Here is a 139228-nt window from a genome sequence, read left to right on the forward strand (position 1 = left end):
ATTTTCCAGAACTCTCGATTTTTGTATGGGAGGTAACAGTGAGGCACTTACAATAGAAGTGAATGGGGCCAATTTTTTGAGGATTTAAAGGCAGAAATGTGAAACTTATAATTTTTATAAAAGCACTTGCATTAATTCTTCTGTTAAAACCCGTTTATTATTTGAGCTGTAAAGTTGTTTAAATTGTCGTTTACTGAGATTACAGGGTTTACTGCATTACGTTGTCATGACAAAGAAGTTGTTGTTTACGTCTTGTGGCTGTACTTTTGAAACAGTGAGTATTCTAACGTTTATGGATTATGAATAATCATTACCATTTATGGATTGGCCCCATTCACTTTTATTGTAAGTGCCAAAATACATTTTACACCACGTTTTATGCCACAAATGCTATCGATTGAGCTTAACTTGTACCTTGAACTTGTTAACTTGAACCCAGAAAATTCCTTTAAAGCGTTAAAGGAACAGATCACCCAAAAATGGACTTAAATTGCGGGTTGTTTCTAACCATAATCGTATGCCTTTTTTAAGCTTTAGAGTGATGCACTATCCACTGCCATTGTGTTGAAAATACAGCCCGTGATATTTATTAAAACATCTCCTTTTGTGTTCCACATAAGAAAGAACTTCATATGGGTGTGAAACGACATGCAATTGACTGAATTTCCATTTTTGGGTGAACTGTTTATTTAAATTGACAGCTAATTGTGGCATAATTTACATAACTCATAATATTTATTTAGTTATTTATATATTTTTATTTAGATCAACACATTCTGCGGGAATTGGAGCGCAGGAAACTCTTGGTGTTCACGCCGTCCAGAAGGGTGGCCGGAAAACGTGTGGTTTGCTATGACGACCGTTTTATCGTGAAGCTGGCGTATGATTCTGATGGCATCATTGTATCCAATGACACGTACCGAGATCTGCAGGGAGAACGTCCTGAGTGGAAGCGATTCATCGAGGAGAGGCTTCTAATGTACTCATTCGTCAATGATAAGTAAATGACATTGCACTCTTGTCTAGGATGCATTAGTCATAAATGCCTATTGATTTTTTGTGATAGACAATTTGATCACAATGACGTTGCTTTTGCATAGATTTATGCCTCCGGATGACCCTTTGGGTAGACATGGTCCTACCCTTGACAACTTTCTGAGAAAGACTCCACGTGTAGCTAAGAAACAGCCATGTCCTTACGGTGAGAACAGTTTTTTTTTTTACTTCTAGAATGATCGACACTGGAAGCTACGAGAAGAGCTCTCGCAATCACATGTTGGTGCAATTACACTTGAAATGTCCAAGTTTTTTTTTTGCACAAACTTGTTGTGTCCATGCCAGCTTGAATGCATATTGTCATTAAAGTAAAAGGTCACACCAAATACGAAGAAACTCTGAGATGCATGTAAATTTTTACTATCCAACTTTTCAGTTAAATTGTTTGGCTGATAATATAATTTGTTATTAAAAAAGGGCATTAGCAAAATGGAAACATTTTCAGTAGTGGTCTCAGACTTTTGGACCCCACTGTATATATTTTGTCTTTACTGACCATACGAGTATTATTTAAAAATTAAAATAACCAATTTAAATTTAGTGAACAGGAATTAAACTCTTCTCTATTTTCAATGCAGGGAAGAAGTGTACTTATGGAATCAAATGCAAGTTCCACCACCCAGAGCGAACCAAGCAATCCCAGCGTGCCCTAGCTGACGAGCTGAGAGACAAGGCCAAAATTTCAGCCACACCACACAAACCACATTCGGCTTCTCTTGGTCCCAGTCAAAGTCCATCTCTAGAGGACGTTATGGAACAGAAACTATCTCTAGACCCATCTGGATCTCTCAAAAAGTGTTACGCCAGTGAAAACGTACTTGTCATCAAAGGCGTCCCCCAGCCAACTCAGAAGAAGTTTACCTCAAAGAGAGACCGCAGTAGTCGCCATTCCCCAACAAGTCTGGATTCTTTTCCAAACAGTTCACAGATGCGTTTGGATTCTGGCTTGGGTTCTTATGAATGTCATTCCCCTGAAGCCCCCCAGTTTGACCGCTATTGTGGAACTGACCACAAGAAGTCCAAAACATCTACCAGTGGGCAGCATCGCTACGTTCCAACCAATAGCCAACCCTGCAGTTGCTGCTCCTTCCAATCCCTGAATTCCAATGGAGCCAATCAGCACCACAGCATGGGCTCCAACTCGCCAAACCCAGAACATATGGGTTACGGTCAACCCCGTTACCACTCATATGGAGGAGGTCCAATTTACCCACCAGCCAACATGTCGCAGTATTCATTTCCACACAGTAGGGGGCCTCCGACCCACCAAGGCTACTGGTCCGACCATTATGGTGGCTATCCACCAGCGTCCCACAGTGCCATGCAGGGAGAGCGAGGACATGGACACTGGTCCCATTCCAACCCTAATCCTCAATGGTCCGAAAGGGAGCAAGTGAGGAAGAAGTTGCTCGCAATTTTCAATGCACGTTTGGTGGACAGGGCCATGGATATGTTCCCCTATCTCCTCGACCCTCAAAGACTTGCCGCAGAGATTTTGACCCTTCAGTCTCAGGATAGGGCTTTATAAGTATCTATTTTTAAGACTTATCCAAAAGACTTGAAAATAATAAGAGTAAACTTTTGGCACAGAGTGTGCCCTAACAAGGTATGACTAATTTAAGCGTTTTGTTCCAGCTTCAACCAAAACGAAGAATTTTTTAGGTAGATTGGTTCTATTTTGTCCAAAATTTTGCTTTACATAGTTGCATTTTGAACATTAATAATATTCTTATTGGCTGTGATTTCTATTTCACTTTGTGCAGCATGTAGCTTTTAACAATGAGAGAAAAATTAGTTTTTGAAATATTTACAAAAACTTGCATGCCTAAGATGCCGCTTACCTGGTGCCAAAGTAAACACAATGCAGTAAAGTTCAGTAGGACACACTGATGTTCCAAATGTTTTCAAAAAGATTTTTACAAATGAGACGATGGCATATTTTAGTTACATTTTAAACAATGGACTGACTGTTGGACACAAACGGTCACTGTTGTTACAAATGGACCCGATCCAAGCCATTTAAAAAGTTGATATTTTTATTGTGTTTTCTTCTATAACTATTGTAAATTCACCATTGGTTGTATTAACTAACAGGGTGTTTTCCTTGTTGCTATAGTTCTCAAGAGTTTAATATTCAGGTTCGTCATAATTATGACAAAAAGTGTTATCGTCATATATGATGATGGCATTATACATTTATATTTACAGATATATTTGTGGGAAAACATATTTTGTGTATGTCTGAGTGTTATTAATTGTGGTTCTGTGTTTGATTTGCAGTACCATGTAGATTAAATGTGTTGGCACTGTGTGCCTTAACTGACATTTGTTATGCAGAACAGAAAAGTACACACCCTTTGGTGTATGTTCCCATTTTCATAAGTGCTAACTTATAAAATGTCCTAAAGAATGCAATCATCACCAATGCAACTTGATTCAATTCAGAAAGTTCTCATGTGTAAATAGCAAAAGCTAAAAACATGCACATATCAGAAGTTGTGCTGGCATTACAGTATAGATAAGAGACAAAGAGACTTTGTCATGGAACGTTTGGTGCCTCTGTTAGTTTGTATTGATTGAAGATGTTTGGATTTTTGTTGGGAGTCGGCAATATTGAGTAGGCAATATTTTGCCAATGTTTTAAGCAGCTTTTGTAATTTCAAATCATAATGTGCTCTCCACTCACTGAAATACTCTTTACTTTTTTGTGCTGTTTCATATTAGGAAAATAAAATATGTACCAATATCAGACTTGAACATTTTTCTGGTAACACAATGATTCGATGTGACCTTTTATAATAGTGTACATCTTTATCTGAGCAAGTTAGTGTCTTATCTTAGTTATTCCTATGTGCAAGTGTGTGAACATACGTTTATAACAAGCTAGCGGAGACCTAACCTTCAAAAGCATTCATGCTGGAGGCGACTGTGTCATCTATGAAGAATGCAATCACTGTTCCTTTCTAGAAACCACCTTATGTATTTGATTTATGTATCACAAATAGGTAGGTTTCACACCACCTGTGCAAAGAAACCACACACCGCACAATAGACTCTTTTCCCCATTAATTCTTAATGCATAGTGTCTGTATGTAAATAAATGTAACTGTTGAAGTTTTCAAATGGGTAATTCCTGTATTTTTAATTTAGTAATCAATTTAAGGTTTTTCCTGTGTCTTTAATATACACTCACCGACCACTTTATTAGGTACACCTACTTATTCATGGGATTATCTAACCAGCCAATCATGTGGCAGCAGTGCAATGCATAAAATCATACAAATACAGGTCAGGGGCTTCACTTAATCTTCACATCAACCATCACAATGGGGAAAAAATTTGATCTCAGTGATTTGGACCATGGCATGATTGTTAGTGCCAGACGGGCTGTTTTGAGTATTTCTGTAACTGCTGATCTCCTCGGATTTTCACGCACAAGTCTCTAGAATTTACTCCGAATGGTGCCAAAAACAAAAAACATCCAGTGAGCGGCAGTTTTGCAGACAGAAATTGCTTGTTGATGAGAGAGGTCAACGGAGAATGGCCAGACTGGGTCGAGCTGACAGAAAGGCTACAGTAACTCGGATAACCACTCTGTACAATTGTAGTGACATCTCAGAATGCACAACACGTCGAACCTTGAAGCGGATGGGCTACAACAGCAGAAGACCACGTCGGGTTCTTTATTAGGACCATTGTGTTCCTAATAAAGTGCTCAGTGATGGTACTTTCCATGTACTTGAATTTTGTAATATCCTTTTAACAGCAGCAAGTTCCATAATGATATTATCCAGCAGGAAGTGACATTTTTGGAAGTTTCCCTCATGAGATCAGGTTGCTCAATCTCACTGAGCAATGACTAACTTTAGTTCTTTATTTCCATCATGTTAGGCATTCTGTTAAGGTACTTGGCAATTTGCAAATGATTAATTTACGAGTAGAGAAGTTGGTCAGTTTGGGTCCCTTCAGAGTTTTACTCTTCATGATACTCTTCACTAAAAGTTTTACTGGTTTGCATTACAAGCAGAGAAAACCACCTCATGCATCAGTGCAAACGTAAAAAAAAAAAAAAAAAGCCTTTAAGAAGAGCGTTAGATGTCATAATGAGATTGGATTTATCAGAGGAAGTGACTCTTTTTTCTTCTTTGTTGTTGAAAGTGGATGAAATAGAAAAAACAAATGTTTTTATTTGAGTAAACAATCTGCTCTAGAGCTATGATGTCTTTAATTTGAGCATTTCTGTAAGTAATTCACATGTGACGGGGCATGTGCTTGAGGAGTAATAGAAGTCATGCACAAGAATGATGATTAGACTGATGCAGCATTTTTCTAAAGGGTTTGGTGGTTTAGACAGATGCAGCATTGACAGAGATCTTGTCTCTAGTTCACATGGTCAGTGGACTTCCCCAAATGTGCAATCAACTGTTTCTGTCTTTTTGTCTTGTATTAGGGACAAACTTGACAGACAGAAGTCTTAAGCACAATCAAAAATACCACAGTGGAATCGAACAGACTTTCCTGTTGGTTTCACTTCCCCTGGTTTACCACCTCACAAAATGTCCCAGGTACTAAGATTTGTGTCATTCATTGTCGTCACATAAAACCAAGTTTGAATAATCATTACCATTACCATCATTGCCAGTGTGCAAATTATATAACGTCTTACATGGTGGGTCAGCTTTTTAAAAAGGAACTTATATTGGTAATTTTCAAGCCTCTTTTGAGGTCTGTATCATGCAACCTAAATTGTGTGTGGGGGTGTTGGTGGAACTGCTGTGCGTTGAACATACACCTTTCATGGTTGCGCACCATCTCTGTGTCAACAACTCCGTCTCCCACTGAAATTGTTTAGATGCAACTATGAACATGGATTGGGGAACATGGGGTGGGGAACGCCACGAGCTGGGGCCCCTGGGAGTTGTGTGCCTCTGGGCTTTGGCCCGTGTAAGCCTGTGCGTCAATGCGCCCCTGTTCAAAATAGATACAGTGAATGTTGACTGAGGCTAACATTCTGCCTAACATCTCTTTTTGTGTTCCACAGATGAAAGAAATAGGCTATTTGGAAAACATCAGGGAGAGGATGGCCACATTCCCTAATCCGTTTTCTAATGTTATCGTTTTCTGAAGTATGTGGTTATGGAGAGCATTTTCAAAAGTCTGCATTATCGGTGCCGATGTCGTGTCGAATTCTGACTCCTAGTATGGTAGGTTTAAGTCCAAAATACACTTCGGTTTTGACGTGAACGCTTAGCGTCTGCATAAAGTCAAATGATAGCCTTATATTTGAAGTATACTTCATTTGACTGTGCGCGCATACACCAACTGCCTGCTACGACTGCTGTGAGAGATTGGACTATTTATCTTCAAGGGTTTAGACCCATAAAGATGACTTTATAATCCTTCAGACTGGATTTATTCAAATAAAGACCTCACACAAGCGCTTTTGATGTGCACATCCACTGTTGATTTCACATTATTCTCCTGTTTTTTTAGCGGCGTTTACATCTTCTTGCACTTTTTTGTGAAAGCAACGGTTCAATTGTGAGTGTTGCCACCTTGTGGACCAACTAATTAGTGCAAATAATTCCAGGTGCATGCACATACTGTGCTTCAGAGTATGCGCGGTTAGAAAAAGGCCAAAGTATACTTCGGTCAGACACGAATGCTTGCCGTCTGCATACAGGATGCGTGACGCAAATTTCATCATCAGCAGAATGCTTAAGCACTGATCGGCCGCAGCCTGATTTTTCTAACCAGGCGTCTTTAAATGCTCAGAATGCACTAACTAGTGGGTTCACAAGGTGGTGACACTCACATTTGAGCCATTGCTGTCAGAATGCACTAGAAGAAGATGTAATTGCTGGTAAACAATAGGAGACGAATGTGGAAACAACAACAGTGGATATGCACGTCAAGAACACGTGTGTGAGGAGGTCAGGAGATACCTGCATTTGAATAATTTGACTCTGAAGGAATGTAAAAACATCTTTATGTGTCTAAACTCCTGAGGAGAAATAGTCCAGTATCTCATAGCAGATACATACGGCAACCGCCTGTGAATGCACACACAGTCTACTAAAGTATACATCGACAGGCACGTGTTCACTGTACGCAGATGCAGAGCGTTCGCGTGAAAATCAAAGTATACTTTGGGCTAAAATCAGATTTTGTCACATCACTGGGTGTAAATGGTGCAAAATCAATGCATGGTCAATTTAAACAAAAACATATTAGTGTGGATGTGGACTAAATGATTACAGAATTTTCCTTTTTGGGTTCTATTCTTTGAAGATGTTAAGTTAGAGTTTAAATAATGGTTCTAGGGGTACCAAAACCCACATACTAACACAAAGAACTAAGAGTGTTAACGTACTAAGTAATATGAACACAACTAATTATTTTTACTTTAAGATATTTGATGTTTGGCCAGGGCTAGGGGGCCAAAAAGACCATTTTGTTTGCATGAGGTGAGCCACACAAAACTTACCATCAAAATAAGTCGAAAGTTGAAATTAATTTTTAAACATTTAAATCCTTGGATCTTCCCGTGGAAACTCATGATAGTTTATGTGTTTTACTCTGGTTGTGGTAGATACCAAATGTCAGTATTGCCACTATATGACACTGATGCCACCTACATTTCCTGTCTTATTGGGCGGCCATTTTTTTAGCACAGAACGCGTATCTTCTCATGCTCATCGCAGAGGGGGTGCATCAGTGTTTCCTCATCAGATATCCTTGATCCTTATCATAGCTCAATATGGTTTAGTAGGCCTACTTTTACAGTAATCACAATATTGTGGTGGAGGGAATTTTCAGAAATGTCATTTCCCGCTCTCTCTTTTTCTCTCTTTTCCATTCACAACATGGATGCAGTTGGAAAAGCCCAAAAAATACAGATAAAGAGAGGTGTGCTATGACTTCTCCAAGCAATTTGATTGCAGATTGATGAAACTGGCAATCCCATAGATTTACAGCAAAAGAGTGTTCATAGACATATTGCCTAGCAACCACCCTATACACCATAGCAACCACATTTCTTCACAAAATGTAGAAAACTAGCTTAAATAATTGTTTCTCTCTCTCTGTCTCTCAGAATGCACTACTCCTGCCTACCAAAACAATTATTGTCAGAAGTCGCAAAATGGGACACAAACCAACAAACCAAATGTGAGGACAAAGTAATTACGGTACATCTTTGACATTTTACTCCCTCAAACACACCTACGCACATAATTACAGGCAAAACTGTCACTGTCAAGCAACTAGAATTAAGACATCATCGCTTGCCAGTGTCAAATCAAGCCATCAACTATTTGTCGATGTACCCTGCATGCCCTGTCACTGCACCACAAAATGGTTTGATATGACTTAAATATTGACTCATGGCTTTATTTTCTGCACACAGATGTAAAGTCTGTGCCTGCCTGGACGTGAAATAAACACGGCAGGATCACATCTGTGCAAAAGCAACACTGGTGTTTTGTTTGTGGCTTCTAGATTTAATCTTTTGCTTGATTTTGATCTCCAGTCAAAATATGGTGTCAAATAGAGCGAATAATCTGGTTATTGCCTAAACATGAAATAATAATAAGAAGTCATTCAGGTATACTCAAGTGCACATAGACATGAAAGAGTCTGTCGGGCTCAGATTTGTGATTCATACCTGTTGCCTTTAGCTTAACCTATCAGCTATGGGGGATTAACCTGAATCAACAAATGTCCTACACTCAAATCCATACTTCAAGGAAATATCATTCAAAGAATTTAAACCTCAAACTAAAAAACTGTTCAAAGTGAAAAAACAAAACAGGTTGCAGAAGTGCAAAAACAACATTTTAAGTACCAAGGAATTATTTTGAAATATGTTCAGAGTTATTCACCCTAGTTTGGATGCAACCCTCTCATTATTAATTCTCTCACAAAATCTGTGTTGTTTCTGGCATATCGTTTAATATGCATCAACACGGTCAGATGCAAAAATGATGTGTATTGTCACTTATTATAAATATTGTCAAATCTTATTCATCTTCACTTAAGAATGAATTGAGACCACAGGATGGTTTTAAATGTACCAGACTGACTATAGCCTGTGTGGTCTTGACAAGAACTTATGACCCAGGACATATTAGAAATGTTTCTTTTAAAGAATTGCTGCATGTTTTTCTAAAGTCTATATATACGTACTATACTGTATATACTGTATACCGATCAGCCACAACATTAAAACCACCTGCCTAATTTTGTGCAGGTCCCCCTCGTGCTGCCAAAACAGCACCAACCCGCATCTCAGAATAGCATTCTGAAATAATATTCTTCTCACCACAATTGTACAGAGGAGTTATCTGAGTTACAGTAGACTTTGTCAGTTCGATCCAGTCTGGCCATTCTCCGTTGACCTCTCTCATCAACAAGGCATTTCCATCCACAGAACTGCCGCTCACTGTATGTTTTTTTTTTGTTTGTTTTTGGCACCATTCAATGTAAATTCTAGAGACTGTTGTGTGAAAATCTCAGGAGATCAGCAGTCACAGAAATACTCAAACCAGCCCATCTGGCACCAACAATCATCCATGCGATTATCTAATCAGCCAATCGTGTGGCAGCAGTGCAGTGCATAAAATCATGCATATACGGGTCAGGAGCTTAAGTTAATGTTCACATCAACCATCAGAATGGGGACATTTCATCTCAATGATTTAGACCGTGGCATGATTGTTGGTGCCAGACCAATTGTAACTGCTGACCTCCTGGGATTTTCACACACAACAGTCTCTAGAATTTACTCAGAATGGTGACAAAAACAAAAAAACATCCAGTGAGCGGCAGTTCTGTGGACAGAAATGCCTTGTTGATGAGAAAGGTCAACAGAGAATCTGCAATGGTGGCTGGATGCTGCATATGTGTCAAGAGGTATGGGCGAAGAGGATATCTAATGCCTCCCAACAGCCAGCTGTCACCAAAGCCACCCTCTTTAGCCACCTGGTAAATTGCAGAATTGGCCCACATAAAAGAGTCATGTGTGCTTCAAGGCCATTTTGCCACAATGTCAGTGAAGACCCCTGGTAATCACACACTACTTGAACATTAATGGCTGGATAGCCCTTCCTTCAAATGTACAAGGGCTCATTCACCACGGGATGCTGGTGCTGATGATGACGAAGATGCTGCTGCTGATGACGGCATCAAGGCATAATGCATCCTGCAGGAGCAGAAGTCAGATAACATTTAATTCAGAATATGTTTAGTTGCTTTTTTCTTTTTAAATACAGTTTGGCTCATCTGACTGACATGTGTTAATAAGCATTTTGTGTAATTGCCTACCTTGGTCTATGTTTCCCCTCCCCCTGCAAACATTAATTGAAAGACAACTGCAAACAAGAAGCATACATTTGTTTTCTGTAACAAAGCCAATTGAGAATATTCCATATTCTATTATATTCTACTTCTGTGAACACTTCACAGTCAACACAAAACCACTTACACAGACATGTAATCCCATACAGAGATCAGCGATATGGCCATACACGTATATTTCTACAATTATTGTTCATTCATTTGGGCATATTGGCTATATAAAATTACACTGTGATTTGGGAAATTATGTTTTACATTTATGAAAGTGTAATATTTTGAAATGTGAATGAATGAATTTTACACTTACATAGCGCTTTTCTGATACTACACTCAAAGCACTGCAGATATGTTGCATATGCTGTATGTACAGTACAGATAACTTTTTATATCATTGAAAATCACTAACATACATATTATGTTTTACATATACGCATTCATAATGGCATAAATAATGCCTTCGGAGGGCACTTCAAAGGGAGACCAGTTGTGACAGTCACGCTGGAATATCGTTTCATACAGAATTTCCAATAAAAATAACTTAAAAAGTAAATTATGTGATATTTGAGCACCACAACTTTAAACCTTCCCAATCTCTGAAAGTGCATGGTGAAGTCTTTGAAAGGAATAGGGCATAGGGGTGATAACTCTGAATAGAACACACCACAGCTGCCGTGAAATCAATGACGTCAACACCACAAACTAACAAGGAACTATGCTTCTAACCACAGGCAGAGAGCTTTAGTTCCGGGAAATGCCAAATCATTGAACTATGTTGGTAATGATGGAATTTGCAGGTTGATGTGGGTTGGCACTGTTTTGGCAGCACAAGGGGGACCTACACAATATTAGGCAGGTGGTTTTAATGTTGTGGCTGATTGCTGTATATATATATGCTGTATATATACAATTGAGAGTATGATCATGATTTGAAGCTCAATAACACTTCCTTAATGGAGCTTCAATCATGATTGCCAAGGAGACTGTAGATGGCAAGATTTATAGTGAAAAAGGAGTAACATTGTGGTCTGATTTCACCCAAAACCAATCTTATTGGTTGAAAAGACATGGATTAAACCACTTGCGTTGTACAGATGACCTTTATGCTGCCTTTATGTAATTTTGGAGCTTGGAAGTTTTGAACCCCATTATCTTGCATTGTATGGATATAAACGCATTATACATCTATGAAAAAAATCTTTGTTTGTGTTCTGCAGAAGAAAGAAAGTCGTACGAGTTAGAGATGGCATAAGGGTGAGTAAATGATGAGAGAATGAACCATTACTTTAAGGGCTTGGCCAACAACATTTTTGTATGAATGTAACTCTTCAAGGAATAGTTAACCCAAAAATTATAATTCTCTCTTGATTTATTCACCTTTAAGCCATCCCAGATCTGTATGTCTTTCCTTCTTCAGCAGAACCGAAATTAAGATTTTTATAAGCACATTTCAGCTCTGTATGTCATACAATGCAAGTGAATGGGTGCTAGTTGTTTGACGGTCCAAACGTCATATTTAGGCAGCATAAAAGTAAACCACAGGACTCCAATCGATCAACTAATGCCTTCTGAAGCAAATCGATAATTAAAATGTTTTTAACTTTAAATTGTTGCTTCCGGTTGCTATTTGAAATGACCTAACTCTCGCGTGACGTTCGTTCCTCTGTTGTAAACAAAGCGCGCGCTTCCGAATTATTGCGTGAATGCACCATTGCGCTTATATCATTTGACATCTTCATGAGCGTCGACTGCTAGCAGGAAGTTAATAAAGTTTAAATTGTCGATTTATTTTTTACAAAAATCTATCAGTTTTCCTCAGAAGACATTAATTGATCGACTGGAGTCGTGTGGATTACTTTTATGCTGCCTAACTATGACTTTTGGACCGTCAAACAGCCGGCACCCATTTACTTGCATTGTATGAACATACAGAGCTGAAATGTGATTATAAAAAATCTTCATTTCGGTTCTACTGAAGAAGAAAAGACATACCTGGGACAGCTTAAAGGTGAGTAAATCATGAGAGGATTTTCCTTTAAGGAAACTGGTCTCGGAACAGTATGAAAGTCAACTTATGAGCTGACTCTTTTTTTTTTAATGAACCAGAAAGACATTTGTATCACTCAGAGTTGTGATTGTATGAATCCAATTGAATTAACTGACTCATAATAAACCAAGAGCTGTTACTGTGTTATAGTTAGAGTTTCAGTTACAGACTAGTTGTTCATATGACAACATGTATTTTAAAAACATGAGTTTTGTTGTAATAAAAAAATTATCTGAAATAGAACTGTCAGGTAATTAAACATTTCATAATAAAATAATATATTTAATTAAAAAAGCAGTTCACTTTTTAAGCTTGCTATACAGTGATTATTTATTTGTCTCACGTGTTTCTTAAATCCACTTGTAAAATGTACAGATATCTGATTGGCTGGTTAATTTCAGGATATATATGATATTGTTGTGCCTGAGCTGTATTTGTATATGAAGTTCGAGTTACACATACTTGTCTTACATTTCCTTGTGTTTCCTGAGAGAGAGAGTTGAATATTTATGCCATTATGCCATGCCATTTATGAAATCCAACTAAGCAAATGTATTTTTTTAACTGATGGCCAACATGGAAATTTGGTCACAGTATGTATGACTAGCACTAAAGGTATGAATAACACTAACCATTTGTCATGTTTTTAAAAACATCAAGAAACTTCCAAGAAAACACCACAACGACAGTTCCTCCACTGCTGGCAGATAACACACAGGGGTCAACCATATCTACAGGGATAATGGTGTTATAATACTGACAGTTTCAATCATTTTGAGTAAAGGGCCTCCTCTGCTGGACATTTCTGATAATTACTGCTTCTAATCTTTATATGAAAGACTAATATAATGAGCACTCATGAGTGATTTGCATATTTAATATGTTTGTATGTACCTGACCTACATTTACATTTAGTCATTTAGCAGATGCTTTAATGAGGAACATAGCAAGCAAGCTGTTGGCCCTGATCAAAAGTTTACATACCCTTGAATGTTTGGCCTTGTTACAAACACACAAGGAGACACACACAGGTTTAAATGACAAGTAAAGGTTAATTTCCCACACCTGTGGCTTTTTAAATTGCAATTAGTGTCTGTGTATAAATATTCAATGAGTTTGTTAGCTCTCACGTGGATGCACTGAGCAGGCTAGATACTGAGACATGGGGAGCGGAAAAGAACTGTCAAAAGATCTGCGTAACAAGGTAATGGAAATTTATAAAGATGGAAAAGGATATAAAAAGATATCCAAAGCCTTGAAAATGCCAGTCAGTACTGATCAATCACTTATTAAGAAGTGGAAAATTCAGGGATCTCTTGATACCAAGCCAAGGTCAGGTAGACCAAGAAAGATTTCAGCTACAACTGCCAGAAGAATTGTTCGGGATACAAAGAAAAACCCACAGGTAACCTCAGGAGAAATACAGGCTGCTCTGGAAAAAGACGATGTGGTTGTTTCAAGGAGCACAATACAACGATACTTGAACAAAAATGAGCTGCATGGTCGAATTGCCAGAAAGAAGCCTTTACTGCGCCAATGCCACAAAAAATCCCGGTTACAATATGCCCGACAACACCTTGACACGCCTCACAGCTTCTGGCACACTGTAATTTGGAGTGACGAGACCAAAATAGAGCTTTATGGTCACAACCATAAGCGCTATGTTTGGAGAGGGGTCAACAAGGCCTATAGTGAAAAGAATACCATCCCCACTGTGAAGCATGGTGGTGGCTCACTGATGTTTTGGGGGTGTGTGAGCTCTAAAGGCACGGGGAATCTTGTGAAAATTGATGGCAAGATGAATGCAGCATGTTATCAGAAAATACTGGCAGACAGTTTGCATTCTTCTGCATGAAAGCTGCACATGGGACGCTATTGGACTTTCCAGCACGACAATGACCCTAAGCACAAGGCCAAGTTGACCCTCCAGTGGTTACAGCAGAAAAAGGTGAAGGTTCTGGAGTGGCCATCACAGTCTTCTGACTTTAATATCATCGAGCCACTCTGAGGAGATCTGAAACGTGCGGATCATGCAAGACGACCAAAGACTTTGCATGAGCTGGAGGCATTTTACCAAGACGAATGGGCAGCTATACCACCTGCAAAAATTTGGGGCCTCATAGACAACTATTACAGAAGACTGCACGCTGTCATTGATGCTTAAGGGGGCAATACACAGTATTAAGAACTAAGGGTATGCAGACTTCTGAACAGGGGTCATTTCATTTTTTTCTTTGTTGCCATGTTTTGTTTTATGATTGTGCCATTCTGTTATAACCTACAGTTGAATATGAATCCCATAAGAAATAAAAGAAATGTGTTTTGCCTGCTCACTCATGTTTTCTTTAAAAATGATACATATATTACCAATTCTCCAAGGGTATGCAAACTTTTGAGCACAACTGTATATATATATATATATATATATAGTGCATATACACTCACTGAGCACTTTATTAGGAACACTATGGTCCTAATAAAGTGCCCTACATGGTCTTCTGCTGTTGTAGTCCATCCGCCTCAAGGTTTAACCTGTTCAGAGATGTACATTCAGAGATGATATTCTTCTCACCACAATTGTACAGAGTGGTTATCTGAGTTACCGTAGACTTTGTCAGTTCGAACCAGTCTGGCCATTCTCCGTTGACCTCTCTCATCAATAAGGCGTTTCCATCCGCAGAACTGCCGCTCACTGGATGTTTTTTGTTTTTGACATCACTCTGAGTAAACTCTAGAGACTGTTGTGTGTGAAAATCCCAGGAGATCAGCAGTTACAGAAATACTCAAACCAGTATTTCTTGGGTACATCCTTAAAGGTGCACTCAGTAACTTCTTGCTTGTGTCAAGTGGCGTGGATGCAGCATCATTCAAAATCAGTAGTTTTCAGTCACTGATGCCATTGTAGAAATTCACTATTCATAGTCCGCCATAATTAATTTACTCCAAGAGTGAAAGTATCCAATAACAGGCTGGTTACTGAGATTAAGTGAGTAGTATTTGGCTGGTCATGGTAACATGGTAGCCCCCTTGTGCGGACCCTCTCCATGTAGAATAAAACAGCTTATATAAGATTACAGATATGACTGGAGTCTTCATTTCATGTGAGTGGTCATGATTTTATATATATGTTTTAAAAATGACAATTAATTTCTTTGAGTAAAAATGTTTTTCACAAGGAAAAATTACTGATTGCACCTTTAAATATTAAAGGAATATACCAGGTTCAATACAAATTAAGCTCAATCGACAGCATTTGTGGCATAATGTTGATTACCACAAAACTTTATTTTGACTCGTTCCTGTTTTCTTTTTTAAAAAAAGGCAAAAATCTGGGTTACAGTGAGACTCTTACAATTGAAGTAAATGGGGAACATTTTTGTAGGGTTTAAACACAGAAATGTGAAGCTTATCAATTATAATTTAAAGAACTTACATTAATTCTTCTGTTAAGACTGTGTATTATTGAACTGTAAAGTTGTTTAAATTGTAATTTTCACAGGCGTTTTAGGGGTTGTTGACATTACATCGTCATGGAAGCGAAGTTGTAAAATTGAAAAGTTTTACACTGAAAAGGTGTGTAAGTGATTTAATCACACTAAAATCAGGTTAATACACACATCCTTTTTGTCTTGTGGCTATACTTTTGAAAAAGTAAGTATTTTAAAGTTAAAAAATAGCCCCTATTCACTTCCATTGTAAGTGCCTCACTGTAACCTCGATTTTTGCTTTTTATTTTTAAGAAAAGGAGGGAAATCAATTTTTGTGGTAATCAACATTATGCCACAAATTCTGTCGATTGTGCTTAACTTGTATTCAGCTCAGAAGATACCTTTAAGTAGCCTACCCTTACAAAAATCGAAAGTCCATGGCAAATTTGCCACAAACTTGCCACAAATTCGCCACTGATCATTTTCACATGCAAATGAGCTTTGCGGCAAACTTGTGGCAAATTGTCCATTGTTGCCAAAGGTTTGCCGGAGGTTCACCACTAGCAGTGAAGAGCTGCAAACTTCTGGCAAACATTTGCAGCAAATCACAAGCTAATTTGCATGTGAAAACAACCAGCTGCAAACCTGCGGCTAGTTTAGATTTTTTGTAAGGGTATACATTTTTTTAAATTATTTTCCAACAGGTACAAATTGGGGTTGCTTATTTTTGCTTGTTTTGGTGAGGCAAGGCACTTATTTTAATAATTATTTTTCTTTTTTAGTCCAGATCCCTTGTTCCTCTTGTGAGATCTGGCCACATGTGCAGTTAAAGCTATAAGAGAAAGTGAAACTGTGTCTCATTTGCATTCATACAGCTGAGAGTGGATCGGCTGACACTGTAAGCTTTTTTTGTAATTACTTGTTTTAATCCCCCCTGGAAACTATGCACCTGGTAGTCTGGTTAACTTTGGTAAAAGTCTAACTGCAATGAGTTGGACAAAACCAAGTTTATGCATGTCATGTACTGTGTGAGTTACTTTGGTTGTTTACTGCACAGAAATACTTTCTGAATTGCATAATCGTATGCCACTTGTTTGATTATTAGGGAAAGTTTGGTATGTGTTTTCATTTTGTCACATGACTGAAAGGAAACAGGAAGTGTATAATAGATTGAATGCAGACCAGCTAAACTGCAATTGTAAACCGCAATTACACTAAGCAAGATAAAATGACACCTTATCTCTTTATCTAGGAGAATTAAAAAAAACAAATCCTTTCATATAAACAGCAGTTCATTATTTAAATGTATATAAATATTGACCAAATTCAAATGGCCATAATCGGATTTAATTCAAGTAAAGTCAAGCTTTAAAAAAAAGCATCAACAAAAACAATCACTCTTCACTCTCTATTAGAAGCCACAAACTGTGAAGAGCTGTATGCAAGATTGAATTGGCCATGTGCTCTTTTAAATAAGCATATGTTAAATAATGGCATCAAAAATAAGGAACCAAATTCAGCTGCCATGCACAGTGGAAAAATCTCAATTTTGAGGTAATATTTTATTTAAAGCAGAGAGACCAAAACACATGAAATAAGATTTATTTTTAAAGGGCTTTAAGGCTGAATGTGCAATGGCAGAATCTTCACCAACATCACCAAAGAGAAGAGAGACCATAAGTATAGATAAACTTCCATTAAGTTAGTAACCCAGGAAAAAAGAAGGATTTAAAAGTGCATGAATTCACTTTCCTCATATAGTACATATTATTTGAAAACTACAGTTTAGGAATTTTAATGGTATATATTCATCATGTCTCTTTCCAGTCATGTCATCCTCTAGTGGTCCCCTGACTGAGGAGCTTCAGCGTTCAATCTGTCTGGACGTGTTCACTGATCCAGTCAGCACTCCATGTGGACACAACTTCTGCAAGAACTGCCTGAATAAGTGCTGGGACAACACTACTGCTACTGTCCATATTGTCAATGTGCTTTTTAAGTCCTCGTGGTGGCGTAGTGATTCACCTCAGTCCGGGTGGTGGAGGACGAATCCCAGTTTCCTCCGTGTCTGAGACCGTCAACCCGCACATCTTATCACGTGGCTTGTTGAGCACGTTGCCACGGAGACATAGCACGTGTGGAAGCTTCACGCCATCCACCGCGGCAACCACGCTCAACTCACCATGCACCCCCCCCCGAGAACGAACCACATTATAGCGACCACGAGGAGTTTACCCCATGTGACTCTACCCTCCCTAGCAACCGGGCCAATTTGGTTGCTTAGAGACCTGGCTGGAGTCACTCAGTATGCCCTGGGATTCGATTAGCGAGCTAGCAATCTCCAGGGGTGGTAGCCAGCGTATTTTACCACTGAGCTACCCAGGCCCCCTGATTTCTCATTGTTAAGGGTTCGAGAGATGCGCTGTCTTCCCTACAGTTGAAAATCCTTTGAAACACTTTGGTTTATATGCTCGCGGTGACACCCATAGTGTCTCCTCCCCTTCTTCCTGGGAACCATGGTTTTACTGCATGTTTCAGAAATATTTGCTCAAACCATTTTTCTATCCTCTCCACCTGTCAGAGTGAAATTAGATGAAAAGTGGTGTAGCTATTGGGTTTACATCTGAAATAATTACAGCATGTAAATAAAGACTTATTTCTTAAGACTGGATTGCTTGTTACTCTCATCTGATTCAAGTTCACAACCATAGTTGCCTTTAAGAAGCTTCTGGGATCTTTCTATCATTTTGATGAATTATTTTGAGGATGGCAGTGATGGTTTATGGTGCGATCAAGTCCTCCTGGGAAGTTCAAACAAAAGAAAGAATATTCCCAGATTTCTTTCTCTCTTTTACACTTACTGATAAAGACAATTATCTTAGCACCAACGCAACAAAATTAAGAGGATATCAGATTGTCATGCCTCCACATGTAATGCTGGAAAATGTAGTTTTGTTGCACACACCTGTCGCATAATAAACCAGCTAAATGAGTCTTATTTTCTGGCAAGCTTAATCACTATTCATAATCAACACTACAAAATTGCTTGCAAACTAAACTGTACAGCCAAATTTCACAAGTAAAACTGAATTATGACAAATACCAATTTGCTTCCGCCATGATTCTTTAATTGACACGACCCCAACCGGAAAGTCAGGGCTTAAAGAAAATGTTGAGTTTTCCACTGGTAATTATGACTTTGTGATGGCGTTCATGTGCCCTCAGCTCATAAATGTGATAATTCCAAGATGACTTGAACGCATCAAATTACAAGTTACTACATTTATGAATGCACTACGATCACGCATGAAGTCAGCCGGCCACAATGTCAGGAAGAAAAGGGTCTCTGTCTATGTAACATTTCTGTGCTAGGCTAATCACCACACCTAGCCCAAGTAACTGAGATGCTTATAGTTGCGTAACTACAGTGAGGGCAGGCTGGGCCCTATGGCCCGGGGTGAGAGGGGGCCATCGATGGCCGACCCAAAAAGCAACAATAAAAATGTACTTTTGAAATTGACTTCTTGTAATTGTTATATTGCATATTTAAGCATGTTATTTTCATGTTTAATAAAGTATACAGTATTTTATCCCCTTCATTGTGAATCCTCGTTTCATGTTTTTAGTTTACGGTGTTATTGTGTGCATTGCATAGACATGCTATTGTAGTGTGACAGATTCACTGCCTTCCCTATGAAGGAGGAAGCGGGACTCGGGTGCACAATACACGTACACTTTAATAACAGACAGTTTCATCTTAACAATTTAAATTGAACTGAGCTCCAAAAAAACTTGCTGTGAGTGAACTTCACAAATTCACACCCTATACATTCACAAAAAAGGTTTCAGTAAAAATATATGTAGGTTAACACTGCTTTTTATTGTTTTATTGGTGTATCTAAATTATTAAATATCGTTCTTCCTTGTGTTCATTTAGTGAAACTTTTATTTCTTGCGTCACTTAACAAATAAAGGCTGGGTGAATATATGGTGTATATTTCAATATCTTTCAGCCTATTGATCTTGATAATTATGTATTTGTTCTGAAATAGCTTATATAAGTCAGAGGAACCATCACTTCCAGACAGCCAGAATCAACATCTACTTTCAACATCCCAAAAAATCACCTTTAAGCCATTTCAGAGCAAATACATAATTATCAAGATACATATATCAAAATCGTCAATAGGCTGAAAACTATCGAAATATAATTCACCCAGCCCTAATTTGGGGGTTAGAATTAGGACGTGCAGGTCTTAAAAATTTAGAAAAGGTCTTGAAAATGGTATTAAATGTATTAAATTATATATCCAAGGTCCTTTAAAGAACATAATATTATCATCGTGATGCTAATATTATATAATTGTATAATATGAAACATTATACAGATCCATTTAGCCAAGTGACAACTATACAATGAAGGTAGATTTTAAACTAAAGATTGAACCACGTTCCACAACAATGTTGGCCACAAACTACTTTTTGATATATATTTGTATGTTACTATCCTGAATAGTTTTGTGCTTCATAATAATCTTACTGTTTACATTTTACCATATAGCCTAAATTCCCTATAATATACTATATAATTATAGGTTGACATTCCCATTGTGACAACAACTTATCCCATAAACTGTGATAACATCCTTGCATAAAAGTCAATGGGCCTCGTTTATGAAAGTTTAAAAAAATATATAAGTAAACTGTGAGCAATTTGCACGTAAAATGTACCTTCCCGAAAACTTTCCTCCAGATTCACAAATGCTGTGTACACCCCAGATTTGTTTGTGAAACGTGTGATAGTGAATTTCCAACATTCTTAAATATGGCATGTGTGTAGGGGGCCTGGGTATCTCCGCAAGTATTGATGCTGACTGCCACCCCTGGAGTCGCGAGTTCGAATCCAGGGCGTGCTGAGTGACTCCAGCCAGGTCTGGAGTCACTCAGCACACAGGGCAACATGTCACAAGGAGTAACCTCCTCATGGTCGCGATTAATGGTTCTCGTTCTCAATGGGGCAAGTGATAAGTTGTGCGTGGATTGCAGAGAGTAGCATGAGCCTCCCGTGCTGTGAGTCTCCGCGGTATCATGCACAACGAGCCACGTGATAAGATGCGCGGATTGACTGTCTCAGAAGAGGAGGCATCTGAGACTTGTCCTCCGCCACCTGGATTGAAGTGAGTAACCACACCACCACGAGGACCTAGTAAGTAGTGGGAACTGGGCATGCCAAATTGGGGAGAAAAGGGGATAAAATAAAAAAAATATATATATTTTGTAGATCCTTGTTATTCTAGCAGGGGTGGAAAGAGTACTGAAAAATAATACTTAAGTAAAAGTACTGTTACTTCTTAAGAAATGTAGTTTGTGTAGAGTAACAGTACCTGTCCAAAAAACTACTCAAGTAAGAGTAAAAGAGTAGCTCATTTAAAAGTACTCATGAGTATTGAGTATTGAGTTGCGAAAGCTATGCCCCTTTATAATAAAAACTTAATGCTGCAATTTACAAATGTAGCACACATACCGTAATTTACATTCCCTTTTATCGCTGTTTGCCAGAAAGAATAAAAAATATAGGTATTTTATTGGTGTTTGTGATTGACAACTTTTAAAATACAACACTAAAAAAAAAAAAAAAAACACTAAAAAAAGCAGGGTCACTTTGCGTGTCATGTCCTGCACAATAAAGGGGGTAGAGCATTTGTTTGGTACAGGGGCCACATCGGGCTTCAAAGGAATAATTCACACAAAAATGAAAATTCTCTCATCATTTACTCACCCTTATGCCATCCCGGATGTGTATGACTTTCTTTCTTCAGCAGAACACAAATAAAGATTTTAAGAAGAAAATCTCAGCTCTTTTGGAAGTGGATGGGTGCCAAAATTTTGAAGCTCCAAAAATCACACAAGTCAGCATAAAAGTAGCCTAATCCATGTGACTCCAGTGGTTAAATCCATGTCTTCAGAAGTGATATGATAGGTTGGGTGAGAAACAGATCAATATTTAAGTCAATTTTTACTATAAATTCTCCTCCCTGCTCAATCAATCTCCACTTTAACTTTCACTTTCTTCTTCTTTTGTTTTTGGTGATTCATATTCTTCATGCATATCGCCACCTACTGGGCAGGGAGAAGAATTTCAGCTGGCTTGTTACACAAGCAATTGGCATTTTTCACTGCGAAAAGCCCTTTCAGGTGTGGCCGTGATGTTCAGGTGTTGAACTGTGTTTGAGGCATCCTCCACATCCATAACAGTTGGCGCCCGATCTACAGCTGCCATTCAAGTTTTTCACGTGTGATTTGATTTAACGGGAGTCGAGACTCTCCCTAGCCAATCATGTTGATAGATAAAAATAAAATCAGGACAGGGAAGTAGCGAACACAGACGGTGGGAAAATAGCACATTAAAAGTACAGTTACAGCACTTATAATGTAAACTTCTTAAAAAAGTACAATTCCTGGGGAAAACTACTTAATTACAGTAATGTGAGTATTTGTAATTCGTTACTTTACACCCCTGCATTCTAGCTGTCAGTTTGTCCAGATACTCAGGTGACATTTCACCCCACACTTCCTGTAGCACTTGCCATAGATGTGGCTGTCTTGTCGGGCACTTCTCATGCACCTTACAGTCCAGCTGATCCCACAAAAGCTCAATGGGGTTAAGATCCATAACACTCTTTTCCAATTATCTGTTGTCCAATGTCTGTGTTTCTTTGCCCACTCTAAACTTTTCTTTTTGTTTTTCTTTTTCAAAAGTGGCTTTTTCTTTGCAATTCTTCCCATAAGGCCTGCACCCCTGAGTCTTCTCTTTACTGTTGTACATGAAACTGGTGTTGAGCGGGTAGAATTCAATGAAGCTGTCAGCTGAGGACATGTGAGATGTCTATTTCTCAAACTAGAGACTCTGATGTACTTATCCTCTTGTTTAGTTGTACATCTGGCCTTCCACATCTCTTTCTGTCCTTGTTAGAGCCAGTTGTCCTTTGTCTTTGAAGACTGTAGTGTACACCTTTATACGAAATCATCAGTTTTTTGGCCATTTCAAGCATTGTATAGTCTTCATTCCTCAAAACAATGATTGACTGATGAGTTTCTACAGAAAGCTGTTTCTTTTTTGCCATTTTTGACCTAATATTGACCTTAAGACATGCCAGTCTATTGCATACTGTGGCAACTCAAAAACAAACACAAAGACAATAAGCTTCATTTAACAAACCAAATTGCTTTCAACTGTGTTTGATATAATGACAAATGTTCAAAATATGTTCAAAAACGTGGTAATACCAGGTATATTTTACAATAAGAAGGAAATAGCCTTGTGCATTAAGTTGAAAATTAGTAATTAGTCCCATTATCAGTAATACCAAGAAAAATAAACAAAAACCTTTGGTGGAGTGGTCAGGACGTACAATGAAAACTACAATTCCCACAACACCAAGCTTAGATGTACATGAAGGAGCACAACCGGGTCAGTCTCAGATTGAGTCACGAGCGTGTGTTGTTGACAGAAGCTCGCCGTTTTCTCTTTAATTTCCTTTCTCCTTAAGTGTCGCAATGATGTAGATAAAGAAGATATTCGTGATCCCTCCATGACACGTGTGACCGGCCTCCGTCCCTGCGGGATTCGGCGTGAAGACTGTGAGGACGTGATCAACTGTGAGTGTCTCTGCATGATTATATCAACATAAACACTTTCATACTGTGTGTTTGATATCAGCATTAAACCACTGTTTATGTGTAAGTGCTGTCTGTTTATACTGATATCGGACATGCAAAATAAAATTGATGCTTTGATATTATACGATCTGATACGATGTAAATTATATGTCTACCCTTTTAAAAATTACTTTACCATGGTACAGTGATGGTAATACCATCACTAATAGTATTTACATGGTACTCCAGGATACTTTAAAAAATATCATAGTATTACCATGGTATGTGTCCAAAAAATCATGGTAATATCATGGTACTTTTTGATTTTTGTTATAATAGTTTATATTATTTTATAGTTATAGTGTTTGTTTGGATTTAGATATAAAATTATGACTTGATTTCTAAATCAGACATATGGTATTATCAGTGTAGGGTGTAATGCATTACTAAGTAATTAATTACTGTAATTAAACTACTTTTTCATTGAAAAAAGTAAAGTAAGTGATTACTTTTTTTTTTTTACGTATTTTTTTTTTTTATTTGAAATGCCCAATTCCCAATGTGCTTTTAAGTCCTTGTGGTCGTGTAGTGATTCGCCTCAGTCCGAGTGGCGGAGGACGAATCCCAGTTGCCTCCGCGTCTGATACCGTCAGAGCGCGTTGCCACGGAGACTTAGCGCCTGTGGAGGCTTCACGCCATCCACCGCGGAAACCACGCTCAACTCGCCACGCGCCCCACCAAGAACGAACCACATTATAGCGATCACGAGGAGGTTACCCCATGTGACTCTACCCTCCCTAGCAACCGGGCCAATTTGGTTGCTTAGTAGATCTGGCTGGAGTCACTTAGCACGCCCTGGGATTCAAGTGAACTCCAAGGGTGGTAGCCAGCGTCTTTTACCACTGAGCTACCCAGGCCCCAAGTAAGGGATTACTCTTAATTTTTCAGTAATTTAATTAGTTACTTCTGATGTAATTGCATTAAATACTGTATAGACTCTAGGACAATTCTATATAAAACAATAGTGAATTTAAAATCGAAATTTGACGTCTAATGTTAAAATGTGTGCTTTCTAATTTAACACTGCCCCCTTAAATTCTTTGGCCAGTTCATGAATAATTAATTTTTATTTATATGATTTATTTGAATAAGAATTAAAAGAACAGTTTCATGTCTATCCTTGTATTTTCATTTGGTTGAGGTTGATAAGGGTTTTAGAAAGTAATCAGTAATAAGTAATGCAATTACTTTTCAGATAGAGTAATTAGTACAGTAATCTAATTACACTGTAGAAGATGTACTTAGTAGTTAGTAATTAATTACTTTTTTTAGAATAACTTACCCAACACTGGATATCATTCATCATAAGCTCTGATGTATTGTTTTTTTAAAAAAAAATTATTAATATATTATTTGTATGGATTATGGAATAAAACCATATGATGACTTGATCCTGAAATCCAACATGCAGTAAAATGCAGGTGATATGATCTTAAACAATTCACACAATCTTGTCTAATATATGTCTGCCCTTACCAAAAAATACTTTACCATGGTACAGTCAAGGTATGAAATGGTAAATCCATCGTACTTTTTTGTTAGTGTAATGTGATATGTATGATATATGCAATATTTACATTATATTTCATTAATAATACTGTGTAATAACATGTAACATTAATTTTAATTATAATATATTTTTCATATTAATATATCACCATATATTGTGGCTTGATTCTCAAATCAGACATGCTAACTCCAATACGGCCTATATGATTTGATGTTGTATGATCTGTGTGATATTTTTAAGACATTTCGCAAATTGAAAAAAATCTTGATATCAGACAAAATTATACCCATCGCTTGTGTATTAGACATGCCAAATAAGAGTGTAATTATATAGGGCATCCTCTTGTGTAATCAAGAACATGCCCAGCCTATAGAGCACACAAGTGTAAAGGGGTTTTGTCTGGTTTGATTCTTAGGAAAGTAGGGGGAAGGATGTGGCAGAGTGTTGGTTTGACCATGTTGGTGATTGTGGCCACGCTGATATGTGTCCTCCTCTTCATGCTCTTCGGTAAGTGACCCCCAAACCCCGCCACATGTGCTCCAGTGCATCTACAATGACCGTGAAATGTATTTGGACCCTTAAGCCTTACTTAAAAAAGTGAATGTCATTGCATTAGATACAAAATCTCAAAGCAAGTGGCATTTATTTTGAGGAGGGAGAAGACTAACACACATTTTTAATGCAAAATATTATACAAATGTTATATAATGTATACTATTCAAAACAAAGGCCTTGAGGGAAACCGACATCATATATCCACTAAAAATCACCTCGAGTTGCTTAAAAGTCATTGCAAAAATGGTTCAGAAAAGTGAAGGTTGTTTTAAGAAAAGATCTAGCATAATTTGTTTGCAGATGCCACTTGTATTGCATAATATTTGGTTTAATACAATGACATTTATGCATTTAAAAAAAAAAAATTATTTTAATTTTTTTCCTCTTTTTCACCCAAATCAACGCGCTCAACAATCCATGTGATAAGATTCATGGGTTGATGGTCTCAGACGCGGAGGCAACTGGGATTCATCCTCCACCACCCAGATTGAGGCGAATCACTACACGACCACAAAGACTTAAAAGCACACTGGGAATTGGGCATTCCAAATTGGGTGAAAAATAAAAAGAAAAAAAATAATATTTAGGCTATTAGTAATTTTCCACCTGTTGTTGTAGACGAATACTCGCGTGATGGCAAATGAGTCTGTTGGTGACAGTAAATGTTTGGATTTGGGAAGGTGTTTATATAATATTTTTTTTGATAATTTCGTTATTTTAATTGCTTTTTCGTTTCGTTTAAAGTGCAATTTTAATTTAGAAATATGTTTTAAGTTTTTCGTGTTTCAATAAATACTTGTAATTTTCAAAGCAAAATCAATAAAGCAAAAATATTAATCGACCGATACGCGATAGCGAAACTAAAGCGCTTCCTTCATCCGAGTGAATAAATTTGCAGGAACAGGAAGGGATTCTGAACGAGGTATACACTAGACCAAAAGCCTTCATGGCAAGTAACGTCACAGAGTTTAACAGCGTTTTGGTGCTGATGTGCGAATGGAAGCAAAATAGATAAAAGATGCATATTCATCAGAAAAGGCAATTCAATTATTTTACTACAATTTAACAGGTTTCATGTGAGAAAGTGGCTATTCTTTACCTGTACATTTTTTTTTTTTCAAGTCCTCATGGTGGCGTAGTGACTCGCCTCAATCCGGGTGGCGAAGGACGAATCTGCCTCTGCGTCTTAGATGTCAATCCACTCATCTTATCACGTGACTTGTTGAGCACGTTACCACGGAGACATAGTGCGTGTGGAGGCTTCATGCTATTCTCCGCGGCATCCACGCACAACTCACCACGCGCCCCACGAGAGTGAGAACCACATTATAGCGACCACAAGGAGGTTACCCCATGTGACTCTACCCTCCCTAGCAACCGGGCCAATTTGGTTGCTCAGGACACCTGTCTGGAGTCACTCAGCACACCCTGGATTCGAACTCACGACTCCAGGGGTGGTAGTCAGCGTCTTTACTCTACCCAGGCCCCCTACCTGTATATTTCTTAGCAAATCCAATCTAAATCAAATTCATCAGGTAACTGAAGTGCATTAATCTACTGTTTAGTTTTGCAAATGCAAGTTGAATCTGTACATTATCATCACGTCCCTGCAAATGTTTTACTGATGTTAAGAAGATAGAACATGCAAATTTGATGTTACTTCTCCAATAGTTCCACTGTAAAACTGAAAGCAAAACATGGCGTATTAAATGTAACTTACATTTTTGTCTTGTTTATAGGGTGGTATGTGGTGTGGCAGCTCTTCCTGTCGAAGTTTAAGTTCCTGCGGGAGTTGGTGGGTGACACCGGTTCGCCGCAGGCTGAAACCGAGCCCTCCGTGTCAGAGAGCGAATGCAGCTCACCCCTGACGCCCCGCCACCGACCCAAGACCCCTCGTCAAAGGATCATCCCTCCAGACAGCACTACATAGAGCCCTGAAACAAGATTTCCTAATTTCTCCTCTTCTCAATAACCGTTTTCCATATTTAGGCTGGATGTGAGGTCATTTCCTGTGACCTACGCCCTGCTCATGTGTTACAGACCTGCATTAATCACTGTGCTCTCCTCCGCATCCACTCAGTTGTCACGGTTAAACTGGTTCTCATCGCCTCCCCTCTGTTCTGCTATCTTACTGAGCTCGGAAACCCATTAAGAAGTCACTTAACGTCAAGGTGTGGTGTGTGAACTGAACAAACATGTAGCTCAGCCAAAAGATTGCGTCCCGAATAACACGCTGCTAACCCCGGCCTGTGTAACTGAGATGTGTAAATGTATTTGCGTGAGAGCGTCACGTTTTTGTATGTTACTGTTAACTTTAAGTGATCTTTTAAAATCTAATGAATTAATCAAACTAAATCTGATTTACAGCTGACAACCAAACGTCTAGCATTTCTGTGGGCAAATATCACTACTATTCAAACTGACAGTTTAACCAATAAGTGCAAAGAAAACTTTATTTTTCCCTAAGAAGTGAAAATGTCACAATAAACAAACATTTTAACAGGGCAGCACACCCTTATGACGTTAAAAAAAGAGGAGGATGATGATGTTATAAAATTTCCATTGCAGTTCTGGCTTTCTCATGGCATAGTGCTTTATGAAGGCCATCATTGATTGCCTCCCTCCCTTGTGCCTCTGGCTAGGATTGAAGTCGCCCACATTTTAACCAATCTCTAATACGCCTGTTATTGTCAGCTTTATAAAAGTGATAGAGCTAGAAATGTCACAGACCGACCCTGCCTGAGATCTGCCTGTTTGCATCCACAGCTGTTAATATATATTAGTTTGTCAAGTTCTAAAGAAATGCAGTTGTCAGAACTGTAGACGGTCAGATTTCCATGTTACGTTAAATGTATTATTTTTTTTGTCCTTTTATGATAATAGATGTTTTCCCTTCACAATAAATATATTTTGTGAACAACTGTGTTTTTTGTGATTGTATTTTGCTTTCCTTGTATTTTCCCCACAACTGTGTTTTGTTAAATACATCGTCATTTCTGTAAGCAGGTCAAAATTTTAAGCATTTTGTATTAAAGGAATAATTCACACAAAAATGAAAATTCTCTCAGCATTTACTCACCCTCATGCCATCACAGATGTGTATAACTTTCTTCAGCAGACACAAATTAAGATTTTTAGAAGAATATCTCAGCTCTGTAGGTCCATACAATGCAAGGGAATGGTGACCTAAATTTTGAAGCTCCAAAAAGCACATAAAGGCAGCATAAAAGTAAGCGATATGATAGGTGTGGGTGAGAAACAGATCAGTATTTAAGTCCTTTTTCACAATAAATTGTCCTCCCTGCCCAGTAGGTGGCGATATGCATGAAGAATGCGAATTGCTGAAAAACAAAATAAGAATGCGATTGTGAAAGTGAAAGTGGAGATTTATAATAAAAAAGGACTTAAATATTGATCTGTTTCTCACCCACACCTATCATATTGCTTTAGAAGACATGCATTTAAACACTGGAGTCATGTGGATTACTTTTATGCTGCCTTTATGTGCTTTTTTGAGCTTCAAAGTTCTGGCCACCATTCACTTGCATTGAATGGACCAACAGAGCGGAGATATGTTGTTGTTGCTTTAATATGGAAGTCAGTTTCTTTATCAGGTATTATTTCGCACCTGAATAATCAATGCTTATGTTTAATCATGAACTTGACCTAATTATGATTTATAAAAACTCAGTTCAGGTGGCCAAATCAATTTGAAAGTTCCACCAAGGAGATTTTGCTGCACTTCTAAAAACGTCCACAAGGTGACAGTTTTGCACTTAAAAATAGCACAGCTGAAGTCAGAAGGCGTGGAGAGGATTGTTAATGTTAACGTTGTTGTTTCATTTGCTTCTACTTTAGAAATTGTAATTTAATGGCTTTAATACATATTTCATAAAAACATAATACTAGAACGAATAAACGAGATTAAAGTCCACGCCACTGTTGAGATAACCCAAAAGCGGCTTTGTCACGTGTTACCTGTAACTTTTCTCATCGCTGGTAATGATAGACCAATCACATTCGTTTGTGATTATTTGATGAGGCATATCATTTAATCTTTATATAGTGATTGCTGGGGTGGATTACACTTTGTATACAAGATACAAAAAGATTACACTTTTTAGTGTTTAAATCTCTCCGAGAAACATTATTTGTCCTAATATTTAAGATGCGGCTCATCTGCTTTGTAGTCCACCAAGCGTCCCCTTGAGGAAGACAAGAGTATATCTCATACGACACGGTTAGAATGAGCGACATTTCGCGCGCAATGTAGCTGCATTAATCAGAAGCAGACACTTGAATATCTAAAGAGTGCATGCTCCTCTCTCCATAGCCTATATTTTATTTTATAACATGCTAAAATATAAAATACACATGCTGGTTAAACCAAAGGCAAGAGGCCAGAGAAACTTGGAAGTTAGCGTTTCCCAAGACATACAAAGATTTATGCACTAAACCATAAATTGTCAATAAATATTTTTAAAGAGAGGGTTGCCTGTCCCTCTCTTTGTCCGCAAAACTTTAAAGCATACTGAAATATATGCAGCTTCTACTAAATGAAAAAGGTAAAGGAGTCGATGCCATGCACCGAAGCTGTAATTTTGAGGCCTTAGAATACTTCGCAGGAAATGGTTGTGGTAAGCCATGGAAATGACATCGCAAGAACTGCTCCGCTCACCCCTGTATTGACAAGACCGATCCAGTTCTCTTTTTTCTATTTCTCCACCTTCTACAACTGGGTTGCAACATAAGCGGCTCAAACTTCTGCTGCCATTGTTTGTGACACAGACGAGGCTGGTTATCACAATATTGGCTTTCTCACAATATGTTTGGCAATGCATTCTGCTGTTTCATGTCAGTGTCAGGGTCAGTGTTATGTAAGTTACTTTAAAAAAGTAATTAATTACTAACTCCTAATTACATCTTCTACAGTGTAATTAGATTACTGTACTAATTACTCTGTCTGAAAAGTAATTGCATTACTAATTACTTTCTAAAACCCTTATCAACCCTGACCAAATGAAAATACAAGGATAGACATGAAACTGTTCTTTTAATTCTTTCAAATAAATCATATAAAATCAAATAAATTATTCATGAACTGGCCAAAGAATTTAAGGGGGCTGCATTAAATTAGAAAACATACATTTTAACATTAGACATTAAATTTCGATTCGAGTCTATACAGTATTTAACGCAATTACATCAGAAGTAACTGTAATTAAATTACTGAAAAATTTAGAGTAATCCCTTACTTTACTTTTTTCAATGAAAAAGTAATTTAATTACAGTAATTAATTACTTAGTAATGCATTACACCCTACACTGATCAGGGTTCAAAGTTTTTGAAAGTGTTTGGGAATGTTTTAAACATTAAAGGTGCACTCAGTAATTTGTTCCTCAGTAAACAAGCTATACTCCTGAAGAAATGAACAGTAGGCTAGTTTTGAAACATATGTATAAAATCGTAAGCACTCACTTGAAAGGAAGACTCTAGTCATATCATTAACCTTATAAAAGCAGTTTTATTCTACATGGAGAGGGTCCCCTCAAAGGCCATGTTAGAATCACATGACCAGTCGAATACTACTCGCTTAATCTCGGTGACCGTCCTGTTATTGGACACATTGACTCATGGATTAAAGCAGTCATGGCTGACTGTTGACAATGAATTTCTGTAATGTAATCGGTAATTGAAAACTATTGCTGGAATGATGCTCCTAGGTGTCAGTGTAAGTCCAATACAATGTAAACACAAAAATTACTGAGTGCACCTTTAAGTAGAGAGCGGCAGCTATGGGTTCACATACTTCTATACTAATACAAAAATTATTTTTAAAAAGTACATACTTTTGAGTGTGTAGTAATACTGTACTGGACAGTTCCCTAGAATTGCATCAATAAAAATGTCATAAAATTGTATCTTGACACTGCACACTCTAGGGGTGGGCGATATGACCAAAATCTTATATCACGATATCACAAATTTTATATCACGATATAGTTACATTTAAAATAAATAAATAAATAAATAAATAAATGGAGACCTTGTGTCCCTCTTGCCACAGGCTGAACTACACTGCTGTAATGGCCGGACCTTGTCTCGGCTCCTCAGTGCAAAGACCTGAATGAATCCGCATTCCAGCCTCCCTTTTCTACCCATATGTCGGGGGGAGCGGCATGCAAATTCTACTCGCCAATTCTCACTGGCCTTTTCTCAAAGATCTGAAGGTGTCTCAGGCTCTCAAGATCGACCCCTAGTGTCACTACATCGACACAACGTCAAGTGGCTTTATGTGAGACTGAGAGAATTGAAGAAACGTCTTGGTTACTGTCGTAACCTCCGTTCCCTAATGGAGGGAACGAGACGTTTCTTCAATTCTCTCAGTCTCACATAAAGCCACTCTGCCTTCCTCCTCCATTTCTCCGACAGAATGTATGGCAAGCCATGAGTTTCAGAGTTACGCGATAGTTTTAATGCGTTTACATCTAGGGTACGTTTACACGACAATGATGTACTAAAAACGGAAACGTTTTTCCTTTGCATTTTTTAAAAGTTTCGCATACAGACGACAACGTTGTCAAAACGATCCCCGTTCACACGGATCCGCGAAAGGACTAAAAAGGCAGTATTATGCATGCCAGGCCAGTAGCTGGTGAAGAAACACTACGCGCCTGTGCACATAAGCATTCTTCCACAGAGCAGTGAATACAAACAATGACGATGGCGAAAGCATCGAGCAATTTTGTCTGGACGGACGATGAGGTTGCTTTATTACTACAGTTACTTTGCTGGAGAAGCATCAATAAACTCAAAATCTTGAGCAGCACAAACACAGTCCCATAGTCCGCCATTGTAGTTTTGAAGTACTCGCGCACATGCCTATAGACTGAACACGTAATACGCGTGCGCATGACCTCATCGTTTTCACAAATTCACGTTTTTGTATGTTTACAAGGCAACGATAACGGCATCGTTTTCAAAAACGTGCACTTTGAAACCCGTTTTCAAAAGTTTGCGTTTTCAGGCCCCAAAACTGTTGTCGTGTAAACAAACAGCCAAAACGCATAAAAAGTTTTCCGTTTTTAGTTGAAAACATTGTCGTGTAAACGGCCCCTAAGGGTACGTTATACGACAACGATGTACTAAAAATGGAAAAGTTTTTCCTTTGCGTTTTTGAAAAGTTTCGCGTACAGATGACAATGTTGTCAAAACGATCCCCGTTCACACGGATCCGCGAAAACAACTAAAATGGCTGCATTATGCATGCCAGGCCAGTAGATGGTGATGTCACTTTGTAAAGAAACACTACGCGCCTGCGCACATAAGCATTCTTCCACAGAGCGGTGAATACAAACAATGAAGATGGCGAAAGCATCGAGCAATTTTGTCTGGATGGATGATGAGGTTGCTTTATTACTACAATTACTTTGCTTGAGAAGTGTCAATAAACTAAAAATCTCGAGTAGCACAAACACAGTCCTGTAGTCCGCCATTGTAGTTTTGAATGTCTCACGCATTGTTTTGAAGTACTCGCACGCATGCCTATAGACTGAACACGTAATACGCGTGCGCATGACGTCATCGTTTTCACAAATTCACGTTTTTGTATGTTTACACGGAGACGATTACGGCATCGTTTTCAAAAACTTGCACTTTGAAACCCGTTTTCAAAAGTTTGCGTTTTCAGGCCCCAAAACACCGTTGTCGTGTAAACGAACAGCCAAAACACATAAAAAGTTTTCCGTTTTTAGTTGAAAACTTTGTCATGTAAACGGTAAACGGTGTTCTAAACAACCACAACGCCTTAAAATATGGCGTAGTAATTACAAACGGTGTAAAAAAACATGCAAAAGTCGTTTAAAACGGCGTATTGGATGGTGTTTAGTGTATGTGAAAAGCGCCGCTTTTTACGCTGTTTGGCTTGGCATATTACGCCGTAAAAAACACTATTTTTGATTGCACAAAAGCAGAAACATTATTATTATTATGACTTACAAAATAATTTTTTTAATCAACTGTGGTGCAAACCAGCTTCAATAGACCATTTTAAAAAGCATGAGTAAACATGTTCATATTCTTTTGATATAATAATATGCCTTTATATGTGATAAGTTATCACAATGTTAATATGCCAATGTGATAATTCTTTGTTAAAAAAAGTAACTCTTTCATACAGTAAAAATAACAATGGCAATTTATTACAAATACACTATTGCTGTGTCCGGAATCGCCCCATATCCCCTTATTCACTAAAATAGCGGAAATAAGTGCACAATATTAGAAATGAGAGATCGAAAAAGGGTGAGCAACACTTTGTAATATACTCTGTGCATTGGAGATGGCTGCGGTGCTATCGCAGAAACAAGTTAGTCACATACAGTTTGTACTTTCCATGTGTATTTCCATCTTACACACACTGTAGCTCACTTTGGAAAATAATGATTATGATGATAATAATAATAATAGCTTTATTTTGTATCTATACACATGGCATGTTGTGGTTTCATTCATGGTATATTATAGTAATACAATAAATCTTCATTCTATTTGTCATGTTTAATATGTTCATAATGAGTAAAAATAATAACGAACTGCCAACAAACCACACATGAACAAGTGTATATTATTTATTTATTTAATATAATTATTTATTTAATATCACGAAACTCTCCCATCCAACCTGTGCTGTGTTTAGAGAAAAAAATCACGGGCGCAAAGTGTCCTCATCCGACCACAAACAGTACTGATGTTATCAATAACACTCATAAATAAGATGAATACATTACCTACAGATGATAACCCATTATTTGAATTATACATCTAATTATAATTTCCTCTGTGTACAGTTTTCTGAGTTCAAAATGTCATCTCAGAAAAATAGAGAAGAAAAACACTGGTGTATTAAGATGAAATGTGGTAAAAAGCAGCAATTCATTACAAATCATTATAAATTTAGCTCACTATATATATATATATATATATATATATATATATATATATATATATATATATATATATATATATATGTTTTTATATATTAATAATATATAAAAATAAAATTTTTGTGTGTAATATAAGCCAGTTGGGTGGCGTGAAGTGAGTCAGCATCAGTCAGCGTTTTCATTCATCAGCACTATGTGATCGCTCGAATTTCGACTACACTACTAAAGCTAAGAAATAGCTTTAAATGGCTTTAAACTAACAACTTCAGCATTAAGGCTCATCACAGCTGAGAGACACAACAGACTGATTAATTACACAAACTCAAGGTGCTAACCTCTTACCGGAGTTTCCACATTGGAGAGGACATACTGTTCAAAATGGCGAAGGACATTGCGGTTTCTATAGTGAATGACTCTTGCGCACCAGCTACCGTGAAATAGGGAGGAATACCCCTGCTTGGACAGCTATTTATCCACGGAGAAAATAGGATGCATTTGGCCAAAATTACATTATCTTCAGAAAGCTGACTAACACACTACTGCATCTCTGCTTGGAAATGGCAACAGGTGATCGCACACGCTCCATATCTTTCTCTCTCTCTCTCACACACACACACACATATACATCCTTGTTTCTCCAATAACTTGTTAGAAACAGCCTAAACTGTGATACTAGTTCTAAAGTGAAATTTTTGAGAGGCTAGGTTACCCCATGTGACTCTATCCTCCCTAGAAACCAGGCCAATTTGGTTGCTTAAGAGACCTGGCTGAAGTCACTCAGCACGCCCTGGATTTGAACTCGTGACTCCAGGGGTGGTAGTCAGCGTCAGTACTTGCTGAGCTACCCAGGCCCCACCAGCACACTTTTGCAGAAATAACCTGCAGCAATGAACTGGCCAGACTCAGCTCATCACTGATTGGGTGAGAACACCTCAAACTTTACTGGCTGTGAAAACCAGCAGGCGGGGCTCATAATACTACATAGAGTACTACATAGAGTAAAAAGTGCCGCTTTTGTGCAACCAAAAACTGTTTTTTTTACGGTGTCATATGCCAAGACAAACTACGTAAAAAAGCGGTGCTTTTCACATACACCAAACACCGTCCAATATGGCGTTTAACTATTTTTGCGCGTTTTTACGGCATTTGAAATTACTACGGCTTATTTTCTGGCTTTATGGTTGTATAGAACGCCGCAAAGTATGCAGTTTTAAATGTACACGCGTTAAAACTATCACATTTTTCTGAGACTCGTGGCTTGCCATAGAAATACACATTTCTTGCATGTGGTGGCAGTTTTGCGTAACCGCGATACAGATGATAATCCAAAATGTATACCGGTTGCCAAATTTCTACTGGTTTATCATGTCTACCAGTATATCGCCCACCCCTAGCACACTCCTATGTCACATAGTTTTTATGTTGGCATGTAATTGTTAACATCAAAGGTCAAAATGTATTACTTATTATTTAATAACTGGAACTTAAAAGTCAACATAAAATCAAAATGAACCCTATTTACATAGCCTAATTCACATTTCTTCGGTGCACTTTATTGCGAAAATAAAAAATATTGTCTTTTTAATCTTTCATCAAAATGTAATAACATGTTTTGCCTCTGAAAAAACATTTTTGGGCTTCCCACCCCCTATTTTATTATATACTGGCCTATTTTCTTGATGAATATGCTGTTTTATTCAGAAATACATCGTTTTATGTCAACTTTTAACTTTTAGGTGCATTCAGTAGCTTTGACCTTGCATTTGTCACAATTTTTCTACATCTAAAAGTCAAAAGAGAACCATCAAAAGCTCATATTCTTCTGTAGTGCAAAGGCTAGTGAAAAGAATGCATGGATGCCCACTTTGAAAATCCCAACTTGGAAGGCAACATGGAAGGCAACTTTGAAATTCACAATATTAAACACACAGGAAGTCGGCATGTTGTTTCCGAGAGTACCTTAGGATCAGCAACGTTGTGCCAACTCACCAACAAGCAACATCTCGTATCAGACATTTTTGCATCAGCTCCAGTTTGTTTATCCTACCCTGTGCCGCAACCGGAAGTGCATTGCATAAGCAGTGTGGGAGACCCAGGTTCAGGTCGCACACTGAAACCAGGAAGTAATCGCATTCGCATAATTAGTGACTAGCGCAATCCAGAGGTTGCATTTTCCCCCTAACATTATATTTTTACTTCACTGATGGTTAGGTTTAGGTTTTGGGGGTGGATTGGAGAGTACAGTTGATAAAATATGCATTCCTCTTCACTGTATTACAGCCTATACAGCTGAAAACAACTCGCTTCACAACTCGCTTTTGGTGCCCCTCTGTAGTGCCTCAGTCTGAGGTGCGGCCAGCTTACGCAATGTCTTGTTCCATTTATCTTAGGGAACCGAGGTTACATACATAACCAAGACGTTCCTTTACGATTCAGTTCACTTGACATTGCATCAGTAAGCTGACTCTTATGGGGAACAGAGTGCCATCGCACCTCAATACACATGACGCCGCAGTCCCGCGGGATGGTGACCGACATGAGTATGCCACAAGTGAATGACACTCATGGTGATCCAGGAGGGGAGCACTCAGAATGGATATATGCACTAAGTCATATAGTATGAATTAACCCGTTTGAATGCAGGCGGTTGTGTAAAATGACAGGGAGCCCGTACTTCAAAAGAGGGGCATAAGTATATGTTTGGCCGACGAAATAACAAGCGCTCTAGACAGAGAGGACTTGCGATGAGAGAGATGTTACCTCTAGGTTGTAAAACCTAGCGAATGTGTTTTGAGAAGACCATCCTGCTGGAAAACATATGTCTTGTAAGGACACACCATTCGTCCATGCCCATGAAGAGGCCATGCCTCTAGCTGAGTGTGCTTTAACACCAATTGGGCAATTCGCACCCCACGACTTGTAAGCCAAGGTGATCGCATCAACGATCCAGTGAGAAAGTCCATAGTACACAAAGAGCTGGTCAGACAGTCTGAACTGGCGGGTGCACTCAACATAAGTATGTAGCGCTCGCACAGGGCATAACAAATTTTGTTCCTCATCCGAATTAAATGGAGGAGGGAAAAAGGCTTGAAGGTGTACCACCTGCACTCTTAAGGGTGTGGTTAGAACCTTAGGCACATAGCCTTTTCTGGGTTTGACAGTGGCTTTTCAAACATGTGGTTCAAACTCCAAACATGAATTGTTGACTGACAGTGCTTGCAAATCACCGACCCGTTTTACTGAGGCCAGAGCCAGCAGAGTCCAGAGGCTTGAAGGGACTGTAGCCGGGCAAGGGGAGGTTTAGCCACCTCACTCCCCTAAGGAACTTTATGATTAAATCATGTTTGCCTATAGAGGTGCCGGCTTTGGGTGCGTGATATGCAGATATAATCACCACATAAACTTTGAGCGTTGACAGAGTGAGCCCTGCGTCCAATCGCTCTTGAAGATTTGTACGAATTTCAGGTATGGGGCAGTTCACTGGGTCTTTGCTGTGTGAAAAGCACTAATTAGTGGACAAATTCCATTTCAGTGTGTAAAGGTGTCTCGTAGATGGCATTCTAGCCTGTAAAATGGTGTTCATAACCGAAGAGTCAGTTCTGGCACGTTTAGTGCGCTCCGTTCAGGAGCGACACATGCAGGTTCCACAGCTTTGGCTGGGGATGCCAGATTGTGCCCTGCGCTTGAGAGAGGAGATTCCTCCTCAGCGGTATTTCCCATGGAAGGCCGTCCAGAATCTCTATCATTTCTGGAAACCAGGACTGACTGGGCCACTTCAGCACAACCAATAGAATTTTTTCCTTGTCCTCACAGACTTTGCATATGACAGAGTGAAGGAGGCACACTGTGGGAAACCCGTATTTTTATGGGAAGGCCATTTGTGGGCCATTGTGTCCACTCCTAGTGAAGCGTGGGTCTTGGAGTACCAGAGGGGACAGTGGGCATTCTCCGCGGAGGCAAATAGATCAATCTCCACTTTGCTGAATATTTCTCAAATCCTCAGGACAGTCTAAGGATGAAGTCTCCATTCTCCCGGCATCACTACTTGGCATGACAGTCAGTTTGCACCGTAATTCAGACGGCCTGGGGCATATGTCGCCCGGAGGGAGAGGAGATGATGCTCGCTCAACAGGAAGAGTCGATGCGTCAGTCTCAGCATTGGCAGGGAACGAATTCCGCCTTGGTGGTTTATGTACGCCACAACTGTCGTGTTGTCTGAGCGAACCAGAACATGATAATTCGCTATTTCGGACTGAAAAGCCTTCAAGGCTAGGAAAACAGGTGACAGCTACAGGCGGTTGATGTGCCATTCCCTCTTCGCACCTGTCCAGGTGCCGAAAGCTGTGCGTCTGTCGCACACTGCCCCCCAACCTGCGTTGGAAGCGTCCGTGGTCACCACTTTCCACCTGAAAATCTGCCCCAGTTCAATGTTTCACAATGAACATCAAGGTTGTTGTGAAATTTAGCTGTTTCAAATAGACTAATTTACTTGTTTGAAGATGTTGCACCACTCATTTAAAAAAAAGCTGTACTCCTTGAAATGAATAGCAATTTTGAAACGTGTAAAATCATGACGACTTTCAAGAGATGAAGACTCCAGACACATCAGCAACCTTATAAAAGCTGTTTTATTCTACATGGAGAGTGTCACCTCGTGGGGGCTGCCATGTTAGAATCACATGACCAGCCAAATACTACTCGCTTAATATCAGTAACCGCCCTGTTATTGGACACTTTCACTCATGGATTCAATTAACAATGTTTGACTGTGAAATGTGAATTTTTACATAGACATCTGTAACTGAAAATGTTTGAATTATGCTGCATCCAGGCTACTAGGTATCAGTGTAAGTCAAAAAACTTACTGAGTGCACCTTTAAAGGGATAGTTCACCCAAAAATTGTAATTCTCTCATTATTCACTCACCCTCATGCCATCCCAGATGTGTATGACTTTCTTTCTTCAAACGAAGATTTCTAGAAGAATATCTCAGCTCTGTAGGTCCATACAATGCAAGTGAATGGTGGCCAGAACTTTGAAGGTCCAAAAAGCACATAAAGGCAGCAGAAAATTAATCCACATGACGCTAGTGGTTAAGTCCATATCTTTAGAAGCGATAGGAGTGGGTGAGAAACAGATCAATATTTAAATTATTTTTTACTATACATTATTCTTCTTTTGTTTTTGGCAATTCACATTCTTCCTGCAGATCGCCACCTACTTGGCAGTGAGGTGAATTCATAGTAAAAAAAGACTTAAATATTGATCTTCTCACCCACACCTATCATATCGCTTTTGAAGGTATATATTCAACCATTGGAGTCTTATGGATTACTTTTATGCAGCCTTTTTGGAGCTTCAATATTTTGGTACCCATTCACTTGCATTGTGAGGACCTACAGAGCTGATATACTCTTCTAAAAATCTTCTTTTATGTTCAGCAGAAGAAAGAAAATCATACACATCTGGGATGGCATGAGGGTGAGTAAATGATGAGAGATTTTTGGGTGAACTATCCCTTTAAGTGCCTTTAGTAATTCTTCAGTAGAAATGTTTATGTAAGGTGGGACTACTTTTCTAGTTGGATGAAGTTGGGTTTTGCGTTACCAACGTTGAGTAAAGAATGAGTAATTATTTTGTTTGTAAACACATTTAATCCAATTTATTAATCTTGCTGCAATGTAGAATGAACATATCTATCATCAGACTGCAGTGTCCATGGAATGATCCATCAAACATTTGCCTGTGTGCCATTGGTAATGGTTTGCGAAACTGCAGAAAGCCGCAGAATGTCCTTCAGGAAGCAATGTTCTCATCTAACCACAGGCTATGCTTCAACATATGCCATCTGGTTGATTTATACATCTGTTAAAAACAGTTAAAATATAAAATAATAGCAACTTACTCTTTTAAGGACTCTTAGATGAGACAGCACAATAAAAAAACTTCTCAATTAGATTGCGCAGATGTGATGTTTTTACCGTGCGCCTGACAATGGTCCAGCAGGTTAATGCTAATGCTAATCTGGTGTGGCACTCTTCTGCAGGCCCTGCTCGACCTACCCTTCAATCCCCTTAGCATGGCCTCTCATCATCGCCACTAGCCCACATGAGTGATGATAAATGCTTATTTCATTACAGCATGGAATGGAAAGTATTAGTCACCAAGGCCAATGAGGTGGTTTGGGAAGCTTTGCATCCATCTAAGGACTTTTTTTTTTTTTTACCAAATTATCTCTGTCCAATCTGATCATCTGATAATACTCTGGGAATTATGGATTGGTGGGCCATTCAGTTATGGTAATAGCTGGGCAAATTTCCCTGGGAAAGTGTCCTCCTTGCTGGGGTAGGTTTTAAAGGTTTTCATTTAACTTGCTTTTGCTTCATATTTTGTTGTAATTACACACTTTTAGGTTTTTAACTGATATGAGAGTAATTCACATTTCACCACCAAAAAAAATAAAAAATAAAAAAAATAAAAAAAATTGCATAAATGCATGACATTTTCCCATTATTCTCAAAGGTCTAATTAAATTCTCATTACTATTGTACTTTTTGATGAGCATAAATTAAAATCAGCACAACAAATGCTACCAAAATGTATGAATATTTTACAATTTCAATAATATATATTTTTAATTCCCATTATTCTCAAAGGTCTATTTAAATTCTCATTACCATTCATTTTTTATTTTTATTTAAATGTACATAAATGAAAAGGAAGCACAACAAATACTACCATAAAGTATGAATACTTTACAATTAATTTTTTTTATTACTAAAATGTATTTATTGTCATAAAAATATTTTCATAATGCAAAAACTCTAATACAATTTATTTTGTTATTTCTTTATTTTGATTTTGGGGTGAAATATGAGTGTTGTGAGCATGGTTTTATTATACGAGTTGTAATGTGAGTTTTGCAATATGATTTTTGAGAGATTCACCCAAGATGTTTTTACAAAAACAAGTGAAACACAATTTATCTAGCAAAGACCAAAATCTTTCACTTTGTTCATACTGTAATCTCGGCAGAGTATGTGTCTCACAATACAGTATATGTACAAAAACAACAACAACAACAACTACTTTCATTTAGTAGGTTCTGGAATTCAACACTAAGCAATAATTAGCAACTGATGACAACTTATAAGGTGACTAATACACAAAAAAATCAGCAATGTTAACTTTTCAATCTACAAATGCAAGTCTCAAAATAATTTCTATTCATACAATTAATAATATTATAATATAAAATAAATCTACACAAAAACAGAGCCAAATATTTACAGGGAAGAAGAGAGGACGACTTTCCGTGATGCGTCTACTGTACATGAGGACATATATAAATATGCACATTACAAGATAGTCTTTGTTGGAATCTTTATGACATCATGATGACATCACAATCCAGCCATTTGTGAGAGCTGCACTTTAAATTGTTGCGCTAAGTGTGAGAGGTCCGTCACACGATCTACCATTTCCTGCACCGCGGCCGTGTTGGGGTAGTGAAGGGCGGCCATCTTGGTGGAGCCCACGACTGTCTTTAGCATCTCACACAGCACGTTGCTTAAGTTCATGATGCGATTCGCCACTTCTGGCGTCAAAGCCTGTCTTGACAACGTGTCCCCAATAAATACAAGCTTGTGGGCGCTGAGAATGACAAATTTGCCATGTGCAACGAAGATGCGTGGAGGTTGTCCGGCTTTTACGCAGCCAAAAAAAGCGTCCACTGCATTTAGAAGAGTCACAAAGTTCTGCTCGCATTGGTCGGCGTAGAAGCCCAACAGCTGACGATCGCGCAAACACAATGGAGCTCCGCCCCCTGTAGAGAAATTGGAGGAGGAGTCTGAAGAGGAGGAGGAGCCTGTTGAATGTTGGTGGGTGATCCACTTGGTGATGTCATTCTCTACTGGTTTGATCACTTCCTGTTCAAGCTGTTTGAACTGGTTCAGCTGTGAGGGAAGATGAAGAATGATTACAAAGATCATTGAAATAAATGTCATATCTGACTTTTTGGATTACACCTTCTTGACTTTTGAGTTGGACACCATCCACATGAGATATACAGAGGGGTCCAAAAGTCTGAGACTACTATTACCATTTTTTCACAACATCAGCATAACAATATGAGTAAAAAGTTGAATTTAAACTACTTAGTTTGTGCAAAACCTGATGATCCATGTTATCAGCATGATTTGAGAATGTGTACATGCTTCAACAGAAGCAAAGAAATCTGACCTGTTAAGAATTCAACATGGCCAATGTCACAAATCTGCTTTTTTGATTGGTGACCTTGAAATGGTGCAGAATCTTAGGGTGAATTTGGGCACTATAGGCCACATTATACAGTCTTTTCAACGTTTCCAAAATCCTAAAACGTTGTTTCCAGATTTTGTATGTGGTCTCAGACTTTTGGACCCCACAGAATAAACTGCTTAACATTTAAGTTTACATGCAACAGGAACCATCTGCCATGCATGTTGTCCTAGAAGAAAGTTCCAGATCTTTGTGATCTGCAGCTGTGCGGTCGTTATAGCTTGAATATGGTGAACATATGGTGACCCTAAGAGATCCTGGGTCATGTCAAGAAATTTGTTTCTCTGAGTTTGGCCGTCTTTTTGCATTCTACAATGTGTCAACAACTTCTCGATTCAGATGCTGTGTGCTTGTATAAGTTAAAATCTACTTGAGTTGTATTTTTAACAGAATAAGATTACTTTATTGCTAGAAACTTCTTTGATTCTTAAGGCAGAATCTTCACGCAAGTACGCGAATGCAGATGGGAGCACTTGGCCAACGCGTGTTCCTGTTGTTCATACTTTACGTGCGCTCTTGCGTTGCTCTGGCGGTTACAAACCTCACACCACAAGGGAGCGATAGATTTTTTTTAGGCGCCACGAAACCGAATCACGAAAATTTGACTCTGTGGTCTGGTGTTTTATGAAGTCAAAAAGCCATCCCAACATGTCCAAAATGACTGGATAGCCATAGCTAGTTGTGGCATCTCCAATGCGGACACCTTTCCATTTCATCCTGGCTCGGACAAATCGGTCCCGTAGTTGTTTCCATTTTCTCTTTACAGTGTTGTTATCAGAATTTAGGGAAGCTGCAATTTCTTGCCAAGCATTTTCAATCGCTGTTTTATTCGAATGGAGAGGGGACGAGGGGTCGTAAATATGTTTGTATAATCTAACTTGTTCGGCAAGACTCTCCTCAAATTGCTGCTCCGCCATGACAGTTGTTGACTGAAAACAGAAAATCCGCTCTAGCACCCCTTGCGGCAATGCACAGAATGCAGCGCGTACTTGCGTTGGGTTATGAATTGATTGCTGACACATTTCACTACGCAGCGACGCGTGGAATTGAACATGCTTAGCAAGGTGCATCTGCGTTCGCGTATTTGCGTGAAGTATGTTTGGGCCTTTAATGACTGAAGTTTGATGGCACACACCTTTGGTGTATAAGTAGTGTTTGTGTGCATGTATCTCGTACCTGTTCTTGGCCAAGTTGTACTTTGTTCTGTTTGATGATGTTCTCCTTCTCCAAAAGTTCCTTTTGTTGTCTCTCGAATTCATCTTTTCCCTGTAATAATAATTAAAACTGTCATCACTTCTAAATATTCATTGTCAGTTTTTTATAGTGTCTTCATCAGTCTTATTAAATCAATGAAAATGCAAAAAAGAAACCCTGAATATCCACTCTCTGTCTTTTGCTTAAGATTAAAGTGCACACTTGGTCTTTGCAAAAGGATTATAATCCCAACAGCATGTCATTATAACACTCATATGTGAGTGATAACTGTCCTAATCCCTGCATCTAGGATTAACAGATGGACAGAGGATAGATGGAAACAGATGGACTGTTTTACAACATAAAACAGTTTTTGTGTCGAGGGCCTGATTTTGTCCCGTAATTGTGTACTGTAAATATTGTGTTGGACAGTGTTTTTACATTTGTTATTCACAGACCATTTTGACCATCTTAAAAGTACCTATTGCACATATTGTGTTCGCAATGATTTCGCCAGTGTGTTTCCTGGTGAATTCTTTGGTAAATTTTAAATGGTTTCATAAGAGACAGACAGATTTGGAATTCAAATAGAGTAGGCAACATCAAAAATCGTTAGGGTGTAGGCAGATGCCAGTATGGCAAGCCGAATTGACTTTATCATGTTTGATGTAAGGAAATGGAATTACTACTAGTGACAGTGCTAATTTTTGATATCAGTAATTACATTTGCACTTGTAAAAATGCTACTTCTTGACATCAAAATTGACATCATTATTTTTATTTTTATTTTTTACAAATTTTTAATATTTGCATTTTCATTAGTAGAATTTCACAATGATCTGTCATAGACTCCTGTTCAAAACAATTCAGATATCTACAATTAATTCCTTACTAGTTGAATTTAAATTTCAAATTTCAGCTATGTACTTCTTCCTAGTAAAAATGTAAATCTTTGCTATCAATAATTACATTGTTACTAGTCAAGCTATTAATTTCTGATATCAACAATTGAATTACTAGTAAAATGTTAATTTTAGATATCTGGAAATGGATTTCAGATATCAATAAATTGAAGCGTGATTAAAGATGTCTTAAAAAGCTTTCTTACTTGTTACAATAACATTATAGATATCTGAAATTAACATAGCCACAAGTAAAAACCAAATGACAGATATCAAAAATGAGCATTGTTACTAGTAAAACGAGCATTGCTCATAAGGAAATTATTATTGTTATCTGTAATTAACAACAATTAGCTAGTTAAAATGCAATTACAGATATCAAGAATTGTTTTTTACTAGTTGAAATTCCATTTTTGAAATCAAGATGTGTATTTCTTCGAGTAATGATGTTATTTTTTATGTCAAGAATGAATGTTTTTTTATTAGAAATGGAATTACTCATGTAACAAATTTGCAATTTCACTAGTAGTAATTTAATCCTTGAAATCGAGAAATAGCACTTTAACAAGTGAAAATTGAATTGTTGATATCTATAGTTAATGTCCTACACATGCTTAAATGTTGAAAGGGTTTGCGATAACGCTAGGGTGTTGCATTCGTTTAGAAAGAGTCCAGTCGTTTAGAAAGTAATAGCTCAAGCTGCATGATTTGAGTAATCATTCATGTCTGAAGCACAAACGGTGCAGACTGAGTTATGCGTATTTGCGGTCTAGGGGTTTGTTCAAATCGACTTAGCCTCTGATAACACATTAAAATTACTTTTATTTCAAGAACAATCTTTCTGTCACTGAAGTAAAACTTCAACGTGATTCTCACCTGCAGATGAACGTAGTCATAATCTTCCATCCAGCTTTTAACGCATTTCTCGCTGTTCATGTTTGCCTTGTCTCGTGGTACAGGGAAAGGTTTGGTCTGGCCACCGTAACTGTCCTCCTCTGTAGGAGTGCAGGTGAAGGGGTGAACAATGCCCTCTATTGGTGCTCTTCGGAAAAGCAGCTCTGCACTGCCCCCTATTGTTGACGCCAGCTGCTTGGCATCATCAGGCACCGTTCGCGACACCATTACAAAACGTTCTAGTTCGTCACTCTTGCTCTGATGCTTGGCGCCAGTTTCCAGGATATTCAGTGCCCAGCTATTGTTTTCTAGAGTCTGGTGTGTTTGTTGAAGAATCTGCTGCGAATCTTCTAGACGCTGCAACTGGCGTCGCAACTTGGAATGCAGTCCTGGATCAGAGAGCGCAGTGGCGTTCGCCGCCGCTCCACGCCCAAATATGAGAAACTCTGCAAGTGTACCCTTGACACGGTCCAATGAAACACGAACTTCATTCGCATTTCGCTTCATGAAGCTGTATGTTCGCCAGTGTGGCGAGGCAACGAGAGTTTGCAGTGCACAAACAGAAGACTCCAGACTTTGTTGGAGGTGACCCAACCTTTGTACAGCCGAGTCTAAATCCAAAGCCAGACGACCCTCTGCAGGTGAACTGGCCAAAGAAGAGGAAGTGGACATGCTGCTGCGAGTACTTTCCGTACTGGAAAACGACAAATGTTTGACGCCTTCGGTCACATCGCCAAGCAACCGATCATCTGTCGGAGGAACATCGTAGACGCACTTATTCCTATCCCTCTCAGCAGAAGTGAGTCTGCTGTGAGACTGTGGCATTCCACGTGGGATATCGTACAAGTCCCGAGATCCCCCCGTGGCGAGCTGACTTGCAGGAACGTCGTAGATGCCATTGCTGTTGTTGATCATGCCCATTCGTGAGACAGGCTCGGAGTTGTGTGGGAAGTTGTAGTTGGAGCATGGGGAAGCTTTAGAGAGAGACGTTGGTGGAACATCGTATATTCCCTCTTGCTTGTGCTTCGAAGGCTGTGGAAAGTCATAATTCCCTTCATCTTGTGCAATGTTGCTCCGTGGAGGTGTGGAGTACACCTGTGGGAATGAAAATGCAGTTAGACTCCAAACCAATCACAAGCATAAAAACGCTTAAGGCCAAAAACATACTTTACTCAAGAACACAAATGCATACAGTACTGTTGTTTAGCTGTTTAAACTTCTTTTTACCCCTGAATGAAGAAGAACTTTCAGAAGTATATCAGGGCCTTTAATTGAACAAACAGATAGTCCTGCCCTCAACTCAAGCATTGGTTGACTCATTGTTGTTGTGTAGGGCTGAACAGGCTGCTAAAACAAGGAGCGCCAAAGAGACAGTGTTTACAGTTTTCGAGAAAGTTTAACCTACAAATGGCTTACTTACAGTTGTCTCTGCTTATTAAGCTGGGATTGGAGAAAGTATTTAAAAACCAAAAAAGATATGAGTTTGATTTGTGAAATTGGTTGCTGACAGTCCAATACATCCACTTTTGCATTTCCATGATCCCATACCAAAACCTTAAAAAAGGATATGGAAAATTCTGCCATGCAGTTAACGGGTAAAACCTAGTGTAAAGGAAGTACATGGGTGTGCCAAAAGCACATCGGTTAATAAATAAACAATGGCCTGTAAGTGATTTCAGTGTACCTTAAAATCTATCTTTAATAGTGAGTCCATGCTTCCTCAAACCTTAATTAAATCTGACACTAATAACAGGTTTCCATGTACAAACAGTTTATTTCAAACAAACTCAAGGCACTGTGCCGTATTGCGCCGGGAACAGCGGTGAAATATAAGATGGACTTCAGCACAATTATTTCATTTCTGACCTTCTTGCAAAGTTAAGAGCGCTGTTCTAAGTTTGACTCCAACATAGCTGGCAGCCTAAGCTTTAATTTACTAACCAGGGGAAAGTAATAAAAATCAGAGTATTACTTTCTTTCTACTTGATTTCTGGAATATAATAACATTCTGTTACAAGACAGAGAACAAGGGCAACATTCATGAGTTTTCTTTTTTCCATTTAGAAAAAAAAACTTTTTCAACAGTTCTGACCATTTGCACTGACAAATGTAATACTTAGGGTTAGGTGTTTTTTTCAAATCCCTAATCCCAAGTATGAACAATAGTCATTAATCATAAAGATTATTGCCTTAGCAAACACCACTAATTATCAAGATAACAATAGATTTTAAATAATTAAAAATTCAAAGCATACCCCTTGTGCCAATAGTGGTATATCATAGAGTCCTTTTGATCGCAGGTCTTGGGACGGGGGCGTGTCGTAGAGGCCTTGGGATCTGGGAGTGCAGTGCTGTCCTGTCTCTTTGCTTGGCGGAATATCGTACACCTGTGCAGGTGTTTAGAATGTAAATACACGTATACAGGAATCTATGTGGGTATGTATGTTACATAAGGATTGAAAGAGAAACTCACTCCCTGCGGACGAACTGGAGGGACATCATAGAGGTCATGAGATGAATCTGAAGCAGGACTGTAGGCGTACGTTTGTCCCACGCGTATTGGGGTCACCACCTGAAATGAGAACAGAACAGTTAAGGGGGCATTAAAGTTTGAGCCAAAGGTCAAATATACTTTAAATATACCAAAGTGTCGTCAGTGGAGCCTTTTTGAAAGCCCCTGTGAAATTAAAACTTGTAGTTCATGACTGATAGCTTTGAAGCCATCTATCTACTAAAGTACTCCTAAACGCTGACAAAATTGTCTTTTAGCAGATATATGCAATTATGCATTTAAAATTAGCTTTCTCTTCCTGGAAAATGGGCCAAAAATCTTGATGACTCATCTTGCACTCAATGGAATATCCAAATTTTTGTCATTGTTCGTCACTGGGGCGTAAAGGCTATTGGCTATTTAAAGAAGTAAAAGGGACAAGCCCTTCGACATTTCTTGCCCTAGCTTCCTGTTTCAAAAGGGAATATGTCAACACAAGAAAGAAAACTGCACTCATTTGGTGCTTTAAGATATACAGACAAGTAGGGGAAATTATTGCTAACATCACCAACAATTTGGGGTTTAGACGGCATAAAATGCACCAAGCCATCACACAAAGATATACAAACCCTCAAAAAGTTTCACACAAAAGAAGCACCATCAACATAGGTTAAATGTAATCACTTCAATCAAAATTATTCAAACTTTATTAAACCACTAGTGTCTGAGCTCCAGTCCTGAATTGACCCAACATCACCAGTTACGTTAACTAAAGCTGTTCTGACGAATGCATGCTTCCACGTCCTATTTAGTTCTGGTCTAGAGCCATGTGTTGTAGTTTGGGTTGGTGAAGGAGGGTTTGATGAGAGATCAGAAGAGGTGAGATGAGTGTGGGACAATCTGAGGAATTCTACACACTGCTGTAAGTGTGTGTATGAGTCTGACAGAGACATGAGAAATCTGTGTGAAAGTGTTTTTGTGCTGATTGTGGAGGAATTCTGCGGAATAATGTACGATTATTGTTGCTATGTAACTATTGCTGCGTTATTATTAAATGGAGCTAAAAGTACAACATTCTATTTGTTGCTGAAATAACAAAACTTTAAATTCTGTGGAAATCTGGAGAACAATGATTCTGTACTGATTATTTATCATTTTACTATTTTAATGAAATGAAATGTATTGACAAAATCTTTATATTTTTTTAGATATGCTCACCCGTGCAAAACTCACCAGTACGATGAGTGTAGTTGCCAGGGCATTGCTTTGCGGTTGCTATGATGATCTGAGTTTAGTTAGTGTGTTGCTACAGTATGTAGTTGCTTGGCATTCCTTAGCATTAATAATTTTATATTTAAAAAAGAAAGTATTAAAAACAAATAATAAAAAAATAAAAATATAAATTAATTAAAATAAAAGTTTTTCTCCAACAATTAAAACAATTGTATTTGATATTGATTTTTTATTTTTATTTTAAAAATACAAATAATATACTGTTTTTAATAGTTTATCTCACAATTAAAATTAACTATTCATACAAATGAATACTTACTAGTATTTAAAAAAATGATATTAAAATACATATATTAAAATTCATCCAAGTTTTTCACTCACAATAAAATGTATATTAATTTAAATTGAGTCTAGTATTATATATATATATATATATATTTTTTTTTAAAACATTTTATATTAAGAGGCAAATAATGAAAATAATATAATAAAAAAATACCGAATTTAATTCGTTTTCTTTCACAAATAAAATAATTAGTATTACAAATTAATATTTTCAAATATCACCCATCATTAATACAATAATTCAAGTTTTTCTCTCAACAAATGATTCAACTTTAGTATCTCTTACAACATGCTGCGTCAAAATGCAAAACAGCTACAGTGAGAATGTGTTGCATTATGTACGCAGGGTTGGGAGGGTTACTTTTTAAATGTAATCTGTTAAAAATACCGATTACTTAGTAAAACACATAATTAGTAACTTAATCCAATTACCTCAATAAGAAAATAATGTCATCAGATTACTTTTAGTTACTTTTTGATTGCCTCAAGTTCGCATATGTGAATAAAGTTAAGAGAAAAGAAATATGTTCTCGAAGACGTTTAATCATGCCTTCTGAATGCAAACAAACCGTGTTTGAGTAATGTAACTATTATTATATATATATATATATATAAGAAAAAAACAGGAAAAACAGGAACAGTGTCTCATTATTAGGAAAACCGAATATGTTAAAATGTAGAACAACCGGGTGCCAGAGGACATGTCTCAGTTGCCTCCGCTTCTGAGATAGTCAATCCGTGCATCTTATCACGTGGCTTGTTGTGCGCGACACCGTGGAGACTCACAGCATGTGGAGGCTCATGCTACTCTCCGCGATCCACGCACAAATTACCACACGCCCTACTGAGAGCGAGAACCACTAATTGCGACCACGAGGAGATTACCCCATGTGACTCTACCCTCCCTAGCAACCGGGCCAATTTGGTTGCTTAGGAGACCTGGCTGGAGTCATTCAGCACACCCTGGATTTGGGTGGTAGTCAGCGTCAGTGCTAGCTGAGCTACCCAGGCGCCTAGAGAACAATTTTAGAGTTTCATCTGAAGTTAAGATGGAAATGAGATGTCACAAAGTTTCGACAGTAGGCATCTGCTGTACAGGAATATTGGCCGTTCGCAGGGGGAGTGGTCGTTTCTCCATATCTACTCCTGCTCCCGTGAAATCGATCGACAGACGGTCGGACGGTGAAATTATGGAACATTTCTGACTAATTTTAGCTATCCTAGCTAACATGATTTTCATGATTTCCACAAAAATAATCATATTTCTCCAGTGGCCATTGCGATGAAACAGCCCTTAATGGTTTGACCACGTTTGCCTCGAGAGCACAGTGATGTGAGACAGGTGTTATTTGCGCATGCGACAGTAAGCGGCGCCAGATTCACGTGAGTCTCGAGAGAGGACCAGAAGAGATCTCCAGCGTGCATCTGATCATATCTGCACTACTCTAAAGCAAGCAGCGGTCTTTATCATTTTATGTCAGGAGGATCTTTTTTTTCTTTCTTTTTTTAATAAATACAAAATTGTAATCCTGCTAGTAATCCCAATTTTCACCAAATAAAACTGTAATCTGAATACGTTGGCTTTTTATGCAACTGTAACGGATTACAGTTCCACAATTTTTTGTATCCTGATTACGTAACGCCATTACAAGTATTCCGTTACTCCCCAAGCCTGTATGTATGTGACTTGATTAATGCTCCTTTAGAGAGAGACACTAATGGAGTAATCTGTCTTTTATACCTGCACCTCTCCTCCACACATTAATCTTTCAGTCATCTTGTGTTTTCTAATCTATCATTGGTTTCCGCTGCTTATTCTCTTTCTGTGTTTCTGCAGTTTTCACACCATATCTCTCAGTATTCCAGTTTTACGCTCCAGATCCATCTTCTGCGTCAGCCAAACAGAAGAATTCTTGGAATGTATTTGGTCTCCATTCTCACTTCTCCAAGATCAGCCCCCTTCCTCGACCCAAATGCTCTGCTAACACTGCACACCACTGTCACCACACAGCAACACTCATGGTTCACTGTCAGGTCTTGAAAATGGAAATCATACGCATCCTGTCTTAACAGACTGTTCCAAAACCTAGTGAGCTGCCTTGCTGTCTGTCTACATAGGCAGCATGCAACATCATCAATGATCGATTTAGAATGCTCTACATACAGTAGGTGGCAAGTCATACAACTATCGTTGCACACTTGAAGTGCACAGGAGACTTGAATTACAATTGATATCAATTAGAGTTTTTTATATATATATATATATATATTTGACAATATTTGCTTTTCCTTTGAATCAAGTAATTTTTCTTAACTCATTGGCAAATAGTTTTTCTTGCTATAAGCATAAATATTACAAATTTTGTGAGATTTCTCTGAAAACAAGACAAATATCGTGCATATCTGGTCATTTCGCTTCTCAAGTAAATTGATCTTGTTTTAAGAATTTTTAGATAACTTTACTGGAAAACAAGACAAAATTAGACAGCAAGAAAATTATTTGTATTTTATTTTTTTGCGGTGAAAAAAAGCGTTGACTTTATTAACTATATCTTTTTTGTTATGGAATGAATTACATTTATAATCAAAATGTTTCTAGCTTTGCCCGCCATCTGGAATAGACTTTTTTTTTTTTTTTTTTTTACAGAGCAACATTTAATCTTTTTACGTTTGAATCAATAATTCGTTGTCATTATCCAAAGTATGCCCCACTAGAGAGCATTGCCGATCCTGGTGTGGATTAGAGGCATAAACGTAGCAAAATCGATGCATTTTCAGCTAAAACAAATTAGTATGGACGTGACCTTAGAAGCATAATTATGATGCCTATCTTTTGGAATAGCATTCGCCTTTGGAAGATGCATGTGGCACGTTAAAGTGCTGACTAGATTTTGGAACAAAGCCTAGTTTGTCTCAACAATGACAGTTGGAGGTATTAGCCACGGTATCTTGACAAGTAATGTTGAGAACTAGTATGTATGTATGTATGTATCTATCTATCTATACTATGACTATCCATTTATCCAAACTGTGCTAAACTGGAAAAACGTATTTATTAGCAGCTGACTCATGTGCATGTAAACTACATCTCCCCAACACATGAAGTACTAAAGATGGGAAGGTCCAGATGGTTTTCATAAGCAGGGCCGTCACACTCTCATATTTACTCAGTGAGTTTAGGTGCACATCAATGGCATTCCTGTCCATAAATCTCACTTTGGAATGGCTGGTTCAACAAAGTTCACCAATCACCCACATCACCCGGCTTGTTCCCATCAGTCTTAATTAACCTCTGCTTCCCAGAAATCCTGGGAAAATTGAGTGGGAATGAATGGAGAACGGGACATATTGGTGGTCTGATCAATCTCACACCTGCCTAGAAATGACCATCTTTCCCCAAAACCTTATATATTTATTTATATTTACTATAGTATTTTTATTTATGCATATATAACGTGATAAATTATAATATAAAAATAATTTTACAGAGATTACACTAACAAAGAGCAATTTCTAGCTGACTGAAATATTTTTGAGCCAAGCTTTACTAGAAAAATGTATATCTATAATATAAAATATATATTTCAATGACCTTTCCAGGCCTGGAAATCACAATTTTAAACTTTTCTGATATTTCCTTTTTTTTCCTTCTTCTTCCTGTAAATATATTATATGACATAATTTAACAACAGCAAATGAGATGTATGCTGCAATTAAATATGTTTTAATTATTTAATATTTTATTATTGTTTAATTAATGATTGAACGATTATTTTATATACACTTTTCTCAAAATTAACAAAGAAAAAGTCCTGTATCCTTTGACAAGGATGATAGTAACATTAAAGGTGCAATATGTCATATATTTACTGTACTAAAGCATAAAATTATCATAATATGTTATCAGAGATTTAGGAAACATGTGAAGTTGAAATACTGGCTTCTCAGAAAACAATGCCACAGCCAGTATATTCTACTTTGAAATGTCCGTTCCGGGCCGGAGTTTTGGCCTGTGTGATCCCGCCCACTGCCCATTTCCCAATAGTATATCAACACCCCAGGTTGCCAGATTTGGAAGAAGTTAGCGGGCAAACACGGAGCGCTGCAGCCATGGAAGCCAGCAATACATCTAGCTAACACTGACAGAGTTATAAAAAAATCCACATGAGCTGGTTTATAATGTGCAAACAATAAAAATATTGCAAACGTATACATTAGCTGATCAACTTACAGTGTAAGTCTCGTCGCTTGCCTTTGTCAGTTTGCTCGTTCCTGTTGCGTGTCCTCAATCTGGCATCCCATGTGAGCTTTGAATCCAATATTTTGAATTTGTGCTGCAGTACCCATTTTAAAAGCTTGATGTCAATGTTACATATTGCTCCTTTAACAGAACTGGTGCCGATAATCTCAAAGTATCCAAATATTAGCAGATATAGGAGTCTTTGACCTCCAATAATGTAAAATTCTGATGCTTCATTATTGGTTAAAGTGACGTGCACATAGTATGTTTTACCTCCATCCAATATTAACTTTACCACTTGGTGCGGCTAATCGGAAGCAAGTAAATATAAATATTGGAAGAGTTGATGGATCCTTTAGCATCATTGTGTGAGGTGTGAACTGTGACCCCTGGGTAAACATTCTCTCCCACTCAGGTGACTCCTTCCCTGGATTCTGTTAAACCCTTGCTGGTGTGCGTGACTTAAGAACGGATCAGATTTGAACCTGAAAATGACCTAATTGCAGCAGGAGTCTTTTTTTTTTGTCCGTTGAGAATAAAAGCGCTTAAAAAGCAGCATGATGCAAGAATGTTTTCTCACCCTCCTCGTTTTTCAGTATGCAGCGTTTAGGCGTTTTGAGCAAACAATGACTTCACAATGTAATTTAACGAGTAAATAGAGCTGGAAAAACAATTTGGTTGAGAAATCCTTAAACGGATTGACTGAAAACATAACTTGAGAGTCATAATTTAAGTACGTACAGAGTAAATAATGACTCCAGTTTTTGAACATTAACCTTGAACTTAGTAACAACTTAGCTTGCTGTCAAGATAGTGTCAGGATGACACTCATGTTCTGTGTTTGTTTTTTCATGTTCGGAACGTGGTGTCTGGGTCCTGACTCAGCCTAGTTCGATTTCTGTTCTGGTTTGGTATCGGGACACTCATGCTCCATGTCTCGTCTTTTGTGAGTGCATGGCTTCGGGTTCGTTCCTCTTGCCATGCACTCTTCTGTTAGTCTTGTGTGTTGTGTGAGTGCACATGGCTGTGTTTGGTCCTTCATCACCATGTGCAGTCATGTCTGTTTTAGCAGATGGCTTTGTGTTTGTCTGCTTTGGTGTTTTGTTGCTCTGTCTCCAGTTCGGTTTGTAATTTTTTTTTTCAGTTTTAAGTTCTTTGTTGTTTTTTTCTTTAGTTGTTTTCTCCCTTGGCTGGCGGCCAAAAGTTTGGAATAATGTTCAGATTTTGCTCTTACGGAAAGAAATTGGTACTTGTATTCACTAAAGTGGCATTCAACTGATCACAATGTATAGTCAGGACATTAATAACATGAATAATTACTATTACAATTTGAAAATAATGTTCAGAATGTCTTAAACTACTTCAAAGAGTTCTCATCAAAAAATCCTCCACGTGCAGCAATGACAGCTTTGCAGATTCTTGGCATTCTAGCTGTCAGTTTGTCCAGATACTCAGGTGACATTTCACCCCACACTTCCTGTAGCACTTGCCATAGATGTGGCTGTCTTGTTGGGCACTTCTCACGCACCTTACAGTCTAGATCAGTGGTTCTCAAACGGTGTGCCATGGCACACTGGTGTACCATGGCAGGTGTGCCGGTGTGGCATGGAATTTGTAGAGCTCCAACATTTGCGAGTGAAAATTACCGTATGTGAATTCGGACAATTATTTGGCTGCACCGGTGCGAGTGACAGCTGATCTTAAACCCGAAGTTATGAACTTATTATTGCAACCTACAATCAGAAAAAAAACTCCCTGATGCATCTTGCATCATATACCACGTACTTTTAAAGAGGCACGTTAGTTAGTTTTGCATTCAAAGCGCCGTTTTCTCAGTCTCACACGGCTGCGAGCGCTCTCCTCTTCTCTCTTTCGCGTGCACGCATAGACCAAGAGATAGTGAAGATATACCACGTGAAAATGGTTTAAGCGGAGATTCTTGCTTGTAGGCCTATCTATCAAAATGACAGACAGTGTTTTGAATAATTCATTATTGATGGATGATGTCTTAACCTCGTGCTCAAACACAAGTTTCTGAGTCTGAGAAAACTTTTTTGCCATTTTTGACCTAATATTGACCTTAAGACATGCCAGTCTATTGCATACTGTGGCAACTCTTTTTTTTGGGGGGGGGGGGGGGGGGGGTTCTCCCCAATTTGGAATGCCCAATTCTCGTGGTGGCGTAGTGACTCACCCCAATCCGGGTGGTGGAGGACGAATCTCAGTTGCCTCCGCGTATGAGACCGTCAATCCGTGCATCTTGTCACGTGGCTCGTTGAGCGTGTTACCGCGGAGACCTAGCATGTGTGGAGGCTCACGCTATTCTCCGCAGCATCCACGTACAACTCACCACGCACCCCACAGAGAGCAAGAACCACACATTATAGCGACCACGAGGAGGTTACCACATGTGACTCTACCCTCCCTAGCAACCAGGCCAATTTGGTTGCTTAGGAGACTTGGCTGGAGTCACTCACCACACCCTGTATTCGAACTTGCGACTCCAGTGGTGGTAGTCAGTGTCAATACTCGCTGAGCTACCCAAGCCCCCACAAAGACAATGTTAAGCTTCATTTAATGAACCAAATAGCTTTCAACTGTGTTTGATATAATGGCAAGTGAGTTTCTGGTACCAAATTTGCAATTTAGCATGATTACTCAAGGATAAGGTGTTGGGAGTGATGGCTGCTGGAAATGGGGCCTGTCTAGATTTGATCAAAAATTACTTTTTTCAAATACTGATGGTGCTGTTTTTTACATCAGTAATGTCCTGACTATACTTTGTGATCAGTTGAATGCCACTTTGGTGAAATAAAGTACCAATTTCCTTCCGAAACAGCAAAATCTGTACATTATTCCAAACTTTTGGCCGCAAGTGTATATATATAATTTTCATTAAATTTTATTGATTTTATTTCACTTTTTTACACCTGTGGTGTTACCAGTCTAAATTGACCGGCTATTGGAAAAGAATGGATTAGATTACAAAATACAGAAATTTTAAGTGTTCAGGAGCATCCCAATCCTTTAGATGAGCACATATGCACAAAGCACAAAGTCCTCAGACATGTGCGTACACACACACACACACACACACCACACACACACACACACAACGTGTGTTGAGCGCCATTTTGTGCATTGTCTTTCTATTTCCAATCTTTGAGTAATATTTCAAGATCTGCTCATCCTATTATGTTGTGTTTGGGCTTGTTTGAATTGGGATAGTCTGCTGTAAGTTACAATATGTCATTGTCTATGTTATATGTATGTTTCAGGAAGTACACTCCTTTTTATTATATATATATATATATATATATATATATATATATATATATATATATATATATATATATATATATATATGTCAATGGGAATTTCATACACTAATCCTCACTGCAGTTTGGCCTCTGAGTAAAACAAATGTGCTCATAGCATTTTACTAATTGAGTCCTTTCCAACTATATACTGTATACAGTAATACATGGCTATCTCATCTTTTTTACATTTTTACCAACTCTGAATATAATTGCTGTTATACCAAATTTGCAAATAAAGAGAACGAAGCAGTTCTAATTTGTCAGCAAATTAAAGAGCAAATTTGTCAGCATTATTTAAGAATTGGCAGGATCAGCGATATGCATTGTAAAATCCAGATTCCAAGCTTTAAAATGACACCTATTTTGTTTAGATCAAGCAAGTGGTTATTCATTTATGACATAGCTATTTTTATTTTATTTGTTTCTGCAGGGAGTTCCTTTGGAATTACCTTTAATGGAACCAGAAAGGTGTCTTTGTTCACAACGTTTCTGCTAACAGCCACTCTGACCCATTTGCAAACTCTTTCGGCACATGGTAGCTTGACAAAAACTACAGTATATTGAGTATATTATATTAATGGTAAACATATTCATTGCTCTTACTGGCAACAAAAATATGTGTTAGATTATTGAAGCTTCTGGAATCTTCCATCTTGATCTGCTGTGTCTCTCTTGTGCCTTTAAATCGGTTCTATTCCACCAGCGACAGAAAAAGCACCGTCCTATTAATAAGTCGAGATCATCAGCGCAGGCAATTAAATGTCAAACCCCTGGGGATCTCCCACATCCCGCCTTAAAACTGAAAAGCACAAAGACTCCCTGCTAATTTAGGAGCATTAACCTAATGCAAGGAAACCATAATTAATTTAACATCACATGATGGAAGCATTGAAACCTTGTGATTTATAGACCTGCATTGAGATGTTAGGGTAAGGGTGATTATTTAAATTAAATGCATCAATTATGCAATGACCCTGATTTCAACAGTTTGCCTTTGATTAATAATATAAGGGTGATGCAGGAGGTAAACAAGGGAGTGAATTTTGCCAACAGGGTCGAGTGGCAACAAGGATATGTTAACTCTCTGCTAAGCATTTCCTGTTAACTCTGCAGGAGAGAAAACAGCCATGTGTCCAATGCTAAATGGGTCGTGACATCTTTTCTGGGTCAGATCACATGGGCTAGTGATACATTTAAACTGAGAACAGTCTAAACAACTTTACACACATCTATGCATATGACTAGAGCAAGGTGATATATAATTTATTATTTGTGCTTATCAACATTATGCCACAAATGCTGTCGATTGAGCTGAAGCTGAGTATTGAACCTGGAAACCTCGTTCAATCTGCTTAAAGCCAACATCAAGCTTTGCCTTGACAAACTTTACCTATCTAGTTATTTTTATGATCACATCTGGAGAAATTACACACTTCACCTTTAAACTATTTAAATCTATTCACCAGCATTGGCAGTTTGGTCATAATTATGGTTTATCTGATTGGGAAGAAAAAAAAAAATCACCCTTTTAAGCCATTTCAAAGCAAATACATAAATACCAAGATATATTGAATATCGTCAAAAGGTTGAAAAATATCAAGATTTATTTTATTAACCTGCCCAACACCTTATAAAGTTGAGACAGCAAACACAGAATCTTGAATTAATGACAGATATTAAGGAAACAAGGAAAACAAATCTATTTGCTAATAAACTAGCAAACGTCTGAGTCACAGAACTAATGTTTTATTTATTTTGCAGCTACTACAGATTTCCTTAGAAGGGTGTGGTGGCTTGTGATCAGCCTATGCTTCCAACAGATCTTTGGGATATCTCCTGGAGACAGAGATGTGCAAACAAAAAATGTCTGGCTTAGCCATCTCAGACAAGACGTAAGGAGAACAAATCTTGGTCCGTAGTGATAACAGACACAACATTATGATTTATAATGTGACTCATGAAGAAAACGTAATCCTAAAAACACCTAAAAAAAGAAAAAAGTAGATCAGAAAGTGGAAGAAATCAGATGCATATGTGACTTAAAGACTGAAAATTCTGTTGTTGTTTGCTGTACTTTCAGGAAATATTATACAAAATATAACATTTTATGTTCCAGGGAAGAAAGGAAAATTTTGGAACAACATAAGGGTGAGTAAATGATGACAGAATTTTCATTTTTTCAATTTTCTTCCTTTTAAATGACTCTTTCTAATTTCTTTCTTTCTATTTAAAGTTGAAATTTGGATATAAAGTCTTAACCATCACACCGCCGCAAAAAGATGCTATCAATCCTATATTATCCATTAGAATAGTGTTTTACGTCACAAACAGCATCAATATCTGATGTCAAACAAACTCTAGGCACTGATGGGACAAAGATCTCATCTCTACCCATAAGGACCAGCTCTGTGAAGGACACTGTGTGGCTGTGTAAATCTTTGAGACAGCTCTTCCTTGGGCCAGGCTCTGGCTGGCATGAATAGGGCATCTGTGGGCAGCTTTAGATCACTGTACCCTGCGGGTCATGCAGGGACAGAACCGCCCTACTCAACAGAGCCTTTAGCAAACCAACCCTTACAGTGTGTCATTATGTGCCCAAATACAGCAGCGTGCCAGCACTAAACAATCATACAAAAGCTTTGGGTCTTAGTTTAACTGTACAACAACACAACTAGACACTTTCTGGAATCAAAAATCAACTTTAAATTCTAGAATTAGAATATGGTATTTACATTTTCAGAAGGTGGTGCTTTAACATGCTGAACTCCCAGCTATGATGATCTTACTTTATCATTATTTTCATTAGCAACAGCTCATAGAAGGGGATTGTTATGATTGCACAGAACAGGAAAGAGGAAACTGCTATTTTTGTTGCACTTTCCGCTATACCACACCTTTGTAACACACTTCAGATTCACCAATATCAGATTAAAATTCAACTAAACACTGTGTGGCACACCCCCTTACATCATGCTTAGAAGTGCTGGCCAACTGTTATGCCAACCTCAGTGCAAAACAACAAGGGAGTGCCATTATTCTGTATGCCAACTAACAAAACAGCAATACAAACCTCACTTAGCCAAAGGATAAGCCAACAAAACCCTGATTTCAATGCAAAGCTGCTTTTTAAGAGTGATCAAGATCATTTGGGGTGGACAGACTGTAAACTTGACCATCAACACTCCCGAACTCCAAACCTAGTTACTCTTAAATTCTTAAAGGAATATTCCATGTTTGGTACAAGTTAAGCTTAATCTACAGCATTTGTAGCATAATGCTGATTATTACAAAAATGTATTGCTGGTTGTTTTGTCCCTGCTTTTCTTTAAAAAAAAAAAAAAAAAAAAAAAAAGAAAGAAGGAAAATAAAGGTTTACAGTGAGACACTTACAATGGAAGTGAATGGGGCCAAGCCGGAAACGTTAAAATACTCACTGTTTCAAAAGTATAGCCACAAGACGTTAACAATATGTGTGTTAACATGATTTTAGTGTGATAAAATTACTTACTAAGCATTTTTGTGTAGACAGAAGGTCTACTGTGGCACAAGTCACCAAAAATTTTAGTGATGTTACGGGAGGAATGTGTCACAACACACAGTGCATCTCACCCTGCTGCATCTGGGGCTGCGTAGCCGCAGACCGGTCACAGTGACCATGATGACCCCTGTCTACTGCTGAAAGTGCCTACAATGAGCACTCGAGCATTGGAACTAGACTTTGGAGCAGTGAAAGAAATTTGCCTGGTCCGATGAGTCACGTGGACGGCCGTTTACCTGGGGAAGTGATGGCACCAGGATGCACTGTGGGAAGACGGCAAGCCGGTGGAGGGAGTGTGATGCTCTGGGCAATGTTCTGCTGGGAAATCTTGGGTCCAGCCATTCATGTGGACGTCAGTCTGACACGTGCCACCTACCTAAACATTGTTGCAGACCAGGTACACCCCTTCATGGCAATGGTATACCCTGATGGCAGTGGCCTTTTTCAGCAGGATAATGCACCCTGCCACACTGCACACATTGACTGGGAATGGTTTGAGGACCATGATGAAGAGTTCAAGGTGTTGCCCTGTCCTCCAAATTCCCCAGATCTCAATCCGATTAAGCATCTGTGGGATGTGATGAACCAACAAGTCTGATCAACGGCAGATCCACCTCGCAACATACAGATCTCGAAGGATCTGCTGCTAATGTCTTGGTGCCAGATAGCACAGGACACCTTCAGGGGTCTTGTAGAGTCCATGCCTCGGCGGGTCGGTGCTGTTTTGGCAGCACACGGAGGACCAACAGCTTATTAGGCAGGTGGTCATAATGTTTTGGCTCATCACTGTAAAATTATAAGCTTCACATTTATCCCTTTAAACCCTCCAAAAATGGCCGCATTCACATTCCATTGTACGTGCAACCTCAATCTTTGCTTTTTTATACAAAAGTAGGGACGAGTTGAAATCATTTTTTGTGGTAATCAACATTATGCCACAAATGCTGTGGATTGAACTTAATTTTTGAGCCCGAAATATTCCTTTACTGTCTAAAGCAGATTCTCTAACTCAAAATGAACAAACACAGACAAGATCTCAGATTTTACAGAAAAGTGTAAACACCATCACTCTGTATCGCTATCAAAACATTGATCCGTCTGTTTCTATTGTCAAATCGCAATATTTTATTTTTTTTGCCAAATTGAGCAGCACTACACTGTCTCTTTAAGTGGGTCCAGATTAAGCACCACTTTGGATGTGATGTATTTGTATATGTGGGTGAGATATTCAGAAGCCCCTTTATAAACAACTTTGGTAAAATTAGCATCTACAACTGTTGCAAGAAAATGAGGTGAAACAGTTATTAATAATGACACACAAAATCCCCTTCCTCTCTGTTAAACATACACGCACTTGCTCCATTTAGCTGCAGTATTGGCTATATCAGCATGTTCGGTAGCCTGATCTCTATTTATTTTTCCATCACTCTGCAGCTTTCCTGTTCAGCGAGTGTCAGTGCAGTCCAATGCATCGTCAGGACGTTATAAAACAGCTAAACTTAAAGTGTACTTAAAGTGCTTCTAGCCAGAAACAAAGACACTTTTAATCTGGACATTTATCTGATTTAAATATTTAAGATTCTGCACTAATTCTAGGTCAATAATCAAATGTAATCGAATTTGTGACATTGATCAAATTAACTCCTCTATACAAAAGCTTAGATTTCCTTACTTCCATTGAAGAACACAAGATGCTCTACGGAACATTCTCAAATCATGCTGGATAACATGATCATCAGGTTTTGCACAAACTTGTGGAGTCCATGCCAGTTTAAGTACATGCTGTCATTAAAGCTAAACGGGATATTTATGTACATTTTTCCATTCAAACTTTTACTCAACTTGTTAAGTTAATAATATAATTTCTTACGACTGAGTATTGATACAGATTTCCCAGTATGATTCCGATTCACACGCTCTCTATTGATGGGATTCATTTTGGTACATTTCAGTTATATTATCCATTTTGAATACATATAAAGATTTAATTTCATTTAGATACCACAGCAAAATAGTAAATAAATTGAATAAACATTGCTTTTTCAAGTTATCAAGTAATTATTCAAGACAAGTAAACACTAGTTAAGAACAGTGAAACAACTGTAGGAAATAGTGCTTTTTAACAGCGGTATCAAGCATTCAAAAAAGTATTCAGAAATTTGTAATTTCATTGGACAATCGTGATCAATGTAATGAAAACCCCTGGCATAGAGTAAAAGAAGATCTTGTGATTTTAAGAATCGATATACAAAAAAAATAAAAATAAGTAAATAAAAAATAATAATAATATATATATATATATTAGCCTATTTTTAAGATTTATGCATTTCACTTTCATAACAAAATTCCATCAAATTGTATTGTAAAAAAAATTACCAAATTAAATTAATCAAACCTAAAAAAAAATGTATGCATAAATCTACATTTTATATATTTATATGATATTTTATATAAATATATTTGAAAGTTTACTTACCTTTTTCTTTTTTTATTAAAGATTACTTAATTAAATTTGATGGAATTTTGTAATGAAACTGAAATGCGTACATTTTAAAATTCTATTATTTATTTATTTTTTTGTGTTTTGGGATCATTCGAACGGAGATTAATCCTATTTATTTTTTTTACCCACCCCATAATTGTAATGATTTTATATATATATATTTAATTAGAAAAGAATGCAAAATAGAAGCATTTTTATAGTGGTCTCAGATTTTAGACCCCACTGTACCAGTATATCAAATACTACAGTATTACCAACTAATAACTCCACAGTCCACAGTACATTTTTGTAAGTGCAAAGACTCATTCATATGAATTTGAAAGCACACTACACCAATAGACACATGTCAGACCATGTCAACATATGCTATACTTTTACCACAAATGCCAATGTAACCGTAATTACAAAGCAAGAGGTGAATGTCACTTTCTATTTACAGTTACGTTTAAAGGCTAGTGTATACTTAGTTTTTCCACATGCAATTCCGTCTTGAGCACGGTCGAGGGCTCAACCTTTCAAAGTATACTCTTTTCACACTTCGACTGCTTTAGCATAGTCAACATCAGGCACATGCGCTAACAATGAGCAAAGAATGCATAATGTGCTGATGACGAAATCTGCATCAAACGCATTGTGCATGAGATACACTTGCACAAAAAAACAAAGTATACTTTTTCCTTAAGGTTCCTACCTTGCAAGGAGTTCCATCCACAGCTAGTGCGCTTCTCTGTGGCACCTGATACACGTTGTTTGAAGGGGGGATCTGGTAGATGCCCTGTCCTTGAGGGCTCTGGTGGGAAGGGGGCACTTGGTACACACCTTGAGGGGTGAGCGGTCTCTGCTGAAGGCCGTGACCTTGTGGAGGGGAGGAGGAGGCAGAAGTCTGTCCATCAAACATGGGTCCGATAAGCAGTTTGAGGCGATTGCCGGGGGCAATACCCTGGCGACCGTGGAGCGAGCAGAGCCACCATCCTTCCAGGCCACCCGTATTCTGCTCGATGACGGTTAGGATGTCACCCTTCCGGAATGCCAGCTCTTCTGGGGATTCCGGGACGTTGTCATACAACGCCTTAGCCATAAGATTCTGTTAAGAGAAAAATAAATAATCATTCCTTTAGAAATTTCCGAAATAGCGCTTCTGATTATCACTAAGTGTTAGAGTGCAACCGCTAGGCCATGGCTCCAACCATGGCTCCAACTCCAACAAAGTCAGTGATGCACGCTCTTGGTATAATTCATGATCGTGCGTGGTGATTTTGGACATATTATGTGGGTTCTTGTGGGCTGAGATGTAAAATGACTCCTTGTAATATCACAATTCTGATGGCTAAAATACATCCCAGTAACTCTATCGGTGTAGTTTAGCGGTCTGCTGTGAGTTCCCTTCAAAAGCTGCCGTTTCATCCACAGCGCTTCGATAATAATTCAACGGCTGGCCGAGTCGACCCAGAACAGACTAGAAAAATAATCATAAAATCTGCTCGACTCCTCCATAGCCAAAACATTTCTCTGAGGGCCACGCTTTAAAACAGTCATTTAAAACTGCTGGGAGATAAAAACCCAGAGCATAAAATTCAGGTCATGTTGTGCCAGTACACAGTATAAGATCATTTCAGATCATGTCTTCAAACAACATTTCCATCTTGTATGAGGTAGAGGTTTAAAAGATTTTCTACATGTCTACAGTGTGTTTTTGAACTTTGAATTTAGTGAATAGCTGACTACAATACAGGGAATAGGGGATTACAACCAGATTCTCAAACTTGTGATTCAATTCAGCTCAGTTCAATTCAAATTTAAAGGAATGTTCAGGGTTTAATACAAGTGGAGCTCAATTAACCACATTTATGTGCATAATGCTGATTACCACAAAAATAATTTGGACTCGTCCCTCCTTTATTAAAAAAAGCAGATAAAGTCAGGCACTTGCAACGGAAGTGAATGGGGCCAGTCCATTAACGTTAAAATACTCACTGTTACAAAAGTATAGCCACAACATGTAGACGTTATATGTGTTAACATGATTTTAACCTTCCAGTATGTGTATAAAGTTATATCCAGTTCTATCAGGAAGACTTGCAGACTTGAGTGAAATTCAAGATGACATTTATTTGATGAATATAAAACAGAAATGTAATGTCTCTCGTTGGCGTAAGCCCCGTCTGGCGGTCCGAAGAAGTTGCTCTCGGAACCGTCATATCCTGCCGGATATAGGAGGCTGGGGCGAGGAGCCTACCCCTGTGCAGGACGGGACTCGACTTGTGGTGGTGGGGTGGTGGAGGTTGCTGTGTTAGCACAACTGGAACAGCAATGCGATAGAATGTGAGCAGACTTATAAAGCAATGGCTTACATGTGATTGGCTAGGAGTTGCCTAGCTAATGGTGCGATGATGTACAGCTGCTAGTCTTCCCGCTAGAACTACGCCGCGCTTACATTTCCGGTATTACAGGGTTTCAATGCCATAGCATTAAAGTTGTAATATTGCATATAAGTTTACAAATCATGTTACCATGTATAATGTTTACATATTGTGGCTAAACCTTTGAAACAGTGAGTATTTTTGCATTTATGGACTGTCCCTATTCACTTAAATGCCTTACTGTAACCACAGAAATATTTTTTTTTGTCAAAATCAACATTAGGCCAATTATATTATTATATTTACATTCCATTTAAATTCAGTTCAAATTAAATTCATTTCTGTGAGAATAACTTTCTGTGGGCCTTGTGTTTTTGCATTTCTAAGGTATTCAGTGTGTAAATGGGTCGAATGATATGGGTGTTTCATTGGTTGATCCAGATACCAATATATAGAGGGTTAACCTCGTGCGACCCCGCGTCCACATGCGTGGACGTTATATTTTGGCTTCGCTATACGCAACGCATATTTTCATTTCATTTAAACCAACTAATCTCAGTTCAGGAGACTCTGTGCTATCAGTAAAGGGTTGAACTTTCAACGTGCAGAGTCATGTGACAAAACAACATGGCGGCGATTGCAGAGGAGTGTGTGTTTGGTTGAAATGCCAACAAAACTACATCTTGTTTGAGTCAAAAGATTAAAGTCTCTAGTTTCATCCGATGTGCCATTTTTTAAATTTTAGCGATTTATCACGAAACGCCATGCCGTTAAACACAATGACCACATTCGTGGACTGTATGCTCAGTTTCAGATAAAATATCCCATATTCACTGTGCATTATCACATTGGGAATCAATGGATGCATCCAAAAACTGGAAAATGTTGCTTTCAGAAGCTTTATATGGAGTTTAGATGAAAATAAGGTGCATATGAAACTGTTCTGAGACCAGTGCAGACAGACAGCACACTGGAGGTAAAGTCATTCACTAAATAGGGAGCAAAGGAGCATCATATAGCTCTATATGCAGCTAAGTGCATTCAATCCTAAAATCCGACCAAAAGTTCAGTTTCAGGCTGCAGATGATGTTTGGACCACTCAACATGTTTGGCAGACATGAGACAATGGTAATCAGTACATAGATTCAGAATTTATAATGTATCATTTTATTTTAACATGGTTGGCAGTGATTGGATGATACTGACCATTAACCAATACTCCTGGAAACACAATAAACAACTTGATAAAAAAAAAAAATCTGACTTTCTATACATTGGTATTATTTTAAATTTCACAACTTAGTCTCACTGTCCACATATGTTGACATACATATTTAGGAAAACTATTTGGTCTAAAAAAATGTTTATTATTAATATTTTTATTTATTTTTTGCATGTTTCTTAGGGGCTACTAGTTAAAATCAAAAAGGGGAATGGAAACTGCACACAGCAGTCATGCAGGGGTCTCAGAAGGTTAAATATGTAATGTTAATGATAATACAAGAAATAACAATTCATAATAGTAAAATCTGAAACTTTCTTTTACACAGTATTAATCAAATTCACTCAAAAACATTTGAAAACAGAAAATGACCATTGTCAAGGCTGTCACTAGAATTTGAAAATGGCACAATGGGGACACAGTTATCAGGCAGTGACTATAATCTCTAAATTGTCAAATATCAGATGATTATTTTACCGGCCAAGCCAATATATCGTCTATTACTTGTGTAAACATTCTAACTCTCCCCTGACCAAATACTAGCAGTGCTACACACACTACCTTCACTCTGAACAGTGTGTCTATCAGCTTTTCCTTCAGTTCTGTCTTAGTCTAGAGTGTGTTTGTGACTTCGTGTACTTTTCCCACAATACTAAGTAAACTGGTTCCCACGTGAACCTTCCTGTTTGAGCAGCATCATTATCTCTGATTGGGCGTCTGGTCGTATGGCTATTGTCTCACATTCATGGCCTCGGTCACCCACATTAGGGCATGACAACAGCTCCTGCCGAGAAAACCGCAGCTTGCTAATACAGTGAGTTTAAGAACGTGACCTCTAGGGTCACCGGTGTCTAATAGGAGCGTTCTGTGTTTGTGTCTTCCTTTCAGCTAGTTGAAGGCTTATATGCTTAGAAATAATGAAAATACATTTTAAAACAAACAGAACGCATTGAACAGGAAGCAGCTCTAGCAGGAAACCAACCAAAGCATAAGAAGACATTATTATGTATCTATTTAAACAATAAAGACCTTGTATTTTGAACTTTTAAAGAAAGTGTGAATGGTGCTTTCATGTGAAAAACTCACCACCAAGATGTCAGGATGTTCTGAGTGGTTGCCAAGGCACTGTTACATGGTTGCTAGGGCATCGCTAGGTGGTAACTTACTGGCTCAAGTAAAAAAAAAAGCCTACCCTAAAGTCTATATTTTTGTCCCAATACTGTATATTTCTCCTTCATAGTAGGGATTTCAGGTCCATTTTATCATCTGCCAGGTGAAAATAGTAGTATGTTTGATCGCTTAAAAAATGAAAAGCTCACCTCTTCTCAACAAGCCACAAAATCTGAGGTATCATTCACATCAGTAGTATGAGCAATTGTAATAGTGAGGTTTGCTTTAGCAAGTAACTCTAAATATCATACAAATGAATACTTAGTAGAACCGAAGTGTTGAAGAGCGTGCGACAGTGATGGTGAGATCAAGTGTTCAAACCATCCTCGCTGTTGTCCCCTCCACACATGCAGTGTCAAAATCTGCAAGCAGAAGTGGCATGAAAATATTCTATCCATAGCATTTACTACAACTATCACTTTCATACACATTTCCTCTTATGCAAATTTTCAGTGCAAAAGAAGAAATTGCTTAGCGCTACAAAAACACAATGGACTTGGAGCTTTCAGCTCATGTTTCGAGCTCTAATCGAGTCTCTAATCGACTCCATTTCTGATCTGTAAGACCTCTCTAAACCAGCTTTAAGCTAGCTTCAACTGTTTCAACTCTGACCGTGAAAGAAAATCAGCATTTTCTGCATTGAAATTACATTCCAGTCTCTCATGGTTGTGATAATCTTTTAATCTCACTTCCACCTGAATTCCATTCAATGAGGTCTGACGCAATAGCTTTGGGAGACCACAAGGAGGCAAAGTAACATTTACAGAAGCCGGTGGCGGCATGAATAAGGCATCACACACACATCACAAGCTGATGGCAGTCCAAAGTTACAAAGGTTTCTGTACTTCTTCAAGAATGAACAGAGTGACATTGATGAGTTTGCAGGTTAGTGTATGAAACTAGTGTAACTGTGCAAACTAAACAATTAGGAATGGCGACGTTTATTATGCAATTTCCCTATATGTTGCATTGAACAGGTCTTTCAATCAAGCTGTCAAACCACAAAAAGACATACTTGTAACTGAAAATACATTGTGTAGGCTGTATGAAAAATACTTATACACAATATATAATCCAGTAATGACTATAGTAAATAATCTATGTCCTTTCATAATGATTTGCGAGTAATTTAATTAAAAAAACTATGTGAGGTGAGCTCCATGGCACTGCAGAATTTTTAACAGCCTCCGAAGACGACAAGCGTTCGCGGTATGTATGTACCTTTACATAAAATAATTGTTTCGAAATTTAAAACACGCCATGTCCAGACACGTTTGGTGCGTGACCCACTCTAATTTACCCTGCCGTTCACACTCTCCCATAGTTGTGCTGAGAAATATTTCTGAAAACACAAAGACTATTATGCAACGAGCAGCCCTAATTATATCTGAAAAAATCCAGATATATATATCGATGATCGTAGGGAAAATCTTACGATTATCCATGAATGAAAATTTTATCTAATTACAAGTATGTGATTTTTTGTAATCTGATTACAGATTACATGTAATCCGATACTACCCATGACTGATGAGACACACAAAATTGGTTAAACGAAATGAAAATTTCTCACACAATATTGGATCTCATGAATGCTTTGGCCATCTTTTGGCTATAGGAACGCCAGCGGCAACCTGCATTTTACATTGCTGATTGGATGAGGTTCAAAACGTACACTTTAGAAAGTGTTCAAAACAAGCAGAGTTGCTCTTTGCGTAAGAGCCTGGCCTAAATTTAGCTTTCTGCATCTGGAGCACCTGGATGCAATGCCTTTTACATCACCTCTCTGCTCAGAGACTTTTGGGAAACTCATGACTCATCCTGTTCTAAATAAAGATATTTTCTGTGGCAAGACAGTTTGTTTTTGTATAATCAACACTGGAGATTGCCCATAGGCCTATGACGAGGAATATGTGCTAAATGATGCCAAAATATGAAGCTCTTACACAACCAAATTACTACTGTACGGGAGTCTCCACCTTCTTAAGTACACTCTCATTGGGTGGTTTTGGCTTCACCACAGAAAAAAACATTGGGGTTGATTAACTAAATGCATACTAGTTAAAAATTCCCCTAACGTCACCGCCAGTCACCAACATGTTGCAGAATTCTGTACCCTCAGAGTGCAAAAAGCGCTATGCAAACAAAGGTAATGGTTTTGCCCAATTAACAACCCCCTACCTTGTGAAAAGTGGTGTGTTCCAGTGGTGAAATGAAGCGGTGAGAAATTAAGGCCAGCTCACTTTAACATTTCCCTGAGGGGAGGGCGGTCTGAGCAGGACGACTGAAACAGCACCTTTTTTTCCTCATTTCACTTGCGTAAATATAGACGATAATTATGATAACGACTCAAATTGAGAGTAAGATACGTGCGAGGAATCAGGTTGAAAAAAACGTATTTTCGATAGCTAAACACTCCCAGTACAACAGTTCTCTGTTTACTTTGGATAATTATTGCATTCCTCTTACTTCATAGTTTAACTTGACTATTATCGCTTATTATGAGGCAAAACAGAATTTAAGGGTAAATGACTAAAATAACAGGTCACACACTGTGACTTAGGGAAAGATGGTAGTTGCATGAAAGTTTATTTGCTTTTAGCAAGCAGTGAAAATAATGGGAACAATATGGGATCAATATTTACATGCCCCAAGCCAAAACAAAATATAGAGTGCTCAATCAATGTTCTTTGACGTACAGTAAAGTTACACGTGAACACCAGGGCTAGAACAGGAATCAACATGAGGGAGGATATTGTGGACCTTTATGGAACGATGTTACATAACACACTGTGAATTGAAAAGACTCTAGATTCCAGAAGGTCATCTTTTATTAACTCTTTTTGGTCATATGTATCTGATATCTTGGCAAGTATATTGGAATTCTGTCTTTGCAAACACTGACAGGATCAATCTCACAAAAACATGTCACATTTCACTCCAAAAACAAAACTATATTTTTCTTAAGAAAATGAAGCATATTATAGGAAAATTAAAATGCTCACAAAATGTATAAATACTTTAAAATTAATCTTTCTTTTTTTAATATGACAATATTGACAATTACAAGGTTTTTTTGCATTACAGTAATAATTAATTGTCAGAAAATTAATGTCACAGTGCAAAAATCATAATGATCCTAAAAATAGACTCCACTTTCTATAAGCAAATTATTATTTCTTATTTAGTTCTTTTGACTTTGGGGTGAAACATGAGCCGGACATTTTCTTGACAGGTTTCATAAGATAATAAGATAACAGATGAGCTAAAAGATCAACTTAGACAAAAAAATAGGGCTGGTATTGATACAGATTTCAAGATTTTATTAGATTCCGATTGACAAGATTTAAACATATGAAAGAAATTCTCTCTCAGCTAATGTTATTAATTATACTGAGGACCTTCTAACTCGGTACATAACGAAAATATTAATTCTACAGATTTATTTTCTCATTAGATTTCATCAATGTGGTCACATTTTAGCTTATTAAAAATGTACAAATTCTTAGTATTTCATCAATAAATATGTCTCGAAATTGTATATACTATATTGCATTTACTGTACTGTATATATTGTGTTACATGTTTATTGTTTACATGCATAATATGTACTATTTACACTGTATTTACATGAATTTGTAGAACACGTGCTAAATCAGTACTGTCTCTTTAAGAATAGTGGCAGTTCAGAGAGTGTTTTGGATAAGCGCACACTAATGGCTTTTTTTTACCGCATCTGTGCTATGTATAATTGGGTAAAAATGTTGATTTTTTTCTGATTCATCCAGATCTTCATTTGAACAATTTCGATAATGATTCTTAAATCCCAAGATTGATCTTTTACTCTACACTCTATAATGCTTATCGGCTATTATCTGCAAATTATCGACCAAATTAAAACCATGAGCATATCGGTAATAAGAATGAAAACGGCGATATGAAAAACCGATGGTTTATTTATAATTAATTAGTAACACAATTTGTAAAAACTCTGTGAACTGAAATCCACAATCTAGAAATAATAACAGCCACATTATGTACAGTTGAAGTCAGAAGTTTACATATACCTTAGCCAAATACATTTGAACTCAGTTTTTCACAATTCCTGACATTTAATCATAGAAAACATTCCCTGTCTTAGGTCAGTTAGGATCACTACTTTATTTTAAGAATGTGAAATGTCAGAATAATAGTAGAGAGAATTATTTATTTCAGCTTTTATTTCTTTCATCACATTCCCAGTGGGTCAGAAGTTTACATACACTTTGTTAGTATTTGGTAGCATTGCCTTTAAATTGTTTAACTTGGGTCAAACATTTGGGTTGCCTTCCACAAGCTTCTCACAATAAGTTGCTGGAATTTTGGCCCATTCCTCCAGACAGAACTGGTGTAACTGAGTCAGGTTTGTAGGCCTCCTTGCTCACACATGCTTTTTCAGTTCTGTCCACAAATTTTCTATCGGACTGAGGTCAGGGCTTTGTGATGGCCACTCCAATACCTTGACTTTATTGTCCTTAAACCATTTTGCAATAACTTTGGAGGTATGCTTGGGGTCATTGTCCATTTGGAAGATCCATTTGCGACCGAGCTTTAGCTTCCTGGCTGAAGTTGCTTCAATATATCCACATAATATTCCTTCCTCATGATGCCATCTATTTTGTGAAGTGCACCAGTCCCTCCTGCAGCAAAGCACCCCCACAACATGATGCTGCCACCCCCATGCTTCACGGTTGGGATGGTGTTCTTTGGCTTGCAAGCCTCCCCTTTTTTCCTCCAGACATAACAATGGTCATTATGACCATCAACAGTTCAAATTTTGTTTCATCAGACCAGAGGACATTTCTCCAAAAGTAAGATCTTTGTCCCCATGTGCACTAGCAAACTGTAGTCTGGCTTTTTTATGGCGGTTTTGCAGCAGCCTTTCAGGTTATGTCGATATAGGACTTGTTTTACTGTGGATATAGATACCTGTCTACCTGTTTCCTCCAGCATCTTCAAAGGGTCCTTTGCTGTTGTTCTGGGATTGATTTGCACTTTTCGCCCCAAACTGCGTTCATCTCTAGGAGACAGAATGCATCTCCTTCCTGAGCGGTATGATTGCTGCGTGGTCCCATGGTGTTTATACTTGCATACTATTGTTTGTACAGATGAACATGGTACCTTCAGGCATTTGGAAATTGCTCCCAAGGATGAACCAGACTTGTGGAGGTCCACAATTTCCTTTCTGAGGTCTTGGCTGATTTCGTTTGATTTTCCCATGATGTCAAGCAAAGCGGCACTGAGTTTGAGGGTAGGCCTTAAAATACATCCACAGGTACACCTCCAATTCAGTACACCTCCTATCAGAAGCTAACTGGCTAATTGCCTAAAGGCTTGACATCATTTTCTGGAATTTTCCAAGCAGCTTAAAGGCACAGTTAACTTAGTGTATGTAAACTTCTGACCCACTGAAATTGTGATATAGTCAATTAAAAGTGAAATAATCTGTCTGTAAACAACTGTTTCTGTCATGCACATTTGAAATCTGTGGAGTGGTTAAAAAAATAGTTTAAATGACTTCAACCTAAGTGTATGTAAACTTCTGACATCAACTGTAAAAGGGTTTGCACTCCTAAGAGCATGTAATATTACATTTGTATTCTTTCTCACATTAATGTGGAAAAAACACCATAAAAGAACGTGACATTTGTGAAAACGGCACTTACCTATAGGCTGCATGATGAGGGAAACCATTCAAAACACTTTGAAACCTGCAGACTGTGTACCTCTTTGTACATTTTTATATGCATTCCTAAGCAAAACAGTGATCTGATGACAAAATATGGTAAGTTGCTAAATATCGGTATCGGCCTATAGGTTTTTTGTTAAAATCGGTATCATATCGTCCAAAAAATGTCATATCTGTGCATCCCTAATAAAAATATAAAGTAACATCAGTTAGACTTCAGTTTAGCAAACAGCTGCCTATGACAATGAAATGTTTTGCAGCATATAAAACAAACTGATCCTTCGGTAATCAAAGTATGATCATTCAAAGCGAAGGATATGACACAGACAGCACACATTACACAAGGCTAAAATCTGTTTAAAATCTGGTGGTTTATACATTGACTTTCTGGGAACTGCCACCCGACCCAAGGGGGCAGATAACATCGTGACACATTTTTTGACAACGTTACAGTGGCTGTGCCAAGTCCCACCTTGCATTTTGACCAATCAGTAAGAGGCTTGAAGGGGCCACAAAAGAAATAGTTGTCTCATTTCAGTGATTGAGTGACGTCTGTGTTAGTTATACTAATCATATCCTCTGTGCTGTGAATCAGCGATCGCCCACACTAAAGCCGGCAAGACTTACGACACCAGCACAAAAAAACCCACCCACCCACCAACCAACTAACAAACACCCCAAACAGAGCCCTGCCAACACATCAACCTCAAAGAATTTAACCAGACAGAGGAGGCTTTTCCTCTAACACATTTAAACCACAATAGCATTTCTTTAAACCCTCTAAGCATTTGCAGTATTGATAGTTTTGTTGTGAGTATGCCATACACAAGAACATAGTAGCACTTAGAGTATTAGGGGTGGGCAGTATGACCAAAACCTTATTTCACACCACGGTATGAGTAGCCTAATTTTATATCATGGTAACAGTATATATCATAAATACTGCTATTTGTTTTTTCTGGAAATTCAATTCTATGTATATAAAATTATTTATAGGGATGTGCCCGAAGCCAAATACCTTATTCGTAAAGGCACGAATAATGACTTCAAAAGGAATAACGGATTCATCCAAATAATATAAAAAATATTTGTTTAACTGATTATCCAAGAAGCACAAGGATAAAGCGACATTTTAAATAAACATATACAAAATGACAACAAATTTATGAATCTGTGCAGCCAATATTTATAAAGTGTAAACCTTATGAATGAAAATATGCACGTTGTGATTTCAGATCGGATGGGCGCAGTCTCGACTCCGTATGCGGTCTCTGTCAATTGTGCGTGTCTGATGCTTATCAAGTGTAACATTAAGATCCGACATCATATACACTTTCCACTTCTTGAAATGTCTTTGTTAATGTATCAAATGTTTCACACGTGATTCCCATGTATTTATTTATAGCCTAAACCTGAGCGGGATGTTAAAAGCTGACCTGAAGTGATGATTTCACGTTGAAGCCCGTCTATCCGTCTCTTAAAGTTGACCACAAATTATCTGATTAAGACTTTATTCCAAAAAAAAAAAAAAGTTTAAATGCTCCATAGATTATTCATCTATTAGGAATATTCCTCCTTATGTAAAATGAAGAAACTGAAACATTCTCCATCTTTTTTTTCCTTCTTCTTCTTTAAACTGTACTACCTCTGGTATGGAGCTATATACAATTTACAATATTATTATTATTATTTAACTAAATAATGGTGACTTATCGTATAAAAATTCCTTATAGATTTAAGAGACTTTCACCTGTTTGTAGGCTATATTGATTTATTTTCATTTCTTTTAATGTTTCAATTTGTATTTATTATTCACTGCAAAATGTGTGCTTGACATTTCATATTTTGCGTGACACTTTCTGCCTTAAGAATAATGTTGTTATACATGCACAGACAAAAGAAAATTCTGTTTCATGCAGATATTAATATCTGAAATACCAGGAGAAACCACAGTGAACATCATATTCCACAGGTAATGTAGCCTACAAACTCAGCTTCATCTGGTAAGAAAAAAAAAAGAATAAAATAATATATATTTTTAAATAATTGCTGTATAATAATAATAATAATAATAATAATACTTATTTTTATTAGGCTATTATTATGAAAAGGCATATGCAAGGCATATTTTATTAATAGAAACTATACATTTAAAAATGGGCATTTCAATTAGTTTTGACGCACTTCCGGTTTAAGCCCCGCCCACTCCCGGTTCTAACCGAGTACAGAGACAGATACAGATAATTTTGTCATATGAACAGATACAGATACAGATAATGGCTTCGCTGCACACCCCTAATTATTTATATATTAAATGACATGTAATGCCCATTTTTGGATGATCAAGTGAATTTTCTCTTAATTTGGAACTTAATGGACGCAAATCAAAAGATACGATTATTCAGAACAATTGAATAAGTCAGTGCGAAAACAGCTTCACATTATGTAACACTTGAGTTAAAAAATAACGACTCAAAATAGTACAACTAATATTTTTAAAAGGATAGCTCCAACTTTAAATTCTGATTAGATGACCAAATTCAAAGCCATTGAAAAAAAGCCAATATACATGTACGTTCACTTGTGATCACATTAGTTGAATTTTATAATAATGCACCAAGTGAATTTGTCAACTGTAAACAACATTAACTATGCTTTACATTGTGCTTAACAACCATAACAATTACGAACAATTTTGTGCTCTATATTTCCGCATTAATCCATATTTCTTTGCCGTTTCATAGCGTAAATAACATACTGTAAGACTGATAGCTGCATATACCTCAAGCATAGAAAAAAGCAAAATCTCTAGTAGTTGACACATTTCTATCGCCACACTGTATATACCGGCATATGGCCTATAGCCGTAACACTGTAAGTGCCCAAAAACTGGCAAATTTTGTGAATAATTACTGAAAACAAGACCTGGATTGTTGTAGGCGGGGCGAAATAACATGTTCTTCAAAACTCATAAGTTCAGTCCAATAAAAGACAGAGGAATTACGTTTTGCAACTTAACTGCATATTAAAGCAACCATAGCCTTGTTTAATATACTTTTCTGCTCTTATCTCTTTATTAAAAACACTAACAACCTCATAAAATGGTCTAGAAAGTTTTGTACCACCCTTTAGCCTGAAGCTAGCATTGTAGCATCCCAAACACTACTGCCAGTTTCATATTTTGTTCACATCCTGCAGATCAAGAAACATAAGGCTAATGTTATAAATGTTGACTTGACCCCTATCAAGTGTCTTTTTTAAATGTTACCTAATCATTAGGTAGCTGTAAGTGCAAAATATTGCAAAATGCCATTTTTGTAAGCAGTGTTTGCTTTAACACCATCAGGCCTGCATAAACTGAATGAGGCTTATTCTACACAGTGCAAATGGAGTGAAAGGTAACTGGGTTCATTCATTTGGTGGAAGATAGTTTAAGACATAATCCCACCAAAACAGCGAGTGCCTTGGATGTGTGATAGATTTATGATGTCACAGCAGGGGCAGTCTTTCAAGTGCGGGAAATTCACCCCCAAATGTCATCTTAATTTCACACTTCACGAGAAAGCCTGTAGTGGTCTGAGCTGGCTGTAAATTACTATCAAAGGATTTTGGGTCAATGGGGCAACCATGTTTCGCTCTGACAAGTCTAAATGGAGGAAAAAGAAAAAAACATATGTCATTCAAAACCACTGTGTGCCAAAAGACAAACAACAAAAACAGCACCTGTTATGTATTTAAGAGGCCTGTAGGACAAAAAGAAAAGGCATTTATATATATATATATATATATATTTATTTAAATCTTTAATCAAAAAATGTCAAATATATTTTTTCCAGATTTTTTTTTTTTAGATGCATCTTACAGTATACATAAATGGCCAAGAATATATCAGGAAAAATATATTGCTAATATAGGTCTTAAAAAGCACTCAATACATACACTACCGGTCAAAAGTTTTGAAACACTTGACTGAAATGTTTCTCATGATCTTAAAAATCTTTTGATCTGAAGGCGTATGCTTAAATGTTTGAAATTAGTTTTGTAGACAAAAATATAATTATGCCACCATATTAATTTCATTATTAAAAAAAATAATTAAAAGAAAAGTTTTTGAAATTGATGACTTGGACCAAATAATAAAGAAAAGCAGCCAATAAGTGCCCAACATAGATGGGAACTCCTTCAATACTGTTTAAAAAGCATCCCAGGGTGATACCTCAAGAAGTTGGTTGAGAAAATGTCAAGAGTACATGTCTGCAAATTCTAGACAAAGGGTGACTACTTTGAAGATGCTAAAATATAACACAGTTTTGATTTATTTAGGATTTTGTTTAGTCACAACATAATTCCCATAGATCCATTTATGTTATTCCGTAGTTTTGATGACTTTACTATTATTCTCAAATGTGAAAAAAAAAAAAAAAAAATTATAATAAAGAATGTGTTTCGAAACTTTTGACCGGTAATGTATATATTCGTTTTGGTTTTCCTGAGATATTTTTCAGCTATTTTAAAATTAAGATTTTTTTTTTTTCTAAATGTTTCAAATATATTTTTATATGCATCTTACAATATATACAAATTGGCCAAATATATATCACGAAAATAAATTGCTAATATTTATATTTAAAATATATTTATATAAATATATTTTAATTTTTTCTCGTGATATATTGTTTAGACATTTTATCAACCATTTTAGTGGTTGAGAGTAAGGTCATGCTTTAAATAGTGATGACTAAAAGAGTCACAAAGTTCAAGTGAAACCATCCCACACAATCACACAGCTTTTATTTGCTTTCCTTGTTTGCAGCTGTCAAAGTTCCTCTTATCTGACAGTGTGTCATCCCACCCTTGAGTCCATATAATCACACTAAAACCCAACCAAAGGTAAACTACGCTCCTTCATACTTCAAATGGCTCTATCGAAAACAGTTTACATTTCATTTGCCGGCAAACAAATGCTTGGTTCCATTTTCGTTTTTCTGCAAGTCTGCATCATATATAATAATGTGCAAAAGTTTTAAGTAGTTGTGAAAAATGTTGTATAGAGGATGTTTTCAAAAATAATACATGCATTTTTGTCAAAATGTAAAAAGGCAGAATTTTCATTTTTGGGTGAACATTTGAAAACACGTATCCTCTATTTTTTTGTTAAATGTTCACAGTTCCTTATTTGATGCATCATTGCAAACCCCCATGTTCATTTATGCAGCAAGGCTCTTGGTTTCTTTAGAAGCTTTTGTTTGTCTTTGTCTTTTAAACAGGGTAGAACTGTGTTGTGGAGTACTGGTTGAGACCTGCTTTGTGAATAGCCCTTGTTCTTACCCTGGGGAATATGGATTGCCTGTTGAGAAGTGTCCTGTTTGCACAATACCACCCTGATGTGGCCTAGACACACACACACAGACCAACACATACATCTATACACACATTCATACTCCAATAGAAGGAACCTCAGGAATGAGAATGTTGTTTAGTTGGAAATTCCTTTGAGTAAACTCATTACTTATACATTTAATAATTTCACACCCACCCAGAGTTTTACTGCTCAGATGTTGCTTTTCAGAGCTCAGAAGACTTAATTGAGTTCCCAGTTTTGTTTAATTTAAGTATCAACTTTATATCTGATGTTCTCTGAAAATTCTTTGGGAAAAATAATAAAAAAGTACAAGCGAGATGTACAGTAGTGCACAGTTTCGGCAAAACTAGGCTGCCACAATTTCGACCTCCTTGTCCCTCCTTTACTTAAAATAGAGAGAAAAAAAAATGGGTTCCAGTTATGCACTTATAATACAAGTGCATGGGGCCAATCCATAATCGTTAAAATAGTCACTGATTGAAAAGTATATCCACAATATTTGTTTTAATGTGATATAAATGCTTACTAACCTTTTCCGTGTAAAGTTATATCCAAATTTACAACTTCGATGCCATGAGAATATTACGCCATAAATCCTGTAATTCCGGTGCAAAAACGATTATTTAAACAACTTTACAGCTCAAATAATACATGAGTTTTAACAGAAAACTTTATTAAAATAATAAGCTTCACATTTCTGCCTTTTAAACCCTCCAAAAATTGGATTTTTGCTTTTTTTAAAGAAAAGGAGAGACGAGTTCAAATTATTTTTTGTGGTAATCAACACTGTGCCACACATGCTGTCAATTGAGCTTAACTTGTATCAAACCCAGAATATTCCTTTAATGTGGATAGCATAGCTCAGAACATTTGGTTTTGTTAGGATTTGATGAAAAATGTTTGAGATCTGTGACTTTTGATTGTAGACTATGTATCTTGGAACAGTTCTGAGAGTGAGACATTGTTGAGATCTCTCCCGAAACTCTAGACACGTGAGATTTCTAGGGTCATTTTTAAGAGAAAAATCTGAGAAGCAGGAGACTCCTTTTGATCTCTATATAAACTTATTGCAGTCTCAGAGAAACAATTGAGATATTAAAGAGCTTTAATTTCCTTATAAACACCCTTACTGCTGTTTACTAGAATGTAATCTAGTCACACACACACACACACACCACAAAATATACTCCGTTTACCCAACCTCTACCTCATATTTCCCTTTTCATTTCAGTTGGGTAACCCCTACATTTCTCCCTCAGATGGTATGAGTACAATGTCAATTTCCAAACAAAACCTTCAACTTGGACTGCGGCCTGGAGTGAGATGCCAAAAAACAAAAAACAGAATGTTTACTTCAGCTAATCATCTCTTTGTCAGGCTATTTGTGCCACAGTTACATAAGACTGAAAAGAGACTCCAAAGAAAGCAAAAAAGCAGGGTACAGACGTTCCACTGTGTCTGAAAGGGGGGCGGCTCTCATTTCGGTATACTCCTGAGGGAAAATCTATGGCGTAACAGTCTCAAACTCTTCCCAGATCTAGTACAGGAGCCCTGAAACCTAATAATTGTCCATACAGGTCTGCTTGTTTGAAGCGTGATGGGGATTATTTATGACTGCGTAGAACATCCTAGATCTTCACCTGCACACCTGTTGGAAAACATAACTGACGTCGACAGTGCCTGGGTTCTGGCTGACCTTTGCAATCTGTGACGTCAAGATTTCAAATCAAAGAATCAAAGCTGAAGTCTTTTTTGTGTCTTCCCTGTTCCAAAGGTGGGAAAACAGATCCTGCTAGAACTTAATATTTAACTAGCAACAGTTCTTCACCTCATAACTGTGAGAGTGACTTCTTTCACAATGACGAGATATTATCACTTATTTAGAACTTATCACTGAGAGAGTTTCCAAATTTTGTTTCACTTCACAAGAACCCAGAGTCAAAAGTTCACGGTCCACAAGAGCAGGGTCATGTTGTGTTTTCTCTAGTCTGGACGCTAATCTAAAGCCAATATACATAATTAGATTTCAACAAACCCCTAAACACGTCCCCCACTGTTTGTGCAACGGACATGAATGATACCACAAAATGTGTGGCTTTTTGAGGAGAGGTGTGCTAGTACTTTTCTAAGCAACCACGCAGACAATTAAAAGAAAAGAAAGAAATCCCATAGACTCATTGGAGGGACCGGAGACATATCAAGGGATCAGAATATCATAAAGAGGCTTTTTTGACTTGGACCAATAAGCAACCACTAAGCAACCACATAGCAACCACCCAGTACACCCTAGCAACCATATATCAACATGTTATAAACCATTCAGAACGCCTGCAATGGCAACCACCCTAGCTTGACAAGACAATGATTTTTTTTTTTTTTTTTTTTGTAGAATGTTAAATGGGAAATTCTAAAAAAATAAAAAAAAATTCTATGAACGTACGCACCACGGCATCAACATATGGCGTCCAGCAACAGTGCCCAGCTACGTCTTTGGGGGCTGCTCAATATTCTGCCGCGCCACTGAGTGCCACTCGCATAGTTTTGATAAAATGACATTAATTTCTACCCAAATCGTTATCAAAGGACACACATTATTGAATTTAGCCTGAGACTAGAAGATACATCGTGTATAGGACATTTTTCTCTTTTGTGCTTTGACAGTTTGGATAAAGTCTATTGGCTACGTATAGAGAAATTGCTTAATAAACATCACCCTTTGAAATCTTTCAGTTTGCGCAGTGTAAAAACCGTCGTATGTAACTTTTGTCTGTGCAGTAATTACTGTGGATTCACTGTTTTGGACTGTCACCTCCATTCAGCGTACAAAGAACCCCTGAAGAACCCTTATTTTGGTTAGGTTATGTTAAAGTAATCAAGTCTAAATGGAGGTGGTATTGCTTCAGCTTCTCTCTCAGCTGTCTGTTCACTCAGTTGGGTTCAACACATTCGTTATCAGACCATGAGCTGACAACAGACTGTGTGTCACCCAGTGTTTTGCGTCAAAAACAACAACAGGGTGAGCAGTCTGTCCCTGTGGTGCTGACCCCCAAACACATTGAAAAGACTATCTTAGTCAACCTGGTCTCATAGAATCATGTTACATGATACATTTGATTTTTTGCATTACATAACCAACTACATTTACAAGCTTGTTTAAAGGGGTCATGAAATGGAGAATCAAATTTTCCTTGATATTTAGACATATAAGAGTTAACTTTACTATAAAAACAAACTGTACATTTTTTAACTTAAAACATCCTCCCCAGCTTAAAAATAGCATTTATAGTTGCCACCCTGCTGAAATGTCTCGGTTTGAAATCTGTCTGTTCTCGACCTCATCATTGCATCATTGATTATATTGGGTTCTATTGCTTTTGACATGACACAACGCTCGCGTACAGTGTTAACAGTTGTGCTTGAGATGAACAGTTTCCTATATTCAGATGCAATGTGTTGGATGTGCATTATGTGTAAACCCCAAAATGTAGTTTTATAATGTTTTGGTGCTTATTCACTTTCTTCCGATTGAGTTTAAAAAATGGCTCTATTCGAGGTGCTAAAAAAAGATGTTAGCCAATCATAACAGCTGGTGTTTACATTGAAGTTTTAAAGGAGGCGCTTAGGCCAGAACCGAGCATTTCAGACAGAGGGCCAGAGACAGCCCAGCAAACGGGGACGTCCCCCGGACGTTGCGAACGTCCACTTAGGTCCGCATTTGGTCCGCTCTATAACGTTCACTGGCGGACGTTCCGAGGACATTCCGAACATTCGTTACAAGTCCAATTTTTGTCTGGGCCAGAGTATGCGACCGTCCCTATATCGTCCCTCATCTGACATTTCCATAACAACACTTGCAAAATCCATTCGCCCATGTGTTCCCTTTTATCATCAGACCTGACACCTTGCAACTCAGACAAAGGAAAAATTTAACTACAATATAAACCCATATTGGATTTAACCATAAGGAATGTGGATATTCCTTACCCAGCTAACAAAAAAGGTCCTCAGAACGTCCCCTAAATGGCCTCATGTGAACGTCCCCTAAACGTCCAGAATGGATGTCCTGTGAACGTCCCCTTGAACGTCCGGAGGATGGCAAGAGGACCCTACACATGGACGTTCGTGGGACGTTCGTAGGGGCCATTTAGGGGACGTTCTGTGGACCTTTTTTTGTTAGCTGGGAGGGTGCAAAATGATCAAATATTTATAAATTATGACTGTTTTAATGCAAAAAATAAACTTTACTAACATTATCAATGGACCTCAGGGAAGATAATAAAACTATAAAAAAGAACATTTCATGACCCCTTTAAATGCGATGCAAATTGCATGGTAGCTCAACTGACTGAGCGTTGCACTTGCAATGTAAAGGACCGTGATACGGATCCTGAAGAGCATGCGAGTCCAGCATGAATTTTCATACTGGTCAGAGCTGGTTTGGTGCTGGTTTAGCTAGGTCACCATACAACATTAGCTGATGAAGCTGGTCAACCAGGCTGGTTAAGCTAGTTAAGCAGTCTGATGGGGACCAGCAAACCAAAACACAGCACGGTCCTGCCAAACACAGGAAAGTCCTGTATTATAGTTACTCCCCAATGGGCCAAAATAGATTAATTTCCAAAATGCCAGCAAAACAAAAGATCGGGTGATAAAAGGATATTGAATCTGTTTTAAAGTGCAACTTCTTTAGAAGCTTTACCAGCAAAGTCAAAGGTTCCTTGTAATTCTAAAAACATACAGTATGTTAATGTGATGAAATGATGCCTAGTATGGTGTCATGACCCACAGCTTCAAGCCTTAAGTCCTTAAATCTAATGAGCGAGAGAGAGAGAGAGAGAGAGAGAGAGAGACACGCTGACATACTGTAGAGGAATCCAAACAGTCTGCTATGTGCTAACAGCCAGGGTTTTGCCAAGTACTCCACATTCCCCAGATAGTGTGAAACAGACAAAAGCATTCCATTCAGGAACAGCAGCTCCAACCTCCTACCAAAGTAGGAAGCAAATCTTCCCAAAGGGATGGAAGCCTCAAAGAGTATGCAAATGGGGAGGGAACTGCACACAAGAGCTAAGATTTTTTTGAATGAAAAGCTCCCCCCACGCTGTGTGTACTTGGATTGTAAGTGCAGACTTGGCCAAAGTTTAGTCCTGGATTCTGAGTGTACCCAAATCAGCTGGGAAAACTGGGAATGACAGCCTGTTTTATGTTTGCTTCCATGGGGGGCTAGCTTTATGAGTCTTAAAGGGATAGTTCACCCAAAAATAAAGATTATCTTATAATTTACTCACTTTCTTTCTTCTGCAGAACACAAAGATTTTTATAAGAATATCTCAATTCTGTAGGTTCATACAATGCAAGTAAATGGTAACCAGACCTTTCAAGCTCCAAAAATCACATAAAGGCAGCATAAAAGTAATCTATATGGCTCCAGTGGTTTAATAAATGTCTTCTGAAGTGATGTAATCACTTTGGTTGAGAAACAGATCAAAAATTAAATCCTTTTTTCCTATAAATCTCCACTTTCCCTATCATATTGCTTTTGAAGACATGGATTTAACCACTGGAGTTTTATGGATTACTTTTATGCTACCTTTATGTGCTTTTTGGAGCTCTAAAGGTCTGGCCACCATTCATTTGAAAAAATGAAAAAATAAAATCCTTTTTTACTATAAATCTCCACTTTCACTTTCAAAATGTGAACGTGAAAGTGGATATTTATGGTAAAAATGGACTTATATATTGATCTGTTTCTCACCCACACCAATCATATTGCTTCTAAAGACATGGATTTAACCACTTATGGATTATTTTTATGCTGCCTTTATGTGCTTTTTGGAGCTTGAAAGGTTTGGTCACCATCTGGGATGGCATGAGGGTTAGGGTTATGATGAGAGAATTTTCAATTTTGGGTGAACTATCCCTTTAAATGGATAGTTCACCCAAAAAGAAATTCTGTCATCAATTATTTATTGTTCCAAACCTGTATGACTTTTTTTTTTATCATGTAATACAACAGGAGATTTTAGGCAGAAAGTAAGAGACTGACAGACTCAGTCACCAGTCACTATCACTGCATCAATGAACGTGAATGGTGACTGAGGCCAACATTGTTTATATTGCACTTTTTAAAACAGCGCTTTACAGAAGACATTTAAATGTATTTAAACTAGATAAATGAATATAAACTAGATATAGAGTTCAATAATGAGTCTTTTCATCATTTCTACATGACGTCTTTAAAACAGACCCTCGAAAAACAGCCCCTGCAGTTTAAACTGCGATATATGAACAAATCACACACTGACATGCAAATAAAATCCTGGAGTGTCTTTATTTTCTTTCCCCACCAGGAATACACAGTAGAACAGCTACCCTGTTACTCTGAACAGAATGCATGCTGTTTGCTTTAAAGCATCACATTACACAATCACAGTGAGGCTCAAACTGAAAAAGGAGCTGGAGACTTGGCTAATGAATGGCCCCATATATCCTCAAGTGGCTCCAAGTAACTTGAGTTTTAAAATGCAGAATGTAAATCACATCATTTATAACAAGGCTCGCTACAATAGAGCTCAAAGAGTGCTTTTGTATGAAGCGTGTAATAAATGATGTGATTTACACTTCGCTTTTGGATCATACCAGTCGTCCAATAAATGCATGGTTGTTTACACACTCAAGTTACTGCTGCTTAGAGCTGGAGCAAGCCAGCTGTTAAGTTAAAGAGAATCTAACTAGAGAAACAGTATTCAATCTTCCATTGAATTTGTTTAAGGGTTATCCCAGAGTGTATGACCCTTGAATAATGAACATTCAGATATTAGCTAATATTCATGCACATCTGTGAAATTAATATATATGCAATTAAAGTGTACATTTAAGCAATTTATACATCTATGTACATATATTGTGTTTATGTGGATTGTGTCTATCTATCTACCTGTCTGTCTATAATCTATCTATCTATCTATCTGTCTGTCTATAATCTATCTATCTGTCTGTCTGTAATCTATCTATCTGTCTGTCTGTCTATAATCTATCTATCTATCTGTCTGTCTGTAATCTATCTATCTGTCTGTCTGTCTGTCTGTAATCTATCTATCTATCTATCTATCTGTCTGTCTATCTATAATCTGTCTATCTATCTGTCTATCATCTATCTATCTATCTATCTATCTATCTATCTATCTGTCTGTCTGTCTATAATCTATCTATCTATCTGTCTGTCTGTAATCTATCTATCTATCTGTCTGTCTGTCTGTAATCTATCTATCTATCTATCTGTCTGTCTGTCTATAATCTATCTATCTGTCTGTCTGTCTATAATCTATCTATCTATCTGTCTGTAATCTATCTGTCTGTCTATAATCTATCTATCTGTCTGTCTGTAATCTATCTATCTATCTGTCTGTCTGTCTATAATCTATCTATCTATCTGTCTGTCTGTAATCTATCTATCTGTCTGTCTGTCTGTCTATAATCTATCTATCTATCTATAATCTGTCTATCTATCTGTCTGTCTGTCTATAATCTATCTATCTATCTATCTATCTATCTGTCTGTAATCTATCTATCTGTCTGTAATCTATCTATCTGTCTGTCTGTCTGTCTATAATCTATCTATCTATCTATCTATCCGTCTGTCCACCTGTCTGTCTGTCTGCCTATCTATCTATCTATCTATCTGTCTGTCTGTCTATAATCTATCCATCAATCTATCTGTCTGTCTGTCTGTCTGTCTATCATCTATCTATCTGTCTGTCTGTCTGTAATCTATCTATCGGTCTGTCTATAATCTATCTATCTATCTATCTATCTGTCTGCCTATTATCTATCTATCTATCTATCTAATCTATCCATCAATCTATCTGTCTGTCTGTCCGCTTGTCTGTCTGCCTATCATCTATCTATCTATCTATCTAATCTATCTGTCTGTCTGTCTGTCCGCTTGTCTGTCTGCCTATCATCTATCTATCTATCTATCTATCTATCTATCTGTCTGTCTGTCTGTCTGTCTATCATTTATCTATCTGTCTGTCTGTCTGTCTATCTATGATACAAAACATTTGCACTTTAATTTTAGATTAAAACACACACACACACACACACGCGCGCGCGTATGTCTTAGGTATAATGTACATATCAATTCTACTTGCTCTAGTAAACGGAACCCATACTTATGTGATGTGGTTAACGGAAACAGCGTGCATGAATGAAGAGAAATCACTTACTTTGTACTTCATTTTGCGCGTCCTCCACTCTTGAATAACTCCAGTAAGAAAACAAATCCAAATTCAGGTCAGAAGAAACTCTTCTCTTCTCTTTAAAACGAGACTAAACGCTCATTTCCATCGTTGTTACTCTGTATCGTGGGAGCGGAGTGATCACTTACGTGCCGCAGGTTTGAGAGACTGTAGTTTCTATGAACGCTTGCGGGAGGAGCGCTCGAACACTACTCAGTCGAACCTGCGTGAGCTCATTTGCATAGCGTGCACTCATTGGTCAATAGACAAGGGGCTGTTCCCTCCCACTCTCATAGGGCATTATGATGTCACGGCAGTCAGAGGACTAGCATGAGAGGGATCCACTTTTTTTTTTACGCCATAAAAGGGCCGCCGACGTTTCTTGGGATGTTATGTAGCGCAGCATTCTGTTAGTCATAAATGTTAGGGCTAGCTAAAATTGTAGTATGAGCTCACTGTCCTGTTTGTGTGTTGTTTTTTGCCTTCTATTTGGTCTTTCATAAACAGAATCTTTCATAAACACTTCAGCAGTATGACTACTGTTTGAGTCACCTGGTCAGTTATTTCATTCTAGATCTCTAGTTTCCTCTTTGCTCTGTGCCTTGATTCAGGGCTCCCACACCATTTGACCAGTGTATCCCATGACTTGAGATTGCACTCACCAAAAGAAATTTCTATATAGCCGATGAAATATTATAGACTGAAAAATAAAAAATGCAGGGAAGTTAGAGGATAAGAAAAACCCACCCACCTTAACTTTTTTCTTGCTCATAGACCATAGAAGGCACTAAAACTCATCTCAGCACATTTATAGAATAGCTCTTTTTTTTTGTCATAGGATAAGTGATGTGTAAATGTATTATGCTGGACATTAAAAGTTTTATGTCTATTTATTTTATGTCAGTTAAGCTCAAAGGAATATCCCAGGGGCATAGATTCCGGGGGGATGGGGGGAGCTAACCCCCGTCCATTATTTATACCATGATCAGTGGAAATTTGGGGCTGCAAATCCCCCTCCCCCCAACGTTCAAGCGAAATCTTGAGTACACCCAAAATTACTTTGTTTCTTCAGCAGAACACAAATGAAGATTTTTAGAAAAATATCTCAGCTCTGTAGGTCCATACAATGTCAACAGGGTCCAAAACTTTGAAGCTCAAAAAGCACATAAAGGCAGCATAAAGGTAATTCATATGGCTCCAGTGGTTAAATCCGTATCTTCAGAAACGATATGTTAGGTGTGGGTGAAAAAAAGATCAATATTTAAGTCCTTTTTTTAATTTATTTTTTTACTATAAATCTCCACTTTCAAATAGAAATCGACCATTTGTGAATTTTGCCAATATGATAACTAAGGTGCTGGAAAAGGCAGATAACCAATGAACCTTTTCAAATGTGAGTTTCTCCTGTTTTTGTTTTGTTTTTCTCCCCTTTTCTCCCCAATCTAAGTCCTCTTGGTGATATAGTGACTCGCCTCAATCCGGGTGGCGGAGGACGAATCTCAGTTTCCTCCGTGTCTGAGATGTCAATCCGTGCATCTTATCACGTGACTTGTTGAGCGCATTACCACAGAGACCTAGCGTGTGTGGAGGCTTCACGCTATTCTCCACGGCATCCACGCGCAACTCACCACGCTCCCCACCGAGAGCGAGAACCACACATTATAGCGACCATGAGGAGGGTACCCCATGTGACTCTACCCACCCTAGCAACCGGGACAATTGGTTGCTTAGGAAGCCTGACTGGAGTCACTCAGCACACCCTGGATTCAAACTTGCGACTCCAGGTGTGGTAGTCAGTGTCATAACTTGCTAAGCTACCCAGGCCCCCTGAGTTTCTCCTGTTTTGATGAATCCCCCAGCGTGACTTCTTTAAAGCACTGTAATTAAAACAAATGTTACCATACACTTTACAGCAGAAGGTCAGATTATGTATTATCAAACATATAATCTGGTTTTTAGATGTTTATAATGATTGATTATGATAGATAAGATGCAATTGCCGGCTATGCATGATGCCATATTGTTTACACTGCAATGCAGCATGGGATTCTGAGTTCGTCATAGCATAGAAGGTCCTAAAGACCTAGTTCTTCCACTTTCCCAGCACCAGAAGTGGCTAGAATGAGTGACGGATGGAATGGGAGAAGGCTCATTCTAACTAGTTTTTATATTCTTTGTTTGATGTCAGAAAACATGGCCACATTGCTGCATCAAAACAGTAAGCTCCGACGGTAACGGCCTTATACATTTATTTAGTGATTGTTTGGATGTTTGCAACAGAAAAATTAAAGATATTGTCCTTTTGAAAAGGCTGTTTGAGAAGCTGATTCATTATGACAACCGCATCAGTCCCACTTTGCTGGTAAACAGCAGCATGAATGCAGATCGCACCAGTTTGATCGTACGCCTCTGAGCCCAGCCTAGTGTAATCACACCAGTTTGATTGTACGTGTGAAAGGGTTAATCGGCCGATAGTTTTTAAATTAGTTTTTAAAATTTTTAAAACAAATACTTCGTTTATCCTTACTATGACGGGCACAGACAAAGAGGCTACAATGGTCTATAATTAATAAAATCCCTAATGTAGTTTATTTTTCAAACAAAATCCCTATAATAACCAGAAAAAAATTTGATTTTGCATAACGCGGTACTTCTGACTGTATACAAGCCCAAAAAACACAGGGGGCTCTTATTTTGAAATGACAGAGGCTTGGCTCCATTACAATGTTTTATATTTAAGTATTTACCAAAGTAAGCTTTTATAGCCTATTCAACAAATGAAGAGTTTGTATATACAGTTGTGCTTAAAAGATTGCATACCCTGGCAGAAATTGTGAAATTTTGGCATTGATTTTGAAAATATGACTGATCATGTCTTTTATTTAAGGATAGTGATCATATGAAGCCATTTATTATCACATAGTTGTTTGGCTCCTTTTTAAATCATGATAACAGAAATCGCCCAAATGGCCCTGATCAAAAGTTTACATACCCTTGAATGTTTGGCCTTGTTACAGACATGCAAGGTGACACACACAGGTTTAAATGGCAATTAAAGGTTAATTTCCCACACCTGTGGATTTTCACATTGCAATTAGTGTCTGTGTATAAATAGTCAATGAGTTTATTAGTTCACGTGGATGCACTGAGCAGGCTAGATACTGAGCCATGGGGAGCAGAAAAGAACTGTCAAAAGACCTGCGTAACAAGGTAATGGAACTTTATAAAGATGGAAAAGGATATAAAAAGATATCCAAAGCCTTGAAAATGCCAGTCGGTACTGTTCAATCACTTATTAAGAAGTGGAAAATTCGGGGATCTCTTGATACCAACACAAGGTCAGGTAGACCAAGAAAGATTTCAGCCACAACTGCCAGAAGAATTGTTCGAGATACAAAGAAAAGCCCACAGGTAACCTCAGGAGAAATACAGGCTGCTCTGGAAAAAGACGGTGTGGTTGTTTCAAGGAATTTCTGCCAGGGTATGCAAATGTTTGAGCACAACTGTATATATATCACCAGGACACACAGGTTTAATGAGGAATAAGTTTTATTATTATTCACAAGATATGAAGTTGGTGACACAATGCATGTGCTGACGGTCACATTTCCATTTAGTCGCATTTCCTTTGCATGCCCTCGCTTCAATTTAGATCATTTTATTATCTAATATAATAGCACCGGCCACAGAGGAAAAAAATATATCGTTAACTATCGGCATATAATTTTGCCAATAACCGTTCAAAAAAGCAACTATCAGTGCCGATTAATCGGTAAAATCGATATCAGTCTACCTCTACTTTCAAACAGCCCTCCTAGGCGCTCTTCTTTTGTTATTGGCGATTTGCATTCTTTGTGCATATCGCCACCTACTGGACAGGGAGGAGAATTTATAGTAAAAAGCTTTGGCAGAATTGGTACGCAATTCATTCTGATTGATTCAGACCGTTCACTCGCGCACTGAATCAATCGTTTGGAGCGGTGTCTCAAAGTAAACAGTGAGAACAAAAAGAGAAAATAAAAAGATTGCTGGATGAAATGGATATTTACCTACAATCAAGTGAAACAAAACCTGCAAATGTATTCTGTTGTTTGCCATCGTTAAAGACAGTCTTCATTAAGTTCGACACGTGCACGTACATTGAAGTACCATGTAAATATTATGGTCTATGAATACGGTAATTATATAGTATACATCAAAGTACCGTATTACATTCTGATACCATTCATACGCTTGGTGCACGCTACTTTTTTGAAGGCAAAATTGAGAAACGTCAAATAGTGCTGTCACGTGAATAAATCTTTCAGAAATGCGATTCCCCCCAGTTATATTAATGCTTATCAGTAATAGGCCTATAAAAACAGTGGTGATAGCTTTAACTACTATGCCACAGAATTTGAACAGAATGAGAACATTTTAATAATCATGTAATTTTCTTAGTTTTTTGTGATCAGCACTGTGGATTCTGTTGCCTGAGGTTACCTTAATGTGGGATTTTGATCAACATCTTACAGTCCTTGATGTCAGACAGCTTTAATTGGGTTATTTGTTTCAATATAAATCATCCCTTTTCTGCATCAGTGCTATAGGCAGGCATAACAAGACCATGACCACAGGCACTGTAATAAAGAGACTCATCTTACATAACTTTCATGCTGGTAGATTAAATGTGGTTGGGACTGACTGATACAAGAAGGCTTTGTGTTCCTAAATACAAACATTGCAAGCTGTGTTTTAGATGAACTCTGTTTTGATGGGATTCTCACTTGAGAACGTTTTGTTTTGTTGTTACCACTTTTTAATTTGCCACATGTAATTTACCGCACAGATTAAGCGTTGGACTAAGAACTTGTGTTGATCATTCATTGTGGTTTCCTGTCATGAAATGCACAGAGAAGTACATCATAAGCCATGAACAGTGTAGCTTGCTCATCTGTCAGTTGATATGTCACCAACACATCTTAGAACTTATGATAGCTATGATTTGAACTCAGCTAATGTTTTGTTGATATGCTGGGTCCAGATAGTTTGTGTACATTTTTAACAAATACAAATGTTTGCTTGCTGAAAGCTTCTCTGACCCTGCTGAAAAGACCAGCATAGAATTGTCAAGTTTGTGCTTGTTTGGTGCTGGTCCATACTGTTTACCAGCAAATCCTAGCTGGTGACATTGGTCAAACATCATGGTTTGTCTGGTGATATTAGTTGACCAAGGAATTCTATCTTGGTTAAGCTAGTTAAAGGGATAGTTCACCCAAACATGAAAATTCTCACCCTCATGCCATCCCATGATGTGTATGTCTTTCTTTCTTCTGCTGAACACAAATGAAGAATATCTCAGCTCTGTAGGTCTTTACAATGCAAGTGAATGGGTACCAAAAACTTGAAGCTCCTAAAAGCACATAAAGGCAGCATAAAAGTAATCCATACGACTCCAGTGGTTAAATCCATTGCTGCGTCCGAATATCCATACTTCCCTACTCTATAGTATGCCAAAAACAGCATGCCAATGGAGCTGTATGTCAGAATCCATAGTATTCATGAAGCAGTAAGTGTGAAACACCCAGATGACCTACTATTTCCGGCGAGATTCTGTTGTGTGGATCGACTGGAAACTTAACGATCCTTGGGAGCTGAGGTGATGTCACGCTCAAAACACTGGATTTAAAGGAATGGCGGTGAACTGCGAGTCAGATGGCTGTTTTCAACTGTAAGTGCTATATTTACCAAGATAACTAGTCCTTTCGCTTAAATGGTGCTTGTTTAACAAAACCAGAGCAGGTTGTTTTTATTACGTCATATATTTGTGTCACAAAACAATGCCAGTGTCCACGGATGTCTGAAATCTACTCATACTACTTGTATGCATACCTAAAAACTAACGTACTGTTTTGCCAGCAGATAAGTTCCAGCTTCATCATATACAGTACATACTGTGACAGTACGCGGTTTCAGCTGCAGAAGTGATATGAGAGGTGTGGGTGAAACACAGATCAATATTTAAGTCCTTTTTTACTATAAGTTCTCCTCCCTGTCCAGTACACGGTGATATGCATAAGAAGAAGAATGTGAAAGTGAAAGTGAAGATTTATAGTAAAAAATAACATAAATATTGATCTGTATCACACCCACACCTGTCATATCACTCCATTGGAGTTTTGCAGATTATTTTTATGCTGTATTTATGTGCTTTTTGGAGCTTTAAAGTGCTGATCACCATTCAATTGCATTGTATGGACCTACAGAGCTGAGATATTCTTCTAAAAATATTTGTGTTCAGCAGAAGAAAGAAAGTCATGCACATCTGGGATGGCATGAGGGTGAGTAAATGATAACAGAATTTTTTTTTGGGTGAACTATCCCTTTAAGAAGTCTTGTTGAAACAGCATCCCCATAATGGTGTCCAGCAGCCAAAACACAACACAGTTTACATTATTGATACTAAGAGTTAAAAGGAGAACTGGATATTTGCCAAAAAAAAAAAAAAAAATCATATAAAAAAACGTTTAATGTTCTTTACTCCTAAACATTTTTTGTTCTTTTCTTTCTATTTTTTTTTTAGCATCAAAAGGGTTCTGAATTTGTTGCAAGCCAAATATTCTGGTACTTTTAAGAACCATTGCTTCTTATGAATGTTCAGCAAGTTTGACCTTTACTTATAGGAGTTTTTTTTAATTGTGATTCTGAATTCAGATTCCTTTTTAAGCCCCAAAGAAATGTTGCCTTTGGTATGAGCATCTGAAATCAACTGGACAAAAGATGCTCTGCTTCCAGAAAGCTATATTAGATAGTTACTTTCACACAACCAGATTTTAGACTGTAGGCTAATCCACAAATAATCCACAAATGAAAGCGATAATTTACAGAAATGTACTCACCAGTAGCTGAGTGTCAGTATGAATTTGTGAGATGTCTTGACAGTGAAGTGAAGGATGATGGTAAAGATGTGAGAAGAAACACCCTGAATGTTCTTTGCTTGCAGTAGGCCGGGGTGTGACTGCCTGTTTATGTGTGTGAGGTTTCTGCATATGCAGTTATGATTACTGATTTAAAAACATGCAGAGCGGCAAGAGCCACAATTATACTTCTGATACTCTACTGAAGCTTTAATGCCAAAAAAAATAAAAAAATAAAAAAATAAAAAAATTGAAGTGAAACTGACTTTTTACTCCAGTATTGTAAGGTTTAGTTTTAGTTTCAGTTTTGAAATTCATTTAGATATGTGCTTTACTTAGATTTGTTATAAAACTGACTTGAAAACAACTTGATTGCTAAAAACAACACAGAGTTAGTAAAAAAAGTTCACAGCAGTCTCAAAAATTATTTAGCTCTTGTTGGTCCCAATTTATATTACGTGTCTTTAACTACTATGAACTAACATTAAAATACATGCAAAACAATGTTTTTATTGTGTAACTACATGTTGTTCTGCAAAATTGTCACAAGATTCACATTTTGTGCTACTGTGGTTGAGGTATGGTTTCTAGGGGTTAGGGGTTAGGGTTTAGGGTAGGGGTAGGTTTATGGTTAAGGGTAAGGTAACAGTGTACTTACAGTGTAATTACAGATGTAATTAATGCTAAGTACTTTAAATGTAAGTAAAATACAATGACACGTATGTACATAATAAGTATATTGTATCCAGTGCTTAAGTGCACACAGTATAAACTGGGTCCGTATTGTTTTTGTAGAATGCTACATTGTTGTTACATGACTTCATCATGTTGCATGTTCAATTCAGTGAGTGGCATTATTTTGAATTTTTTAATCCAATGTTTTAACTCTTTACAAGCCGGCCAAATAATGAGTCAAGAAAGAGATGTTAGAAATGACAGCTGGTATTGTTACATGATTCGTTCATCATATTGGAAATGGAGTATTCTGTTGTGCACTGCTAATTTAGGCCGTGTCTGGGTATTCCATACAAAAAAATGCACATACTGTGCACAGTATACATACTTTATACTGCTGAAGTAGTAGTAGTAGTATGATACAGTAGTATACTATTCTGAACATAGCACCTGTGTTTCCCTAACTCTCATTTCTGCAGGTCTCGTGTTTATAAGTTCCTGTAGACACAGTTTCCCGCTCTTTGTCTCTGGACTACAATCATATCTGCAGTCCTATATCTCAAAACAAGCATTTGTCATACTGTAGGCCTACATTATAGACACAAAGTGCGAGATTGTGTTTTTGTGCACCTGTTTCCTTCACAAACATCCTCTAAAACGGTTTCCTCATTATTCTGTTTCAACAAAATTGAACAAGAATACTAAAGAGAATTTATTTCTTGCATTTTGCAATTACTCTAGGATTAGTTTGGTTAATTAGTGACGCTTGCTGTTGCTCATATAGTGATTAGGGATATGAACAAACCCCTAACCATAAGTATCTGACTTTTGTGCATAACTCATCCAGCACTGTTTCTGATCCAGACATGAATGATACCTCAAATCGTGCAGCATATTAATTTTCCATGTACCCTATTCTACTGAATTACTGAAGCGGCATCCTCCATCTGAGATTTTTGCATCAATTCAGTTGTCTACACATTTTCCAGTAGCGCAACCTCCAGAACAGGGGTTCTCGTCCCATTGGAACCAGGAAGAAATCGCGTTCTCATAATTTTGTGTTTTTTTAACTTTTTTTTTTTTTATGCCAAGGACCCCTGGGTACCCCTTCCTAAACTCCCATTTTTAATGTGTGAGAAAAATAGTAAGCATGATATTATAAATAAAACGTGTTGTTTGCAAAAATTTCATTATTTGATTTAATACTGTCATTATACTAAAGCCAAAATATACAGTAATACAATTTAAATTAAATTAGTTATTCTGTATTAAATTGACAGTGCATCTTTTATAGAATAAAATAATTATGATTAATCTCAAGATTTCCGAACAGTCTTTAGAAAGAAAAAGAAACGGTTAAATGAAATGTAAAATTCTGGAAAACTGTGTTAAAAATTAACATATTAAACACATTTAATTAAAATCTTAAGTTAACAAGTTAACTTTGGCTGCCCTAAAATTAGGCTACATTCTGTAACTTTCTGTGAACCCACAAGTGCCCACTTACGCTCCCTTAGGGGGCCCCTGACCCCACTTTAAAAACCCCATAGATTAACATTGAAGGACGGATCAGAGCCATATTAGAACAACAGAGAGATTTGGGGGTGGGCTTTTTTTGACTTGGGCCGGTAAGTAACCACCACTTTTCTTTTTTCTTTTTTTTTTTTTTAATAATCTCTCGGTTGCTAGCAGAGAAAATTTACAACACTAAATAAACCTCTTCTTAGACTGAAAGCTCATTCAGTCTAGGCTTGTATAGCTAAAAGTCATTAGTCTGCAGTGTCATGAAATAACAAGGGAACAGAGTTATTAGTTTTAGCTAACAGTGATCCGCACAATGTTCTGTACCCAGCTGTTGCCATAACGATGGTTACCAGGGCCAAGAGATTTGTAGTTGTTCTGTACTGAAGGTTCAAGGTGGTTGCCGAAGGGTGATGCTCGAACAGCTGAGCTAGCCAATAAAAACTCACACTGCACATGGTTCAGCACAACCGGTTTGTTCTGTTTGGACTCTAGAGGGACTACAAGTGCAAAACACATTCATCTTCAAGTTTGCCTGCAAAGTGGCCATGGCTTTGTGAGTTGAACTGAGGGAAAAACTTATGCTTTGGGATTTTTTTTGGACTGCCTTGCAATAATCTGAGAAAACAATCACAGAAGAAATGCAGTGTGTGCGCTGCAGTGTAAAAGCAAGTTTCTAGACAAAGTGTGTGTATGCGATTGTTCCGGCGTGGGTGCGTGATTCCTGATTTTCACTCCGGACAGGAAATTTGGATGAAATGCTGATGCTGAGCAGAAACTGAATCTTTTGCTTAAAGGACTAGTTCACCCAAAAATTAAAATTCAGTCATTGTTTACTATAATATCCCCATATGACTTTCTTTCTTTTTCTTAACACAAAGGGAGAAATTGTGAAAACATTTTTTGCTCAGTGATGTCATACAATGGCAGTTTATGGTGACCACCTCTTCAAGCTTCAAAAGAACGCAAAAGTATAATTCAGAAGTCTAATAAATTATTCCATTTGACTCATGATTGTTATGAAAGCATATGATAAGATTTGGTGAGCAACAAACCGAATCTAATGTATTATTTAGTGAAAATGTTCACTGACCGTTGATCTCCTGTGTGCATTCATGATAGGGCACAAGAGCAACAGTTCACGCAGCGCCCTCGTGATATTGGGACGTTTGAGCGAAATGAGCGAAAACTCATTTGTTTATCTAAAAACAGGTTCGTCACATCGATAGTGACAACAGAACACAACACAGCTGTACACAAAACAGAGAACAGAACTTACCTTGGCCATCCGCCTGATCTGCTCTGGTCTTCTGGGTCTCCTGGCCATCCACCTGATCTGCTCTGGTCTTCTGGGTCTCCTGGCCGTCCGCCTAATCTGCTCTGGTCTCCTGGGTCTCCTGGCCATCCGCCTGATCTGCTCTGGTCTCCTGGCCGTCCGCCTGATCCGCTCTGGTCTCCTAGGTCTCTTGGCCGTCCACCCGTTCTGCGCTGGTAACCTTGGTCTCTGGCTCCATCTTGGTCCTGCCTCCCTGACCAGCCTTCCTTGGGCTTCAGGAGCCGCCCATTGGGGGGGGGGGGGTTCCTCCCGGACTACATTTCCCATAATTCCCTGCCCTCATCACTGCCAGCTGTCATTGATTGTCTTCACCTGTGTTTCATTAACTCATTAGTCTTTGTGTATTTATAGCCCTGTTGTTTGTTCTTTCTTTGTCAGTTGTTATGTGTTTTGACCTCCTGTTTATTGACCGTTCCCTTCTTAGATATTTTTCTCTGTTCCTATGTTTTCCCTTCATGGATGTTTCTTTTGTTCCTGTGTTTATCCCGTTATCCTGTACTTTGTTTATTTTATTAAAGACTGTTTCACTGCTCATAGATCCACCTCTCGTGACTTCTTACCATACGACAGTTACAGTGAAGCACTTACAATGGAAGTCAGTGGGGGCCAATCCGTAAACATCAAAATACTCACTGTTTCAAAAGTATAGCTACAAGACAAAAAAATATGTGTGCTAACATGATTTTAATGTGATAAAATCACTTAATATCCTTTTCTATGTTAAGTCATAGCCAATTTTACAACTTTGTTGCTATGATGATGTAAACCCTAAAACAACCGTAAAAATGACAATTTAAACAACGTTACAGCTCAAATATGACACAAGTTTTAACAGAAGAATTAATGTAAGTGCTTTTATTAAATTATAATTCTGCCTTTAAACCCTTAAAAAATGTGTCCCATTGCAATCATCAAATTGGAGAACTCGGTTAATTGTGCAATCAGTGAAAGAGCAACATGTGAGTAATACAATTTTTACTCTTGGGACAGTCTATCAGGGGTACATCTAAACTAACTGCCTCAGTCAAGAGCACAGTGATGATTAAACTGGGATCTCTGTAATTTTCCTACTTGAGATTGAACCTGAAACTATTGTGTTAGCAGCTCAGATCCTTCAAGACACCATGAAGGTACCGCCCATCCAATCCATCAACTAAGCAATCAGTTCAGCTTCCTGTGGCATCAGCAGAGCCTTGACGGCCTGTCTCATTCTTTCCCTGTTTGTCTCTCTCGCTCCTTTATAATCATGCTGACCTTTGGTGACCCTATAGCTACGCTGCATTGTGTTGGAATCCAGGGCATGTGAAGGCCAAGGCAACAAAATACAGAGCTATGAAACCTTGGCTGTCTGGAGATGGAGAGGCTTTATTCAGAGTTATCACCTCAGCGAAACACCCCTGCCAACAAATCCGTTTGTCGTCTTTGAAGATCGTACCTTTACTGTATCGTACCGATACAGTTCTACTCAGCAGTCGAGTCTGTCCTCTGCACTTCAATAACTGTCTGGTTTGGTTCAGCTACGAAATTGGATATCAGAAGACTACAAAGGACAGTTCGGACTGCTGAGAGGATTATTGGTTGCCCCCTACCCTCCCTTCAAGAACGGTACATGTCCAGAGTGAGAAAAAAGTCTGGAAAAATCACTCTGGACCCCACTCACCCTGCCCACTACCTTTTTGAACTGTTGCCTTCTGGCCGACGCTTCAGAGCTCTGAGCACCAGAACCGTCAGGCACAGGAACAGTTTTTTCCCTCAGGCTATCCATCTCATGAACAGTTAAAACTGCCCCATTGAGCAATAATTAATGTGCAATACACAGCTATGTCTTGCCATTGCAGTCTCCTTGGTGATCATGATTTCAAGCTCGATTACACTGCCTAGTGCTTGACGCATGTGCAGACTGTCAAGATGTAAAGTGAAAAAGGAGTTATAATTTAGTCTGTTCTCACCCAAAATTGATTAGATTGCTTTAGAAGACATGGATTAAACCAATGGATTGATGCAGATTACTTTTAAACTGCCTTTATGTGCTTTTTGGAGCTTCAAAGTTCTGGCCACCATTCACTTACATTGCATAGAGCTAAAGAGCTGAGATATTCTTCTAAAAATCTTTTATATTCTGCAGAAGAAAGAAAGTCACACATCTAGGATGGCATGAGGGTGAGTAAATAATGAGAGAATTTTAATTTTTGGGTGAACTATCCCTTTATGGCTCGTGACACTTACTTGGATGTTTGTTATTATGATAATCTGTTATTGAAGATACACATTTTAGTTTTGCTGTAATAATAATAATTGTAATTTATTTAAATAAAATATCTGAATTAGTCTGTATAAACACATTTAGCAAGAATTTTTTCCGTTAAAGCTGCACTACATAACTTTATGCTCTCTAGCCACATCTGTGGTTGAAAGAACCATTAAGGAACCAGATTTGTTCAGAGGACTCTGAAAGAGAATGATTCTCGTCCCTATATAATTGTGAGATTGGAGTTCAGATTAACATAGTTCTTCAGCAAAACAGAACAACAGACGATCTATGTACAGAATTATATTCTTTGGACACAATAACACCACACATCCCCTTCTCTGTGCAACCCCTCTCTCCCTCTCTGTACCTGTGTTTTTTCTCTAGAAGTTTAATGGCATTGCAGTGAGGACAACAGTGAGTGTGTGTGATGTGAGTGATGATGCGTGGTAGGGTGTTGACAGTTCCATTTCCAGTGCGAGACACCCTGCATGTCTGGAATACTACACACACACACACACACACACACACACACACACACACACACACACACACACACACACACACTCCCCTCTCTTTCTTTTGCTGTTTTCATCTCACTTTCTTTCATCACTACACCTCCTCTTTCTTCTATAATGAGCTGACCTTCTTCTCATTGGTTCTTTTTAAAAAAAAAAAAAAAAGCCTTGCTGGCACTTGTTACTTTGTTCCATACAATGCAAGTGAATGGTGACTAAGGCTGTCTAACATCTCCTTTTGTGTACCACTGAATAAAGTCATATGGGTTTGGAATAACATCAGGGTGAATAAATGATAACAGAATTGTCTCATTTGTATATTATTAAGACCTCTTATTACTGTAAGTCTCCAGAGCTCAGAATAAGCCACCTCTAAGCAACAAAACTGGGTAAGGATGCTGGATTTGTGCCATATAGTGTATACCATCACAAAACTATTTCTTACTATTGAGAAAGCCTTTTTCTTTTGTAAGTCCCCCATATTTTCTGAAGACAAACACACAATAGTGTAGCATGTGGTGCTGTGGCTTGTTCACTGACCTACTTTTGGGTCTTTGGCACAAGCTGTGTGCAAGGTTGAAGTTGTTACCCTTTTTGGGGTACTGGATATTCAATTTTAACACCACAAAAAGTGCTAAAATCCCAGCAAAAACAGCAACATGATGTTTCTCGTAAGTGCAGGGCCGAGCAGATGTGCACAAAAGACGTAAAAAACAAGTAAAAAGCAGCTAATGACAGTTCACGTTACTAAAGATCAGTTGTGCATGGCAAGTGTGCATGTTTAAGAGACGTGTTGCCAGGTATTCTGTCGACGCACCAGATATTAAAGCAATTGACCATGAGAGGTTTTGTGTTAGTCAGAACATTTACATGCACTTCGATTTCGAAGTTTGATTTTAGTCAGACTAAAACAATAATTGGTCTTGTAAACTGTAACTGTACAGCGATCAACTAAAGCAGAAGACAGAAGTTCCTGAGTTCAGAATATTATAGTATTTGGGTGGGACACTGCAATGACACTTTCAACTGCCTGGTGACAAGCACACAATGCTGTATCAACACTCTGGAAACAACAAACAGGTGACCTCAACATTTCCACTCACTTCTGACCTCGCAGGGAACACACACACACACACACACACACACACACACACACACACACTAAGATCACTGCGATCTTTGTCTCTTTCTCCCATTTGCTCCCAGTCTGAACTCTGGCTTGGGAAACAGACAGAACATGCTATCTGTCATTCTGTGTTTTGTAAATGTAAAGGGCATAAAATGATAATACTAAATCTATTTTGTCTCTTTTTCAAAGCACGTCTTGTGCAGGTTTCCCAAAACAAAACCTAGTGATACGCTTTAGCTAGATTGACCTTGCACTATTAATATTCTACAAATTCTTCCTGTAAAATATACATATTTAAGTAACAAGCCCAATCTGGAAACATACTGACGTTTATAGTTCATCAGTAATGATAATGTTATAATTTCCTCACCCTTATGACGTTCCAAACTCTTATGACTTTTTCTTCCTCTGTTGAACACAAAAAGAGAGTGTACAAAGACAGTGAATGGAGAAAGATGCTGTTGAGCATCACCATAAAATTTAGGGCTGATTTCTAGATTGGATTCTGATTCACAAGTTCTTGAGTCGATTATGATTCATTGAGGTATATTTCAGTCAAAAATGCCATTTTGCTTACATATAAAATAGGGGTGTAATGGCACACAGAAGTCATGGTTTGGTTCGTACCACGGTTTAGGGGTCACGGTTCGATACGCGTTCGGTACAACAGGAAAAAGCAACAAATCCCAAATGCTAGGTTTCTTTTTATTTATTTTGAACAGACAGTAGTGCAAATTACAGTTTGTTCTACCTAGCAGCATTTAGTCCCCCCTGAGGTAGTTGGTACAGTACAGCCTCCTTTAGTGTATTAAGCACTAAGCATTAAACAGAATGCACTCTTGCATAGGCCATATTTTTTTTGTAGGGTTGATAAAAAACAAAAGGTATTTGGTCACAATCAGCTACAAAACTGAAAAGCATATCTTGTGTTATAAAAGTACAAAATAAATAGAATAATGACAAATAAAACTTGTGCATTAGGAGAAGCCATTCTTGTTTTGGGTTGGTGCATAGATGGTCTCTTCTTCTTCTGCTCTTTTTCCTGTTGTGGCGGTTAGCAAACAGTGTTGCATTATCGCGCATGCCCCCTTCTGGATTGGAGTGGATCGCCTATGACTGACTCAGATGTATTCTTCGTCTGACTGCATGCACTGAACCGTGACGGTTCAGGACGAATACATGTACCGTTACACCCCTAATATAAAAGCAATTCTCTCTCAGCTAATGCTGTTAATTATACAGGGGACCTTCTAACTTAGTACATTTTGAAAATATTAATTTTACAAATTTAATTTTAACGTTAGTTTTGGTTGCATTTTAGCTTTTTAAAAATGTATGAATTACATATAATCCAATAAATATTATGATGTCTTGACATTGCATTTATTATTTTTCACATATATATGTTTATTGTTTACATGCATAATTTGTACTACACTGTATTTACATTTATTTGTAGTACAAGTTCTAAAACAGTACTGTCTCTTTAAGAATAGCGAAAGTTCAGTGAGTGTCTCACAGAATTGTTTTGGTTGAGCGCATCAGCGCATGTTAACGCAAGAAGAGTCGCGCGGCTTTTGTACTATGTGTGATTAGAACTATGTTTTGGTTTTTTGGGGTTGTTTTTGATCACCAACTGACTGTATATATATATATATATATATATATATATATATATATATATGTATATATATATATATATATATATGTGTATATACACACACACAGTATATATATATATTTCTTCTTTTTAGAAAGTATACAAAATTTCAAGCTAGAGCAAAAGTGCGAAAAGTGGTTGAATGTGCACAATCCTGAAGTGCCTGGTAAATAACAGAAGGTTTGTTGAAAGAGACAAATGGATTGAGTGGAAATGGAATGAATCAAACTCAACTTTTGCCAAACTCTGGAAGCATGCAGCCAATCCACAAGGTAAATCTAAACATTTCTTAGCCAGTGGCTAATCAAAATATATTTTTAGTCGCAAATGTGGTTGAATATGTGAATGATTTACCCTCATTGTAGAGGGTTGCACTGAAAATAAGCATAGAGTAAAAGATCAGTCTTAGAATTTATAAATCAATCAGTGCATTTACATACACGTTCTTACACCGATTATGCTTAAAGTGATAGTTCATTTACTCACCCTTACGCCATCCCAGATGTGAATCACTTCTTTCTTCAGCAGAACACAAATTAAGATTTTTAGAAGAATATCTCCATATAAAATAAGGAGAAAGAAAACTAAAACTCGACTTTGGCTAAATGAAAATGCTAGGGCCATTAGACAGCAGTGCAAGAAAGCAGAACGAAAATGGCAAAAAGATAAGCTTCAGGTATCTTATGAGGTCTTAAAAGAATGTTTAATTAAATATCAAAAAGCTGTTAAAATGGCAAGAGCTGAATACTTCTCTGATATAACTGCACAGGATGTTCATAGCCCTCAAGTATTATTCAAGACTATAAATACCATTTTAAAACCAGAAGACAATGTTTACTCCGATCTATCAACAAATACTTGTGAAATGTTTTTAAAGGTTTTTATTGAAAAGATTGAGAATATAAGAACTTCCATTACACCTGATCCATCTGGTTTATTTGATATAATCCCTTGCACTAGTCAGTTTGAGGCAGTGTCACTTTCACATATTAAGGACATTGCTTCACACTTATAATTAACCTCCTCACCCTATGATGTTGTCCCTCCTAAATTGCTTGTTCAGCTTCTTGACGTAAATGGTCCTAGCATTCTCTCAATTATAAATAGCAGTTTAACCAGTGGTTTTATTCCATCCAGCCTTAAACATGTGGTTGTCCAGCCACTTATCAAGAAAACAAATCTACATCCTTCAGATCCCAAAATTTTTCGGCCTATCTCTAAGTTGCCATTTATATCCAAATTATTAGAAAATATTATTTAAACACAGCTTTCCTCTTACTTAATAGAAAATTAGGTTTTTGATACATTTCAATCCAGTTTAGGTCTGAATCAGCTCTTCTTAGGGTAACAAATGACATTTTATTGAAGTTGGATACTAATAGCTGTGTTGCTTTAGTGCTGTTGGATCTCAGTGCAGCATTTGATACAATAGATCATAACATCCTTATTGAACAGTTAAGGTTGCATGTTGGAATCCAGGGAAATGCTTTAAGTTGGTTTTCCTCATACTTGAATAATAGGTCTTTTTCTGTAAAAATGGCCAATTTTGTGTCATCATCAGTTCCGATAACCTGTGGGGTTCCGCAAGGATCTATTTTAGGACCAGTTTTATTCTCATTATATATGCTTCCTCTTGGTGCTATTTTTAAGAAATATGGTATTTCGTATAATTTTTATGCGGACGACACACAAATGTACCTCCCTTTGAAGCCAGGTGATGATGTAACTGTTAAAACTCTCTGTGAATGTATGAAAGATGTAAAAAGTTGAATGGATAACAACTTCCTCCAATTAAATGATAATAAGACAGAGGTTATCATTTTTGGCCCTAGTAGCTGTGTAAATAATTATACAGAATGTCCAGACCCATTGCTATCTAATCTGTGTGCCTATGTCAAAAATCTGGGTTTTTTTTTTTTTGACTCTGAGTTAAAATTTGATAAGCAGATACATTCTGTGGTAAAGAACAGCTTCTTTCAGTTGAGAAATATTGCCAAACTTTAATCTGTCTTATCATTTAATGATTTGGAGAAAGTGGTTTATGCTTTTATTTCATCACGTCTCGATTATTGTAATGCACTACATCTGGGTATTAATCAACAATCATTATCAAGACTTCAAAGGGTACAAAACGCTGCAGCAAGACTGCTGACAAACACAAGAAATAGGGATCATACATCCCCTATTCTGGCATCGCTGCACTGGCTACCTGTCCAATTTAGAGTGCAGTATAAGGTGTTGTTGTATGTTTTTAAAGCCTTACACAGTCTGGCTCCTGATTATATCTCTGAACTTATTGTCATTCGTAACTCCAGTAGATTTCTTAGATTGAATAACCAGCTGCTTCTTGATGTTCCCCAATCACGGTTCAAGGGTAAAGGAGATTGTGCATTCTCTGTTGCTGCACCAAAATTGTGGAATGGTCTGTCAGAGCCTCAACATCTGTCAATATGTTTAAAACCCATCTCAAGACGTATTTGTTTAGTGAAGCATTTGGAATATTATAAAGGTTCTTTTTATTTTTCTTTATTTTAATTTAATTCAATTTAATTTGTAAGTCTTTTTATATCATTGTATTGCTTTATTGTAATTGTACAGCACTTTGGTACACTTCGTGGTTTTTTAAAGTGCTCTATAAATACATTTTGATTGATTGATTGATTGATATCTCAGCTCTGTAGGTCCTCACAATGCAAATGAATGGGTGCCAAAATTTTGAATTTTGAACTTCAGAAGTGATATGATATGCGTGTGTGAGAAACAGATCAATATTTAAGTCAATTTTTACTATAAATTCTCCTCCACGCTCAGTCAATCTCCACTTTAACTTTCACTTTCACATTCTTCTTCTTGTGTTTTTGGTGATTCACATTCATAATGCATATGCCCCCTACTGGGCAGGGAGGAGAATTTCTAGCAAAAATTTACTTAAATATTGATCGTTTCACACCCAAAACTATCACATCACTTCTGAAGATATGGATTTAACCACTGGAGTCTTATGGATTACTTTTATGCTGCCTTTATGTGATTTTTAAAGCGTCAAAATTTTGGCACTCATTCACTTACATTGTGAGGACCTACAGAGCTGAAATATTCTTATAAAAATCTTCATTTGTGTTCTGCAGAAGAAAGAAAGTCAAACACATCTGGGATGGCATGAGGGTGAACTATTCCTTTAATAAGCCGAGAACGTGTATGTAAATGCAATAAACAACTTTCTGTTTTCATTCAGCCCGTTTACACGCACACTAATATGCTGATAACTCCCAAAGATCTGCTTATTTAAAAAAATCAGACAAAGCAATAAAAATGCATTTACACTAAATTTGATATAATTGAGTTATTCTCTGTTTTTGCACAACACATGCTTACATTGGTTAAGCCGATAAGAACAATGGTAAAAATGTTTACATGCATCGCGCATCGATCTGTTTATTCTTAAGCCGTTTCTGATAAAGGAATGCCGTTTAATGCGTGTACATGATGACACACATGTTGTCGGCTTATTAAGCATAATCAGTGTAAGAATGTGCATGTAAATGTGCTCACAATCCTAATCAATATACAGTAATCGGAAAGTATATATTTTTTACCCAGTCCAAATAAAATTACCATAAATTTACCATACGACTCGTATTGACTGAACAAAGTTATTGAATATATTAAGAAGGCATGGAATATAGCGCACAAGTCATATGCATTACTTTTACGGTGCTTTTATGTTCTATAGGAGTTCAGCAGTGTCCATTCACTGTTGTTGTATGGAAAAGAGCAGCAGGTTCATTCTGCCTAACATCTCCTTTTGTGCTCCACGGAAGAAAGTAAGTCATACAGGTTTGAGGGTGAGTAAATAATGAGAGAATTACCATTTTTAGGTGAACTATCCCTTAAACAACATAGAATTCAACGTTTTGTAAAGAAAACGACTTGTCACACCTGCTGATCAATTGTTCCACTGTCAAGACCGACATCCCAAACCATCTGAGCAAACAAATCAAACCTGACCTGCGCTCCAGACTTATGCAGGCCTGCAAAAACCAAAAACTCTCCCCTTCCAACCCTCCATTCATCAGTGCAATGTTAAAATCATCCCTAATTCCTCATTCACCTGTCTCGACAACCATTCATTCATTTATAGACACCTACGATTAAAAATAAGTACAAAAACAAATCGCCAGACTGAAACATAACTGAGCTCTCTTGCTAAAAAGAGATCAGAACTTTACAAAACCATTCAGCAGATGAAAAAATAATAATCTCTGGAAGTTATATCTGTGTTTTTCATCCAAATCCTGTGTTTTATTGAATGCATCTGAATAGTAGGGAAACATATTCATACTTTGCGTGCATGACTTTGGTTTGGCAGCAGAATAATTCCCATCTGTTCTTTTTCATTAAGGTTTGTGCCATTTTGTGCCAAAAGCGGTGCCAAAGCCCGATATAAGCAGTGATTTTCACATCTGTTTTAACAATATGGCTTCAGTGACAATATTACAGACCTAATTTACTGTGTGTGTTTATCTTTTATGGGTATATACACTTATATGTGTCCTAACATGGTGCAACATAATTAAGCGACTTACAAATATATATATATATATTTTTTTTTTTTCACTCACTTGGCTTCTATTTTTGTCTGTGTAGCCTTGCCAACAGTGACATCTCATCGGTTCAAAATCTCACTCCAAATAGCTGTATATTAAATGTCAAATATATTCTGACGGGCTGCAAAATACAGTATCTTTGTGGCTTCACACAGCATTTCAGCTTATCTACTGTACATGCAGATCATAATTAATCTGTTAATTAGCTCAATCAGAATGAAAAGCTTTTATCTATACACTTCAGTCTGAAGAAATATCCATTTGAGCTCAGTCTGAAAAATGTTATAATATTAATTTGCAAGACACAAACAGCTTAGTTTTGAATTGAGGAAATGAAACACATTTCTGCCTCTACAAATTAACCTTAAAATAACTATTTATTAGTTTACTGAGGAGTTTTCCATCAGCATTTTCCAGACAAAGCAGAACTGAGGCTCACAGCTCAACAGTGATGTCTGACCCATATTTGCCCCAGCAGACCCACAAATATAAACTCCCCGAATCCTCTCTGCTCACGGGCTTGTGTTCGTTCTGTGCCCTAATGCCCCCTTCACCTACCTGCAAGGATTTTCCTATTCAATATGTAGATTTATTTCTCCATTTGTGTATTGCACTACAACCCTCAAAACAAAATAGTAAAACATTTCACATCAAAAGTAATTTGTGTGTGTGTGTGTGTGTGTGTGTGTGTGTGTGTGTGTGTGTGTTGCTCGCCTGCAGCTGATCTAAACCCTCTGAGGAGAGTTGTGGATTTCTGAAACCGCATTGTTCATTGATGCCTGCTGAGGGGGAGATACAGACTCTCATCCATATTTGGTCTCGAGGGAATACACAAACCTCATGCAGATTCTGGCTCGTCGTGAATTCCTGTCCTGTTTGTTTTATAGTGTCCTCTGCTGTGTTGTCTGTTGTATTCTGGGTGGACTTCATTTGCTGAGAAGAGCAAAACAATAGAGCTGTCTGGGAATGAAATATTGTAGTTATGTAACGCTGGAGAGAGTCCAGACAGAATGAGAGGTCATCTAAATGGTCAGGGGTGTCATATACGTCTCCACTGTCACAAGTCTCACCACAACCTTTGACTATAATGTAGTGAAACAGTAGTTACGGTTTTTAAACTTTTTACAGTTCTTATATTTATCATTTCTGAATAGCACAATATTGTGACAAGTATTTCTGGATCAATACTATAATTTTCTGTGAGAAATGTAATATTTACTACTAAGTTATATGAAAGAATAACTTTCATAAATAATAATAATAATAATATAATTTTTCAAAAATATGATTATATATTATAATTATATATTATACATAATGCAAAAATTATATAAAAATAAAACTTAATAATGTAAAATGAAAAAATGTATAGTTTATTTATTTTAGAAATTATACAAAATTATATGAACGTAAATTATATAAATGCATTTTATTTAATAAAATAATGATTTTAGGTATTTAATAATAAATTTTATACCTTAATAATTTTAAATAAATAATTGTGCATAATTTACTATAATATTACATTTAAAATAAGATGTACATTTATTTATGTTAACTGAATAATGTAATATATATATAATTGTAATATAACATATAAAAATAATGCCATAAATAGTTTTGATTTATCACTTAATGTCATACAATGTCCAGTAAACATAAAAAAGCTAAATCAATATTTGGTGTGACCACCTTTGCCTTGAAAACAGCACCAATTCTCCTAGGTACACCTGGACACAGTTTCTCTTGGTTGTTGGCAGATAGGATGTTCCAAGCTTCTTGGAGAATTCGCCACAGTTCTTCTATCTATTTAAGCTGTCTCAGTTGCTTCTAGGTCTTCATGTAATCTCAGACTGACACGATGTTCAGTGAGGGGCTTTGAAGGGGCCATGACATCTGTTGCAGGGCTCCCTGTTCTTCTATTTTAATCATTTCTATTTGCAAAAGTAATGTTTGGGAGTCTAACATTTATATTTCCTATTGACACACTAAAGCTGAAGATATAAATAACCACCTTAAGACAAATGCTTTTGAGAAACATCTTATGTGCCTAAGACTTTTGCATAGTACTGTGTATATATGTAAATGTAAATGTAAATAAAAAAAAAAAATAAAAAAAATATATATATATATATATATATATATATATATATATATATATATATATACACAGTACTGTAAAAAAATATTTTTATATATACAGCATACTATATATATATATATATATATATATATATATATATATATATATATATATATATATATATATATATAAAACTTTCCTAAATTACAACAATAATATGTATTATTATTATTATTATATAATGTATAATTAAAATTCGTATTATGTTTAATTATACATTATTTGTAATATAATCAATATATAAGCTAAAATATATTTTCTAATGAAATTAAAGGATGACTTGACATTTTTAATAATTAATACCCTTATAATTTTAAATAAATGATTGTACATAATTTACCATAATATTACATTAAATTTAAAATTGAATATATATATATATATATATATTCAATTTTAAATGTAATGTAATATGATGGTAAATTATGCAATATTTTATATATAAAAAGAAAATGTATATAATTTTCAAATAAAAGTAGTGATTTAATATAATAATAATATAAATATGTTTACATAATTTACTAAAATGTTAAAAATGTTATGAAAATATAAATAAAATATGGATATATATAATATGCAAAATCATATGACATAGTCCATTGTGGTTTGTGTAATAATGCGTGTAAAAGTGAATGTTACCTCTTTTGAGTAGTCAAATTTAGGTCACACACACACACACACACACACACACACACACACACACACACACACACACGTTGGTGCAGCTATCATAATGAGGACTCTCCATAGACATAATGATTTTTATACTGTACAAACTCTAGATTCTATCCCCTACCCCTAAACCTAACCCTAAACCTAACCCTCACAGAAAATTTTCTGCATTTTTACATTTTCAATAAAACATCGTTTAGTATGTTTTTTAAGTGATTTGAATTATGGGGACACTAGAAATGTCCTCATAAACCACATTTATAGTATAATACCCTTGTAATTACCAGTTTGTAACCTAAATAATGTCCTCGTAAACCACTCAAACCTGCCCACACACACAAACACACAAACACACACACACACACACATACACACACACACACACACACACACAAACACACAGGCACTTGGAGCAATGGCGGAGCTAGGGGGTGGCCAGGGGTGGACCAAAGCCTGGCCACCCCATTGGCCACCCCACTCGCAACTGCCGCTTTGGTCATTTTTTGTCTTGGGCACAATTTCATTTTTAGAGGTGGAACTGTCTCTGTACAACCGCAACACACAGGAGTCTTAACATGTGCGCACACCAAGGTCGCCGCACCTCTCTGTCCCAGGTGTCACTGTATCAACCGCCCCTACGGAAATGCTGCCTGAAATTTCTGTGCCACTACAGACTGATCGCTGGCCCCTGCCAGGCCACCCCTGTGAAAAACTGCTGGCTCCGCCCCTGACTTGTAGTCTTCATAACAAGGCAAGTATTTCTCTTGAAATGTGTCATAGGAGAAAGTGTCACTAATCACGCTAATTTCCTATGAAACTCACACAAACAACCACACTCACACAACCCAATATTTTAGAAGCAGAACTAATTGTGTAACTGTTATTCAAGATATGCTGATTATATGCAGACCAAACTGGCAAACTGCAAAAGCCCAGAGACATAATCAAATTCTCACCGTTAAGATCATTGAAATGAAAATAAGATAATCATTCATAGAAATGTGCCTCTTATGTTAACATCTACATTAACTGAGTTCACTTAACTGAGATCATAAGTATTATTTTATTTATTATGACTAAATAATCCTGACTATATTACTCTAGGTTACACCAACGAAAGACAGTTAAATGGTTTTAGCCAAGGTGCTGTAGAAATACATGTAGATCACTAAGATAACAACAGCGTGTTTTCGCTATTTACAGTGTGAACTCGCACTCTATCAAGAATGCAACTCATGAATGAATGCATTCAGCATTGCATTATGAATTGCATTCTGACACAACTTGGAAAAACACTTGAAATCGAGATTGTGAAGCAAGATGTGTTTGCATTCGTTCTTGCTTTGATGATTTGGACCTTATTTGCTGAGTACATTAAGTTTTAACTGCTATTTTCAGACTACTGTGTGCACAAAGGTTGTTGTTCTACCTCTAAACACCATGTTGTTATTGTGTGTAAATGCAAAGACACACCCTGAAATGAGGGCACCACAAATACGTTCCTTTACTTCCTGTGTTGAATTGGGAGTGGCGTGCAGAGAGATTCAGACTGTTTATTGTGTGTGTGTGTGTGTGTGTGTGTGTGTTTATAACCCCAAAGACTGCTGTCGATAAATATACTCCTCCAAGTCCGTAGAGATTTCAACATGGACAAAACATATACAGTAAAGCTGTTCTGAGTCTGGATCTGTTCCTCTCATTGAACGAATAAAAAAAATCTAGACAACCGACTGTCTGAGGAACATGAAAACTGGGTCAGACTGCGCATGTTGGCTTCACCCCTCGCCACGAGTTCGATCGGATCTGCGGTTTCCCTGGTGACGGACACTCTCCGGTCTCTCAGCCTGTTTCGTTTGGCAAAGAGCACTCAACAAAGTCTCTTTGAATCAAATACCCCTTACTGCTAAGAAAGCAGGAGATATTTGCAAAGACCCCTTGCCACCTATCAGATGTTACCAATGAGTTCCTATTTTATGAACGCCTTCTTGGTCTTGCCACAGTTTAGTTCAGTTCAGTTGGACACAACACTTGCCAAACCCCAGGACATGGAGTTGGGAACATTTTACTCTACCCAAAGCATGTGAATAATCCATATATAGTTGATGGCTGTTGGTCAAACATATTTTGCATTGTGGAGAAACGACAGAACTCCTCAGGAATTTAACAACCAAGTTTCACTTCCAATGGTTTGAATGTGGCTGAGCAATAGAAAGAAAAAGCATCACAAGTACTCTACAGACTGTACAAGCTAGACATATATATATTTAAAAGAAATAATATATTAGTCTAATATAGCCTATCATTGAGGCCTTATGATTTCTTAAGTTTGTGTGAAACATTGCTGCAATGCTTTTTATGTCCGTAATAAGACGCATATCAGCATGAAACAGGATATTCAAGAAGATAAAATGTAGAGCAGGACTTCATTTTATCCATTGGTAATTGGATTGGGTGTGAAAAGAAAGAGGGCTTTATTTATTTTATTTTTTTTTGTTGCTAATAGGCAAAACTTCATGTTGATTTTAGGGATGCAATGGTGCGCGTTTTTGACGGGAAACAAATTGCTTGAAAATTGGTTAACCGGTTTTATGATTATTTGCAATTGTTCCTATTATGCAACAATAGCCTACTGAGACAAAAAATCCATGTAATCTTATCACAACTGAACGTGTAAGTAGACGCATTAGGGATATATGGACTCCAAGCACAGCCCAACAATAGAATAACTGAGATATATACAATAACAACAGCAAAAAACAGGCTAAATAATTATAACTAGGTGCTGTCTATTTAACGTGTTAATTCAGTGTGACTAATTATAAAAAATAATTTTACAAAATGTATGTGATTAATCATGCCCCCATACCGCAATAATGAATATTCCTACCATCCGAGCAATTCAAGCTTAAAGTACCACCTGTTTTCAGCAGGGGGCAGTAAGCCAAACTTCAGCTCTTTAGGCAACATGCAGCTGTTCAGAGAAAAAACACTCAGGCTTGCTTGACACTAGCAACAGCACAAGATGAGGTCTCGTTCTTGCGTTCAACACAGCTGGATAAAGCGCAGTTCTGAATGCAGGGATCTTGAGATGTGTCTTTCTACATTTCAAACTATGTTCAACTTCACAGCGACCTAAAAACTTTGCATTTATGGTGAGACACAACCAAAGTGATATGCTCCAAAAGTGTCCGTCTGATGCTGGTATACAGTGATACATTGACACATCTATAGAAAAGCCCTTATAATAAATCTTTCTCTGAAAGATTGACAAATCGATTGTTGTGGACTGTCAGCCAATGGTTGGCTTATGTTCAATTAAATGGAAGTAAACAATATATTGCCTTCTAAAGCTACTTTTTGTAGTGTCTTATTTAAAAAAAAATTGTTTTAACCACTTTCCTCCCCAATTTGGCATGCCCAATTCCCAAGGTGCTCTAAGTCCTCGTGGTGGCATAGTGACTCTCCTCAATCCAGGTTGCAGAGGACGAATCTCAGTTGCCTCCATGTCAATCCGCACATCTTATTACGCGGCTTGTTGAGCATGCTACCGCGGAGACGTAGCGCATGAAGAGGCTTCACGCTATTCTCTGCAGCATCCACGCACAACTCACCACGTGCCCCACCGAGAGCGAGAACCACATTATAGCGACCACGAAGAGGTTAGCCCATGTGACTCTACCCTCCCTAGCAACCGGGCCAATTTGGTTGCTTAGGAGACCTGGCTGGAGTCACTCAGCATACCCTGGATTCGAACTCATGACTCCAGGTTTTAGTGTCTTAATAATTTACTTGTCTGCCACAATGATGTATCCATTTTAATTATCTGAATTATTATATTAATAATATATTTTATATTTATGATTGTCTAAATATAACTATAATAATTTAATAAATATATATTTAATTATTGTTATTTGAGGACCTTTCTCAGCAGATTAATTCGATTAATTAATCGGCATATCATATAATTAATTCGAGTAAAATTTTAATCGTTTGACAGTCCTAATTATAACATTTAACTTCAAAAAACTATCAAAGTCCTAAAGTAAAAGACTCTCCAGTATAGGTCAGCACACTTCCACTTATGTGCTTTCTGACCTCAGGATGACACGCATCAATGTAACCGGAACGAATGGAGTAAAAGTGCGATCGTTGCTCCACATTCAAAAGTGCATAAAAATAATTGTAAGATTAGAAATATTGTGGTTGCACAACATTTAGTTCATGGCATCCAACAGTTTGTTGGGAATTTTTCTTCTGAAACTATTAATTACATAAATCCTAAAGCAGATTTTTATAATTTGTCGTCTTTTAATATCCCTTTAAAAAATCAAAACAGCCAATTTAATCGCATTTTGGCGGGTATACTGTAAGCGTGGTTGATCGAATCCCTCTGTCATATTGTGTGTTTGTGTGTAGCCCTAATTTCACATGGATTAAAAGTTCACGTTCAGTCCGCAATACCTGGCCAAGCACCAAATGAACTGACCAGCCCGTCACAAGGAACTCGAGTTTGCACCAACAAAAATATAGATTTGTAAAACGTCAATATTTTTATATTATATAGCCATATATTCTATACATATTTAGAAATGTCAGATTTTTGCCACATCTAAATACAACATTTCGCATTCTCTAAACACAGATTCAAAATTGTTATGGTTTATTAACTATGAAATCTTTGAATCACAGTTAATAGTGAAACCGGTTAATAGTGCTGTGTTTTTCCACTATGCTGATTTCAGAAGTGCTAAACAGGCCCAGGTTATAAGATACTGTCTGATTTGCCTGTATCTAAGGTTCTATCTGCCCCGACATGAGTTGTGTAGGCAACACCTTTAAGTTGTTTTGTATAAATAGGTATATCACATGTATGTCACAGTCCTGAGCTGTAAAAGCATCACAGCTTTTTTGTCCATCATGCAAAAATTGTAGGTCTGATCACTTAAAAAGGATTAGCACACCTCTCCTCAAGTCTTAGCAAGCAGCACCACTTTGAAAAATAATTATAGCACAAAAAAAAATTATAATTTCCCCCCAGCATGGCACCCAACTTGAAAAAACACCCACATAAACTAGGTAAATTAATTGTTTAGTAAAAGATTTGTGAATGCAGAACACCACTGAGTTTAATCCTTAAAAGCACTTCAATTGCAATATGATACCAAAGATTAACTCTATGTGTACTAATATGTGTTTCCATCCTGACCTTCTTCTTCTTGAACAAGGGATAAAGTGACTTTTTTTAATGAAGTGCCCTTGACTGCTGGCGTTTATTGCATGCAACATCTGAAAATAGATCTGCAGGCTTTGTTTTCAACTCCCAGTGTTATTAACTTTCTCATAATACCATGTGCTTCAAGCCAAGGTAACAGACAGTGTTTCCATGAACACCTTCTTCTCTATTTTCTCTTTGTCGAAATTGGAAAAACAAATGCTTTGTTCAAACAGGTGCAAAAATCAGATTTGTTTGGCATATCCGACTCAAATATGGATTTTTTTTCAGAGAACAGAGAAGCCAAACACTGACAGGCAACTAAATATTCACATCCGTGTGTCAGAGTGACACTGTGTACTTCTCTTTGTTTTACGCCATACCAGAAATATGCGTTTAAACTAAAACTTTTTTGCAACTAAAACTGACACATCTTAGTTGCAAAAAAAAAAAAAAAAAAAAGAGACTTTTTAAATACCTGACCTGCATCTACAGGCGCATGCAGGTGGAGAATTACTGAAAATACTCAACAAACATGGTCTGGCTTTGTTTGAAAAAAGAGGAGGAAAAGCAGGGATGAAAGTTAAAAGAGAAACAAAACACCCTATTGTGCTTTACTACAAGACTTCCTGCCAATAATCAAGCATACAATGCGGCCCACGCCAGGTGCTGTTTGTCAGTCTTATACACGTCAGGAGAGCTCATGCCATCTGACACAATGAAGTTTTGTCTACAAACAGATAACTTTAATTAGGAGTATGAGAGATCTTTCAGTTTAAGGCAGAAAAACACCTAATGGCTTGTGAGTGAATCAAAACAGGACATATCATTATGCGAAATATTTTTAAAAAATCTTACAAAGTGCACTTTGTATACAGCACTCGTTTTTTTAAAAACACTTGTATTTTGTTATTTAAATAAAATACAGTTTATTTTATTTATTATTAAATTAGCTTTTAAATCCCATAAAAATAAACTTTTATGATTCTTTCTGGTGATTTCATTTACAAAAAAGAACAGTGGAGGTACCTTCCATGGAACAATGATTGTATATTATTATTATCATTATTATTGTTGTTGTTGTTGACGATGATGATGATAATAATAATAATAATAATAATTGTCAATTCTTATGATTATTTTAAATTATTATTATTATTATAATAATTATTATCAATAATTATTATTGATAATTATATGGTTATCAATACTACTACTACTACTACTACTACTACTACTACTACTAATAATAATACATGATTTGGCTATATCATTTTACTTTCATATATACCAAGTCGTACCATGGTATTTTCATGGTACATGTTTAAAACGACATAATATTACCATGGTCATATGTCAAAAAAAAAACCATTGTAGTGGCACAATACTTTTTGACACTAACTTTGTGTCAAAACCTTGGTTTATTTCTTAATTTTCTTATAATAATAATAAAGTTTTAATTAATTAATTTAATTATTATTTTTTTAATAATTTTTTAATGTTATAAAATAATTTTAAAAAATATCATTTTAATTTTTAATACAATATTTATTTTATTATTTATTATATTTATTAAATATGATAATTTCTGTACATTTTTATTTATTATTTATTATAATGATATTTTTTATCTGACTTATTATTTCTAATATGTGGGATGTATGGAAGAACATCACATTTTATCTGCAATTTTTCCACAGTAATTTAAAAACATCCTCAATTGTCATAAATAACGCTGACATGGGATGTGTATGTTGTGTGTCTGGGGTAAAGATGCAGTTTAGTCACAAAGTGCAATAATTTCATATACAGATTCAGGATTTCTGCTCGTCCCATTAGACACACACAAATGTTAATAACGACCCCTAAGCCTTACACTTGGATGCACATATGCACACAAATACAAAACTGCACACACATGCAAAGGCATATATAACATTGTCAGTTCAGCTGAAATGAGAGAAACATCTGGTGTTGTTGGCCATGTGTTGTGAACATTTTTTAAATAGGATTTTTAGGACCGAGAGGCCAGAAAATTAGTCTACCTTTATGTTCTAGGTCAGAAATGTTTTTAAAAGATCTTTAAATAATACCACAAAAACGTGATAAAATAAAACCAATTATATCCAACAGCTTAATATAAAAAACACGAAAATCTAACCACAATCGGTTTGCATTACACAAATCACACCTGCAACATTAGATCTCATTCATTTTTTCTAGTCAGATTGCAGGTCCATATTATATATGAGTGATTTAACCGACCATGTACTATTTTAGCTGCTGTTTCACTTTCTGTCTCTATAGTGATGAAATATTTTCCTGTTAGCCGTGTGGTGACACCCATGAACTCTGTGACCTTTTGGTGGGGCTTCCTGTGACATCATGATGTATAGAAAATATGATTTATATAGTTATAAGTATAAATCGTTTGACAATAGGACATAGTCTTAGAGGTGGTGTTTTTGTAATCTGATCTATCAGGATATGGATGTGCATTTTGTCTAGAAGGCTTTACCACAAACACGAAATAATATAACAAAGTGCATGTTTGGATTGGCATACTACCATACTACTCGTATCATTCTTACAAACTGCATGAGATACTGTATCCACCAATGTATGTTCTCAATTTGACCTTCCATTTCTAATTTGACAAATAACCTGTTAGTAAAATCAAGTGTTACCTCTTTCATTACTCATTACTTGATTCAAAATCGACAAGCTCCAATCTGATTGGCAGTGTTTACACAATATAGAATTGGTCAAGGTGTCTCAGTACACAGAGTAAAACATTTTGTTTACAAGTTTTTCTACGATGAGTGACTCGAAGGAAGTAGTAGTTGCTAGATTTGCCAAAGTTGTGCCATCCATTTCCTGAAACATTTTCTAGAGGTTTTCTTGATGCACTCAGAAGCAAGTCGACAACAAAAACACGTCTTTCTTAGGGTACGTTTAAACGACAATGATGTACTAAAAACGGAATTTTTTTTCCTTTGCGTTTTTGACAAGTTTCACGTACAGACGACAACGTTGTCAAAACGATCCCCATTCACACGGATCCGTGAAAACAACTAAAAAGGCTGCATTATGCATGCCAGGCCAGTAGTTGGCGATGTTGTAAAGAAGCACTACGCGCCTGCGCACATAAACATTCTTCCACAGAGCAGTGAATACAAAAAATGACGATGGCGAAAGCATCGAGCAATTTTGTCTGGACGGACAATGAGGTTGCTTTATTACTACAATTACTTTGCTGGAGAAGCGTCAATAAACTCAAAATCTTGAGCAGCACAAACACAATCCTGTAGTCCGCCATTGTAGTTTTGAATGTCTCGCGCGTTGTTTTGAAGTATTCGCGTTAATGCCTATAGATTGAACACGTAATACGTGTGTGCATGACGTCATAGTTTTCACAAATTCGCGTTTTTGTATGTTTACACGGAGAGGATAACGGCATCGTTTTCAAAAACTTGCACTTTGAACCCCGTTTTCAAAAGTTTGCATTTTCAGGCCCCAAAACACCATTGTCGTGTAAATGAACAGCCAAAACACATAAAAAGTTTCCGTTTTTAGTTGAAAACCTTGTCGTGTAAACGGCCCCTTCTTCTGCTTGGTTCTCAAAATGTTATCAAATATCTAACTGATTGTTTTCACAGACTGTGATGATGCGAAAGTCACAGAAATATAATAGTGGATTCTTAAAAAAAAAAAAAAAAAAATATATATATATATATATATATATATATATATATATATATATATCTGTCTATCTATCTACCTATCTATCTATATATCTATATCTATCTATCTATCTATCTATCTATCTATATATATATATATATATATATATATATATATATATATATATATAATTGTTTTAAGGCATAATCTACAATCACGTTTCTCCATCAAAACGGACAATGATGACTTTAAGAAATTACAGACATTACCGCTTCATTTTCTGTAAAGCTGCTTTGAAACGATGTGTGTTGTGAAAAGCGCTATACAAATAAAAATGACTTGATTTTTTCATTTGCTGTTTGAGAAAATGGGAATGCAGAAATAGTATTTGCTGTGGACTCCCATTCACAGCTATTGACCTTTTTGTCACGTGACTTTTTCCGCGCAGCGGCCATATTTGGGAATATCACCAGTTTGAAGAAATCGCAGTGAATGGAAAAACACCCGCAAAACTATATCAAGAAAAACATTCAATAATTCCTTTTGATTTATGCCAAGTCTCTGGAAAAATTATACCACAAAATGTGACTTTTTACACACATTTACTCCCCGATTCATCTCCGCATATGGCAGCGAGTCTGATGTGTGACCAGCGAATACACACGCCTACCAGTACATTATTGTAAACATCTCTCATTCAGAAGTTACGGGCTCATTTTATACGAGGTGTCTTTAACCGCTATGTACTTACTGTAAGCATTTGATTCAATGTACTTATTATGTACATGCATGTAGTTGTATTGTACTTACATTTAAAATAGCTGCATGTAATTACATCTGTAGTTACACTTTTAACCTTACCTAACCCTAACACCCAACCCTACCCTAACCCCTAACCCCTAACCCCTAACCCTACTCCTAACCAAAAGTGAATCTTGTGAGTATTTTGCAGAACAACATGTAGTTACACAATAAATACATTGTATTGTCTGTATTTTAATGTTAGTACGTAGTATTTAAAGACACCTAATATAAAGTGGGACCGAAGTTACAAATGTTTGTGCTGTTTTCTGGTCTGATTTGGTCAAAATGTTATAACATGTCTGTGGTGACTCTGTTTGTATGAATGTTTTTTGAGCAGCTGAAATGACGGTCAGCTCATGAAGAAGACAGAAATCAACTGAGGTGGCACACTTATGCAGGTATACCAGGAATTTAACTTCTGTTGTGTTTATTAATAAAGGTTTAAAAATATACAGTATTTTCCCAATTAATTTGCTTTGTAAATATGACTAATACATTTACATTTTAGTCTGGTGGCATGATCAAAGTTATTGCTTTATTGTCTTATGATGTGTTGTTTAGTGATTAATATATAATATTTAAGTATATACAATACATTGACATTATAGTGCTTTTTTATTTATTAGAATGTGTTAAACTATCACATACCTCTATTACAATTGTATTGTCTTATGTGCATTTCCAGTTTAATTGTATCCAACTCAGTTATGTTTTAAATTTAATTGACGCATGTACTGTACTGTAATGACAGCTATAACAACATGCCGAAGATGTTTGAGGTTTAGTTTTAGGCTAAACATTTTCTGAGTTAATGAGCAAAAACCAGCAAGTGTTTCATCCTGCTCTCCCACTACATCTCTGCATGACTTTGGCAAAATTAAGCCATATCAGTTGAAAGATGTAACTTTACTGAAAGAAGAATACCATTTTGGCTTTGATAAGTAAAGCTTTATAAACAGACACAAAAGTTGCACAGACTTTTCCCACATCCCACAGTGCAGCACAGTGAATGTATATGGGGTTTTGGACATGAAACAGGTCAATAGAAGTTAAACCCGCTATAGTTTACTTCCATGTTTCAAACCTATATGTGAAAATGGTCCATTGGGTGTTTCTTGACCAGAATAAACTGCAACATGCACCGGAATTTATGACAGTAAATAAAAATGTCAAGCTATGCAAGATTACAGAAGGCCTCTGGTTTAAAGTAAGTACTCTGGAAACACTTGTTCTAAGTTTTGACTCTTTGTTGCTGTCGTATGCGTGAGGAGCATCTATGCGAGGTTTCCATTGAGCTCAAGGGCAGGTTTTGCTTTAGTAAACTCGGTTTACACACGTATATGATGCCATTCTGTGAAATTTACACTCTAGTGCAGAATGCTGGCCTCCACCTTGCCCTGTAGGAAGTCTTTTTTCTGCCTGGATAGGCCAACCTAAAGGGACCCTTCCCCCTAAAGACGTGCTGAGGAAGTCCTGATGATGTGAGCCGGCCAAAGACAGACAGGTCTTTGAATGATTTATCCTGCTGTAAAATTCTGGAAGGTGATGTCACTGCAGGTGCTACCAAAATGTGAGATATTGAAGTCCCAGATCCTCTGTTATAATTCAGGAGAAGAGAAAGTGAGAGAAGTCTAGACATGAAAAATGAAAAAAATACATAAATAAATAACTACTGCAGATGTCCTACTGTTTTACATTTTCTTTTAGTTGAAAGCTCTGCGGTTTATCTAATACCACAGTAGCCAAAAGCTGCTAATGTAATGTGAAAAATGACCATCATTTCTCCTCTGCTTGGTGTGTAAAAAGAGGGTGAAACTATAATAATGATGCTCTGATGACTAGCAGGATATTGCACATACTGTAAAAGGATCTGGGCTGTGATTTATGTGCGGATGTGGGTTTTACAGTAAGTAATTTATGACTGCTTTAGAATCCTAGACAGATAAACAGCAATTGACAGTAGATATTTCCTGGTTTGAAAAGCTATCAATTGTCTTTGGCAAAGGATGGACAAGTTGAGGATAAATCTCAGATAAATATCTCCTATATATCTTAGAATCATAGGCGTAGATTTAGGTAGGGATGGTAGGGGCGTGTCCCTACCAACTTTGAGAAAATCTGAAACGTCCCGACAAACATTTGGACAATTTTACTACATATAAATACTTTAACTTTATACTATGTTTTTATTTTCGTCAAAGTTTCTTAGTGTGATTATTAATGTGTAAATTATTTTCATGCCTCTTTTAAAGCTACGCATTAAAGGCGTCGCGTGGCATATGTACATTTTCTCAGGGCTGTTCACGATGCTCCAATCACAGTCGTTTGTGATTATTAGATTTTTTAAAACCATTTTCTGGAGATTACATGAGCAGATTTCCATCCACCCATTGAAAACTTAATAGATTTAAACAAGCATACTCTTCATGTACCAATGTTTCTAGTTTAAGTTAAAAAAAAAAAATGTCCTGGGTGTGCATACGGCCCAATTAATGGAGGATTCTGCTTTGGTCAGTAAGTGCCGTATTGAGGAAAAAACCTTCGAATATGAAGGACTGTCAGGTAAGGGTGTGATTTTTTTTTTTAAATACCAACATTTTGAAAATTATACTCCTTGCAATATGTCCCTTCCTAATTTCTATCCAAACCTACGCCCTAACTTAGAATATTTTCTGTTATTAAATAATACATAAATATAATGTAATAATATACAAATAAATAAAAAAATATAATATAATGAATTAAAAACGAAATATTAAAATGAAATATTAAAATATGAAACATAATAATGAAAAAATAATAAATGTATTAATTTAATATAACTTTATTATTATTATTAATTTGTAATTAATGCTGAAGTGCGTAACCTCTTTTGGTGTTAAAATATTTTCTTCTATCCCAGCTTAATATGCAAAAACATTGCACTCAAAGCCACTCGTAAGTTAACTTTCTGGAAAACTGTATTCGGGAAGTGGTTTAAAAACAATTTTTATTTTTGCCTTTCCGTTCGGTAGCGCTAGTGAGCAGAGATTATACACTTCAGCTTTAAATGTTTGTACTTTTGGCATACAAGGCTATGTTCAGACTGCCACTAAAAATCAGATTTTTTGCATATCCAGATTATAACCAGATGCACCTACGTCGTTACCAAAGAAACCCATGCAGATAGGTTGGTTATGTCTGAACGTGCAAACCTGATTTGATCACTTGCAATTAATAGTGCGGACAGTCTGCCTGAAAAGATCTGATTTGAGAAAAAATCTGATTTGCCTGCAGTCTGAACATAGCCTTAGTTGTAATGGATGGGAATATTTACTATATTTTCAGGCGTCTACTTTTTCAGGAGCTCAGAATATGTTTTTGGTTGCCGTATTTGTGCGTTTCACTTTGTCTATGATTCAAGCTTTGGTACATTGGGACATATGTTTCACATCCTTACACAAATAAGCGTAAGTGATTTCAGCCTTTCAGGCAGAGTTTACTTTCCTTAAAGCAAACTTATACAGTCACTGAAGTGAACATCTGGTGTGGTTGACATTTGTGTGTACATATGTGGCTGTTTACGTTTTCGTTTAAAATGCGGGATTCAGTGCAGCTGCTTTGTGAGCATTTTTGTTTGCGCGTGTGTGTTGTGTGTATGTCTCATTATTCTGTGGTGTAATCAGTACTCCTAATGAGAATCTGTGATTTAAATGTCAATTAAAGATTCGTTAGTGCATTATCTACTGCTTCTTTTCCTTTAATTATGGCTCTGTTCGGATTACACAAAACTGCTTTCTGAATTAAAGATGCAACCTGATGAAGTCACAAAAATAGTGAGATGTTTACGCGTTTACATGCAAACGCAATAAACCGCGTTCCTTTATCGCGTAAAGGCATAAACGGCTTATGAATAACCCGATCGACACGGGTAGATTTTTGCCCATTGCGCCGATTTCACGTGCCATGTAAACACCTTACTTGATGTTTTTACCGGCTCATCCAATGTGTGCACGTGTCGAGGGCAATGCCTCTTCACAGTTTGACGTCAAATGTAGAGAACAACGCAATTATTTCAAATGCCATTTAAATGCGGATTTCTTGCCTTGTCAGATTTTTTTAGATAAGTTGATTTTAGAGAGTAATCAGCATATTTGTTAGCATGTAAACGGGCACCATGCCCACGTTTACTTGCACTTAAGAAAACTGTTTACTCCAGGGTTTTTGCACTGAAACGTCATGTAAATAAAAATGACGATTTCCTTACGCCGTTTAAGGGATTAAGAGAAAGTGGTTTAACACACCCACTGTAGGTTTCCTACTGTAGGAGAACGCAGCTTAATGTGGACATGTTAACACATAAGTGGCATTCTAACAGGTTTTTGAGGAGTGCGCATGTGAGTGGAACAGACTGGAGAACAAACGTCATAGGTTGAAGCCCAAGCAGTCAACACAGCAGAAAGAATTCAACATTTCTGGGACTACAGTGGGAAAAGCACCTACACTATAAACTATACTTTTACATTTACACACACCACTGTAAAATATTGACGATCCCTCATGTTTGCGAATATCATACATTGAGGGAATCCCAGAGTTTTATGTAAAAGGAAAACCCCACTATTGCAGCGCAATTCCATCAGCCTGAACTCACATAAAAATCGGCAAGTGTGTGCCGAATTTTCTTTAGGTGAAATCGGTATATGTTGACCGAATTTGAAAACACTGCCCCCAGAGGCTAAAGCGGTAAGTGTTTCAGAGCATATAAACAAGTGTGACATCCATTTATATCCAGGAGAGTTTGCCAGAAGCCAGCTGTAAAAAGAATTGTTTTCAGCTGAACAGGGTGTAAAACAGTGAAGAGAAATGCTTATTTTATTAAATATACCCCCCAACCACAACCCAAATCTAACCCTAACCATAGTAGAGACAAAATGCAATGTTAGGGATAAAAATGCAACCTCCTTATCAAGCTTGTGATTGTTTATTCAAATTTGATTTTTGAATGGGGACTGAACTGTGGTCTCCCATGCAACTGACGCAACACACTACCAGTCGTGCCACAAGGGAAATTAATTGTTATTGAGCCATTCCAAATATGACCTATGGGAGATAGGGCATGTCAGTGAGCCGGCATACTGTTGCCAATCCTAGGGTACCAGCACTTTCAGAAACAGCATTCCGACTTCTGTGTCATCATGTTGATTCCACAGCATATCGCGATAGAAAGGTAAGGAAACAAACACAGCAACACCTCTGGAATACCTAGAAATAAAAGCGAAGCAACAGGGAATAAATTAGTGGAGTCTTCCTCGGATACCAAGTTTGTTATTTACAAAAGCGTCGCGGGGAAAGTATGTTGCTGTGGAGAAAGCTGCTTACTGAACGAGCTGCATGTATCCGGGTGTAAGCAGTACAATGCTTATACACTGAATGTAAACGGGAATGCTGCTTTTTGCAATAACCCACTTTCTCGCAGTAAGCCACTTTCTGTTGTCCATGTAAACGTCCATGTAAACTTAAGTTGCATACTATTTGATGTTTGTTTAAAACATTTAATGCTGCTTATTGCGTTCTGTTTAACATTGTATTTTTTTTTTTAAATAGTAGTTTGTATACAGTATAGCCTGTGCAGTATTAAGTTACATTTTTAGGCTAGTATTCCATTCCAAATAACACATTTTTTTTTAACATTCAACTAATAAAACGATCACCTAATTTCTTTCTGTCAGGTGCAATTCTGTTTTCAACCTCATCAGATCATCTATCAAGCTATGAAATTAAAAAATAACTCATCAAATTAGTAAATGGCTTCTAAACATCTGAAGCTAAAGAAATCAAATCTCCACAGATGGGTTTAGATTTGCTTATGATGCATTTATTCTATTTTCCCCAGCCATTTGAAAGAAGCACATTTAGACCTCTGGCAGTGATGTGGACCAAACTTTGGTAAGCACTCAACTCTACTTGAAAGGGTTTGGTTAAACCCACAGATGATTTTGCCCCGAGTGTGGCTTGTCGGCATGCCTCTTCCTCACCACACGGATTGTTCCGGAACAATGAAATCCATAGCTGGCTTGTAAAAGGCCAAAAAAGTTCTGCTGATTTTTTGCTCATAAATTGCAGTATTGTTTGGTTTAAATGTTTGTCAGAAGGTGTTAAATGACGTCTTTACTAGGCCTATTTCTTATACTAAGAGTTAGGGATTTAAACAAACCTCTAACCATAAATTTGTGCAACAAACATTAATGATACCTCAAATAATGCGACTTGTTGAGGAGAGGTGTGCTCTTACCTTTCTAAGCAATCAGATGTACGATTTTTCATCGCAGAGGGTAAAATGGGTGACAGAATCCCATAGACTTGCATAAAAGGAACGACCTGAGCCAAATCAAGGGACCAGAATATTATAAAGACTTGGGAGTGGGTTCTTTTGACTTGAAACCTTGGCTAAAACCACTCAGAAGACCTTGGCAACCACACAGCAACACTCTGACAACCATCCATAACACCCTTGAATCATGGTATTTAGTTTTGCACAATCAAGCACCACTTACTGTACATATTCTTTAAAATATGTAAAAATGTAGTTCTTCATGCAATGAGTATTCCAAACTTTTTTTAACCAAAAAAAAAAAAAAAAAAAAAAAAAAATTGGAATATAGCTAATTCTTCTCCCAAGGACATTTGGTCTGGAAGCTACAGTATATTGATGGTTGTGGTAACCAAGCCAAATTAACATGGTGAAAAATTCTCTCTCAATGTCATTTCCCTGCTGTTCAACTCATTTACAGGATGGATAAATATATACACTAAATAAATTTTTAACAGGAAAAAAAAAAAATGGACATAGTTCAGTGTAAGTGATCGCGCTGTGGTGTGAGCTGCAAAAAAAACCTTCATATTTCACTGTCTGAGTCATTGGGCTAGTGGTAGACCCACACGCCCAAAGTATTTAAAGGAATAGTTCACCCAAAAATGAAACTTCATTACAAACTCAAATAACTTACTTTCTTCTGAGGAACACAAAAGAAAACAAAAAAATTATGGGCTTGTGGACTCAAGTTTAAATGCCAGTGAGGACAGGGCCACCCTATGCAACCCACACGCCCAGAGTATTTAAGGAAACAGTTGACTTAGAAACAAACCCATACGACTTAGTAAAAAAAAAAAAAAAAAAGAAATGACAGTGAAAAAAATAAGCTCCATAAGAAAAAGAAATAATAAAAATAAACACACTATAAAACCACAGTAAAACTGATGATGAGATGACCGGCATGCTTGCCCGGGCCGCCGCGTGTGTCGGGTTGGGAACCTTCCACCCTCCCCTGAGCCCTCGCGGCTAGATGATTGGTCCCCCCGCCTTCGCGCATCTGGTCGCAACACACTCACACCCACGGCCAGGTGGTTGTGACGGACTATGAGGATGGTCAAAAAGTCCCTCCTTCCCCGTCGCCGACCCCCCCGATGCCGGGTACATGGAGCAAGGTAAGTGCTTCGAGGGTCCCCTCAGTGCAGCCACGAGTTTGAGACGAAGCGAGGCTCTTCGAAGTGGCATCCCCTGCTCCCTCCCGCCGTGAGGCCCCACCCACAGGTATGTTAAATGCGATTGTCCCCTTAGTGCCCCTCGCCCGGAGCTTGGACGCGTGGCTAGCGCTTTCCAACCCATCACGGTGGTTGGCCAGGACCATCCGACTCGGCTACGAGATTCAGTTTGCCAGGCACCTGCCCCGGTTCAGTGGCGTATGCTTCACTTTGCCACCTTGCATGCGGAGATCGCGACCCTTCTGCGCAAGGGCACGATAGAGCCTGTCCCTCCAGTCGAGATGAAGAAAGGGTTTTACAGCCCTTACTTCATCGTACCGAAGAAAGGCGGTGGGTTGTGGCCAATCTTGGACCTGCAAGTTCTGAACTGGGCCTTGCACAGACTCCCGTTCAAGATGCTGACGCCAAAGCACATTTTGGCGTGTGTCCGGCATCAAGATTGGTTCGCGGCGGTTAACCTGAAGGACACATACTTTTACTTCTCGGTTCTACCTTGACACAGGCCCTTCCTACGGTTTGCTTTTGATGGCTGGGCATATCAGTACAAGGTCCTCCCCTTCGGCCTGTCCCTGTCCCCTCACATCTTCACGAATGTTGCAGAGGCAGCTCATGCCCCGTTAAGGGAAGTGGGCGTCCGCATACTCAACTACCTCGATGACTGGCTGATTCTCAGCATGGAGTTAGACTCAGTCTCGATGATAGTGCGCCTCACAAGCGCGCGGTCGGCGCTGAACTGCCTGAATTCATTCAAGCAGAGAACAGTGGTTCCACTGAAACACTTTCAGAGGCTCCTGGGGCATATGGCATCCTCGGTGCCTGTCACGTCACTAGGGTTGATGCATATGAGACCGCTTCAGCACTGGCTTCAGACTCGAGTCCCGAGATGGGCATGGCGCCACGGCACACATCGCGTGGCCATCATGCCGATCTGCCGCCACTTGTTCAGCCCTTAGACAGACCTTGCATTTCCCCTACAGCAAGTGTCCAGGCGTGTCGTCATTATGACAGACGCCTCCAAGCGAGGCTGGGGCGCCGTGTGCAACGGGCATGCAGCCGCTGGCTCCTGGACAGAACCGCGACTGTGTTGGCACATTAACTGCCTCGAGTTGCTGGCAGTATTGCTCATCCTGCAGAGGCTTTTGCCGTTGATCCGGGGCAAGTATGTGTTGGTCCGGATGGACAACACAGTGACAGTAGCGTATATAAATGACCAAGGTGGCTTACGCTCATGTCGCATGTCGCAACTCGCCAGCCGTCTCCTCCTATGGAGTCAGTGGCGACTGAGGTCGCTGCGGGCCACTCACATCCCGGGCAACCTCAACGCCACAGCGGATGTGCTGTCGCGGCAGGTGACGCTCAGGGGAGAGTGGAGATTCCACCCCCAGGTGGTCCAGCTGATTTGGACATATATTGGCATATATATTGAGTGTTAAAATGGCCCCAGCCAAATAACTGAATACTCTGTGGAGAGAAAACATAGAGAGAAAAGGCCACGGCTGGCGCATGCAAATTCCACTCGCCAATCCTCATTGGCCTTTTCTCAAAGATCTGAGGTGTTTGGGGCTCCCAAGGGCGACCCCTAGTGTCACTTCATCGACACAACTTCTCGTTCCCTCCATCAGGGAACGGAGGGTACGACAGTAACCGAGATGATGTACTCTCTAATCATATCAAATTATTGATCAACTCCATGTATACAGCGTCCAAATCAAATATGGTAACATACAGTATTTGTGCGTCCAATAATGAACCAATAATGTTTGCTACAACTTACATTTTAATGTGCTCATCAAACAAAATGATCGAATGGTTTTGGAAAATAGTGCACTAGTCTCACCAACTGCTTTTAAAGTGGTTTTATGTGCTTTTCTTCCTTTTATGGAGCTTGACAGCCTGGAGTCACTATTCACTTTCATTAGATGAGTAAAGAAAGAGAGTCATAAAGGTTTTGAATGGCATATGAGTAAATGATGACAAAAACGTTTCCTTAATAGACTGTGTTTGATTGCTGACATCTTTGTTACTAATCTGTATATCCACAGCAAAATATTTTAACCCACCTGACCTTGAATCTAGCCCTAGATAGATTTGATTTTACAGTATATGTACACACTGAGAATACTCTGCAGTTTGGAGCCCAGCACTCTGAGCCCCTGTTAAATCAATCAAGCAAGCAGAATGAGAGGAAAGGCGGAGAATATGTGAAAAAGAAGAATTTCACCGTATATGTGCAAATGTATAATGTGTGATAAATAAAGAAAATTAATTAAAAAAAATTAAAAGAACTTTCATATCGGGTATAGCTACTGTTCCAAAACACACGCCACAATTTTTTATAACACACAAACTGTGCTGTTCTATTCATGTGTTCTGGGTGTTTAAAAAAAAAAAAAGCCATCATAGTGAATCTGTTGCAACTCGCTGTTCAAACATCGGATTTTCCAACGGTTTCTGCCGAACAACTTAGGTATTCTTCATTTTTCGTTTGCTGTTGGGTCTCGTGCATGGTTGAGCACTGTCGGTTTTCAAAGTATACTCTTTTGACTGTGAGGGTATACGACCGTGTTCAACACATGCTCACTATAAATGCTTTGTGACACTCTTTTAGCTCAGTCAACGGCAGGTGCATTCGCCAACGACATGCAAAGAATGTCCATGTGCCTAGAAAAACTAGGCTGCACGCGTACTATCCCCGTGTACTCTGCTGATGACAAAATTTGAGTCACACACACTGTGCAGGAGATGTAGCAGCACATGGAGAACCGAAGTATACTTTGGCCTTTAATGCTAGGGTATACTTTGTTTTTCTGTGTGTTTCGCACATGGTCGAGCGCTCAACCTTTCAAAGTATACTCTTTTTACTGTTAGTCCTTATGGACATGTTCAATGCATTCACACTACAAATGCTTTGTGACACTCTTTTAGCACAGTCAAAACCAGGCACATGCACCAACAATGCACAAAAAGAGGCAGACTGTCTGAACGTCTAGAAGAACTGGGCTGCACATGGACAGTCCACGCTCACTAAGTTGCGTCATGCACACTATGTGCTCGAACCTTAAAAAGAATACTCTTTTAAACACGAGCCCACACAGACGTGTTTGACCGATACACACTACAGACTGTAGTCACACTTTATATTAGGTGTCTTTAACTACTATGTACTGACGTTAAAATACATTCAATACAATGTATTTATTGTGTAACTGCATGTTTTTCTGCAAAATTCTCACAAGATTCACATTTGCTGCTACTGAGGTTGAGGTATGTGTAGGTTAAGGAGTAGGGTTAGGGTTTAGAGTTGGGTAGGGTTAGGTTTAGGTTTAGGATTAGGGGTAAGGTTAACAGTGTAACTACAGATGTAATTACATGCGAATACTTTAAATTTAAGTACAATGCAATAACACGTATATGTACATAATAAGTACATTGTATCAAATGCTTAAGTACATAGTCAATAAAGACACCTAAAATAAAGTGGGTCCCAAACTGCTTTGTGATACTCTTTTAGCACAGTCAATACCGCATGCTTTTCGACAAGCCGAGTTCTCCTAGGTCAAGAATTTCAGGAATATTTGTGGAACAGGAGAAATATCACCAAACAAACATATTAGCAGAACAAAAAAAGTCATTTTGTCATAATTTTTAGGTGAACTAATAGAAGTTTGTTTGGCCAGTAATATAATTAGCCTTAATTAGCTTGTGCATGCTTGCTCTTAAATGCACTGTGCATCATATTCAGGACATTATTGAACACAACAAAGAAAACAAGGACAATTATAGATGGACAAAATAGTGAGTGAGAGAGAGAGAGAGAGAGAGAGAGAGAACATTCGACAGAACCTGAAGTGTGCAAGTGACTCTGGGGCCCTGGGAAGCCCTCCTGCTGAAGATGTAAGAGTCTTAGGTTATTTTTAATGGCAGGATGGACCTCATTCTGAGAGCAGAGAGAGTGATATAACATGCAGAGCTCAGGGATGCAGAGAGACTGCCGGTGATAATTGATATATTTAGAAACAGTAGAGACCTGCTGCAGTTTAAATTGTTCTTTTTCCAGGTCAACTGACCATTGTAGACACACTGACCCTTAGCACTGAGCGGGATGTTTTACTACTGTACTATAAAGACTTCTATTGGCTAACTTTCCGCACACTGTTGTTCATCAGGACGGGCCAGGTTGCTGAATAGAGTGCAACAGTGGGCTTCCAGAAGTAAAAATCTAAAAACAATTCACAGGAGAATTAATTTTTTTAACGATAACTTAGAAACAACTTATAAATCTTTTAAGACAGACCCATCGTGAGCTCTGAAACTGTTAATTGATGGTATATGCTTCTGTTGAAGACACCCTGTGTAGTAGTAGCTGAATTCATGGTGAAGAACTACACTACCCATAATCCTGAAGAGAGGTCCACCAATCAGAGAATCATGACCAACTTTAATGTTGACCGCCCACTTTAATGACACACTCTGAATGACTCAACTGAGTCTCAAACTCTCTCAAACTAGCCATAAAATTAAAATACATTGATCCAACAGTCACAATAAACAACTTTAAATAAATAGTTAATAATTTACCATAATTTTTTATTTGATTACGTCCTTTGCAATGCTTCATGGGACTGTAGTTTATTCCCTCATTTAAGACGTTAAGTACACAGTCTTGTACCTTTGTGTTTTTGTCCGAAATACTTTTTTGCTTCAAATCAAAATTTGTAATGTTGTGATTCACATCTGAGCTGGTTAGTTTGGTTCATGGCTTACAACTCTTTTATGGAATGAAATCCCTATGGAAAAAAAATTAAAAATGCTTCCAGAACCAAGACAATTAAAAAAGTGCCCTCTATAATTAATATATGTTGAAATGTGGGTGAAAATGTTAATGAGCTTTCGGCTGTGATTTCATATCCATGAAAAGAGGTTTCATAGCTTAGATTTTTTTTTTTTTTTTTTTAGTTACTTAGTTTTTAACATTTTCTGAAAACAATATGAGTCGTGCTTGCATGTGCAAAAATTGCCACAACAATACTGCAATGTTGGATGGTTGCCAGGGTGTTGCTATGCAGTTGCGAAAGTCTTCTGAGTGGTTATTAGCGTGTTACTATGGGTGCTAGGGTGTTCTCGGTGGTTGCTAGGCATTTGCTTTAGTATCTAAATCTTTCGTCATTGCTTGGGTCTGTCCTTCAAAGTAAGTGTACGGGATTTTTTCACCCATTTCATTTTATTTAAATGTCACATTAAAGGTGCTGTAAGCAATTTATTTCATGGTAATGAATGCAAAAATTTTTACTACTCCCTGAAAAATTTTAATGAAATAAGTGTCCTGAGGTATCTCACCAGTCTTTTTGACAGCTCTAGACTCTGTAAACAGCAAACAAAAATGTGTCCTCGGACCACGGACAATGACGCTTTCTGTTTGACAATCATTTTGTGTGTTCTCATAGTATTGTAGTTGCAGTGAATTATTGAGGCTTACTGCCATTTTATGCCATGTTGCTCATAACAGTTGTCAGTTGAGGGCGCTATTTTGCTGCTGTTGTTTTTGACAGCAAAAACATCAACTGCCTCAAGTTGCTGGCAGTATTGCTCGTCCTGCAGAGGCTTTTGCCGTTGATCCGGGGCAAGCATGTGTTGGTCCGGACGGACATCACAGCGACAGTAGCATATATAAATCGCCAAGGTGGCTTACGCTCACGTCGCATGGGGGGTGATGCATGGCTAATCCAATGGTTTAGCTTGTGGAAATTCTAGAATGGCTAAAATCACTTAAAGCACCTTTAAGACTGACTTGGAAACTTTTTTACCAGGCATTCATCTTTTAATTTTTGCATTTTTCAAATACCTTTTATGTTTTAAGTATATTACGGTTTAAGACTTCTCCCTGACCCAGATTTTTAATACTGAACTATGAAAATCTATTATAAAAGTTAGTGTACTTGTTGACCAAGTTGACAAAAGTGTCAGTAAAAAGCATGCTTGAGATTAAATATGAGACAAGTGATGTTTGAAGAAAAACATAATTGTGAGCAGAGTATTTTTACAAGGCATCATTTTTAATAAAGCTATAATTTTGCCAAATGGCACAAAAATATTGAAAGTATTATTTAAATATGTGTATTTAGGATATATAAAATGTTAGCTACAAAGATGTCGGCCATTTTTGTTCAAAAACATTAAAAATGTATTTTTCATCAGCGTCATTTCCACCAGAGAATTCTATTAAACAAAATAAAGAATAGGATGTGCTGGAAATTTTCATGACTTTCAGAAAAAATGACAAAAATGACAAATCTCCTGTGATGCATGTACATACACTGTTGGACATTGTTAGTTAAAAAAAAAAAAAAAGCATGAGTGTGAAATTTTTTTTCAACAACACTTTACTTTCTAGAAGTTCACAGTGCTAAAAGTGCCAGAAGTTGATGAAACACCCAACGCTTGCCTTAATTCCAATGGTCAAAGCAGCAGAGCAGCAGTCTACATTAAGACACGTCTCATTAGTTTAAATCATCCATGGTTTAAATATAACTTCAAAGTGAACTGACACCAGATATGGTTTGTTAGTTACCTGGCATGACTGATATAAAAACTCTGCAGCAGGACTTTTGTGAGTTAACATAGCATGCTTATGTGCAACTCGATGTTGGATGCAAAATATGGACATTTAGAGCACAATGGAAAAGCAGACTCTGATCCTCGTCCATCATGCCAACTCCTGCCACAACAGTGCTTCATTTGTGAAGATTCAGAACTTGCCAGTTTGTGCGCTGGTCACCGCAGCCTGTAATTTCCAGCTGTGCAGATATTGGAACTCTTTTTCTAGCAAGTGACGTCAGTGCGAGACCAAGACTTGTTTTTCACAGGCGTGGAATAATTGTGTTTACCGGAACATTTAGCATGTGGCACAGATGGATTGCTACATTAGCCATCGAGGAGCTGTTGAATAAGCAAATGGCTTTCAGTTCTTTTAGATTTTTTTACAGAGAGAGACTGGTACAAACACACACACACATTCAGGCCAGAACATGATTATAAACAAACCGAAGCTCTCCTTGTGAAGTTGATATACATGGTTATTGAATATTGTGAATTGGTGACTGGTCAATTACCAGCCAATTACTACTGCTCATATTAAAAAAAGTCATATGGGTTTGAAACAACATGAGGGTGAGTGTGATGACAGAAATTTCATTTTTGAAACTATCCTTTCAAGGGTTAAAGATTTGAACAAACCCTTAACACTAAGGAAAAGTGTGCTATTATTGAAAAGGTGATTTCGGCAACAAAAGGGGCAAAAAAATCCTGTAGATTTATATTGAAGGAGGTACGCGAGCCATATAGAGGCTAGAAAATCATAAAGATTTCATGGCTGATTCTTGTGCTATCACAGGTGGCCTGTCATTGTGTGTGTGTTTGTTTGTTCAGAGAAACCCACACGTGAATGGATGGAAAACGAGAACAGACATGTTTATTCGGTGTGATCAGAGGTGGGTCGAGTAGCCAAAAACTTTACTCAAGTAAAAGTACAATTACTTAAAAAAAAAAAAGAAAAATACTCAAGTAGAAGTAAAAGTAATAATGTTATAAATTACTTGAGTAAGAGTAAGAAAGTATCAAATAAAATGAATACTCAAGTAGTGAGTAACTAGTTACTTTCACATATAATGTAGTGGATGTTTACTCTCCTATATTCCAGTACATGATACAAATTTAACCTGCATTACAGAATGATTAATAATAATAATAATAATAATAATACTATTAATATTATTGTTAATAATGGATATTGTCATCATTCACCACCATGTTGTTCCAAACCCATATGACTTCATTCTTCCATGCATCAAATTAAAGGGATAGTTCACCAAAAAATTTAAATGCTCTCATTTTCTCACCCTCATGCCATCCCAGATTTGTATGACTTTCTTTCTTTTGCTGAACACAAATGAAGATTTTTAGAAGAATATCTCAACTCTGTTGGTCCATACAATGCAAGTGAATGGTGACCAGAACTTTGAAGCTCAAAAAAGCACATAGAAGCAGCATAAAAGTAATTAATACGACTCCAGTGATTTTCAGAAGCAATATGATAGGTATGGGTGAGAAACAGATAAATATTTTTAACTTTATAAGATTTAAATACTGATCTGTTTCTTACCCACACTTATCAGATCTCTTCTGAAGACATAGATTGAACCAGTGTCATTTGAATTCCTTTAATGCTGCCTTTATGTGCTTTCTGAGCTTCAAATTTTGGTACCCATTCACTTGCATTCTAGTATAAACTAACAGAGCTGAGATGTGTTCAGCAGAAGAAGTAAAAAACACATCTGGGATGGCATGAGGGTGAGTAAATGACGCAAGAATTTTCAATTTTGGAAAAATTAATCCTATAAGGAGTTGTTAGACAGAATGCTAGCCTTAATCATCATTTACTTTCACTGCATGTTTTTTCCCCCCTCCATATTTTGAAAGGGAATGGTGACTGAGACTGTCAGTCTCTGACATTCTGTCTAACATATTTTGGGTTCTACAGAATACAGAAAGTTTCACGGGGTTTGAAGAACACGAGGGCAGAGAAATTATGATATAATATTAATTAAAGGCTGAACTATCACTTTAAGGATGCTTCTCAGATTTGGTGGAATCTGTCAATTAGAAGAGAAGAATGGAAACCTTTTTCTAGTAATTATTACGGTGAAAAACGTGAACAACGTCACACAGTTCCAGGTTATATATAATGTTTAATTATACACTGCAGCAAGATCCGCCCGCATCTGTCAAACGCTGTGCATGCACCAATCTTGCACGTGCAGAAATGCTTACAATCGCGATCGGCAGGGAAAAACATTTGCACTTAATGTGGATGTTTAAGGATTTATACAGTAGGTACTGATATGTTGCAGCGTTGATATAAAAATGCAAATTTAGGAACTGAGGTCAAAAGAGCCCACAGTTACAGATTCACACTGAAAATGAATGAGTATAAACCATGACACAGACAAGCCCACATTGTCACAATCTCTAAAACTTACCTCACCGTGTTTTCTTAAATTGGAGCTGCAATTTTAATCTTGAAATATATCCTTGTTTTAGTGTAAAATGAAGGCATTGTGTGGAGTGAAGAAATGTTTGTTTTGGGCGCTTGCTTCATTTTTTTCATCAGAAATGTACTTAAGTAAGAGCGAAAAGCACCATAAAACATACTCATAAAAGTAAATTTTTTCCCCAAAAGTTACTCAAGCAAATGTAATGGAGTAAATGTAGCACGTTACTACCCACCTCTGAGTGTGACATCATGCTTTTACTAAGTCAAATATATACTAACATAGAAAACAAGATAATGAGTCATAGAAACACTTCAATTCATGCTGCTACACAGATTAGCATACAGGTAGACTACACATGAAAGAGAAGGAATTGCTCATCTGTACGGATTTTACAGGAAGTAGTCAGGCTGGTCCTCTGTAGTGATAAGAATGTATCATATATAAGCACTAGAGACGTATCATTGTCTAGTCTAGTAGAGAGTTGTAAGGGAGCCATCAAGCCATAAGCACAGCGGGGGTGCAAGACAGAGGCTGATAAGTAACTCTCCAGACAGCAATACCCCGATCTTCCTTGTCTGTCTCTCAACAAAGGTGCATTGACACCATCTGAGAGAGTCGGCTTGACCTGAATGGAGTGCTTTTTGATGTCTGATTCAATGAATCAAACTGAAGTTGATGTCCTCATATGTTTATTGTACTGCAATGATGGGTGAATCTCAGGAAAACAAAAGATAGTGCTGTTGGCTCATGGGGTTCGATTTCGGCCTTTCCCAATCTTTTTCCCCCTCTCTCTCCCCTGCTAACCTTTCTGTCTTTATTGTCCTGTAAATAAAGGCTAAAAACGCCTGCAAATGTAATTATTTCTAACAAAAAAAAAAAAAAAAAAAAACACATCCTGGTCACATTTCACTACAAATGCAAAAAAATAAAATAATTATAATTATATTATTTTATGCATAAAGAAAATGAAGACATTTAAGGGCCATTAAGACAGAATGTAATTATGTCATGATTTTTATAACAATTAAGCAATAATGTTTGCATTCCCTCTTAATAAATGTATCATACTTTTACTATAGTAACCATATTTAACCTTGATATTTGTAGTAAAAGCATAGTAATAATACAGGAAAACGAAAACTATGGTAATAAAAATCTTAATTTTATGGTTATTATGGTTTTACTACAATATTTGTAGTAAATCCATAGTAACCACAATAATTACCATGGTTATTCTTTAGTAAAACCATGGTTACTATATGGATACAGTACACTGTATCAAAACCATGGTCTCCGCCAAAGAAACATGGTTACTTTCTTTTCATAGTTAGTACAATATTACCTATAGTAAAACCAAAGAAACAAAGAACATGATTAGCCTACAACAGTCATGGCTATTACAATATTACAAAAGAAAAAACATGATTTCTGCCAAAAACTGTATACAATATTACTATATATGGTATTTGTGTAGTAAAACCATAATAACCAAAAAATTATGATTTTTATTACCATAGTTTTTGTTTTCCTGTATTATCACTGTGGTTTTACAACAAATATCACGGTTAAAATATGGTTACTGTAGTAAAACTGTGGTAAATTTATTGTGAGGACACACAAAACTATAAAAATATCAGAATTAAAAAAAAATCCCTCCTTGTCCTCTAAGGTGCTAAAAATATACATACACTGATGAGCCAAAACATTATGACCACCAGCCTAATATGCTGTTGATCCTTCATGTGCCGCCAAAACAGTGGCGACCCGCTGAGGCATGGACTCTACAAGATCCCTGAAGGTGTCCTGTGGTATCTGGCACCAAGACATTAGCAGCAGATCCTTCAAGTCCTGTAAGTTGCAAGGTGGAGTC

General features: G+C 37.5%; 3 protein-coding genes across 5 annotated transcripts in view; 2 read left to right on the plus strand and 1 right to left on the minus strand.

The window, feature by feature from the left end:
* LOC127425543 (ribonuclease ZC3H12A-like) overlaps positions 1–3802 on the plus strand; it is a 14466-nt gene extending 10664 nt beyond the window's left edge. For both annotated transcript variants that reach the window (XM_051671653.1, XM_051671654.1), the window contains exons 4-6: positions 766–1000; positions 1101–1201; positions 1635–3802. In XM_051671653.1, coding sequence (XP_051527613.1) covers positions 766–1000; positions 1101–1201; positions 1635–2584 — 1286 coding nt within the window. In that variant the 3' untranslated portion in view covers positions 2585–3802. The remainder of the gene's footprint in view (positions 1–765; positions 1001–1100; positions 1202–1634) is intronic.
* Positions 3803–23349: 19547 nt separating this feature from the next.
* Positions 23350–28589, plus strand: LOC127425554 (small integral membrane protein 13-like). Its single transcript, XM_051671670.1, has 3 exons — positions 23350–23544; positions 25530–25621; positions 27409–28589. Exons 2-3 carry the CDS (start codon positions 25546–25548, stop codon positions 27597–27599), a joined length of 267 nt encoding a protein of 88 aa, XP_051527630.1. The 5' UTR covers positions 23350–23544; positions 25530–25545; the 3' UTR covers positions 27600–28589.
* Positions 28590–41341: 12752 nt separating this feature from the next.
* Positions 41342–94605, minus strand: LOC127425540 (enhancer of filamentation 1-like). Of its 2 annotated transcripts, none has more exons than XM_051671648.1 (7): positions 94555–94605; positions 64286–64678; positions 48398–48496; positions 48180–48311; positions 45907–47019; positions 44111–44200; positions 41342–42570 (listed from the first exon to the last, which is right to left on the minus strand). In XM_051671648.1, exons 2-7 carry the CDS (start codon positions 64670–64672, stop codon positions 42019–42021), a joined length of 2373 nt encoding a protein of 790 aa, XP_051527608.1. In that variant the 5' UTR covers positions 64673–64678; positions 94555–94605; the 3' UTR covers positions 41342–42018. The 2 variants fall into 2 exon arrangements, with proteins under 2 accessions (XP_051527608.1, XP_051527607.1); XM_051671647.1 differs by lacking the exon at positions 94555–94605 and adding an exon at positions 87665–87872 and having other exon boundaries at positions 41353–42570.
* Between the last annotated feature and the right edge of the window lie 44623 nt (positions 94606–139228).

This window comes from Myxocyprinus asiaticus, chromosome 34 (genome assembly GCF_019703515.2).
Source record: "Myxocyprinus asiaticus isolate MX2 ecotype Aquarium Trade chromosome 34, UBuf_Myxa_2, whole genome shotgun sequence".
Lineage (NCBI taxonomy): Eukaryota > Metazoa > Chordata > Actinopteri > Cypriniformes > Catostomidae > Myxocyprinus > Myxocyprinus asiaticus.

Excerpts from the sequence above, each read along its gene's own strand:
- LOC127425554 (XM_051671670.1), top strand. The coding sequence starts at position 25,546 with ATGTGGCAGAGTGTTGGTTTGACCATGTTGGTGATTGTGGCCACGCTG. Across the intron at positions 25,622-27,408 it reads CCTCCTCTTCATGCTCTTCG|GGTGGTATGTGGTGTGGCAG; the intron begins GTAAGTGACCCC and ends TCTTGTTTATAG.
- LOC127425540 (XM_051671647.1), bottom strand. Across the intron at positions 48,312-48,397 it reads CTCCAGTTCGTCCGCAGGGA|GTGTACGATATTCCGCCAAG; the intron begins GTGAGTTTCTCT and ends ACACCTGCACAG. Across the intron at positions 44,201-45,906 it reads ATGACTACGTTCATCTGCAG|GGAAAAGATGAATTCGAGAG; the intron begins GTGAGAATCACG and ends TTATTATTACAG.